Below are 144,179 nucleotides of genomic sequence, written 5' to 3'. Positions count from 1 at the left end.
ATATTGAATTACCCTAAGGATTTTATTTTTGACCTGATAATTATCGATATTACCCTGGGGCAATGTTTCTACCCGTTAATTGAACGATTCGGTAATCCGCCAATAGTGGCAGTTACACCTTTCAAGTTACCTCCTGTTTTCTCCCACGTTTTTGGAAACCCTTTGCAAGCTGCGTTCGTGCCTTTCTATAGTACAAATTACTTAGATAGGATGTCCTTTCTACAGAGAATTAAGAATTTTGTTCTTACACACTTTGAAGTGTTTTACCGAAAATACTTTGGCTTGCCCGCCGAGTACAAATTGGCAAAAAAGTATTTTGCAGAAGATATTCGTCCATTCGAGGAGGTCGAGAGGAATATGTCGATATTGATAACTAGCTATGATCCAATATTAGATTTTCCTATGGCTTTGCCACCGAATATAATACCGGCAGGAGGGCTACATGTACAACCCGTCAAACCACTACCAGATGTAAGTGATTAATTTAAACGGACCACATTACCAAAGTGTTGTAGGATCTGAAAAGAATTGTAGACGACGCAAAACATGGTTTAATAGTATTTACGTTAGGGAGCTATTTAAGATCAGACGATCTTAGCAGCACGAAAAAGTCAGCAATATTAAACGCTTTTGCCAAACTTCCTCAGACGATATTTTGGAAATTTGAGAGTGAAATAGAGAATTGCCCAAAAAATGTGATTGTCCGAAAATGGTTACCACAGAATGACCTTTTAGGTAGGCTAACCGCTAATATTATAGACCGTAATGAATTGATTTGTAGGTAATCCCAAAGCTAAATTGCTCATCACTCATGGAGGGGCATTGAGCACTCAAGAAGCGATGCACCATGGAGTGCCGCTCATCGTTATACCTTTTTTTATAGATCAGCACGCTAACGGGGAAAAGCTTGTTGACCGAAATATGGGCAAAGTATTGAGATATAATGATATAACTTCAGAAAATTTATATGCTGCGGTTACGGAGGTGACCAGCAACCCCATGTAGGTAATTTGAATTGAAAGTTGTGCCATACAAACTATTCCACATAGGTATACTAAAAATATAAAGCAGTTATCCCAAAGGTTCAAAGAAGCACCCGAAGGTCCGTTGAAAAGAGCCGTTTATTGGGTTGAATATGTGTTGCGACATGGAAGCCTGGAGTATTTAAATTTGGCTTCCAGAGATATGTGGATATATCAAGCTGCAGGTTACGATGTTATATTTGGGCTGCTGTTAGGCATATGTCTCATTTATGCATTACTGTCATTTATATTTACATGTTTTAGATTTATCTATAATTTAATATGCTAAATTGGATGTATAACATTTTAATGCTTTAGTAAGAAGTTGTCACCGTAAGGTGGCGTTCATCAGTAGGTACGTACTGGAAGGGGAGCTAAAATCGGGTCTACCTTCCCTTCAGTCGGAAAGATTTGAAATTTGGTATGTTAGTTCAGTTTTACGTCCTGAAAAACATTTTAAGTTTGAGACATCGTGCTGTTCTGGGAAACGTCGCCATTCTGTTAAAATGGCGGTAAAAATAGCATTTAGGTTGCTTCCTCCCACAAAGTCCCTATTACAAAAATTGTAAAGGACTAAATTCTCTACAAGTTTTGTCAACTGTATTAATCGAAAAAGGTGTGAAAGCAGAGCACGTACCCCCCCTCCTCCTCCTGCTTCCCATCCGAAAAAATTCATACTCAATTTTTGTGTATAACTATGTAACTAACCAATTTGAAATTTAAAAGCATAAAAACATTGAAAATTTGTATTACGTTGAGCCCATAATATTTGACCCTTTCGGTGCCCATGCTCATTTTCCAACTAATTGTGTGTACAGTACAAGCAATAGAATCAATTTATTGTATTCCTGGGTTAGGGTTAATTTATTTTTACTTATTTGTTTAACCGGACACCATACAGAATAAGAAAATTCCAATTCGGAAGAGTTTAACAAATTATGTAAAATTTTGAAAACAAAAATTGTGGATGCGATGAACCATCGGGTTTCTATTTAACGCCGTTATTTTTAAGCCGAAAATACTATTTAAGTAATTAAGCTGGGTACCGTAAGAGATCAAATGTGGATAATTGTGGGTTGTCCTAAAAAACATTACTCGGAAGAACTTTTTCTGCACTTTTTCGATCATCATGTCTGAGTATTTGAGAGCAGATACATGCAGCATACTCAAGCTTGGATCTAATAAGCGCATTAAGGTTAGCATTGTGTAGATATTTGTGAAATTGAGTGCATTTCTGATTATGAATCCAAAAAGTTTGTAGCACTCATTTGTTAGGTATTCAGTACGTGTAAGTTGAAGTTAAGGTTGGTATTGAAAAACACATTTATCTTATAATAATTAAAAAGTAAAAGATTTTTCCATCTAGTAAATGTTAGGATCTTACAGTTATCAATATTTTTCATAATACATATCTGTTAAACTGACGTAACTAGTAATATCAATGTGATTGATAAGATTACTTATAACGGCCTTGGCCTGTTAAATTCCAAAACGTGCGTAAACAAAGTTTCTGGCGCAACGAGAAACGACAACTTGATATTTATTTGGAATGTTATTTTCTAAATTTGAAATTCTGCTCTTTTCGTAGATATTAACATAAACATTGTATAAATACAATTGTAAAGGCATCCGCAATGGTTCTGGCGTCCGTTAACGAGGTGTTTTTGGACTCAAAAACTTGAGGAAGTCTATTCTTGACTTGACGTGGCTCCAGAATTTATTGGAATTCTTCCACAGATTCATTTCAGTTTGATTAATGTACCTCTTATTATTAACTACAACGTAGAGCTGTTCAGGTTCTGGCATCTTTAGGTTATAGAGACGATTGTCGTCAAGCATTTATCGATCTCAGAATCTTAACACTTCCTTGTATTTATATTCTTGAAGCCCTATGCTATGCTAAACGAAATATATCTCTTTACACACAACAAGTTGACGTACATACCTACTCATCACACAAGAAAAAAAACAATATCCGTACTGATCTATGCAGACTATCAAACTCACAAGGAAGAGTACAGTACCAATCCAAACATTTATATAACTGCCTTTCCTTAGATATAAGGGTTTTAGACTACCCCATATTTAAGAGACGCATAAAAAATTTTCTTCTATGTAGCGCATTTTATTCTTTTAACGAGTTTGTGGCTAGTGGTAGATTATGTAATTAGTTAGCGTTTTTATTACGATTTTACTGTTTTTACCTGTCTGTTTTTAGTTTGTTATATTGTTTGTTATATACTATTATTTTTAATGCTTAATGTAATTTCCCGTTTCTTTTGACGAGTGTACCTTCTCACAATTAAATATTACTATTATTTTTATTATGATGATCCATGGTTTTTTTAAGAGAACAACTAGGAAGTCACTGTGACTGGAGAGCGATATATCAACATGGTTCAATGACCGCTTTACGGCCTCACTTTTCAGGGCGAAAGGCGGTCTGCATTGGCCGACGCGGTTCCCTGATTTAACCCTCTACGACCGTGGGGTTATCGTAAGTCATTGGTCTACAACGATCATCCCTAATGAATTGAAAAACAATATATTAGTCAGGCTGTTGCCAACGTAAAATGTAAGATGTAGGCAGGTGAAGGCACAGAGGGAACGAAGATATTTTTTTGCTTGAGTCACTATCAATTTATAGCGTAGATCTAAATAAGGACAGATGGAGAGCCAAGTGGACCAAAATGCTTTTTTATCGCACAAGAGCCCCTTCTATAATATTTTTTTTACCAAAATTTTACATTAGCACTCTCCGGAAAAATTAAATTGTTACAGTTACAGTACAACTTGGAAATTAAAATACTCGACCCTAAACGGGCCTCGCACTTCAGTATTTCCTCGCCAGTAATGTATCATTTTCTTGACTTTTATGTAAATAATTATTAATTTCTGATCGAATGACACCAATACCAAGTCTGTAAGTGGTGTAGTTCCGGAGCCCTAGTGACTCAGGCAGACAGACATAAGGAACGCAAAAGTACACTTTTTATTTTTTGAAAGTGAAAGTGCATTAAATACAGCATTCGATCTCTGACAGCGGTAACCCAAACTGTAAAGCAGAAGCTTGCAAATACATATTACGATTTGTATGCAGCAATTAGCGCTCATTTAAAAGCGGATTGGTCCTATAGTTATGGGCTAAATGAATTATAAAAGTGAAAGAAAGAGAAGATCAGTGCCATAATTCTTCGCCGATAAATAGAAAAACTTCATTATCGAAATTATAAAATTTCCCATTGGTAAATTGAGTTTTGAATAATCCAGCCCTTTGTTTCACACACTAGCCACGTATTATTAAGCAACTTGCTTTGTTTTTTACGGGACCGCTTTAATTTATCTTTTTGAAGAAATTTTACCAAGATATCCCGCAAAATTGAAGGAAAGCAAATTCGAACCGAGGCGACAAAAATTTGATTGTGAAATAGGTATTTTCTATATTTATTTATTAGATTTAAATATTTTTGACCAGCAGGGTTTATTTTTAATTCAATTAGATTTAGTGTGTCGCTCTTTTAGAGTGTAAACCCTCTAAAACATATTGGAGTGTAAATTTTGAACTAATATTTTGGTTAAACATTATTGACGTTTTATGAGATATCAGTGAAATTGAACTAATATTTACTATATTCGATTATTTACTGTTCCCGCTTAGGGAAATTGCTGTGCGTTTTAAGTTTGTTTTGATATTCACCAGTGGCCGCCCACCGCTTGCCTTTTATGGGCCGTCGTTCTCCATTCAGGTTACCTGGAGCTTACCATCGCTGACCGCATCTTGTCCAGACGCAAGACAGACCGAAAACTTCTGGTGGCACCCGAAGCACTTCCGTTTCACCGTTTCCTGAATGACCTTACAGTTGCAATGAACTTGAGCAGTAACAACAAAAATACGAAAACCTTTACTAAGCCGCCCAAGTACATTAACGTCGCTATAAAAAATTTTCACTATTATAACTAATAACCCAAATAAAAATAAACAAAAAAACGAGCTTTCAACGGCCAAGAATGTGGGATGAAAGCCAAACAAATGATTTTTTCAACGTTTTTATCATCGATTCTGTCTAGCGCGCTTAATAATAATTTGGGATTATACATTATAGTTACGCGTGTGTAAGTATGTGATATTTAGGTTACGAAAACCACATTAGATCTAATTTTAGCTATTACAGGTGCGAAATGTTGTCTAAATGCACGCAATATGCGCCCTGATTTAGTTTCCAAAATTTCTTCCATTTTTCCTTTTATGTGCTTAGGTATTTCAGTCGTCCGTACATATTCTTCAGAACCATATTTCCGATCTTTAGTTTCTTTTTTTGATCTTTCAGGTTCTTGAAATTCATCAAATCCGTGATTCAGTTCAATTTTTTTCAATTTTTAAACTCGTCAAATTTCTATGGTCCTTTTCAAATACGCTCAGATTTAAAATGTGCCTGAAAGAGTGTCAAAAGCTTTGGGCAGGGCCGAAGAAAGCGCTCATGCGATTCTATAAGTCGTCTAATGCATTAGAATCTTAACAGACACTGGAAAGTGATAAAAAGCTTTTGGGGACCAATTCCAAATAGTTCCTGATGTAGGCGTATGAGAAATGTGAATACTCTAAAAAGTAATCAAAGGTTTTGTAGCGCCTTTATATTTACAAGCATTTTCAAGGTTGTTTCCTACAGTATATTTAGGCTCGAATGATCTGCAAGCCACTTGAATGCTATACAAAAGAAACAAGTATGAAGTAGTCTCTAGAGTCATAAACTGTCCTACATTCTTTCAATAGTTTTCAGGCTCTCTCCATAGCTTTCTCGTACCTAACACACCCTGTAGTTCAGCCTAAACATCCATCTTTCTCTTATAAACCTGCAAACGATCATGATGATTTTTTTTTCGAGTAATACAGTATTAATGTTATATCGCTATTTTCCGATACTTGCGGGCTGAAAGATATTATTCGAACCGAAAATAAAAAATTTTCATTCTTGAATTTAGTACAAATGTATGCATGTAACTTATAAATTGGCACATCTTTATTTATCACTTTATAAATAGACGCTGTAATACAGGAATTTTGGATTCGAAATAATAATAAAACGATGTACCTATATACCGTTTACTATAAAAATAGCTAACCCATTCATTTCCGAGATGCAGACATGCAGTATACCGCAAATGTACAATGGATCATCTTACCTGTACCAGTACTAAAATACTACGTATTTCGAAGAAAATTAACGCATAATACCATTTGCTATGTTATTGCTAAACGAGATGTCAAACAAGATGTAGCAGGTTACGGAATTAACGCCTGTAACGAGTGTATACAGGTTTGTATTTAAATTTTTTCGATTTTCTCGCAGGAATAAGTAAATTAGCATTTTTACGTCAAAGTTCTGCAGTGTCTTCCCAGACAAATATTGTTCATTACGATGCGAAGAATTTATCTGGATAATTGCGGTGAACGAAATATGCGTCATTTTACACTGTTGGTTTTCAATGCGTCTTTGGTTTTTAAATTGTCTTTAATCGTCAGTCGCGCCTCGAAGTCTACTTGTTAGGTGAAGTTGCATTTGTTTTAATATACATATAGTATTACAGTTGTTAGCTCATTATGTAAAGCTACCGTGAAAATACTTACCTACCGTGTATTTTTTTAATGTTTATTAGCCTTAAGGCCGATCGGGATTGGTGGTAAAATATCACTAACCAATAGAGAATTTAGACATCGCCATTTTGAATTTAATCCGCTACCTGACTAGGTGAAGTTAATGTCCCGCAGCGGTGACATTGGAAAATTTGTAGGGCATTCGACAACCCCCCCCCTCCCCTCTCCCTACTTGGAAAGTGTGATCTTGAAAAGTAGATCAAGGTAAAGTTCAAAGACCTCTCGCCACCAAAGATCAATTTTTCAACGGGAACGCAAACCCAAATGTGAGCGCGAACCCAAACGTGAACGCAAACCAAAACGTGAACGCAAAGAAAAACGTGAACGCGAACCCAAACCTGAAGGTACAACTGGAGTAAACATCTGGATCCGATTCGCGTTCACGTTTGGGTTGGATTCGCGTGTAGACTAGAAAGTATTACGTGCCCATTATGGGATGCAAGTAAACTGCTAAATCTAAGCATCTGGACTTATTACGATAGCACAAATATGTCCTTATTGTGTCAAACGTGGACACAATACCAAAGGTCAACGAAAACCCAAGCGTTAACTTCTGGATCCGATTCGCGTTTACGTTTGGGTTCGTTTCACGTTCACGTAATGGGGTCATATTTTATTTTCCAGAGCAACAGCGAACGCAAACTGTCAAACTGTGAGATCAAGGGTTTCCGATTTATGCTAAGAATAATGAATTTGTTCTTTTGACTGTGGAACCGCACCTGTAAGTTTCCAACGTAGAAAAACATAAACTTCTTTAGTCGCCTGTAATAATTTTGCGCAACAATGACAACTGACAACAGCTTCGTTTATTTCTCATTCTTCGTACTTAAAGGCCAAGCCATCTCCACTCATCCGTTCTATATCGTTGTTCCCCGGCGATTCTCAAAACACCGCTTTGTCGCCCGTATTAATAAACAGCTGCCTTCAATATCTTGCACGTGGCGTTGTTAGTAACTAAAGGCAATTAATTTCTCCGATAACGCCTTTACAAAACATATGACCAGGTAAAACTTTTACCTTGGTTACCTTGAAATTACGATTAAATATTCCTTTATTTATGAGTTATAAGATTCATAATACTCACTAAATACAACTGACTTAAACAATTTTTCAATTTACAATTAACGAAAACCAACACTAAAGTGGCAATTTATCAAACAAAAATAAATTGAGACAGTTTACATACAGGATGTTCCGACTGTTATTTCCAATGCGTAAACCGTAAATTACGTCGACACCAAGTACCACCACTACAGGTTGGCTCGCTCTCACGTCCGGCATTATTTCAACTTAGAGAAACACCACTACAGTTTACACAACAATATATTTAAATTTCTTTTCAGATTTTTATTCGGCACCAAAATTCGCAGCTTTGTTCTCATTTAGTAAACTTTCTATCTCTTAAGGTAAGCGAGATCCCCATAGTGGCACCCAAAAAATGGACATCCTGTATTTGAATCTACTCAATAATAAACAAATTTAAATTCAAACTAATATGCCCAACCAAAAGAAGCTGTATCGAAAGTCATTGTGCTCCAACGTTTTGTATCTCACGGAGTATCGACGCAATTGAAGTATTTTGACTTTGAAAAGAGAGGATGCGAACAGCACGGCATATAAATGAATGAATAAAATTAAGGGTTGACACATCGAGCAACTCGAATACTAAAAATCGTAATTATCACTTAACGACAAACAATCCAAAGTTACGTTATAAAGCAAAAGTAAAATTTTGATCGACTCAAGTTGTCGGTACCTTTGACGTCGTCGCGTAACGGTAAATGGAATAGAAGAAGAAATTCTTTAAGAGACTGGTACTGTACGTGACCTCTACCGGAAAAATAAGGAACTAGGAAATAAAATCGATAAGATTCATCTAACTTTCACAAGAAAAAACGTTACTTGCAATTTAAACTGGGTTCATTTTTTCCTGGGTCAAAAATATCTTTATTTTGCTGATTACAGTTTCGTTTCGTGTTTCGGTTTTGAAACGAGTCACATAACATTAGGCAGATTTTTTATTTCAAAAAATTTAACTTATAGCTTCGCGCGGTACAAAAGTTATTTTATGAAACCCAGGTGTACGGTAGTAACAACCAATCTTATTTTTAAGTAAGATATTGGTCGAAATGAATGAGGTCGAGACTAAGAACGAGAACGGTCCAAGGTCAGGAAGACTGGTTGTGGCAAGAACTGAGGAAAGCATAGGATTTGTGAAAGATTTCGTACTGTCTGATCGAAGAATGTAAATCCCAATCCTTGCGAAAGAAGCTCGATTGTTTGAAAGTACAATATTCAAGATTATAAACGAAGATTTTAAATGATTTTTTAAATAGGCTCAAACAGCTGGAGAAACGCTGGACTAAATGTACGATATCCTCATAGGTCCTACCCCCTAGGTAAAAAATAAAAAAAAAACTACAAACCCGCACATCCGTATAGCATAGATTATTGGATAGTTGTTAGATCATTCATTTAAAAGTGCATGCCAATTTGTACCTAATTTTGTTTTTATTTAATAGAAGCAATCTATAAATTTCAACATAAATTAATGACGCCATTTGAACGTGGGCAATTTAAATAGTCAGGCCATACGCTGCTTCTGTTCAAGTTAAAATGTAGGTACATTTTGCAAGAATGCATAATATTTTATAAATAAAATTCTCTATTACTTAATATCATCTATAAATAATGACAGTTTACATACAGCTGAAATGTTTTTCAACAAGATTTCAACAAGATTGACATGAAAAATTGACAGATTTACTGCTGCATTTGACGTTTAGATTCAGACTTTGATAATTTACAATGTAATATATTAAACACTTTTTTCTTACGTTTTCGCCCTGGACATTTTTTTGAATAAAAACTGTCCGATGAAGCTTTCAGAAATGATTTAGTGCGAAAGAAAGTTTGCTGAATGGTCAACACAACGGGTAAAAATAGGGAGCAAGTGACATAACTGACTTATTTATGGAAGTATGATGGTACTAATTATATCTAATGTTTATGCGGGCGGAGATTATTTAGGGTTTTTGAGGGATTCGCATTCTTTCCGCCAATTCTCTGAGTCAGAGAGTAACTTGGCATCACTCAAGACATATTTAATTATACTACTGGTGTTAAGAGCCTGTTATTTTTTTTAACAATTTGGTATTATTCCAATGCAAAACTAGATAAAATTCTATTTTTCGCACATGCGTGACATTATGTTTCTAATAATATAATTCCCATCTCCCTGCCCGTTGCTTCGTTAAAAATAACAAAGATTTTTGTGACACTTGACTTTATTCAGTGATTATTCGCTTTGCACTTTACTACCTGTGATGTTAATAGTGTTCTTGTTAACGTTTTTATTGCAATATGCGAGTTGTGCAAACATTCTGTACGTTGCACCGATTGCGTCCCCCAGCCTTCAAAGATGGAATAGAGCGTTAGCGATGGGCTTACGGAATAGAGGTCATAATGTTACTATGCTAAGTCACGATGCCGAAAAAGGTCCTCCCATTCAGAATTTTACGTTAATTCTACTGGAAGGTTAAGTTTTCCGTCTATTGATACCGGTAAAGTAGGTAATTTTTAATCTTAATTTTAGGCATTTACGATATCCTGGATTCAAAATTTGTATCAAATGAGATCAAAGAAGATACTGCTATTAAAACAATGAAAGCGCTATTTAAACACGTTGAGTTCTGTTGTGAATATGATTTCAATACGACCGGTTTTAAAACACTTCAAGAATATCCAAAAAAGTTTAAGTTTGATTTAATTATTTTTGACTCGAGCTATGGCCGTTGCTTCTACCCTCTTGTTACCAGATTTAATAATCCACCCGCTGTTGCCGTCACCCCGTATCGTTTACCGCCAATCTTATCGAACGCTTTCGGAAATCATCTACACACATCCTACACTCCATATTACAACACAGAATTTTCCACCAAGATGACCTTCCTCGAACGTCTTTTGAACTTCTTTTACACCTTCGTGGAAGTCATGTACAGGAAAAATTCTTTCTCCCCCAAGGAGAATAAACTAGTTAAAGACTATTTTGGCGAAGAAACTCCAGCCTTGCGCGATTACGAGAGGAACATGAGCTTATTGTTGGCCAACGTAGATTTTATATTTGATTTTCCAATGGCTCTGCCGCCCAATATCATCCCTGTCGGTGGTCTTCATCTGACACCAAGCAAGCCATTGCCCAAGGTAAAAACGCCAATAACTCTAAAGGTGATTGCTTATAATGTGTATTGCAGGATTTGCAAAAGATCATGGACGATTCAAAGAATGGAGTAATCTATTTTTCGCTCGGTTCGTTTTTACGATCAGATAAGCTGAGCGCAACCCAAAAGACAAATCTTTTAGAAGCCTTCAAACAGTTACCTCAAACCGTTCTTTGGAAATACGAAGGGGGTAGCATTGAAGGCCTACCAAAAAATGTTATATTGAGGAAAACTCTACCTCAAAACGATATTTTAGGTAAGGCAAATTAGTGATCGTCATCATTACAAAATTAATGATCCGTGCTAAACGTACCAAACAGCTGTATTGGTGCCAAGTTTGCATTTTTTAGCCGTCGATTTGTGTACATTTACGTTAGTATAAAGCGTGGGAGCTGCCTTTGACATCTAGCCAACTTTAATTTATGTACATTTCTAAGTTACAATTTTGGTTAAATTTTGTTTTAGGACACAAAAACACAAAGCTATTCATAACCCATGGAGGAATACTAAGCACACAAGAAGCAATGTACCACGCTGCACCAGTCGTTGGAATACCTTTCAGATCCGACCAACGTGCCAACATACGCAGAATGGAGCGGCGAAAAACGGCCAGGTTAATAAATTACAACAACCTCACCGTGACGCATATCCTCGAAAATGTCAAAGAAGTTCTCAACAATCCAATGTAAGTATTTCTACAGTTTTTGAGAGCCAAAGCAACGTTTGTTTTAGTTACAAGACCAACATGAAGTTGGTAGCAAAGCGTTACCGCGATCAGCCAATGACCGCACTTCAAAAAGGGGTATACTGGATCGAATACGTTTTGAGACATAAAAACGTTGACCATTTGGTGCTGCCAGCAAGAGACATGGATGGTTACCAAACGGCCAATCTGGACATTTTGGCCTGCCTGTTATTGCTATGTCTTTCGATTTACATTGCGTACCTATTCCTACCAACGGCGATCAATGTCACCTACGAAACGTTACGTAACCATATACAAGCCAAATGAATGTGTTCAAAATGTTTACTATTGTGGGAGGTCGCGTGCCAATAGATTGGGACCAAAATGAGCTATCACAAGAAAAAAACCTCGTGGCGAAGACCGTTTTTGACTTTTACGCTAGTTGAAAGTACTTTTATGTCACGTACAACTTTAAATCAAAGAATTATAAAAAACTATACTATGGATGTTTTTCTTCCGCCTTTCTACTTTGTGGAAAATAACCAAACTGGAGGTTACACGTAGCAGGTAAAGTGGAAGAAGTACACAAGATGTTAAATCAAAATGAAGGATCGTAACAGAATAAAAATAATAGTTGCAGTATTATCTTGCTTCCTGATTCCCGAACAATATCTGTTTGTTCACTGACTCTTCTTTCTGCCTGTTTTATAGCTGATGCAATTGCGTTGGGCCTGTTGATAAACTTGCAAAATCTGCAATAAGAACGTTAGTTTTATCGGTCAAATCAAATGATTTGAGATGTAAAACCAGGAATAAACTCCGTGAGGATTTTATTCATAATTCCTGTAAATTAACGATCAACAGGCCCAGCTTAATTCCATCAGCTGTAAAACAGGCAGGAAGAAGAGTTAGTGAACAAAAACAAATTGTTCAGGAAGCAAAAGAATTCGATTTTACTTCGAATTGCTATATTGTGGTAAAACTGCGCAGAAAAAAGAAATAATAAAGATGTTTTAATTAAGGCAATTGGGCACTGGAAAAAAAGAAAATATTTTAGCAACATTAAAGAGGAGAGAGAAGACAGATTTCAAAAACTTTTTATTAGCGCGGATCCAATACGTTAATTAAGTTGCAAAAAAGCTATTTCCTACTGTCAAAAACGGCATATCTTAAAACTGTTCCCCCAGTTTTTGCCGCTTTTCTTAAAATTTTTCTATTTTAATAATATTTTTTAAATTTTGATTATTAAAATGTAAGTCTTTACGAAAATTTTGCTACCCTACGCACTATACGATAAAAAAAATAGATTTTTCATCCCCTTTGTTTTTTTCAGAAATCGTGAGATCTTGGAAACGATTCAACTTTACAGGCCCAAAAAATTATCTTCTTTTTTTTTCATAAAACAAGCTATGTTCCCTCCAAATTTCAAACCCCTACGACTTTTTTTCGCAAAAATAAGAATAAAAAACGAAAAAAACGGTTTTGCCGGTTTTTCTAGGAAAATTGGAGGTTATGTGAAAATAGTGCAGATACAAAAGTTACTCATTTTTTTAATCTCTATAACTTTTACATTGAACATTTTCGTCTCAAATTAATAGTTTTGTCACAATTTGCAAAACACCACTTTCCACTCCTTTCAACCCCCGGGATTTCACCCGCGGGAAAATTCAACTGTTTTAATTATTTTTTCCCGATTTCTATTCATTTCACCTGCCTGAAAAACACGGTTTCGCCCGGTAACTAATTTTTTTTGAAAATAAATTATTTTAGAGCTATTTAGCCTGGACTATGTATGTTACTTTGGCTTCTAGACAAATTCGACTGAGGGAGTGACCTTTGTTTATCTCAAAAATCAAATTTGATATCAAAAGAATTATTGGGGGCGTTGGGGTCATTGACCGTTGGTAACCTTGAAAATTAAATGCAACGAGTAATAAAGTACAAAATATAAATATGCATCAATAAAATTTTATTTATTTGAAGGGCAGATATTGAACCGATCTTCTGGGGTGAACAACCGACCGGGGGGCGGGGTCTCGATTTACTTTCCACTTGCCACTAGGGTTGAACGCCCGAATGTGTGTTGATCAACTTTACGCTTGAAATTTGAAAAGAGCGAGAGGTTTAGGGGTCAACTATACCTATCGAACAAGGAGTTGACTCATTTTCGAAGGTGGCACTCGAAAGGGACGAAATGTTTATGAGTAATAAACGATTGAACCGGCCTCTGAGCAATTGTGCAAGATCACCGCCAGGTGCCTATCGACGTGTGAACTTCTCCTTGGTCTACTTTTCAATGGTCATGAGCTCTGCTGACCTTAAAGATGAAATATGACACCACAAAAAATAGGATCATTGACCTTCAGGGACAAGCATCATTTGCGATTTATCTTGACCTAGTTCCCAAGGTTACCGTGACGTTGCAGGTGATCTTTGACCTTCACTTTACCTACTTTCCAAGGTCACAAGTGGCGAGCATCCCTGGACTGAATCAGGTACCTCGTGAGCATGGCTCAATTGCGAGTGTTTGCCTATTTACATTAACATGAGCGAAAAGACGCAACGCCACGCCTCGGCCAGCCGCGCCGCGCGTAAAGGCGCGACGCTTTAATCACACACATTTATTACGACGTTTTGTAACCTTCGTAACAAGAAAACTATCACACAAGCTGTTTCAACGGAATTTATTCAACACTGCGATCATTTAATCGTCACGCGCGCGCCTAAATCACGATTTTCTAATCGCCGAGACAGAAAAACCAAAGTGACTATTGAGTGATTTATTACTTTCAAATACGCTACTTCAGAATAATGTATTAATATTTAACCTCAATGCAGATTTACGTGTTTGATACCGTTAACCTTTTCTTTGCAATCGCGTTCATTTTTGGTGTAATGTTTGGTAAATTTTTGTTTATGTTGCGGTTATTTGGACTAGGGAATGCAATACCGGGATCGCGGGATCCCGCAGTCTTTTTGCGGTATTAATCCCGTACGTAAATGTAATGGGATTCCGCGGGATTTTCGTGATTGCAGAATTTATCGACCAAGCTTACCCCCATACATTAGAAACTCTGTGAATTTTGTTTATTTCGCACATTTTTGTTGTTGTAGTTCATGCAACAATTACTCGCAAATCCGTATCTGTTTATTAACTTTGTAAGTATACGCAAATCGGACTTATTTTGCTAATGTTTTAAAATGCAGGAACCGTTATTCTTGAGGACAATATGTCGGACTCTTCGATTGTTTATAAAATATAAAATACCTTAGCAGTAAAGTGGCTGTATGGAAATATTGCAGCGAATATTCTAGAAATCCGAGATAGACATGGAGGGGCCATAAAAGATTTCTCACCGGCGACAAGAAAAGACGGCGGATGTGATGCATTCTTTCCGCGAAATACGAGGCGAAATATAAGTACAATGTGTTTTCTTGACAATATTCCGTTAACTGCACAAAATCGCTTATTTCCGAATGTTTTTACAATTTTGCGGGATCCCGCGGGATTACTATCTTATGATCCCGCAAATACCGGGACCGAAATTTTGCTGCGGGATTGCATTCCCTAGGCCCCTAACTTATAGATTTAGATTTTTAATCACTTTTTAAACATGTGGAAATAATCGAATTGCGTGATGTATGTGTATCTACTGACTTAGTTTTTGTTGAAGAGACGGTCACGAAAGTGGCAAAAATACTGTAATCAAATGAGTTACGACACTCAATTAATACAGTAACTGATCTCGACAATCAGCTGTAGGCTCGAAACCCCGGACGAGGGGCAAGATATCTAGCTCGGAGGTGAAGTTCTACTAATAAAAACGGTTTAGAATCTGTGTGTGATTGATGTGCTCGATTTCCCCATGTTTATAGTCGTAACATTTGAATTATTGCGCGCTATGGTATTGGGCCGCAAAACATTAGGACGCAGACATTAGGACGCGGACCGCAATATAGTAGACCGCAAAGGAAATAGACCACAGACATTGGGACGCGGATATTAGAACGCAGACATTGGGACACGGACATTAGCACGCAGACATTAGGATGCGCGGACATTAGGACGCGGACATTGAGACGCCGACGTTAGAACGCAAGCATCACGTAGATCATCTTACAAAGCAAAGATTAGGTTGCAGGTAGGACAATAAAAGGTATAACTAAATTTTAAACCACTGTTCTTATTTCATCTGTTAGCGCTATGCGCTCTAACGCCTAGTCCTGGCCTAGAGGATCTGTGTCCTAATGTCTGCGGCCTATTTCCTTTGCGGTCTATTGTCTTGCGGCCCAATGACGGCGTGTCCTATTGTCTGGCGGCTTAATGCCCGGTCACCGAATTGTTGTGTTAAGTTAGCGTAGAACCTGGGGGTTATGTACGTACAGTACACCCTATAGCGGAAAGGGTGGAAATTGTTTCGATTTTTTTAAATGGTGAATCTGCGTTAACAATAGCAGCTGAACCATTTTCATTAATCATTCATACGTGAAGCGATTTAATAAAAATTTTCGAAACAGGATTGTAGCAAACATATGAAACGAAATTATGCAGACGTTGGGCAAAATTTAGCAGTTCTGGGGCGCGTTTACGATGGAGCGTATGCAATGTACAAGAAAACTGGCAATACACGTACGTACCTGTTTGTCATTGTTAAAAGATCTTATTGATTATATGGAACGTGGTGAACGTTACTATTGGATAAAGAAATTTTTATTCAATGAAGTTATATCAGAGTTCGGTACTACTTGCGAGCGTTCCGCTCGAAAAAGCGCTCCAAGCGGAAAAAGCGCTTGCTCGCGAGCACTTTTCGGAGCGACCGCTTGGTGCTCGATACTCGAGCGTTTACTTAAAGTGCTCGGCGCTTTTATTCTGCCCACGAGCAGTAAAATCGCTCATTAGCGTTTTTCCGCTCGTGATCGCTTTTAACTGCCCTCAAGCGCTGAAGGATTAAGCGCCGCTCCTGAGCTTTTTTTTCCGCTCCCGAGCGTATTTTTCCGCTCGAGCACTTTTAGGAGTGCTCGGAATTCGCAAGCGGTTTTGCTTTGAAAAATAACTCGATGCTCGCGAGCATTTTTGAGACAATTAGATCGCTCGAGCGGTTTTTAGAACGCTGGACCCAGTTCTGCGTTATATTATAGAAAATGAAGATGAAGCGATATCCCAACAAGACGGCGCTCCTCCTCATTTTGCACAGAATTTTAGACAGTTCTTAACCTTATACAACGCCATAAATCTCTATTATGGTTTGGAACTTTGGTGGTGATTTCGAACACTTGATAGTGTAATTTTGATTAATTGTTACTGATACGAAGTTGCGGCTCTGCAAATCTTTTTGAATCAAGTTTTCTCTGAAACTACTGATCGGATTTGAAAATAGTGCTGAAAACAGAATGAACATTTCTTTCCAACTACCTAACATTTTATCATTTATTTGACGTAATGTAAACCGTTTAATTAATTTAGATGTCCACCTCAAAACTAAAATTGGCCTGGTATTTCTGTCAAAACTGTCGTTAAGAAGCCAAAATTGGCATTAACTGATTTCAGTGGACCACCCTGTTATGTTCTTGGGAAATAGATAAGTATGCTTATAGGTAGTCGAAGCCTACAGTCAGTTTCATGTACTACTTTATTCCCATTATTTATACTTCATCCTGTCATCATCCCCCCCTCGCTCCAGTACAATTATGCAGTTCATTATTTATTTAGAAAACAAAATGCAAAAAGTTGACAAAATATTAGAATAATGAAGAATTAAGCACTACTGGTTTTTGCCTGCACACCGGATCCTGTAGCTGGGGTATCACCTCGAGAGTGTTCCAATGGTGCTACATTTTTTAAAGCCTAAAACACATTAACCGTTTAATACCTGCCTGTAAGATAGGTAAGAAATAGAGACTATGCTATACAATGTGGTCATTTAGATAGAGACAGTACTAATGAAATTAGATTACAGTACATTTTTAAGTTAAGCTATGCAACTTCTATCACATTGGGGGGGGGGGGGAGATTAATACAAGGAGACAAGACGGACAAACACCCAGAAGTAGGTATTATAATAAAAAAAAAGATCAGATATTTGTATAGCATCGAATCTCTATATATCTTTGCCCTTTACCTCTTCAACATCTTCCTTAGTGAACATATGATATAATCCCTTAGGCGTCATTGTCATCACCTCTACATTGGTAGAATTCAATTTCTCTTCCATGACTTGTTTCAAAATGGTGAGAGATGCGGTCGTTGCTTCTGCTAAAGTCATACTACGATGGTACACTTCTTGTAAACTTTGTTGAGCCCCTTCAGAGCCAGATCCTATAGCTTTAGCATCGAACTGTACAAATGTACCTATCGACAGAAACATGAAATATGACACTTCACCCCGAAACACTTACCAGAAGGATCCATATGATAGAGCTGAGGACCTTTTTCATCAATACCCGCAAAAAGTATCGCTACACCAAACGGCCGTGACATTGCCGCACCGTCATCGTCTGAATCGCCAAATTGAATTGCTAAATTTGAGACAGCTTGTGCACAGGATTCTACGGTCATCCTTTCGTTATAAACAAACCAATGATTCTGACATTCCACGCGCGCCCTATGACAACGTTAACTGTGTCTAACCAATTATTATTATTTACCTATCGATCATCGTGCGTGAGTCGGCCATAAGACCGGAAACAACACAGCCGATGTGTTTGTCAACCTCCACAATCTTCTCAATAGTCGTAGGCTCCATGAGAGGGGATGTTATTCGTTTCTCAACTGCCAAAACAACGCCTTCACGAGTACAAATACCGATCGCGGTCGAACCCAATTTAATCGCTTCAATTGCATATTCTACTTGGAACAGGCGGCCTTCAGGTGAGAAGGTATTCACACCTCTATCATATTCACTTCTTGTTAAAAACATCTGAAAAAGAAACAGGTTAGGTTAGATACAATGACGGTGCATGTGAAACTTACTTTTCCAAATTATGTTACTTTAATAGCTCGCTACACGTACTACACTAAATACTAATAAGTTACTGAGAATGATTTGAAGTGCAAAAACTTTGCGAATAAACTGTTTAATCACTTTAAAATTTTCGTAGATTACCGCAACCGCTTTTCTATTTTCGTTTCGGGTTGATGTTGAAATGACACGGCAGAAATGATTTTGCGCCATCTGTCGTCTGCTTCCAACAACTGTTTGTGGTTCATTGGTTGCCAAACTTACAGGGGCAATACACGTCTTCATTATATTATTTATACAGGGTCAGTCAAAGTATTCAAATACTATACATTTATGGAAGCAGTATTTGTATAATTGTATTTCAGCTCAAATACTTTAATATACAGGGTGGTGACTTGCGTAACGCATCATAGGGATTTCAATGTAAAATTCATAACGTGCGATTATTGGTTCCCCAAATTATTTTAGAGCAAAAATGTATTAGTTTTTTGTAGAAATAATTTTTTTACGCTAATCAACCGTATTAGTTTTCAATTTTTTGGGTAATAAAGACGGAAAATTGGAAAAATAAAACCCGCATCTTTTTGAATAATCTGCGATGCCATGGAATTTTATAAAACAAAAACATATCCAGGTATCAATTAGCAGCAGTTCGAAATTGATTTTATGATCGACTTGGTTACTGTCTTGCAGTTAATGGTGACTTACTCGAACATTTATTGTAAATTGTTATGTTAGGAAACCGTTTTTAGTAATTTGGTCTTTCTTTATGTTGAATTCGCTGTTCTAAATATAATACTTTTTGATAGAATTTGATTTGTTTTATAGCCGACATTGGACATTCCATGGCATGACGGATATTGGCGTAGTTTTTGTATTATAAAATTCCATGGCATCACAGATTATTGAAAAAGACGAGGGTTTTATTTTTCCAATTTTCCGTGTTTATTATGAAAAACATTGAAAACTAATACGGTTGATTGACGTAAAAATTTTTTTTCCACAAAAAACCTTAATACATTTTTGCTCTAAAATAATTTGGGGAGCCAATAATCGCATGTTATGAATTTTACATTGAAATACCTATGATGCGTTACGCAAGTCACCACCCTGTATAGAAATCCGATGGTTTGTAAACTATCCAATTATCCAAATACTTTTTAGGGTAGGTACCTATTAAAATACTTTGAGAGCTTGTAAAGTATTCAATGGTAAGTAAAGTAGGTACCTAATTATATTATAATACTAGCTGACCCGACGGACGCTTTCCTCTTTTTTTAGCTATGAATACGTATTCAATTTGGATTGGAATAAATAATATCAAAAAATTATTTCAAAAAATTTGCTGTGGCTAGCGCAGATAACACCAGCCCCACCTACGCATGCGCGATTCTGCCCTTTTATGTCTATAACAATATGCGTAGCAAATTTGGTTTAGGTAAATCGGTTCAACCGTTTAGTCGGAAAAGAGATTTTGACACACTTCCCCCAAAATCTCCCCATCTCTCTCCAAAATAATAAAAAATAAGCGCACTGCTAGTTGCGTTTGGCGATTCAGAGCTAGCAACGTACCTTTTTTTTTGTTTTTGAATTTGAAAGCAATTATTGTATTTCTGGATATGAGTCAAAAAATGTATAGAATTTGGGCCATTTCCGGAAACGAAGGAATGTAGTGGCCCTGGTGGCGATACCAATGGCGTCAATGTCACTTGGGCACTGGCGCAACGTAATCCAGGGGCTTCAGTTTTAATCTTAAAAGCCTTACAATGTGGACACACGAAGTTCTTTGGTCTAATAGCAACGATTTACTGTAAACTGTAATCGATTGCTACGTTATAATTAAATGTAGCTCGATAGGGATTCTGCGACTTAAGTTGGTACCATGTTGGTACGTCTAATTAGTAGTGTCTTGAAAACACTAAAATTCAACTGAACATAGAAATTGACTCCCTTAGTGTTTCTGTATAACTATGTATACCACGTGTTTAGTCTATCAACATTCAACACTTACCAAAAATGGATATTAGGTATCAAACTTTTAATATAAAAGGCGTGATTGCGGTGAAATAACCTCGAAACTTTTCAAAAAACTCACTGAAATCTGGATAAACTATCTGATGGAACAGCACACTATGATATGAATAAATTAATTTTTTGACGGATACATGCCGATCCATTGCCGATCGATGTAGCTGTTAAAACAATTGCCGTCGCACCGTCAAACGCGCGATGTTTAAATAGTCGTTCGGTTTTCTCCAATTTTCCAATTTTCTGTGCGATGTTCTTAGTTTTTCTTGCCGTAAGAACCTTCTACACAGTATTATAAAATTTTTAAAAAAAAGATGAATGAAATCGGTAAAGTCGTTCTAAAGTTATTGAGTGACCAGAAGAAACAGGGGTTCATTTTTATATATAGAGATTTTCTAACGTTCGAAACGTATGAATACTAAAGCTTATAATATACACTTATTGTTTTGTATACAGGGTGGTACAACGAAAACGAAACAGACGGAATAACTCGTACGGAAATAGTGTTTGGAAAAAACGCAACCACCAATAATTTCAAATTGTACGTTGGGTCGAGTACCACATAAATGGAAAGAGCTCTTAATTTTCTACACATCTATGTGGCTTAGTTTTCAAATTTGAGCATTAAAGGATGCAGGATTTCAAATGACAAATAATTCAAATGGTCATTCAAGCTTTTACGGGAATGCACACTTTTATATAAAATTGTTGTATTAAAATGCCAAGGTTTTATCTAGCTCGGTTTTTATAGGTACTGATAGTAAAATATAGTGACACGTTGTTCTTTCTCTTAGAAATGAGTTAGATGTGTAATTATTCCTTTTATATGTATATCTCTTTTGTAAGTTATTCAATTTAGAAAAGGTATTAGAACTAGAATTAAGACATCGTTTGCGATAAAGAGTTTTATTATCAGGCGTACGTTCTAGTGCTGGTAAAGAGATGCAGATTTGAATTGCACGTTTCGTGTTGGAGAGGTGGGGACGTTTGGCGCGTTCTGTCGTTGATTGGTGAGTTTGAAAATTATGAAAAGGTGGAATAGTGGAATTGGCGCTTTTTAAATATTAGAGACAACGAGATCGAGGGGGTAGAGGGGGGGGCTGAGTTTTCGGGATGGTTATAAAGCGTGTGGACGGGCAGTTAGCCCAACTTGTTTTGTTGAAAACGCAGTCCGTAATTTTCTATAAATAAGTTGTGCAGAAGCAAGATTACCAAAGTTGTGTGAGATGCTTAACGCGTGTTTTCCGAATACGGAGAAAGTTTAGTCAAGTTGACAAAGGAAGCAGTGTAGTACATCGAATTTTTTCTTATGCACCGTCTGCGTACGGAGTATTCTGTTTAAACAAGCTTTGTAAGCTTTTCCTTTTTTTCAGGGATTTTGTTTCATGCATTTCTGGATAAATCAATCAATTAATTGTGTGTTTGTTCAAATCTTTGTGCGACCCAGAAGATAAGAGTTTTCATGTCAGATTTTTCTATTCGTGCCCAAGATTTATTTCAGGTATTAATCAAAAGTTCGGATGTGTACGAGGAGAGAAGTTTCGCGAGACATGTGTTTTGTGGATGGTGTAGTGACCGCATGCAATTGTACACAGTATTATTTATTCAGCGTCAGAAACCTGAGTCAATTCACGGAAACGCACAATTTAAGTCAATAATGCTAATTTAAAGCAAATTAGGGAAGTTTTTGTCGTATGGTTAAAACCTTTTTGGTACCCAGACATTTGTTTAATCAGGTGTCCTTACGTACAGGATTAAATATAAAGGTATTCAGTAATAAGTAGAGCTAGGGTTTTCTTTGATTTGATTAAGGAAAAACGTTCAGGTTTTAACAAGACTTAAAATTGAAGATGTCTGTAATGAGGATGAAGACCGAGGAAGAATGGGTCGCTGAGATCCTAAAGGAAATAAGAGAAACGACGGCTGCATGAGAGGCAGAATTAAATGACGAGTTTAAAAGAAATGAATAAAAAGACTCGCAGAATGAAAAAAATGGATGCGACCTAATCGAAATAATTGAGAAGACGGAAGAACAAACGGCTGAAATCAAAGAAAGTAATACGAAGCCATTCTTCGGGTCTCGATCACATTAGATTCAGTCAGAACACCAAAAGAACCAAGATGAAAGTAATCAAATTGAACTAGACGGTTTGAAGCAAGAAGTAAAAATTTATAGGCAGCAAGAAATTAAAGTTTATAATAGGCAAGATGAAGAGTTGCAAGGAAAGAAAAAGAGATGCAAGTACAGAAGCAGCAGAAAGCAATTGCGGGAGTTGAAGTAAGAAGACGGGAATTCAACTGTGTAACGAAGCTAACATTTTATTTGTTGTTATTTGAAAAGTTACATTTGGGGTTACGTCTATCAGAGGACGCAATTTTATTTTTTAAATATCAAGCAAGAGTTAGTCTAAAGGTAAATCCAAGTTTGTGGGGTTGTAGCCCTTGTCCCACGGCCGCCAGCTAGAAAAAAGGGGTGTAAATGGTTTTTATGGTTTATCTGACAAACTATATTGGTCTCAAAGAAATTAATAAATCATTTTTTAATAAAAATAAAATTCTCTACAAATTTGGTCCAGTAACTTTTAGTCGTACCATTTATTATTCAATGGTCGTACCAAAGTTATAAACGAAAATTGATGAACATTTCATAAAAAATTTTCAATTGTTCGTTAGGTATAACTTTTTTTCTGGTGTTTTTACAAAAAATTGGCATTGCACCAATTTTATAGAATTATTATTATTATTCAAAGAATAATTTTCATCACAAACTTTTTCAATTTTATTCAATTATTATGGTTTTTTACAGAGCTGCGAAATGAACACTATTCTCTAGTATTCATATAATTATGCATAAATAACTTTCTAATTTTAAAAATGCCATAATTATAGTTTCCTCGGTGTTTTTGATGAACCAGGCAGTGGCTCAGGATTTGGTTGGTTTGGTGGTTTTCTTGTACATAAAATGGTTTGGGATGGAAATTCATCGTTCAAACAATGTTATTAAAAAATATATCAAATTTGAGAAGAACATTGTGGGCTCTCTGCAAGCATTGTATTTGACGGCTACTCAGAAGATGTCGATGTCTTTGCACATTGCAGGAAAAAACACCAGTCACAACACACTATATGTTTTATCAAGAAAGGGAATAGGGGAGGGGAGGTCTCCGGGAGGGGTTAGTAAAAAGATTGTGAAATTATGGTAAATATGAATGATAGCATGATAGAAAATACAGGTTTGTTTTCGTTGGAAAAAATAAGTGAGTGCAAGAAGGAGGAAGGCGTATGTTAAGACAGAAAATAATGGAAAAGCAGCGATTTATTTCAATAATGGGAGGTGTAGGATAGCTTTAAGGGAAAAAATTGATCCAGGATTTTGTTCGCAGGGGAAGCCTTCGGAATGTTATAGATAATCAAGCATTAACAAATATTTGAGGATTTAGCTGTATAATGAATCACACACAAATTGGGGTCGGTATGCAAAACAGGTGAAAAATGTTATTGACAATGTTCCTTTAAAACTCACTGACAAAATTACGGGAATTTTTTCAGATACGCTATAGGTTCAGTTGGAGGGGGGGGGGGGGGTGAGGCAAGATTGGGAAAAGGTTAGGGATGATAGGATTGTTTCTCTGGCACGAATGGTTGATGCCTTGATGGTATAAAGCGAGATCTAAATTTGACTAGTTTTCAGATGATCGAATCTGACTGTTGACGGGCAAATTCCGACATATTTAAAGTGAGGTAGTAAATTGATAAAAAATCCATAATTCCTTCTTCGGTTTTCTCAAAATTCATTGTTCTACTCAAGTTTTTTTCTTGGTTGTCCTTGTCATTGGTTTCTTTCTTTTCTGCCTTTTCTGTCCAATATGCCGAATATTGCGGTACCTACTCCTTGAATAGAGGCGAAATGGGTGACATCTAGCTGATAAGATTGGTGGGCGATAAATTATCTAATACGTTACCCTAAGACTCGCCACAGTTCCTATACTTCCTATACTTAGGTATATTGAAAAACTATACAGGATGAAGAATTATTAAAAAATATCCAAATCAAATCTACACGTAGGTATGTACCCATGCCTTAAATCAAACTTATTTTTATACATTTTATACAATTTTACGTGTTCAGTTTGTATCACAAACGATCTAAGCTTGTGCAGAATTGCCTACACTTATCAAAACAACACCACCTTGTTGGACATTAACAACTGTCCAATTCACACATAATACCGAGGATGACAACAATTTCAATTCAATAAGGAGGCGTAAATCGCCCTTATCTACAATTAACACACGTATCAAGTACTAATCCCCCATGTCAACCTATCAGATTACAACCGACGATCCCCCTTTTACCTTATTTACAATTCAACAGAATAGTTCGCTCTTAAATGTGGGATGAAACGCGAAAGACGCGCGTTTATTTTTGATGTAATAATTGTAAGATTCGCGTCAGTTCTGGAAAACAATGTCTGCGGTCACGTGGCCGGATTTAGTTCATTTATAATAATCCTGCCAGGATCCGGATGACGTGACAATAGACGGTTGGTTATTTTGCAGTAACCGTTATCTCCTTCGTCCAGAAGACCTCTTGGGATTCTCTTGCTAATAATAACAATCTTTTCATAAATAAGTTAGTAGGCGCTTTCGCTTTAGTTTCCAAATATTTTGCATAGAATGACTTACATAAGTGTTCTAGGGGTCAATTGCAGGACACTATGTAAATTCAGCTCTTCGCACAACTTGTCTCACGACTAAAATTTCAATCAATATCTCTGGCATAGGAGGGTATACATTTCAGAATATCATCACAAACTTTCAATGTCCTTATTCAATTTAGATTTCTAACATAATTCAATTAGTACAGTTGTAGCACAGATATACGTAAAGAATATATCTGTGGTTATAGGGTAACATCATTTGCTCAGACATTAAATGTGGTGTATGTTACTACTTGTTGAAAAGAAAAACATTAAATTCGTTAGATCAAGGTTTCAGTGTGTCAAATAAATAGATTTGATTGTTGACTGTTATAAAAAACTGTACGTTTATTTTTTATTAAAATCATCTTGAATATCTCATCGTCTCTCGTCGTCTCGATTTTTTCAACATGGTAGCAGAGCGTGGTTCCCTATAAAAGAAGTTGGACATTGAATTTCTTTTTGGAATGGAACTTCAAGTACATGGGATCAAGAAACTCAGAGGAACGGAAAACTGGATTCTTTGGAAGTTTGCAGTGAAAAGTTTACTTCGAGGAATAGATGGAGCATATGAGGTATGCATCGGCGAAATTGGGAAGCCAGCTCCTTTGAGAGAGGAAGCAGGAGACGCCGATCGAGCTGAATATAAGGCCAGCTTAAAGCTTGGGATAAGGCGGATCGCGCAGCGAGTCAGCTGATTGTAAAAAACAATCGATTCTAAGGTATTAGCGTTGCTGGTTGCGTGTGAAACAGCACAAGAAATGTGGTTGAAACTACATTCAGTTTACCAACAGCAGACCAAGCAAGCTGCACATATTGTACAGTCAGAGTTTTTTGTATTTCAAAAAAAACCAGTTGATGACATGGTACATCATATTGCCAAATTTGAACAATTAATTTTGCAGATGCAGCAATTAAATGTAAAACCAGACGAGTCATCAATTGTTGTTAAATTACTAGATTCACTTCCTGATGAATTTGAAAGTTTACGACAAGCTTGGTGGGCAAGGTCAGAAAACCAGCAAACTTTCAACAATCTAGTGGAACTTTTGACAACGGAAGACAAGCGACAAATACAGCGAATTGAAAAACAAGATGAGTTAGTTGCACTTATGGCTAGTAAGAAAAACCATAGTAAAAGTTATAACTACAGTACATCTGGTGAGTCTTCACGTAGCAATGTTAAGAAATTTGATATTTCTAAGGTACGATGCCACCGATGCAATGTTTTAGGCCATCTTCGAAATAATTGTCCAAAGAAAACCGAAAATAAGAAAACTCCAGCGGAAAATTTTTCAAAAACTGAAGCATTTGTTGGAGAAGTTCTTAGTGCTGAAGAAAATGATGTCTGGATTGTTGATTCTGGAGCAACGGATCATATCACACATCGCAAGGAATTTTTTTTCTTCATTTGAATTATTTGAAGAACCTGTTAAGATTTACATTGGGGACAAGTCTACGATGAATGCGCTAGGCAAAGGAACTATACAGTTTGATGCGCTAGTCAATGGAATATGGAACGCATGTCACATGGAAAACGTGTTGTATGTACCAACAGCACGAAGAAATCTTTTTTCTGTGACGTCTGCTTTGGACAAGGGAATGTCATTTAGCTCAACTAACAAAGAGTGTACATTTTCAAAAGGAGGAGTTACAAAAGCTTGTGGTGTAAGAATTGGACAGTTGTTCAAAATGATCATCTGCATAAAGCCACCAAAAATTCCAATGGTAAGTGAAGCAAATATTTCATCTAAAGAGACGTTGCAGATATGGCATGAAAAATTGGGCCATCAAAACAAGTGTCACGTGAAAGAGTTGCTAAAGAAGCACAAAATTGAATTCATTGAGGGTGACGATTTTTGCGGAGCTTGTGTTGAAGGCAAGCAGCATCGTAGTAATTTTTTGAAACGTCAGCAACGTGCAACCGAACCAGGAGAAGTAATAGCAGCTGATATTTGCGGTCCCATGGAATGCCTTTCATTAGGAGGATCAAAATATTTTTTGTGTTTTACTTGCGACTATTCGAAAATGCGTATTGTTTATTTTCTCAAAGAAAAATCCGAGACTGTAAGAAAAATTGCTGAGATGTTGAAAGTTGTGAAGAATCAACTTGGGAGAGCAGTAAAAATTTTTCAATGCGGCGGTGGTTTGGAGTTCGATAACGCTGAAGTGCGGAAACTTATGATGGAGAATGGTATAATATTGTCGGTTACGAATCCATATAGTCCAGAACAAAATGGTTGTGCAGAGAGGACAAACAGGACTGTCGTTGAACTTGCCCGGACAATGCTTCTTGCCAAGAATTTACCGAAACAGTTGTGGGCTGAGGCTGTAAATGCATCTATTTATATTCTAAATCGTACTGGACAGAGTAGTATTCCTGGACAAACACCTTATGAATTGTTTGTTGGTAAGAATATCCACTTAAATAATTTTCACATTTTTGGTACAGAATGCTATGTACATGTACCAAATGTAAAGCGAAAGAAATGGGATAAAAAAGGAAAACGTGGAATTTTTGTTGGGTATTCTGATAACGTGGACGGATTTCGGATTTGGTTCAAATCAGAAAACAAAATTGAACGCAGCAAAAATGTAGTTTTTGGGCCGGAATTGACTGGAAGATTGTTAACTTTATTTCCAAATGAAAATCATAGTCATGGTAACAGTCACGTACCACTTCCAGTAGATGTACCCGTTAATCAGGTTGATGATATAATACCTCTAACAGAATTTGCGGAAGATATAGATGATGTTGACGAACAAAGACAATTGCGTGATCGTACAACATTAAAAGCACCAGAGCGATTGCTAGAAATTATGATGGCTGTTATATTTGTATTTCGTGGATTCTGATTTATATGAATGGAACAGAACGGAACAAACTTAATTTATTGACAATCTTCCTACTTGTTATTTTCGTAACTAGGATACTCCTTTTTTTCCAGCGCAATTATGATGTAATTTTAAATATATATAACACTTCCCTCGCTAAATAAAATACCTTAAATTCACAACCATGAAGAAACGTACATTTAATTAAGATCATAATCTTGTAAGTATTGTGGAAATCTAACATTTCTTCGTGGTCTTACATTCTGTGTTACATGTTCAGGTTCTTGTAAATTTTCCTGTCGTGGTTGAATTGGTTCATTTGAGTCTGATTCGGGATTTACATAATCAAAATGATCTAATTCTACATCGGATTGTACTGGTACGTTTCTGTGACATTTCATCATCTGATTTATATGTCTTCTGCATATTTTACCATTGTCCAATGTAATCTCATAATGTAATCTACCTGTTCTTTTGGATATTTTCCCAAAAGTCCACTTGTTTTTACCAACATAAATCCTACATTGGACTCTATCACCCCTTTGAAATTCCACACATTCTTTTTCAAAATTAACTACATGATCTTGTTCTTTGTCAGGAAGAAAACTGTCTAAACGAGAACGTATATTTGTCTTCCAAACATTAATTTTGATGGTGATACTTGTGTAACATTATGAGGCATAATTCTGTATTTCATTAAAATTTTTTGTACATTTTGGTCTATTTCATTATTAGTGCATCGAGTACTCAAAAGTGATTTTTTTAGAGTTTGAACAAAACGTTCCGCCTGCCCGTTTGTTGATGGATTGTAAGGAGCTGTAAATTTGGAACTAACTCCGTTTTGTTTCAAAAAGTTTTGAAACTCTCTTGAATGAAATGTACTGCCATTATCGGTTACAAAAACTTTTGGTAATCCGAATGCAGCAAAAATTTCTCTACAAACTTTTATTGTAGTTTTCGCTGTGATATCATTAACAACGTATGTAAATGGATATTTTGAATAACTATCAACTAAAATAAAAAAATATTTACCCATGAAAGGTCCTGCAAAATCTGCGTGTACACGATGAAACGGTTGATCAGCTGGTTCCCAAATATGCTTTTCTACTTGTTTGGGATTATTTCTGACTAGGTTACAACTAACACATTTTTTAGCAGTATTTTCTATATCTGCATCAATACCCGGCCACCAACAAATTCCTCGTGCTAACCCTTTCATCTTAGCCATCCCAAAGTGTCCTTCATGTAATCTCGTCTAATATAGATTTACGTAACTGTTTAGGAATGACTGCTCGGTGTCCTCTCATTAAAACACCTTGCTGAATGCTAAATTCATTTTGTTCTATATTCCATCTTTCATCTTTAGGAATATTTTTCTGTACTTGTAAGGATGTGATAAGCTTTGAAATACCTAAATCTTTCCTACTTTCTTCAGCTAATTTTTGTGCTGTAATCGGTAAAGTTTCAATTGTATCAATTTGGAAAATATCAATTACATCGTAATTTGATGTGTCTGCTCTACTTGGAAGTCTTGATAAACCATCTGCGTTACCATGATTATTTGTATTTTTGTATTTAATAGTGTAATTAAACCCTTGCAAAAATAATGCGTAGTGTTGCATTCTCATTGCTGTGTAAAATGGCAAACTTTTTGTTGGCGATAATATTTGTGTTAAAGGTCTATGATCTGTGTACAACGTAAAAGTATTACCAAACAAATATTGGTGAAATTTCTTAATTGCAAAAATGATGGCATATGCTTCCTTGTCTATTTGGGTATACTTCTTTTGGGTTTCTGTTAATGTTTGTGATGCATATTGTATGACTCGTTCTGTACCATCTGGTTCAACATGTGAAAGAACCGCACCCACACCATAAGAGCTTGCATCTGTAGCAACTATGATTGGTTTTTCTGGATTGAAATGAACAAGAAATTCGTTACTTTGAAATTCTGTTTTTGCAAGTTGAAAACTATTTTCCCATTCTTTTGACCAATGGAACTTAGAGTTTTTGCATAATAATCGATTTAGTGGATAAAGAATTGTACTTAAATTCTTTATAAACTTTCCGTAATAATTTACAAAGCCAATGAATGCTCGTACTTCTGAAACATTATTAGGTCGAGGCATTTCTGTAATGGCATCCATTTTCTTTTTGCATTTATGTATACCGTCTTTATTAATAACATACCCGCAATATTCGATTTGTTCTTTGAAAAACTCACTCTTTTCTTTGTTAATTTTAATGTTGTACTTGCTCAATCTTTCAAAAACGGTTTTTAGTGTATATAAATGTTCCTCGTATGACAACCCTGTAACTTTAATATCATCTACAAAAACAGTAACACCTGGAATATCGCACAAAATTTTTTCAATTTCTCTTTGCCAAATGGCTGGAGCAGATGCAATTCCGTAAAGTAATCGATTACATTGGTATAAACCTTTATGTGTATTTAATGTTAAGAGTGGTCTGTCTTCAGGTACGACCTCAAGTTGTAAGTACGAAATTCGTAAATCAATTTTTGAAAAATATATTCCTCCTGCCATCGAAGATAATAACTCATCAATCGTTGGCAAAGGATATTCATCGATCTGTAAGTTGGGGTTAACAGTGACTTTAAAATCACCACATAATCGAATCGTTTACTTTTTAAAACAGGCACTACCGGTGTAGCCCACTGTGACGTATTAACTTTTTCTAACACTCCTGCTTCCACTAACTTATCTATTTCTTTTTCAACTAATGGTACTAGTTTAAATGGAATTCGGCGCGCTTTAATAAATACCGGTGTTGCGTTGGGTTTCAACTGAAGCTTGGCTTGTATACCTCTAATCTTAGTAAAGTCATTATTAAAAATTGTAGTGTAACATTTACATAAATCATTCCACCCTATTTCTACTTTGGATGAAATTTGTAAAATATTGTTTATTTGTAACAAATTTAACTGTCTAATCCATTCGCGACCCAATAGTGGTTGTCTATCTAGTTTTGTAACATAGCAATTCAAATCGTACTTTTGGTGATTGTATTGAACGTTCACTGTAATATATCCAATTAATTGTACAGGCATTTCACAATATGAGAATAGCTTTAAATCTGTACATTGAAGAGCATGTGTAGCAAACAATTTTCTGTAACACTGCTGACTTATAACTTATAAGCGTAACGGCTGAACCGCTATCAACTTCGAAATTTACTGATTTATTTTGAAGCTTTAACGTAATTGAATATTTCTTTCTGTACTCAGTAGATTCCGATGTAATTTGTAAAATTTCCTCTACATTATTTACCTGTTTATCCTTCATGCAAACCTTTCTCAAATGACCTTTTACACCACAGGATGTACATGTGATATTCCTGTTTAGTTTACATTTGTTGGCAAAATGATTGCCTCCGCATCTAAAACAATGTATATTAGTATTAGAATTAAAATTTCCTGTATTGATTTTCTTCTTTTCCTGAAAATTGGTCTTCTTCGCGGCTGCACTTGTATCTTCTCCCTTGTGTGTATTTTTTGTATCCTTCTTGAAATTGTAATTGATGGCATGCACATTTGTACCTTTGTGTTGTAACTGCTGTATATCTTTTTCGGTAATTTCCATGCTGCTAGCGACTTCCATGGCTTTTTCTAAAGTCAGGTCCTTTGTTTCTAGTAGTCTAGTTTGTATTCTTTTTGATTGAAGCCCGAACACTAACTGATTCCTTACAGCGTTATTCAAATAATTACCAAATTTGCAATTGATGCTTAATTTTTGTAATGCATGACAATATTCTTGGATCGACTCACCTTCTACTTGTTTACGAGATTGAAATCTAAATATTTCGGCTACTTCTAACGGCGATGGTGAGTAGAAATGTTCCAACGTCTGTATAATTTCTATATACGTTTTACTTTCTGGTTCCACCGGAGATAATTTGTCTGCGAGGATGTCATACGTACTCGCACCCATGTAGTGTAATATGTAGTACACTTTCATATCATCCGTAGTATTAAATACCTTGAAAGCACCTTCTAGACGTTTTACCCACCTGGCCCATGATGTTGTACTTGGGTTGAACGCTTCAATTATAAATGAATGTTGTACTGTATTCAATGACTGCTGTACTGTATTTGTAGGTGTGGTATTCATTGTACTTTGTAATATTCTTCCTTATCCTCGTCGCCACTTGTTATATTTGTATTTCGTGGATTCTGATTTATATGAATGGAACAGAACGGAACAAACTTAATTTATTGACAATCTTCCTACTTGTTATTTTCGTAACTAGGATACTCCTTTTTTTCCAGCGCAATTATGATGTAATTTTAAATATATATAACAATGGCTGAAATAGAAGAACCAAAATGTTATTCTGAAGCAATACAATGTGCAGAACAGAGACACTGGAATAAAGCAATGAAAGAGGAATTGGACTCGCTTGAAGAAAATCAAACTTGGGAATTGGTTGACTTACCGAAAGGTAAAAAAACCATCTCAAATCGTTGGGTTTACAAGATCAAGCGAAATTGTACTGGAGAAATTGCTCGGTATAAAGCACGATTGGTTGTTCGTGGTTTCAATCAGAGAGAGGGCATTGATTATGAAGAAACATTCAGTCCAGTGGTACGTTTTGATACTATTCGAATTTTTTTGAGTATTGCAGCAAAGGAACGGTTAAAATTAGCTCAATTTGACGTAAAAACTGCTTTCTTATATGGATTCATTGATAAAGAAATTTATATGCAGCAACCTGAAGGTTATGAGGATGGTAGTCAACAAGTTTGCAAATTAAGAAAAGGTCTCTACGGTTTAAAACAGTCACCAAGATGTTGGAACAAACGTTTCAAGGATGTTCTAATTTCTTTTGGATTACAAGAGAGCAAAGCCGATTCATGTTTATATTTTCGTCTAAATGAAAATGATAAGTTGTTGGTTATTCTTTATGTTGACGATGGTCTTGTTGCTGCCACGAAACAAGAAATCATTGAAGATTTCTTGGAAAAATTGAAGGAAGAATTTAAAATAACTATTGATAAAGTTGTTGGAAGTTTCCTGAATATACAAATTGATCGTTTCGATGATGGGTCAATTTTTATAAGCCAAAGAAATTACACTAAAGGACTTCTTCGGAAATATAACATGACTGATGCAAATCCTGTATCGATTCCTATTGAACGATGTCAACTGACAGGGGAAGTACTAAATACTGAACGAACTAATGCCCCTTACCGAGAAGCGGTAGGTAGTTTATTGTATTTGACAGTAGCTACACGACCTGACATTGCCTTTGCTGTCAATTATATTTCGCAATTTGTAGAAAACCCTCAAGAGCAGCATTGGACAATGGTAAAGAGAATTTTAAGGTATTTGAAAGGTACTATTAATTTTGGTATTTGCTATACTGTTACTGGAAATTTTCAAGAATTAGAGTCCTACTGTGATGCCGATTATGCAAGTGACCCTAATACGCGTCGCTCAGTAAGTGGAGTACTTTTCAAGTTCTGCGGTGGTGCTATTGTATGGACAAGTAGAAGACAACAAAGTGTTTCATTATCGACGACAGAAGCGGAATATGTAGCTGCCAGTGAGGCTGCTAAAGACGCTGTTTGGTTGAGTCGCTTATTTAATGAAATTTCTCCGCACTATTTGATGTACCAACTCTTCTGATAGATAATGCAAGCGCTATAAAACTTGCTAAAAATCCAAGTTTTCATAAGCGCTCTAAGCATATTGATGTTAGGGCACATTTTATTCGAGAAAGAGTGCAAAATTGTCAAATGAAGATTGAACATGTATCTAGTAAAAAACAATTGGCAGATATTTTAACAAAACCAATTGCAAGACCCCGTTTTCAAGAACTTCGAACCAAAATTGGAATGATTGAAGTTGAAATTGGTTAGAAGTTATGTTAGGTATATCTGTTATTTGTTACAAGAATTTTGTGTTTTAGGGGAAGTGTTGAAAAGAAAAACATTAAATTCGTTAGATCAAGGTTTTAGTGTGTCAAATAAATAGATTTGATTGTTGACTGTTATAAAAAACTGTACGTTTATTTTTTATTAAAATCATCTTGAATATCTCATCGTCTCTCGTCGTCTCGATTTTTTCAACAGTTACTACTTATTCTAGTAATTCCAATATTTTATAGAGCGTAGTTACACGTCAACTTCTGCAATTGATTTGAAAATGTAAAATAATAATAATAATAATAATAATAATAATATTTATTGTCCAAGCAAGTAGATTCTCTATAACAGGACAATATCTTTTTGGCAATAAAATCGATACTAATTGAATTACGTATAACTTTGCAAGGACCGCTTTGGCTGAATTTTGAACCAATGTTCTCTCTCGTCTTCCCCATGCCTAAATTTTGAATTGTGACCTCATATACATAATTTGAAACCTCCTAAAAAATGTTCTTCAGAAATACCACTAGCACATTTTTGGACTCACCATTCATAATTCAAAAACAAGGCAACGTATTTCTTTGTGGACCAGATCGTTAGTAGTTGGATTGTCGTCGCATCCCTTCCTTAGCCACATCATCTTTGAAGGTGATGTTCTGGGCCCAAGTGAAGAGTGGGCATGCCTTGGTCCTTGGGCCAATGTCCGCGATGGTGACAGTTTCAAGAGAAGGAGATTTTTAATGAGTATTGATGGTCTGTTGTTCAGAAACAGTGTATCTGTCACCGTCACGGAGATTGGACCAAGGACCAAGGCATGCCTATTCTTCACCTGGGCCCAGAACATCACCTTCAAAGATTATGTGGCTAAGGAAGGGATGTGTATTAGAGCAGAATCGAAATTCTGGGCTAGGATAGCCTCCGGACAGAGATCTATAGAGACATCCATAACGGATAGCCTCGGAAAGGGAGATCGCTCTTCCTCAATTCGAGTTTGAATTGTGGCTACCTTGTCTAATCTAATCCCTAGACTTTTAGAGTCCAGAGCTTTCGTGAGGGACGTTTTAGTCTTGTCAGCTGTCTTTGAAACCGTGTACCAGAATGATGGAGAACCTAAGAATTTATAAGAAAGGAAAAAATAATCACGGATATAGAACTAGACCAACTCATTATTAAGTAAGTAAATGCAGTGTAACGACTGCTTTACATTTTTTTCATTCTTTCGATTTTTTCATAGAAAAATTCATTTTAAATTATTTAGCGAATGAATGATGAATAATGGTCTTGGTAACCTTTGGGAAGAACAAATTGGTTGCATGTAAGTCAACGTACGTAAATCTTTCATTTCAATGGTTCTTTGTCCTTAATGGCTCTAGGAAGTCGGATAGAGTCTGAATGTCCCGAATTAGTCTCGGGTTTCATGATACGATGCTACACTGTCAAAGAAATTTTGATTTTCTTTTTAAGAAAACATCCAAGATATTGTACAAAGACTCTCATCTTAATGTCAAAGTTCCTGGTGATGCCGTAGAAAAAAAACTATCCGACGGCGGCTGTATTGTACCCACCACAACCACATTCCCTTTATTTCGTCTTGAATACTATTGTCAATGTAAGGAGGGCATTAGTGTAATATCAACACCATTGTCTAACGGCAAGTATATGGATAAGTTTAAAAGAAAAATAGATTTGTCATTTGAAAATTAAGTAGTTCAACGTTCAATATAAAAAATATCCAAATTCATGGATCCATCCTGTTTATCAGAAAAAAATTTCCCTGTAAAAATGATTATTATAGTGTATTTGGTTGTTATATTCGTTTTAGTTATGTTAAATTACACGTTTTTTTTAAGTGCGTAATATTACGTGTAAAATTACCAATTGTTTATGTTTTTTATGGTATTTTATGTAATTTATGTAACTTACCATTTTAAAAAAAACCGTAATTTTACAATACCAGTAATTCATGTCTTTTACGTAATTTACAAATGTTTTTGTAAAATTACTTGTCATTTATGTTTTTTATGTTTTTTTTTTAATATTCCATAAACCTTTTTGAATTTTGTGAGTGGTTGAAAACAAAAACACTTGTTAAATTATATATTTTGGTGTATTAAATAAAATACCCAAGCAGTAGGTATTTCGCCATCAGGCGTCGTTTGGTAGAAGTTCCAGATCGCGAATTAGATACTATATCATCTTCATTAAACTAAACTAGATTCAACGGTGAATCGTTTACGTTGGTAGTACCGTTGATGGTCTGTGGTAATACCACCACAATGTAAATTGAGAAAATTACGGTTTTTTAAGTAAAAAACGTAAATTTCATAAAAGCCATGAATTACATAAAAAAACCGACCTCTTGTAATTTACGCGTAATATAACCGTTCTTTATGTAACTTACAAATCGATATTTTACAATCCACATCACTAATTCGTTTATAAGGTAAACTTGGAATCATTCATTCAAATACCGTGGCCACATTTTTTACAATATAATTACTAAAATTTATAAAAAGGAAATGTAATTTGTAAAGAGAGCACCATACATTTTTGATTAATATATTCAAAACGTTGTGGCAATTTGATGTTTGATTTGACAAGCAAACTATTCAACATTTCCATTTTTTGATAAAGTATCCAAATGATATCAAAGTTCAAAACCTTTAATGAAATACGAAAACCCATTTCATTTGGGAATGTCAATCCAAAGGAGCGAACGGGTTAAAGTTGAAGTGGATGATAGAGTCAGTATTGCTGGATTGCCTAAGTGAAAGCTTCCTGCATGTTGAAAAAGAAAATGTGCAAAAGAACAAAGATGACGCTATACAGGGACAACCTATAAACCCATAGTTCTGTTCGGAAATATGACCACCGGACCACGAAATTGGAATACAGTCCTGATGATCCAGATGGTTTGGGCATCTTCATAGGTTGAAGGAGAATAAACCTGTGAAGCGAATATCGGAAATAAAAGATTATTTGAGGAGATTTTGAGGAAGGCAAGAAACAAAGAAATTATCAACATTTAAAGAGGAGTGAGCAAAAATGATTTACAAGTTGATTATTTAGAACAGAATGGAATTAAGTTTATGCATAGGTACATCACACTTTTGGGCAAGGGGCATTCTTGTCCTGGATGATGCAAAAAAAGAATTTTGTTCCGCGATTTAAATCTCTCTCTCCAAACCTGCAAATATAATGGATATATGTATATCGACGGAAGCAGTTGAAGGTCTCATTGCAAGAATTATCAGTGAGACTGCAATTGAACAAATCTTATCATTTTTTATTTGATTCATGTTTTACCGAATTGTGAAGGTTGGTACAGAGTTAATCAATTTTGCATGAATATTATGCAGACCATCAACACTACAGACCCTCGGCTACAAAGTTGATTTTGTTGGTTCCGCTCTAAAATTTCAAAACTCCTTGGTTTTTACTAATGACAAAGACGCAAAGAACGGTTCCATTTATAAATGGAGAAATTTCTCCCGTAGTTTATATACGAGGGTTGTCCAGAAAGTAGCAGACGTTTTGAAACAAAAAATGTTAAACTTGTAAAGAAAATCTATTATTGTATACATTTGGGGGCTACACACTTGGGCTATGTATCAACACAAGCGCCATTCAAATTGAGGCACTTATCATAGCGTGGCACAAGTGTTTTGATTCCAACTTTTATAAATCCGCCGCCTCAGACTTCAACCACAGGTTATTCTATTAATGCACGTAAACGTAGATTGAGATGAGAATTCTGGTTCAGGGAATTCAACAATTATCTCTTTCTACATAGATAAATCTTCCATATTCCATAATGGTATCATTTGAATCTCGTATTATCGGTGGACCTGTGCCGCTTGAGATCAAGAAGAACAACCTCTTCGTAGCGGGGTTGAATATGTGGGGTATTTTCGCATCATAGACTGCAGTAAACTATTGACAGTTAAATTAAAGGTACGATTAAAAATCAATAGTATGGTTGCTTGATGTTACTCGTGCGAGGAATAAAAATGGAAGGGTGAGTGACGCGCGAAACGTATAAAAATAAAAGTGCATAAGACGTGTGCCCAAATTGCCTCCTGAAACTCTCGCTTGGTCAATTATTATCGCGTGCGCGCAATGTTAATCATAAAAAGTAAAAAACCCAATTCATTGTCAAGAGGCGAGTCGACTCTTTTTATCCTAATACAACCCAATTACTGGTAAATATAGGTCGGAGATTCTATCAAAGTTTTCCGTGCAAAAACTGGACACACGCCGAATTTAATTTTGATTAGGCCGGTGCGCGCATACTTATTAAACTAATTCGTAAATATGTACTTGATATAATATATGATATATAAGAAGACAAGTTTCGCTTCTTGTTAATCGGCTTCGTTTTTCTTCTTTTGCGAAAGCGAACAGGATCGGCGAATCTGAATTCTGATAATTACAACGGGCAAACCGCCTATTGAGAATTTGTAAGTGAGCTTGTAATCGCAAAAGCTGCAACTGATTGTTATACCTACAGTTGGTTATTGATTGTAAGATAAATGGACAATTTTGGTTTAATTAATTCAAGCTTTTTTTTTAAGAAACTGCTTTCAGAATATAAAATCGATTATTTATCCACTACTTTTAGGAATTTCAAAAAAATACAAACGTAACGTGCTTTCTTCATTATTTTGCTCACTACGACCTCTATAATTTATAGTTATACCCTTTCCGTCAAAATGCCCACACTACTAGTTATTACACGCACTTTTATCCGACGGTTTATCATTACCAAATGGTGGTTTTTGTCGATGATTTCTGAAAGAGAACAGAACTAGTATTCGAAAAATAAAGTGCTGTAAGGTAAGAATCAAGTGTTATCATTCAAGTGCCGGGTAGAATTAAAATGAGAACAAATTTTTCAGCAAACGAATAAAGATGTTTTTTGTCGGTACTTTTTGTTCATTTTATAATACAGAGAAATAATTCTTCCCGATTCAGACAATGGTGGGTGCTCCTGGATAATATAATAATTAATAATGCAGGTATTTGAGAAATAGGGTAAGTAGTCACAAAAGTACACATCGTAATTTTCACTTATTGATGAGGTCTTGCTTGATTAACAAACTGCATCAAATATAAAAACACGTATATATGGATATCGCCACCATACAACAAACGTTTCTCGCCGATCTCTTATCAAAACCCGGCGTAAATTGAAATTCATTCATAACAGCCGTCCAATTTTGCAATGTACGTTACTTTTTATAGAGGCTTATTCAATTCGTTTGGTCTGGCATGCCATTTTGATATCACCGACACGTTGCACAGTTTAGAGAGGTTTTCCTATTTTTGAAATTTAATTGAAAATTCGATACGTTTCTTTTTTAATTCACTATAAATTCACGGTCTAATAGTTGCTTTATCGCTATGGTTCATTCAGAAATGATTGCTAATATTGCAACGGATAAATAGATTAGATTCAAATTAACACATAATATATGTATTTACACTTTTACAGCTTATAGTATACAATAGCATAATCTGATTAATTATAGGTACTCTTGATGTTCCAGAGTTGATCAACTTATACACTTTGCTCAATATTTATTCAGTTTTATGCAAGTAAATGCCGCCCCAATCCATCTATATTCTGCGTGTTTTCTTCTGTTCTTCTCTTCTTCTTCTCTTCCATTCTTATTCGTGTTGCGTTATTCTACGTTCTTCTTGGTTCTCTCATGTTTCGCTTTCCTGGGAGAAACAATTGTAGCATCTTATCTAGTCTGGTTTCAGTTATTCGGACCGCGAGGTATGATATTATGAAATCAATTAAATTGATTAGAGGGCGCCTTAATTAAGCGTTTTCAACAACAAAAATTTGCGGAAGCAGCCCCTAAATGCTGGGTTTAATGTGTATATCAACAGTTAATGTAATAAAGGTTGCATAATAGGTTGATAAGAAATAACAATGTTTTACTAATTGTAGTTTTATTGTCTGTTTTCGCTATCGATTTCGGACATTAGGTCTATCATCAGGCGATGCGTCGGTGACCGCACACATTACTTTTCACATTCATACAGCTAATTTGCTTAAAATTTCCACCATACCCACCGATCAATCGGTGTCTGCAAACCATCTACATTTTTAATGTTTTACAAGATTCAATTTTTTAATATGTGACCCATCGTCTGATGATGAACGTAATGTTCGAAATCGATAGCGAATAAAGACAATAAAAACAATTAGTGAAACATTATTATTGGGTACCTTTTGCATCTTCCATAGGCCGCCTTTTTTGTATCTAGCGCTTTTTTCGTATGAACCGCCGATTAGCCTCGGCCGTCTTGCACATCCGAAAGGGGAATGGGCACTCTCGTATCTTCCATGGGCCGCCTTTTTCGCATTGATCACCTTTTTAGTATCTACCGGCTTTTCCATATCGAACGCCTTGAACACCCGAGAGTGAAAGGACACCTTTCGCATTCTCCATGAGCCGTATTTTTCGTATCGACCGTATTGAACACTTTTTTCGTATGAACCGCCGATTACCCACGACCGCCTTCCACATCCGAGAGGAGAAGGAGCACCTCTCTCATCTTCCATAGACCCCCTTTTCCGTATCGACAGTCTTCCGCAAATGCATTAGCGAAGTATCGAGACGCAATAACAATAAAAAAAAACCTCAATAAACTTATACAGCACAAATAAGTCCTAAACGGCTGACAAAAATTGTCGAGTAACTGTAGTGGCGTGTATGTTCTTGTACAAGTAATGATCGAATCTCGACTTTGTACAAAGAAGTTAGTGCTCCATAGAAATTACTGCACGACCTCCGTCGGCGAAACAAAGAACATCGTAAAAGAAACTTATACTAAGATAATAATAAATTTACTACAGGAATTAACTTACATCTAAACCTAGTGGATAACATACGAAACACCTAGATGGCGTAGGAATATCAAGTAAAACGTCGAATTTAAATATAAACCAGAGTAAAAACACTAAATTTGAATTACGAACTAAAAGAACGTAATAGAGAATTGAAAAGCCACCTCAACCCACAACCTGTAGAACCAGGGATTTGTTTTCTCCCAGGTAGGGATTTGTGTTTTTCAAAAGCACTGATCTGTCCCATGTGCTTTTGGAGCAGGTTTAAATCGAAAAAAAGATGACCCAATACAATGCTTAGTGGAGTTCTCTGATCCAAAACGCTTATAACGAAGATTCCAAATGCAGCATGAAGACAATCGAGTACCCAAATCTGGTTATGCAAGAATGCAACGGAAGCCCTTTAATCAGGGTGATTATTTTAAGGGTATTAGAGACTATACGGGGTGTTCAAATTGAAAGGTTGATTTGTATTCATTCTACATTTTTAAAAATGCGTTTAGGTTTCGGAAGTTGGTGGCGGGGACATCTGACGAGCATTGAAGATAAGCCTGTCTTAATGAGGTTTACGTGTCGACATTGCTCAGTCAGAATAATCTCACTGGGAGTCCCTGGGAAACGCAGAATTGCAAAATTCAACGTAGCGAAAGTTATTCGTATATTTAAAGGAATCAAAGGAGCTAATGATTAAAAGGTGCCCGATTTCATTTATAAAGCGACATTTTGGGGCGTGACAGGATTAGAAAAGCAAGTAGGGATGCGTCAGCGAAAAAGAAAGTAAAGGGAATTCTTAGATTAGATTAGCTACGTTTTTGTAGTTCGCGAAATTAATGCGCGTAGTTTGAAAAAATCAAATTTGAGGATGTGAATCGCGGTTCTATGAAATTAAGATGATTAGAAGATTTTCCATGGAGCGCCAAGAAAATTAAAGTACGTATTTTGGGGTATATTGCCATTTCCTCGAATCCTAATTAAAAGGCAAACCAGTATTTCCAAAGTTACACGGGTAGAGGGCAGTGTAGACGTCTTATAAATAAAGTAATGTGTACATTTATATCTAAGATCGTGCCCTCTCAGGATTTTGTTTAGTGACAATTTGAGTTGTTTGAATCGACAAAAATAGAAATATTCTTGAATTATTTGTATCGATTTGATATTGCAAAAGCAACATTTTTCCATTGAAAAATAAAAGTGTGTGGGGACTCGGTTAGGAAAAGTTTTCCATTTTGCAGTTCGATATTAAATCACGAAAGTCTTCTAAATGAGTCCAGTATATATGAATTTTCAAGTGTTGGTAAAAAGAAAACTGATACTACGTTTCTGTGTTCAAATTTCGTCATTTAAGGGGGTTGTTCATGTTAGTAATAGAAAACGTCGCCACGTATTATATCGTAAACTTTGGGAAATTGGATTCTTTCAATTAATCTAAAATTTATCTGTCTGAAAGCTGTAGACGAAGATTGAAATTAATTATTTAACAAAATTCAAATATATGACCATAATTTTGATTTGGTGTAGGTAATTATTTAACATCAATGCGATTGAAAGTGGAAAGGATCAGAATGTTTGAATTTTCAGGTAAAAAACAGATACATTCATTTGTGTTGAGAGAATTTGAGCAGGGTAAATTTGTAAAGAGAATTAGCCATCGATTAAATAACATTACAGAAAATAGTCTAAGATATCAAGTCCATTTAAATTAAAACAATTAAGAGCGTAAAACCTCTTAAATGAAACCCCTATTACAAGGGATAGTATACAATCATTGAATTGCATTGCAAAAAATTATCACCACAGGCATATTCGTTAGGAATGGAACAACTTTTTGTGTTTGTGTTTACTTTTTTTTCCTATATATAACTTACGAACTTCAGAAAAAGTGTTTGGTTTGGCAACGGTGTACAGTAATGACGTCAATTACGTTAATGACGTGGATGGGAATTTATTTTAGACAAAGTGTAGCATTTAGGATAGATTCCGTTTACTATTGCCAACCTAAGTGAAATTTTCCCAGGCAAATTCTTATGAAGATGTTGAAGAATTTATCATTTGTGGTAAATAAATATAATCTCCCTCCAGCAAACAACTTAAAAATACGAAAAAGGTTTGTGGCAGATCAGTGGCACCAATAACGCACCGGCAATAAAAAAAATTGCACACTGCCAAGCATTTATAGTCAATATAATAAAATATTTCTTTTAATGGCTAATAAAAATTTTCCGTTGGGAGTTACGATTTCCGCACGAATTAATAATACCTACTCTGTGATTACTTTAGCACATATGCTGCCGCCTTCATAAACAAAAAATACTGAAAAGAAGTAGGGCATTTTCTTAACTTAATTAGTCTTAATTTGATTGAGACACCAACATTTAATCACTGTAGTAGGTACACGTGTACTTTCACATTTTAAAAACCTCAAAATGGTTTTTACAGTCATAAAAAGGCGCGTGCAGATGTCTTCTGCTAAATTAATGACGTAAGACTTATTTTCAATTAGAAATTCGAAATGGTAATTTGTATCGCGATATTAATTCAAATTACGCGATTTAACTATAAAATCGTTGAAACGGCGGCGCGCTCCGTCGAATCCACTTCCAAAGTCGTTCATCTAAAGACATCATTTTATTTTCATAGGGTTAGGGTTTAGGGGGTGGAGTCGTTTTAATGAGTGATTTAGCGGCACAAAGCGCGTCCCGAGGGACTTCTATCAACCGGGACCAGACGCGCGATGCGGCGCGCCTGTTCCACATCGAGAAGTTCCGCAACTGCTAATCCTTCATCTCTCCCTACATCTATCTTTTCAGTCTTAGCAGTTAACTTTGCTATAGGTACCTACTTGAAAAGCCCTATTTTATTAATGCATTTATGATTTAAGGCTGCAGTTGATTGGTTGTATATCAGTTCCTAATGCAGAAGCATTAGGTAGGTACAATTTATTAAAGATGGAGCAATGAATACAGCATAAAGGAAAAAGTGTCTTCAAACCATATTGAAAGTTATCCTGTATTTCCCAAGATCGTCTTTTTATAAGGAAAGGAATTGCAATTACAATTTCTCGATTTGTTTGTATTGGTATTATTGGTAAGGTTACATAATTTACAATTTCTTATAGGTTAACATCAAAGAATATTTATTACATACCTACTCTTTGTTATTACTATGTTTAATAGGTAGTGAATGTAGTAAAAGTGGAAGTATCTCTCATAGAGTATAAAAACTATATTCTTCGTTATTGAAGTTGTAGGTATGTAGGTATACTATATGATACCAACGTTGTACTTATTACTATCAATTTTCATATTTTAAACCACCTTATTAACAAAGAAAGTAGCAGGCTATATTTTTTGCCAAAAAAATTAATTACTGGTTCAAACCGGGTTTTTCATGCTGGTGAAATGATTAGAAATTGAGGAAAAATAATTAAAACAGCTGAATTTTTCCGCGGATGAAATCACGGGGGTTGAAAGGGGTGGAAACTGGTATTTTGCAATTTGTGGCAAAACTAATAAAGTTAGGCGAAAATGTTCAATATAAAAGTTCTAGAGAATAAAAAAATGAACAACTTTTGTATCTGCATTATTTACACATAACCCCCAATTTTCCTAGAAAAACCAGGCAAACCTTTTTTTCGATTTTTATGCTTATTTTTACGAAAAAAAGTCATAGGGGGTTGAAATTTGGAGGAATCATAGCTTGTTTTATGATAAAAAGGGGATAATTTTTGGCTCGTAAAGTTGAACCGTTTCCAAGATCTCACGATTTCTAAAAAAAACCACCTCTGTTTCAAGGGGAAGAAAAATCTATTATTAAAATGGTGATATTCAGTAGATAGATGAAGACGATGACGAAGATGCGTTAAATAATTATTCAATTAAATTTTTTTATGTTTGCTATGGTATAAATTTTCAATATTTTATCTCCACACATATTATGAACAAATATTGTTTTTACCCAAAATGGCCATGAAATCTTCATTTTCACTTCACTTTACTTTATGTCAGGAAATTTTAGTTTCCAAGATTTACCAGACTACTCTTCCTGTCGCCTGTCACGTTTCCGGTCGCACCTGTCACATTGGTAATGGTCCTGTCATCCCTAACAAATTAATATTAATGAAAAGTTCTATAATTATGAAAATTGAAATTTAATATTATTGAAATACGATTTCGAGTAAAATTTAATACAAACTTGTCAGTAAAATGACATTAGCTGCTTGACTCGGAAATTAAAGTACTCGGTCCCAAATGGACCTCGTACTTCAATATTTCCTCGCCAGTAATGTGTCATTTATGTAAATAACTATATTTACAAAATAATAAAACCATTTGTTTTTACAGCAACCCAAATTACCTATATTATTCTCCGTCATACCTTGTGCCTATACTTTATCGTACTAATACCGAACCTCACTCTTTCGTACATTAATTTTTCATTCCTGACCACTACTACATAACATCGTTAAAAATTTTGTATTCATTTCACTTCATCAATGACGCTCGGCCTGAAGATGACCAGTTAGGTCGAAATCGATAAGACAAATACAAAACGTGTGTAAAAAGAATTTCTTTAAACCCCTTCCTCTTTACCGTACTCGACAGAATTCCAAATGAATATTCTGACACAACGTCTGAAGTGGAAAATTTTGATGAAAAATAATTTTTTTCGTGAACTTCGATTCATAGAAAGCTGCGCAATTACAAATAGCATCTCAATACATAATTTAGCCAACTTTCTTCAATGAACAAGGTCGTAAAAAAATTAGCTACTGTAAAATTTGCTGTTTGTCTCTTACGATGTTTTGTCAAAAACCCATCGCGGGGTCTGGAGGGTGTAGAATATCTTGTTCAAATATTGTAGGGGGGATCCGTTGTATCTGGAGGTTGGGTGGTTCCAGAGTACCTCCAAGAAAGTCACATTCATGGGTATTTTCAGTATTTTCAAAGATCATGAATTAGATAAGATAACATGGCGTCGGGGTCTAAGGCTGGGGGCAGGGAAAGGACTATTCGGCGCTCCTTATTCAAAAATTATTATGCGAGAGATCATGCTCTAAGGGTTTCGCGATAAAACGTGCCACCTGAGGGTCTCGGACGGTATATGTAATACCCCCAGGAAAGAAAAAGTTGTATGGTCTTCGCTTGAAAAGAAGCAACGCCCTTTCAGGAAGAGAACGTAACCCTTAGAGGTATGAAATGCCCCAAGGCAAGGTTGGAAAGAATCCGTAGTATACCTGGAGTATAATGAGAGGTGCCAGGTCTCTAAAGGTTTCGGCAGCTGACGTAGCAGCGGAGAGTATGGAATTCACCCATTCACCAGAATATAGTTTCGATGGCCCCTACATGAAAATGGTAGAGTTGATGGTTTCAACACTCATGTAACACCCTGGGGCGTGGGGGGATTCGATGGCCCTCTGTATCGTGACAGTGATGGGAATTTTAAAAGTTTAAGGGGATGGGGCGAAATCGTCATAACAAGATTTAAAATCTAGTTGCAGAAAAAGGTCGCTCAAGACACTGTCCTATCCTAACAACCACTAGCGCCGTTATTAGTCAATGATGGTAATAAACAATGTCAGTGGGCCAAAAGTCGATAAAAAGTCATGCACCTGCATCAGCCACATTCATCCCCTGTCGTGGCTACAACTCTGGTATGCTCCAGAAGCTTTAAAGCACTCTTATGAGTTTTAGCACATTTTTTTAAGAATTAAAAAAAGTATATTTTTCGTATCCAATTCTCCTACCTCTTCACTTGATACCTCTATTGGATACAAACGTTATTTTGGCAACTCTACAACGTGTTATTCCTATCATATTCGGCCAATAGACCATACTAACTGCTTTTCATTATGGAACCCAACTATCAACGTTCAATAATTGTCTTACGCTTCTTATCAATTAACATTCCAGGATATTTTTTTCGACGACGAAGATCATTCATAAGTCGTTGCGCAGCCTGTATCTTTATCTCCACTCCACTCACTTCAACTTCATAAACTAGGTACCTGTAGAAACATAGAGGATGTCAATGGTATAATATTTTAATTTAAAGTGGAATACCGAAGATGCAGGTTTTGTCAAAAGCTGGGCGAATTATTAGAAATCCAGTTAGGTTAAATTAGGAGAACTAGGTTTCCTAATTTTGTAACGGTGTTCAAATTATCTTTAGTAATTTTGGTGGAAGAATTAAGAAAGATGTCTAGTGTATCGATTACCTAGGTAATGAAATCAAGAATGTAAAAAAAGAGGAGATTAGTTTTTTGTCAATAAAATGTGAACATTTTCGGATTTTCTTTTTTCGCGAGTTATCATTTGAATACAAGTTTGTACTACTAAATCGGAGTAAAATGTAGAGTCCGCTCACTTTGAAGGCTCAAATCTCAAAATCGCTGGAGCCGATATTAATGAAATTTTTGGAAGGTATCAATTGGTAAGTTGTTGTTAACATACGTAAATTGTAAATTTTGGCTGCCAGGACTTTTTACGTTATCGAATTTTCCTCACAAAAAAGTACTCTAAAATGCGTGATTTGTCGCGATGGTCAACAGGTCCATAAATAGTTTATTTTTCCACGAAAATTCATACATTTCGGGTATTGCATAACCCAATTCTTGCTGTAGCTATTGTAGAAAAAATTATGGAAATATCTTGTTCCCTTTTTGCGTAATTAGCGGAAAAGCAAAAACATTGCAACGCAGCTATTATTGAAGGAAACGACTTCATTCTTTTTTTATAAGATGAATAAAATAGCAAACGTCATAAATGCGTAAATATTGTCTGAAAACAACTTGTGGATGTTTGTTTTTGTGTAAATTAGCCAATACTCTACGTACGAAACAAGATGAATAATAACCCGCGGTTTTCATGTGTGATGTGCGGCAAACATAATAACAATTTCATGCATATATTACTTAACCGTGTACTTAGCGTGTGTGCCGCTTTATACGAAACATTGCTGCAAGGTACAACTTTGCGATTAAATGACCTTCCCCTCAACACCGCTCGAGGTGTTGCGTTTATCTCTTTCTCTCAAAATATATTAATTCCTGCAGCCCTTAACATTTTTTNTTTAAAGTGTAACTTATAATAAGCGAATAAACGCGCCTGTCATTTTATCGCTGTAACGTTTGCGTAATTATAGAGAAATGCATAAAAATGTATCGACGTATAGTTAAAGGTGTATTCTATCACATACGTAAACATTATCCCATTTGAGTGAATACTTTTTTTGTAATTAAATCCTAAAGTTCTGAGTTCGTATACTTTCATTGAAAAAGCGCGCTTTCCCGTACATCACATTTTCCCAAATTTAACAAGAAATATGACATTACGTACGGATACGTAGAAATAGTTGACGATTATATTACGCTTTATTTGATAAAAATCGGTTAGGTAGTTTTTTTTTATAACCGTTTAAAGCCAGCGGACTACATTTTACTCCGATAGTAGTGTAGGTACAGATACACAGGAAACTACAAAACCAAAGCCAATTTATAGAAGTCCTTCATGACGATCAGAACAGTATTCAACGACTGATTTCATTTTTAAAGAGTATTGATATATATTCCATAAGATTTAAGTTAATAGAAGGTAGATGAGGCGAAAGACCAAAAGCAGTCGAAGCCTTGATCACTGAAAAAAAACTCCAGAAGAAAACAGGAAAAGTAGTGTAGGTACAGATACACAGGAAACTACAAAACCAAAGCCAATTTATAGAAGTCCTTCATGACGATCAGAACAGTATTCAACGACTGATTTCATTTTTAAAGAGTATTGATATATATTCCATAAGATTTAAGTTAATAGAAGGTAGATGAGGCGAAAGACCAAAAGCAGTCGAAGCCTTGATCACTGAAAAAAAACTCCAGAAGAAAACAGGAAAAGAGTTGAATAAGTATTATTGGAAAGTAGGTTATCGGTGTGGCTTTACAATTTACATGAGATTTTTCCATAATATGTCTGGCACATCACAAAAAATTTCTGTTTTCAGTTCACATTCAGTACTCGAAAAAGGTACCCAAAAGTTTTACTTCTTTGTGAAAATATGGTCGTTTGCACAATCTGATCACAGTTTCTATTAATTAATGTTCTCTATGTAACCCTATAATTTACTTTTAGAGCCAACGTTCGTAATATGCACTTCTAACTTACATAATAACCAATTTGAAATGAAAGATTTGAACCAATTGCGATTTAATAAATAGAAATTGTAGCGTGTTGTATAATTTTTGCAGATTTCTCAAGTGTAGCAGTTGTTTGATATGTAAATATAATTGCGCGTGCAAGTGAAATTTGAGTGAATGTCGGTAGTTAGAAATTTTACATGTTCGAATTTTTGTCTTTAAAGTAATACCTGTGTTAAGAGATCGCTTTCATTGCGTGCGTCGACCAAAATATGTAATTAATTAAAAGTTTTTGGTTGTTAGTATAATTGATGTGTAATTTTTTACGGCTATTGTCCATTCCCAATACAACCCGGCGATTTTACTATTGTTTAAATTGGTCACACTTTCACTTGAGAAATTGCCGTAGTCTCCGGAAGGAAATAATCCGCCGATGAACATATGAAAGAATCAGTTCAAGTGCATTCACCGAAAATAACTTTCCACTTTAAAAGTTTAGATAATCGTGAATTGAATTGAATCACACATGACTTTCTTTCCGCATCCATCCGAGACTTAAAGAAATTGGGTTAATTATTGGTAACGTTTGTAAGAATACTTTATTAAAATTAAAGTAGTAAACAATTAACACAGATAGAATACGAGAATAATACTGTACGCTATTAGAACTTATTCTTCTAAATTGAGCAAATCAACCCCGCAACGGTCCTTGATTTCGTTCAATCCGTAGCGTAAATAACAAAAAGTTCAGACAAAGATGTAAGATGTTTCGCAACAATCAATCAATTTTGTTAATAATGGTGATCATGAGATCCCTCAAATTCACCCCCAAAATCTGCATGTTCGTGATGAGAATGTACATGAACTGGATAGTGAACTGGGATCTTAACTGGAACTGGAACTGGTTTTTCTACAGGTACTGGTATTTCTTTGTACACAGGGTAGGGTTTGTCGACTGGTACTTTGACGGGATACGGTACTGGTTTCTCAACTTCAACGGGATACTTCTTTTCGACTGTGTATGGCTGAGGTACTGGCACTTTTACGTGGTACGGAACTGGTCTGGGAACTTCAACTGGGTAAGGCTTATCGACGGGAACTTTAACTTCATAAGGTATTGGTTTATCGACCGGTACCGGGATGTGCTTTTCGACGGTGACAGTGTACGGTTTAGGTACGTGAACTGCGTAAGGCCTGTCAACTGGCACTTTGACTTCATAAGGCACCTTCTTTTCAACAGTGTAGGGTTGAGGCACTGGAATTTCGACTTTGTACGGCACTGGTATTTTCTTTTCGACGATGTAAGGTTCTGGCACAGGTACTTTGACTGGGTACGGAATCTTCTTTTCAACGGTGTAGGGTTGAGGAACATTCACTTTTACTTCGTAAGGACGAGGCACGGGTACCTTAACTTCGTAAGGGATTTTCTTGATAACCTCATACGGTTGGGGTACCAAGTAAGGTACTTTAACGATTTCTTTCACTGGCACCGGTATCTTCTTTTCTACAGTGTAAGGTTGTGGAACCGGAACTTTAACTTCGTAAGGTACCTTTTTCTCAACTGTATACGGAACGTGTTTGTGCACAGTATAAGGCACCGGTACTTTTTTCTCAACCACCACGGTTTTAACGTGCTCGTGGTGTTCTTGATGGCCGCCTAAATCACCACCGCCATATTCCTCGTGGCCACCGAAACCACCACCTCCAAATCCACCGAAATCATGACCACCATCACCCAACAGCACGCCGCGTTTATCCTGCTTTTTGATCTCCTGCGTCGCTTCCACGGCCTCCTTCTTGGCGGGCTCCGCAGCTAGAGCACAGCACAGGTACGCGGCACCAACGACTAGCTACACGTAATAATTAGATGGAGTAATTAAACTAATTAATAACTTACCAAAGCCCTCATTGTGCGAGACAGACGAAGAAGCAGAAGGCTATGAGCTGAATCAAGCTCCGTAAGCTTTTATATGAACCGATTCCACTTTCTCATATGCAGGGCGATCCATAAGGGGGTTTCACTTCCACATCCGAACGTCTTCTAACCTTATGCAATGATTTGGTGCATGGCCACATTTCCGATTATTAATTGTAACACCGTGCTTATCATCTGGTACCAGTTGCTTTAACAACCTTCATATTTTACTGCAAATTTTTTTAAACTGTTCAATATTTTTACATAATCTGATTTAGTTCGTTGAATGTGTCATTGAACGCACATATGTAATACGCGCTCTAAATCGTAAGTCTTTAACTAGTACTAATTGTGTCGGAACACAAACAGATCGTTACATTGAGAGTTAATTACAATAAGGAAGCACTAGTTACTCTCGTTACCTGTTTCCTTTACGCTGCCAATACAATTAAATATTACATAAACGCATGTGGCATATTTTTTTGCTACGATTACCTAATTCTTTGTTTGATTATATTAACACGCACTTTTTTGTACGACTGGACCACTACATAATTACATACAGCGTCTCATTTGTGGTTTTTGTTTTGCGGCACCTGATGAGATTCTTAATCAAAATAGCCCGAATTGATATTGAGAATTTCAGAACGCACGATTAGTATGTATAGGTATCGTGAGTTAGTATATAGGCCATTGGGTTTTTAAATGAACGTATGGGTGATAATGATTTTCTCAATGTTTTTCACGCAGAGGAGAGGATGTTTATTGTTTATGATGAAGAGGTTCCGGCCGTTGGGTACTAAGTGGATTGTATTGGTTCAGTTTTTTGTTTAAGAGCGGCGATAGGTTACGAAAGAGTAGAATATCACCTAAATTTAAAGCATGCAAATACATTTTTTTTTAGGAATGAGTAGAAAGTTTTTGAATATTCTATCCGAAAAAGTAAGGTTTGGTTTAGGTAGTAAAGGATTTACACGTAAATCAATAACAAAATAACCGATAAATCGAAATTCAAAGTTAAACGACAATTGATTTTTATTTGTCCAAAGAACCACAATATTTACTTTAATACCTTCATAATGATACGGTCTCGGATACGGTGAAATGAAATGCATTTCAGATCGAAGCGATGAGAATCAAATGAGATTAGTATGCTTTTTGATCGAAAATTTGAGGTGTGTTCAGGGACTTAAAGGCATTATTTTAAAAATCCCAAATTAGTAATATTACCTACAGCATAGCAATATTGCTAGACTGCTCGCATATCAGTGGGCGTTTTGAGTATATAATATATGGTTTTGAGTGGAAATTTTGTGACAATTCTCTGGGTGGATATTGAAAATGGAGTGGACAATACAGGCCTGGTCCCAATGTTGATTTATTTGCTGGTCAATGAAACTGGGTCCAAAAAAGGCGTTTTACTTACGCACTACCATTAATTTGATTTTATCACGGTTTAATTTACATTTGCAGAAACCTCTTAGGTAAGCGGTTGCACTAAATTGCCCTTTCTATTAGCGGCACTAAGAATTAATTTTATTTTACTTTATTTTGCAGACAGTTTTCTTTGTCGCAATTCCGGGCGCCGAATGAATTAATTTCACCCCCTTTTCCCTTTAGTAAGCTGCAAATATAGGAGGTAAAGTTTCCCAAGGAATTGGCTTGCCAACACTCTTGTTTATAATTGCCAACAATGTTTTTTTATTGATTGGATTTAGTACGGTTACGAGTTTTTTGGACTACATTCAGTTAACCACACGATATCCCTTGGCGTAATTTTTAACGAACTTTGTTCTGTGAACTGGCCTCTGTTTCCTCCCGTGCCCAAGGCTACCTCGATCCTTTCTCTCGTTTCGATCACTAGTCGTATGAAAGCTTTCCGAACCTCGACCTCCAAAACTAAGTGTAAAGGCTCTAGTCCCAGAAGTGCCTCCATTGGCGTGGTTTTCATGGCCCCAGTGACTCCTAGATAGGCGAGTCTCTATACCTTGTCCGGCTCCTTCCTGTAGGTTGCGGCAGGCCACCATATAAATGCACAGTATAGTATTATTGCCGTAATCGCTACAGTGTAAAGTCAACACACCAATCGAGGAGACAAGCCCCATGTACAGCCAAAAGCCCTTCTACACGCCCATAGACATGCAGTGGCCTTTTTGCTTATTCGTTCAATGTGCTCTTTCCTGGTCAGGCGAGAGCCTATGGTGATTCCCAAATATCTCACTGACCTGGTCAGACTCAGTTGACGTAATTCCCGCTTAGTCATCAAATACCACACGACTCAGCAACTCCGAACGCTACGCCTACTGCATAAACCAAATTTCTTGTAACCCGAGACAATCATGCCGTATCTCACGACTTAAGGTTTCAGACGCATTTATCAAGTTAAAACCGTATTTAAGGACCACTCGTCCACGTCACACAACCACAAAATGTAAGAAATTCGTCCAAAAATTCGACAAAAAGTTCATAATCGGCAAAATAGAAGTCAAAATCTTGCCTCCTACGACACGATTTCCCGCGCTAAAATATGAAACAAAGAAATACCTTAACGGGTTCCCATTACAAAATTCAATGAAAAACATCACCGATTGGATCCTTTCCTTACAAATTTAATCCCACCATTCCTTTTTCTTTTAAAAGAATAAATCACAGAAAATTCAATAATTTTGAAACACTTCGCAATGTTCAAAACATTTAAAGAAAAACATCAGCACTTAATTAGGCACTTCCCTTACAAATTTAATTCCACCTCTTTTCTTAAAAAAAAGACAAGTTAGAAGCTTGTGGACCAAACTCGATTTTTCACTGTCTGTTATGTCCTCGACTTCCCTTCGTCTGTCTGTGCACGATAAAGCTTTGATCCTGGACCACGTATCAATTTATTTTTGCTTATTGTAGCATATGCTTTCTAGTTATACAAAGTAAAAAAGTATGAATGGAGGATGGTGAAAAACGAGATGAAAAATGTGTACGCAGTCGAAATGCAACTCTCGAAAACGAGGAGCCGGAAGAGAGTACTTACAAAATGAAAATGTATCGACGCGGTATATTCGTCCATGGGGTAAATGTTCGAATTAGGATATCTCGAAAATGTGGTGTTGGTACAGGACACTTACAAAGGGCAAGAGTAGGGTAGTGATGAGATGTATCCGTCAGTAAGATCATAACTCGAAACTCAAAATAATATAACTAGAAAACGAGCTATTCTCTTGAAATCGTTACAAGTCATCCTACAATTTTTGAAAGATGTTTACAAATTTTGGTATGCCTTTCAGGGAAAGTTGTAACATGCCAAGGCCGAAGCTGCTGTTCATTCCCGAATCTGGATCCTGAATCTGCGATGCTCTTGGTCTTTGTCCGAGTTTTTAAACCATAAGACCATTCCTTTTAAAAGAAACAGGTCTGAAGATGGATTTCAATGTACTCACAACTTTGGTAAACGTTTCTCCAAAATTTCAAAAAAATCTTCCAGAAATTATCTCAAAGATTTTAAGGCTTTCTCAAAAACCATGTGCAAGCTCTCAAAAATACTCGTATCTAGAAAATCTGTTATGATTTTATGAATCAATCCTGCTATTTGGAAATCTATTGTTTTTATTAAGTGCCAGGCCCCAAATTTCCACATAAAACCTCTTGGTCATAGCCAAGTATTAAATCCACGAGACCAACTTCACCGCAAACCTAGCCGCATCTCCCTATAAAATTTGATTAAGTGAGATGACAACAAAAAGAAAACTGAAGTGAAATGTATTAACTTTAACACTTTAACGATTCTAACAAGGTCCTTGAGAGATTCTTCAAAAAGATGTTCATTCAAGATGGCATAAAGATCTCATGAAAGAATTCCGGATTTTTAAAATCTAATTTCTAGATATTGAATCAAAAATCTTTAGACATTCTTACATTTATCCTTCATGGATTTTCTCACTTGTAAGACTGTTAAAGATGTACTTTAGGGTTTGCTCAGAGTTTTCTTTAGAGATTCGTCGCAGATCCCTACAAACTTATTTCGGGAAATTATTTTTAGGCCCCTCTCAGGGGATTTTTCTTAAAAAAAACTGCAAAAAATATACCTACCTAGTAAAATTACACTATACACAGAAAATTCTGTAACTTAGTCTTTAGGGGATTCTCAGAACTTGCCTTGCGGTTTTTCAGAGATTCGTTCTCCAGGTGACCCAACATACACTTTTTAAAGATTCGATCGAGATCCTTAGGACAAACATTCTTAGAGGTTAGCTAGAAATTTATCCTTCGATGATTGTATGCAATTCTCTATACAACCCGCAATAATAGGTTCTAAAAATCTCAAAAATTTTAGAGGAACTTGGGGGAGGAGGGAGATGATTATCTCTAGAGGATCTCTGAAGCATCCATGAAAAATATCTGTAGGCTCTCATGAATTAATAAAAATTGTATCGACAATATTTTTGATGAAGATTGAGAAAGATTCTTTGGGAGATTTAATAATAATAATAATAATAATAATAATAATATCCGTTTATTGAAAAAAAAACAGTGAACAAAAAAGCAGGTGCAGTAAAAAAAAAAGAAAAAAGACATAGAGGAAATGCTCACCGTTAAGTTCAAGAGGGCGAAGTTCCGATTGGTAGTCTGGACGTCTGTCAAAATCTGCAAACAGTTGGAAGAGGTTACTTAGAACGAGAAAATAGTGAGTATAGACTCGATGTATCGGTTGGTGGGATCAAAACTTAAAATGAGCTTCTTTCGAGCACTACCGGAAGGAGTTGCATGCAAAGGGAGGATGGAGAGAAGAGTTGCGGGGTATCGGTCGGTGGGGCAAAGCTTAAAAAGCGAGTTGTCGGAAAAGGTTACCTACATAGGGAAAACGTAACGTTTAGAGAATGTGTGACAGATTTTGGTCATGGAAGTCGAACTGTACTGCAAACTTTTAAAATCTGAAGAGGTTTTTGTAGTCATAATGGTATTCACTTTACTTATAAGAGTAGGCCAAATAAATCTTGTGAGATCCTTTATGTAACAACTTTACCTTCTTGTCGAAGCGGGTGGACCAAATTCGACATTTACTATTAGAGCGATTTTTGAAAACAAAAATGAAGAAATAAATCTTTAGAATTTTTTTCAACAAATTAGTTTCTCTGTGAAAGCTTGTGGAGGTCGACCAAATTTGTTATTTTTCGTAATTCTTAAATTGAGTCATTGCGCCAAGGTTTTCGAATTTCTTTCAGAACAATTTTCGAAAAGAAACATTGGAGGCCCCACATAAATCTTGGGAAATGTTATCAGAAAATTCGTTTCTCTGTCGAATCTTGTGGGAGTTCCTTAAGGTAGCACCTCGGGTAGTACCTTCAATTTCTTGACCAAATACGGTTATCTTAATTTTTGAACTGAGTTTGTTGTCTTCAAATTCCCCTTTAAGTAATAAGTAAAATTTTAGGGCGACGAAAGTGGACGACAGAAACTTAAATAATAAACAACATTTGTCAAGATACACGTTGCAATTGAGCTCTTTTAACCTAGCGTTAGTTATCCGACCTAAAAATCGTGGGAGAAGTGTGCTCTTTCTCTGGTCTAGTTGTTCCCCCTTTCATATTGGTATCCTTGAAAACTAGCGAAAGGTGTCCCCAAACGCGTTCTCCCGGGGTGCAATTAGAACCTGCGACAAAAATAATAATTCACTTACATAGAAAATGATTGTAAAGTTACTACTTAAATTTGCTGCATGAACTCTCATACAAAACACAAATGCCTACAGCAAACGACCTCATCTCTTAATTATACACAACAATAAAACATTTACTTTTACTTTCGAGCGTAAATTAAAAGTAATAAATATATAATTTATGGCGATAAGTACAATATGGCTTTCAAGGATCACAGCGGTAGGAGTTACGGTTGAAATAAAACCCTTAGTTTCATAAGTAAAGTGCTACTAAATTTACGTGTTTATTTCTTGTTTTGTATTGTGTTAATCATCGTTCACGCCAGCCATTCAGAAAAATGCCTGTTCGAGACACTTACCCTTTTATTACCTCTGTGTTCTTTTGTGGTTTTTAAAACGTTATACAATGGTTTAATTGTTGACAGTTCGCTCCTATGAATGGTAAGAATATACGAAACGCCTTCCGTGCAGTGTGAATGAACTATTTGGAAAACTAGATGCTAAATTTTTGACAGAACAGCTTCCTAGCTCAAACTACATATTAAAAAAAAGTTTTTGATTACATCCTTTATGCCTATAATGTACACTGCCAAAATGTTAAACAAAATCAAAATAACTGTTTTGGCGAAAAAAAATTTAGTTTTTTAACTGATATTTTTTTCTCCGTACATAGAAAAAAAATTCTTTCAAATAATTTAATAATACTTTTGCGATTCAATTGAGAAAAAAATTCTATGCCGAGCAACATTTTTTTTCAAAAATTCGGCCCATTTTTTTCGTTTACGTATGCCCATTATACATATTCAATATTTCAACAAAATCTGTCGAGCCCTTACCTACATACGTACATACAAACAGACGGAAAAAAATGTATTTTTTAAAAGTTGCCTAAGTTTATCTAAAACGTCGACATTTTCTGAAATTTTATGTCGAAAAAATGGTAATCACAGTTTAGCCAACTATCTCGATCTAGGAAGCTAAAAATCGTTTAAAATTCAGCAAATTTACGTATTCGTGAGCTAAAGCGAATATTTGTATTTTTGCATTGCAAGGAAATATCTGTTTCATTTACCCAAGTTGGTATTTTGTTATTTAACCGTGAGGAAGCTAAAATTAGCAATATAAAGTAATAATCGCGGTTCAAAATGCAATTTTATTTCACATGTAAATAGAATAGGATCATAAATGCTGCTTTACGTATGTATATTCGGAACGAGGGAATTCAATGAGTCATTGTAATAAAATAGCCACAAGGAGAGTCATTAAATAGGTCTGCTCAGTAAGTCGAATTGACAAAAGCTGGTAAAAAAAGTACGAAGAACTTATAAACGCTTCGTCTGCGACGAACTTAGGGTTCGCGCACAATCGGTGAGCTTTTAAAATTAAATCAATATTAGCGGAATGGATTATAATTGCAGTTTAATAATGCCTTATTATGTCTGAAATCCAAAAATAGCTGGTCGACTCCACAAATATACGATGTGGTCATAACTGCGGGTATGAACTTCAAGGCGGAAAACGGATGCTTGGTTACAGATCATACTACGGATAACCGCTTACGAGGACGGTAGATAAAGTGGGGAGCGGTGTCGCAACCGCGCCCGTCTAATCTAAGCCGCCGAAACTCGTACCGGTATCCGCTACGCGGCGGCCAACGACAAGTATCCAGTAGATTTTGAACCTCTTGGCCAAATTCGACATTGAGAAAGCCATGCCCGTCCTCTATGTGGTGCTCTCCTTCGAAGCTATTAGGGGTCATCCTCCAACACGGTCAAGGTAAAAAAATAATAAATATACGGAGGACGGCGCCAGCCTTGCTGCAGATAATCTTCTGGAACGCTAACGAACTAATGGCTAATGGATTCAATGCTAATTTTTTTCACCACCCCGCGGCTTCAGCGAATTTACGCACATTAAAATCCACCCTGCGCTAACTTGCAGGTGGCCGACTTAACTTTTCCAACCGCTAGATGCGAACGCTTAGCTCGCATTCTGCACGGCTCTCTGGCAACAACCTCATGCCCACTACTTCTTTTTGAAATCACACCCTTTCCGTGGCTCATCAAATCTAATTTTTTCATCTAATGAGAACCGTTGGTATAAAATAACTGAACTCCGCGTGGAGTGGAATACCGCTTATTCAAAAATTCACGCGCTACTTAGCAGGTTCGGTAACCACGACAGCAAAATAAACAAAATCTCCCTGTAATTTGAACTAACCAAGCCTCACACTTCACGACTATTACTGGTAAGTATTTAAAAGTCAGGACCGTATTGCAAGAGCACTCGCCCATATACAAAGCCGAAAAAAATTTAGAAAATCCTGGTAACTAATGGGATCTTGCATTACCCACTCCAAAATACTGCGCAACCCTAACAAAATTAACGACAGACCCCAATCGGAAGAAACCTTTGTTTTAACTTCAACAATCAAACCTATAAAATATGCTCGGCCACATTTCTAGCAGACCGTGCATATTTGAAGAAGGGAAAAATGGCACATAGCGTCTTAGAAAGAACCCCACTCTGACGCTGTAAAGAAAAAGCTGTAGGGACGCCACGTCCTTAGATACCCAGGAAAGAAATGGTGACCTTAAAAAATTCAAACGCCTATCCTGCACCATATGAATCTTTAAACTGTCGGTACATGGCCTACGGTGGCAGAATCTTCACCATTCGTGGTAGTCTACTATACACAAAAAATCTTAAATATCGCGAGTTCTCGAGTTCCCTCGCAACAAGGTCTCAAAGCTAAAGATTAGTCCTCCTGTCCCCTTGGTACTACCATATGTAAGAGTAATATTGTATAAACTCGCCAGAATTGGGAAAGAAGTCATAAAAAACATATTTATGCCATTCACATTTACAGACTAATAAAGGAAATACACACATTTAAGATGAATGCATTGGAGACGATAAAACTTAGAAGTCGAAATCTTGTTATATCCGCAACCGCTTCCAAACTCACTGTCAGTCCACATGTATATCCGCAACAGCGTCCACGGCCGACTGGCTGTTGTTTATTCGCCTTTTACGACACGCAGTGTCCTCTGCGAGTTGGTTATTGTTTCCTATATTTACACGGACAAATGTCTGAAGAACACAATATAAAATCACATACAAATTAATCAAAACATCCGGTAACGGGCTCCCGTTACACTGTATACTATTTAGTGATATACACACATGCATACAATTAGTAGCACGGAACGACTACTTTATTTTAGAATATTCTTTAGTAAAGTCTGTACCCGGCACAGCCCTTGGCTGGTTTGTGTTTTATGTTTTTTTGTGATCTCATTCAAACACACCCCGCTTTTAAGAGAAGGTATTCTACTAATTTAGCACAAACTATCACATACAACGTAATACATCTGGATAAAATATGACCACTTGAACACTTACGTTTCCAATACGAATTTCAAGGTGTTGCATAATGAAGTGATGCCATAAATCATCCACCAAATTGTGGTTGTTTTTAGCAAAGGCAAGAAACGCATTTTAAATGAGTTTAGTTTTAGTGTTCAATTGAAGTCCGCAAAGAAATGCTCGCCTGTATATAATCAGGGTGTTACTTATTTTAGTTCATCCAGGATTTATTGTTAAAGAATCGGTATTAATAAATGTGTTCAAATCCACTTCTCTGTGTCACCATTGAATAAAAAACTCATTTTTATTCAATGGTATCACCCTATACGTTTATGGCATAGATTTACATACATATACATAAACTGTAGCAATTTGTTATTTCGAAAAACCCCTAGGTACTGCTTATCATCAACTCAAACACTAGTTCAAAATTCCGTACTTGAAATTTCTACGGCAATAATTAAATCGTACCAAGAATTTGTACACATCACTTATTACAGTTGCATGTATAGTTTAAGTGGAAAACATTTCTTTGTTACATACTGAATATTCTCTAACTAAAACAATCTCTTTTAACATTAATTACCCACATTGCCTACTAAATGAAGTGAAGAAAGCAGAAAACATCGATTAATTCGACACTTTCGCAGCGAAGGGAAAATATGCAACACGGCAGGTGGATTCGCTAACAAATACAATATTTAATAATAATATGCAACTTTACAAGGCAGTTTATCTTACGATTAGAATTAATCCCTTTCCATCTAATTAGTGGTGTAGATTTTATGATTAGGGCGGTAAAATAGCGAATCCACGGTCACCTGCGCGCAGAATGAGGGATGAAATGACGATCTAACGGGATAGGAAACATTTATCTTCCGCTAATCTCGCACGATATCTAAGTATGTATTTATCCATTTAAGCGGGTAACTGTATAATTGCGCGTTCCTTTCGAAAGTGTACGTTGATTGAATACGAATACGAAAAAACTAGCGCCGGTTTTGTTTTTGTTTAGTAATTAAACGCGTTCAATTGCTTAATTATGGATAGACAAGTAGATTTATGTAGCGCACTTTACCAATTTTGTTTATTTTTAATTACGCACTTCGCTGGTAACAGAGCGCGACAAATTGCTTATTTAAACTATCAACGTAAGAGAAGTTAGATAAGACTATTAATTATTTGCCAATAGCATTTGTAGAGGTGCTTGTACGTTATTGTCTGATACTCACCTCGCTTTTTTCAGGAATATGAAGATCATGCGGTGTTCCACGGAGGTCTGTCAAATCCAAGACCCCCTGACAACATCAGTAAAAATTAGGGCTCATTCAGAAGAGGTCCAACGTTAGTGAACACATTGTAAGTGGTAGAGTAGAAGTAGAGAGGGAGAATGCCCCATTACGGGTGACTTCTATCGAATAATTGTGGAATTGCACAGATGCAGTTAATTAAGATTCCACGGTGGGAACTGTTCAAGCGCTGAAGTCCGAGGAGAGTTGATGGACACTTCACTTACGAAAAAAACAACAGTCAAAGCTCTCACAGCAGTGTTCTGGGATTCAAATAGTATTCTGCTAGTCAACTACCTTGAAGAGGGTCTTACAATCAACGGAGAATTCAGCACATTTGGAAGCGAAGAAAGAAGAAAATCTTGTTTCGTCACGACAAACGCGTGAGCACCAATTTGGGTAGCTCGAGGGAAAGCACTTCCGGACGGCGATCGCAGGGTTGCAACCAACCGTATCAACATTCGGGGGACTACGTCGAAAAATCAAATATATTCTTGTTATAATGTCACGCACATTGTAAAATGTTTTTTTCTTTTTGTATAGAATTTTTCTTATCTTTAAAATTATTTGTTAGGTTTTATTTTTGTGTAAAGAAAACATCTGTGTATAAAAAAATGGGCCAGGTTAAGACATTAATTGATTGTTTACGTGTTAAGAGTAAGTGTTTTTGTTAAATTCGACGAAAATTTAATTAGTTCTTCCGTTGGTGAGGATAAATATAATATTGAAAACAGAATTGGAAATTCGAAACCGCTCGGAAGTTACCTTGTCCACAGACGGACGGACATGCGGACAGACGGACCGACGGACAGAAAATCCAAAGTCATGACATCGCTAGTAGCTCGTTAATAATCATACCCTGCTTCTTGTTGCATGGCCATGATCTGCGAGTGAGATTGTCTGAACGTTGGTAGCTGGCTGGATGGGGTAGTGCGATTGTTAGTCATTTACATGCGAAGTAATTTAGAACCGTTAAATAGGAATAAGATTTTGAAACATTTTGAGGAAAATTTCATTGAACAATGCAGGGAGGAATGGGACAAAATAAAATCACTTCATATAGGGAAGTACCACAGGAACATCGATAATCAGGAAAAATATTTAATTGAGAGACCATTTTAAAGAGGAAATAGAGGGTTGAAATGAATTAATAACGAGGATATTCTGACTGTGGGGTGTACAGCGTAGCTTCGATATTTGTTGTATGGACTGTATATAGAATGATTGCTATGCGTTTGTATAAAAGAGATGTTGATAGAATGAGACACTAATGATTAACGTATTTATTGATGAAACATACAAATTCAGTAAATTAACTCTAAATCTTTTTTGGCGTGGATACGGAGCGCACATGTACTATAAATAATAACAATTACGAAAGGAATATGAGCGAAAAGAACTTACTTGCTGTTGTTTCGAAGCATGTCTTCTGATACGAAGGCGCAATAAACAATCGGAGGCGATAAGGGAAGATGGCGATAGTTGCTCGTTTCGGGATAGATAACGTAGATTGTTGGTTGACTATACGATAAAGGCGATGATTTGTAGCGACAAAAACGACGAAATTTTGCGTTGCAGATGATGATAATGACGAAAGCGTTCACGGTGATGTACCTATTACAAATTCGGCGAAATGACATGGTACTTTTTAACAATCATGTTCATTATTATTATTATTGGAAGGGATTTCAAAGGAAACTTAAGGTAAGACTTATACATACGACATACGAGAGTGTACGACAATTCTACAAAACGTACGATTTAGTAGATTAAATAGGAGAAGTTAATTACGATTGAGGGAGCAGGAATTTAATTACGCTAGGCTAAGAAAAGGGAACCATTAGCGGAGTGATCGCAAATTTGGCAAAAATGGTAGTGGGTGTAATTGTAACATGGATGGGAGAAATTTAATTTATGCTTCATGCGATATGTTTGTTTTACTAGAAGCGTCTATGGTTAACATTTTAAAGAGAGATCTTCATAAGTAACAAAAGTTGGCATTTTGCATGCGTGCATTTGATTTTTCTATATGCGATGTGTTTGCCTTTACTAGAGGTATTTGTGGTTAAAATTTAGAAAAAATTGAGAAACTTGATATTGAGCCGCCTGCGCATGCGCATATTAATCGTTAAGATTTTTCGTGGCTCAGGTGCCCGAGCTATAAGCTACCGAATTAAAAAAGAAGGAACTAAATATATTGAAAACTTTAGGAGTAATTAAGGCCTCGAACGAATGGACATGCGGACAGACGAACGGGCAGACGGATAAACGAACAGAGAGAAAGTTGCTGCAGAATATCGACTTTCTTATTTATTAATGTATTTTGTTGAAATTTTAACCGCAGATACTTCTAGTAAAGGCAAACATATCGCATATAGTAATAATCAAATGTGCCCATGCGCAGACTGCTCAGTGCCAACTTTCATATTTATGAAGATATTTATTTGAAATTTTAACCATGGATGCCTCTAGTAAAGAACAATTCACAGAATTCCATACAACCATCGGAGAGATTGGAAATGATAACCGTACAATGCCATAAATGTAACACAAACAACCCTTATTCAATTGGACTTGCTCGCAAGCTTGTTCGTGTCGCAAACGTCACCCTTCTGAATAATAAGCGTCGTAACATGCTCGTAATACTATCATGTGCCAGAATTTTAGATTCGAATTACCAAAACCCTTGCGCAAAGTAAATACTGTATCGACAGTATCCGCGACTTTTCCTGAATCTACCGATTGTAGTCGAGTACGGTACAATCATCACTTGAAGCGGCACCACTGTCTTCCTTTCTGCTTGACGAAACTGGTAATTTCATACCCATACAAAACATAAACATTTCCAATGCTAAAATGCGTCGAAGTTACTTGCATTTGTTTATTTCTTTCCTTTGGATATGAATTATTTTACATTTTTATTACTTGTCCGATTTGATTTCGTGTAAAAGAGGCATCTGTGGGTCTGGTTAAGACAATTGATTTATTTAAGTATTATTTTTCGTATAAATTGGGTTGGACACGTGTTGAAAGTAATGGATTTGATTTAGATAAGAAAGTAATGCAAAACAATACGCGATTCTAAGGGATGTTCATCAATATTCTATAAGGTATTATTTAATTCAAATGAGCGTAACAGGTAAGGTTTGGTTTTGAATTTACAAATTTTCTAAGAAATTTTAACGTATACCGCTTCGTAGTGAACGAAAACGAAACGAAAATGGAATAGAATGAATCGCTTTCAGATAAGAAAGGAGTGTGCAAGCAGATAAGAGTCAAAACGCCACAGTGTGCACCAAATTTGATAAATGCATTTCTTATTATTTTTTTAAATTATTATTAATGATAAAAATTTTGGTAATGCCATAATACAAGTATTTTATTAAAGCACGATGAAAATGAAACAAGAAAAGTGAAAGAGTCACGTGAACATTTGTTGGAAAAAAGGGGAAATCTTCTTTGTCTTGAAGCTCCGTTACGTTAGAGGACGCTAGCTATGTTACGCTTGTGGACGTAGACTGTTCAACACCGTTTGAATACAGTGAGTTTTTGAAGTTATGTACGGCGTCATAACTTTGTAAATTTATTAAAGACTGTGGTCGACCTGTATTGCTTTCTTTTGGGATTAAGCCCATTGAAGATCATCATGAAAACCAGCAATTAACAAGATAGCTTCTGAATTCAACAAAAGGAAGACACAACGTCAGGATCATACAGGTGTTTGAAAAGTAAGTGATTTTTAGATTTAGATTTAATTTAGGTAGTAACGGGGAAAATTAAGGTTTAAGATCTTTGTAATTGCCTTTAAATGATGTCACGTGTGTTTACGAACTCAGCAACTTTAGTCTTGTATTATTTGGGCAAGCCGATTGTGTGATTAAAAAATTAATTGTGAAAATAAATTCAATTAAATTTTTGCTTGTAAATCTAGTTTTTGTGCCCTTTAAAATCCATTTTTCAGTGTCGAATACTGGGGTGTTCGTTGTATTTTTGTGTGAGTCATTCTGGGAGACCAGGTGAATCACATAGCGAGATTTTGACTCTGTATCATTGTTATTTATTTCAAAAGACCCTCGTAGTTCCCTATGTCATTTCCTTATGGCCTGATAAATACTTGCCACACTACATCAACAAATTAATTACGCACTGGAATGGTGTTATAATAGCAGTAATGACCATGAATGGGTGAAGAATAGAAATTTGGGTAACTCGTTCCTCAAATTGTACTTCCGAACAAAAGAAATCTGATATAATTTCTTAATTGGAGTTACATCAGGTATAGCAAACTAATTTTAGCGATCCGTACGATTACAATTCAAAAGAAAAATATTGCTAAACACGATTGCAAGAGCTAAAATTCTTGTTATTATGACATGTAGACAGAAATGAGGCCCAATTATGAGTAATTTCTAATGAGGAAACGTAAATAACGGAAACGTGGGATTTATTAATAAGATTGAAATTTATTCACGATACAAATTCGTTTTATGTTAACAGTTTGATGCGACATTTATATCAAAGAGGACCAACCAGATATAACGTAATTGTGTAATTAATAACACTGCGTGTACATTAATAATAAATTAGAGAGATATTTAACAGTTGATAACAGTTCGAGTTTTGGCCAATTATGTCAGGTCAGGTGCAACGCTACTGTCGATACTTTTGCGCACCCCGATTATTACTAAACACCCTACCATCCTCATATTTTTTGTTTGCATCATTAACTCGTAGTTAAAATGTGCGTAATTTAAAAACTGAAAAATATACGTTCAATTGTATGGTGCTGCAGTATAATCGTGTCGAATTTATGAGCTTTTAAAAAAGCGTATAGGTATTTTAGGATTAATATAATTACCCACTACGTACAAGCCAAATTGGAGTGTGAGAGTCCATTAAGCAATTTAAACGTTTACAACCTTCGCTTTGTTTTGTTTATTTTGTTCCAAAAATTGTAATATTTTTGTGTGGGTGATGAGTATAATAGTTTAATGGAACAAGTCGAATTTTCCCAGAAAACGTCTCACTTGACAGCTTTTTGACTTGATTCTTTCGAAAACGACCAACCTATATGTTATATCCCAATAGACAAAAAAGGCATGATGTTATGTTGATTTGAAACGTATTAAATGTTTATTTATTTCAACTATGGCCTCATCTCTATTTACCAACTTTCAGCGGCGCCGCTACATAGGGGCAAGGAGGGGCCTTGCCCCCCCCCCCTGGGAGAAGGGAAAAATAAAAGGTAACACTTGTCGTATGTCTGTATGTTGGTATTTTTCAGTACTTTGAGAATAAAAACCTGGGTCCGGAACAAGACTGGAAACAACAGACTTAGTGGTCTTTGTTTGATGTCCGTACATAGACATTTTATAAAAGACAATCAGGAAGAGTTTTGAGAAGTGCATAGATCTCTTTGGAACAGATAATAGAAGAGTTATGTTTTTGTTTAAATAAAATGAAACGCACTAAGTTTGTTACTGGCACGTAACCTTGAGTTTGCATACCCTACCCCCTCCACTCACGTCCATATTAATGGTGAGCTTGCCCCCTCCTACAAAATTTCCTGGCGGCGCCCATGAGCGAGTAATTAAGAAAGAGATCTTTTATTTATGATACGCGAAGGAACATTTTAGAGTCGGAGAAGCGCTTTTCAAGTAAAAAACCAAATTAAAAGTATCGCAATGTTTTATTTCTTTTTATAAGCCAAACCGATATTTTACGACAAATAACTTGGAAATAAAAATGGAACGTATCGCCTTTGTTTTTATTATGTTCGAACAACTAGCGTATTTATTCGAGTTTTAAATTTAAGGTATTTGTAATTTTGTTTTTTTACGTTTTTTCACGTGTGTTTGTGAACCCAGTAAATGGTGCCTCTCTCGTAATTAAAATTAATTTTCCACGAACATCAGAGAATCTCTCTCTCTCTCTTTCTCTCTCTTTCTCTCTCTTTCTCTCTCTCTCTCTCTCTCTCTCTCTTCCCTTTGGAAGCTTTTATTTTATTTATTTTTTGCTTTTTATTTTATTATTTATTTATTTTATTTATTATTTTATATTTTGTTTATTATTTATTTTAAAATTCTTAAAGGCTTTTAAGAAACTTTACGGGCTTTAAGAGCATTAAAAAAAATGTAAGAACATTAAGGGCCAAACCTTGAAAAATATAATGCTCTGGTTTGATCTCTTACAAATAAGCACTCATAAAAGGTAAGTAACTTGTTTGAATATATTGTTGAAAATAATTTCGTTCGAACTCCAGTTTCTCTTACACTTTTTGTAATTTAAAAGATCGATGTAATTCATGCAATTAGTACAAAATAAAGTTTAAAACCTGCCCCATGATCACCTCCAAATGTAATTAATTACCTAGATTTTTTAATATTCGTAATTATTCAGACACCCGGTAGAAAATTCAATTCAAATAAATTTACACGTCTCTGGAAACTAGATAAAACGAATTAACTCGCCCAAGAGAATGGTATTAATGATCTTAAGATTCACTTTCACAATTAGTGAGAAAAAACTGTACCAATATCTTTGGTTTGAGTTCCCTTATTATCATACAAAATACATAAATTTGTTAACGGAATAAATCCCCGTAAATCGAACTCTTCAGGAACGTTAGAGGACTTAAGTGCACATTTCTTATAGAGAATCCCCAAAAACAGTCGATTCCTATTTTGATACAGTACATATAAGAAATTTATTGATGAGTTGAAATGTTCTCCCATTGACAACTGATTTTCTCCTTTGGGAGACAGCAGCTATCTGGAAAAATGAGTAGTGGTGCGCCATTATCTGGTTACTCGTTGAAAATGAAACTCGCAAAATGATTGACGAATTTGAGATGGCCACAACCGTGTTTCAGGTTTCTCACAATGTAATAGTTTTAATTTTCTTTATTTACGGGAAAGATTACCAACGTTCTGCAGTATGTAAATGTCCAAAATTACCCTTAGCCTTATTACCTAGGATTTGTAGGTACCAAAAGCACAAATTAATTGTCTTTAACCTTTTTACCGGTTGCCGTTTTATTTATAAATGTTATGAGTACCTCGCATAAACAAAACGGGCGATCAAAAAGGATTGACGTCGAGTAGCAAAAATTCCAAAGGTGACTCGACAGCAACTGTTTTTTGATCGCATAGTATTACATGCACAACTTTGACAAATAAACTGATTTTTCAATGTAAACAGTCACTCCAAAACATAACGCAACGCAATTCTTTGCACCTTGGACCCTAACGCTATAATTAATGGAACAGAAAGGAGCAACGGCTTACCTTGGAATTATACGGAGCGGTAGAAATTGCGGTGCCAGAAAAAGCAAACGCTGTAAATGCAGTGCGGTCATAAAAATTCGTCCATTTCATTTCATGAAACCACCCTTGGGCGCTAAACCTACCCAATCAAGCTAGGATTTTTAAAAACGAACGGTTTTTCTATTGGTTAAGCCAAATAACAGGCACATTTCACTGACCAAGACGTTTAAACAACAAATATTCGTTCATGCCAATGCCGCTATACAGAGATCTGCTCTTTTTATGAGTGGATCTCATTATCCGGAGATATTTACAATGTGGCTAATGAGTCCCCGCTGCAAAAAAAAGAGACTGCTGCATGCAACTGCCTGATCCGAGTTCAGTTACCACGCAACAATGTAAGGTTAAATTTTGAAAACGAACGAAACCAAACCAAAACCAAGGTGAAGTACGTTTATGATGTAATTGTACATATGTATACTTTCCTTGATCCTAAGCAGAAACGGCGGCTGAAATACACGCATTAAGATTCCTCCTAGTTATGTGTTAGCTTTATAACTACTGACTACGCCTTGCGTATTGAACTACTTCCAATGATTGAGGAAATTAGATTTTTCTTTTTGTTACAAGAGTGCCTCGAACATCCCCTATGGGGAGCCCTCATCAATCAAATGGGTGAAAACAACCTGTTCTGAATCCGAAAGTTCGCACACTTCGTAAGAGCAAACTGAATACTAATTAACACCAGCACAGTTTATAATCTACTACATGAAAAATGACTTGATTATATGGATTATGCATATATTTCCTTCATTTCAAGTTTTACTATCGGTCGCTGTTTCACAGGCGCCGCGTCGGTCCGGTCAGCAGCCTGGATCAAGACGTAAATCTTCTCACGAAGGCAAATATCTGTGCTGCGGCGGCATTCGGAATACCTACCTTGGCAAATTTTTGCAAAAACTTGCAATTATTATTAATGTTTTATATTTATGGCAAATATTGGTGAATTCCGAAAGTTATCTCTTAATCAATAGAGCAACGAACCGCTTCGGTATTCGTTGATCGTTGATTAAAATGCTTCGCGAATATCGGAATCATCAACGCACGCTAACGATCGATTTCAAATGCAGCGATACCGATAGTAGTGAAAGTAAATTGCGGGACATGTGCGGGCTTGTTTTAGAGAGGACTAATTAATTATCATATAAATGAACTAAATTAACTCAAATAATCTGATCGAGATTATAATAATTACGCAATTTTGTAATTCGCTCTTTCTCTAAACGATTAAAACAACATCTGTAAGTAAAAAATTAAGATTGAATTTTAAAAAAAACACGTAAATTGTATAAATCAGTAACTGATACGGGGAATAATTAAGCAAAGCGTACATCTGACTGACGAAAACATATTCAAACAAGAGCTTTATCTAAAGTTCATCGCCGGTTTCCCGCTGGTGACACTTCACATCTATACACCTAAGTAATAATGAATCCTAATTAAACGGACGTAAATTTTTAGTTAGAAATTTAATTAGAAGTCGGTTGTCAACAGCACAGCATGAATTTTTTACAGTAATTTAAATAATAGTAATAATATATTTTCGAACTGGTTTTCTTGTAATGCCAGATTTTCGAAATGTTTACCTGCGCGGATTTGCACATCTGTACTTGCTTAATTAAAAACTACCGGACGAGGTATTAGTCTACTTTTACCGATGATGGGTGATCGAAATTTCGATAATGTAATTACGTACGACAGTGTAATAAAGGTGTCCTTTGAGAAGAATGAATACAAACGGCCAGTGTTAGGTTCTGGTCTACGATTTTTCATTGTCGGAGAAGTGAGGGTGTTGCTGCAGTTGCAAGTGCATTGCATTTACAACCAATGAAGACTTTCATTTAGTAGAACTGAAGCGCCAAAGTTATACTTTGCTTCTAGTTTTTTATGACTTACGTTACTGGCTTGCAATGCGTAGTCTACCTAATGTAGATGATTAAAAATACGTCATGAGTGACGAGAATATTCGTCACGATTGGACCTCTATAGTTTTGTAAGTCTATTGATGTGGTGCCGACCCAGGGGGTGCTTTGTGATGTATAACTGTGTGCGGTTTCGGTACACCGATCACATTATACGCTGTAACATGTCAACATTTGCCAACACTTCGTTAATATATAAAAACTTAATGTTACTCATGGGTATCATGGCTTTGACCACCTCATTACAGCATTTACCCTATCAATAAATTACGATTGATGTGAACGAGAACCAGTTATAATTTCTCTTCTAATTCATACTTATAAAAGAGACATTAGGCTACTCACTTATTGCAAAAACACGTCGATTAATGTATAAAAATTGCCATTTTGTCTATCACTTCAATGATTTTTTTTTTTAAAATAGTACCCCCATTTATTTGCATAAAGTGATGAGTGTATAGTATATTGTCGAAACATCACAATACCAGTGCCTTTGCGAAGATGTTGACTTCAGGAATTGAACTTATTTTGACAACTATTATCTATAATTTTTGATGGTTTTGCCCTCGCCTTTCGTCGGATTTCTTGTTCAATCACTTATTTATTCATAAATACATGCAAAAATTCATACGCTTTAATATGACAACGCAAATGTTGTAGAGGCATCATTTGAGTGCACATCAAGATTACATCAAAAAGCACTTCATCATGTTCGGACTTCAGGTAGCACATTTTTGTATACGGACGTTTTATTTGGCTTCGGTGCATGCAATAACGATGGGTCACCTTGTATGTCTAATTTCAATTTTGTTGAATATTAATTGAGGTCATAGGTTAGGATTGAGCGCAATACCGGTCATGTCGTTTGATTTCGAGGTCAATTTTGCTTTGATTTCAGAACTATTTAATTATTTGATGTTCAATTTTGTTTATTTAATCATAAAGAAATTACGTGTTATAAGTTTGGATTAAACATCTGGAAATTATTTGCGTAGTTTATCTCATGTTCTTCTCTGATCGTAGATAAGAAGTTATCACTGCGTACGCAAATTAAATTCCAAAATAAAGACGTGCTATCGCCGTACTGAACACAGGTGCAGTAGTGAGATTGCTTATTCTAAAGCTAGCCTTACACGGCGTGTGAAGTATCACTCCTGGAGTGTGGCGTGTGGAGTGACGAGCCAATGTTCGACGTATAGTTGAAGACCTCGCGCCGTGTGATTGCATACGTACGCCACGCCTGGGAAAATATTTAGGTAAATTTTGGCAGTTGGTCCGGGTCAAATTTCGGTAGTTGGCTCCGGGTCAAATTTCGGCAATTGACCCGGGTCAAATTTCAGCAATTGGTCCGGGTCAAATTTCGGCAATTGACCCGGGTCAAATTTCAGCAATTGGTCCGGGTCAAATTTCGTCAGTTGGCCAGGGGGACGACGAAACTCGTCACGCCGACCTAATCCCACGGCATGTGACGCGACACTTTACACGCCGGGTAATGGCACCTTAAGACGACGCATCACTTTTGTAAAGGAAGGAGGAACAAATTAAATGGAAAGTGAAAGGTTTTAAACAGCGAACCGGTCGTTCAACGACCCCTTTTGTTAGTCAAGCGTTTGTTTGGTGGTGGCTCTTTTTGGTGGAAGATGTGAATCGAGTTTCGACCGGAGATTTTGGATTATTGATACTTAATTAATTAAGATTTGCTTTAATTAATTGTCCATCGATCGCCTGTAGCGTGGTGTGTTTTATCTAACCCTGAGTGCTATCATTTCTTTCAGCTGATTTAATTCATTGATATTGAATATATTTGCTTCATCTGTAAATGGCAAATTACGACCTAGATAAGAGTTTTCAAGATAAATTTGTTTAGTGCCACCCAGAAGTATATTAGGTGTAATTAAAAATGTGTAATAGGATTCTTTGGAATTGTGGGGAAACGGCACAACATGTTGGTCTTCCTCATATTTTAAATTAAAGTCGTTATCAAGATTTTTCATTGTGGCGAACGTCGGCCATGCCTTGACAATTTTAATCAAAATTGTCATATACTATATACATAAAAGTCAGGAAAATGACACATTACTGGCGAGGAAATATTGAAGTACGAGGCCCCTTTGGGGCCGAGTACTTTAATTTCCGAGTTAAGTAATTTCACTTTTCTGACGAGTTTTGTATTAAATTTTACCCGAAATCGTATTTTAGTATAAAATTTCAATTTTCATATAGAACATGTCAATCTGTCAGTTATGACAGGGGTCATTACAAACATTTAGCAATGGGCGCGTTCATAAGACACAACTGTTGTGGAACAGTTTAGTCACCGTCCGAATCACGGGCATTGTTTATTTTAATGGTGCCGCTTTGCTCAGTTCTTCGACTGCGACATCAGGAATATCTACTTGTAGCGAAACTCTTTCAGTATTCTAGGGGGAAACAATTCCATTGTCTGTCTATTCTGGTCTTGGGCCTCCAAGCGTGCCCTGTTCTTGTCGGGGTACAACCTCCTGACCTCTCTGTACTAATCAAGGTATCTTTCAGTATCCGCACTTAGGTTAATCCTCGAATACCACTAACCATATGTTAGAAGTCATCATAGCTCTAAGTCCGCTGTTGTTGAACATTCTCTTCAAAACAGTCACAATATTCTTGGAAAAACCAAGTCTCTATCTCATTGCCCCTTTTTCGAATTTATATTTTTGTAAGCATATGAAGATTTAAATATGTACCGCTTTATAGCGAACAGAAACAGTATCTGAAAATAGAAGGCGATAATAACGCGTGTATTTTCAGTAAAAGGTGTCCGGGTTTTTATCTTTCAAAGTAAGAGAAAAGAGGTACTGTGTATGCGGAGCCTTTAGACGAGGTTACATTTTAAAAGAGTACGCACGTATACTGTTGCCGACTTCGTACCAGTAACTTCTGGTATTGGTTGACCAATAGTTTTGATTAGATTTAAAATCTCCTTTTTTCATACTCCAGTGGCTTCGACTGCAACTGGTTTGAAAATGAACCTCTCCATCAAGAGCCAGTAATTTGCTTCACCCTTTTCTGCTGCGAACCTAGATTGATTCACAGTAAATGAAAAATAAGAAGGCGCAAACGTCTCCCAGCATGTAAAATCCCACACAAATCACGAAAGCCCATGGAATCCTAGAATTGAAACTTCATGTCATATCAGCCTGTATGCACTTATCAGACCATATCCAAGTAGAAGAGAATATGAAACTTGGAATGATTTATCCAGGTAAGTATCAAGCTAGGAAGACGGTAAAGCTGAAAGCCAAAAACTTGCCTTAGGTAGGGAGTATTCCAGGTCAGTGGGATTCATATCATGGAGCAGTACCTCAAGGCCATTCCACGCCAGAACTTCATACCATCATTTGGATCTCGAAACTTAAAAAAATGATTGGGATGAAGAAAAGGTAGGAAGCGAGGAAACATGGAATTGTAAAATCCACTTCGTGACTCGGTCACAAGCCTCCGCAACGAACTGGTATGGATGATTGAATCTAAGCTTTATAGCAAAGTTGAGGGTCATATTTTTAATTGGTAATAGTCATGCCTTACTTAGGATTCGAACCCAGGACCCTTGTAGCCAAAGTTAGTAGCTCTAACTTTGGCTACAAGGGTCCTGGGTTCGAATCTCAGGTAAGAGTTGTTTGTGATTGTATAGTGGATTGAGTGGGAAGAGTAGCAAATTGCTAACACTCCGCCCATTATAAAATAAAGGCAATAAAATAAAATAAACAATGTAGCGAACACTCCAGAAATTTCGATAGACTTCGAGGCGCAATGAGAGATTAGTCATCAGTGATAAAGAACGAAGGCAGATGTGACGTTATCTTTCCGAGAAATATGACGTATTTTATTCTAGAATGTTCGCGACCGCTCGGGAACAGTCGACTTTACTATATAAGCAAATCCGATTGCGTTAGTTTGTTCCAACATCGATGCGTTTTTTTGTTATGTTATAGATTGTGAGTGATAAATTATATTTACTGTTACAAATTAAGACAGTTGTAAATTAATTAAGCGCCAGAGCAAAGTGATGCAGGCTTTATAGAGGAGTCGATGGTGTCCGTCTGTTCGTCTGTTTCCGTGAACACGATAACTGTCAAACGCATGAACCGATTCGGTTCAAACTTTGCACAGTTGACCTATATGGCACAAGTAATAAGCCTATTGAAAATGGGTCAACTCCGTAGGGTCACACCGAGGTGCTCTGCTGCTTTTTTAGATCCGCTTTAGGGGTTTATTGTTAATTTAATTGTAAATAATTAAACGACGTAATTACATTTACGTGAGAATAATTTCGAAGCTTCGTCGTAGTCTTCCAGTCTTTCTATGCTTCCATAGTGATGTCAAGCGAATGAGGAAACTCAGATTTGGAATTTAGACCGAATCTCTTCGTAGGAAAACGCAGACTAGGGGGAGTCTGGAAGACATCGAAGAAAAGTGACCGATTTTTTTTCTTTTAAAAGCTCATCTGTGGACCCTTGTGTGAAGGGATCACCGAGGAGTATCGATTGTCTGATAGTCCTTAGTTGAATCCCAGGAGGGAATTTACTGAACATCTCCCTAATTGTTAGCTTAGTAATCTGATCCTGATCATATGGGAGGGTCCAATTTATACATTTGGAATCGTTGTAGAGTCAAACCAAGAGCCAAGAAACAACTCGTTTACCTTTTAGAGGAGCGCATCTCGCCTGATTTCAAAAAATGCTTTGCAGAAGAATATCTTAAAGCCGCGGGAACTGTCGCATCTGGCCACTCTTGACACCGACACGAGGCTGATTGGGGGAAAATCAAAAGCAGCTCAGGTAACAACCAGTGTCTACGACACAATAATTTTTGACACTAGTTTTATTCAACAATATCAATTGTAAATGACCTGATCCCGCCCGATTTCCTCTGCAGCGCAGTGGAGGAATCTCCAAACATTATCGGATCATTGGATTTTGGAATTTGGGCGGTCAAGATGATGTATGCGAAGTTTACGAGTGAATTTCCGAAAGCCAAATAGAGGAAACGAGAACTTTCAGAATGTGGGTTCTCATTCCATCCAATGCCCCAGAAGAACAACAAAGAAATGACTTCAAGCAGTTTACGCTTTTCCACAGAAGCAGGACTAGACTCATCAATAGGACTGTCTGGAAAATTGGATAGCGAGAGACACTCGGAGAGACATCATAGGAGATACACGCGTCTTATGTTACTAATCTGACAGTTTTCTTGGAATGGATAAGACGAAAGATACTTATTCAACCCCATCTTCCGCATGTTGTGTGACATATTTTGTCAAACTTGTTTGGTGCTGGAATCACTAGGCATGAGAGTAGTGTGAGTTTTTCCAAAATCAATCCGTAGAAGGTAATGCACATGTTTCGTCCAATAAAGAAAGGATGGACTCACAGGTCCCCTTGACTGTATCGGCCATCTTCATAAGGTAGAAATTTTTCACTTCAGATTCGCGAGTAAAAAATCCAGATCCTCATCAATATCAATACCGTTGATGCATATCTGCAGTAGTGTTGCTGAGGGCGATATTTCAGGTTGGAAGAAATCTAGGACACAGTTCGGGCGATCAACAAAAGATTGACGTTGAGTCGACCTGGATCGTTTTCCCATTTAACAAAAATTCCAAAGGTGACTCAACAGAAACTCTTTTTTGATCGCACAGTACTCCGAGACACTGATTCCTGGACTGCCGCCTGGTGTGATTGGAACTAGTCGGAGTAGAAATAAATATTCGCTTCGTAGATTTAATAGAAGAAATCCTCTTCCATCATGTAAAAAGTAGACGGGCCAAAGATGGTGGAAAGTTGTTTGTTGATTGAAAATAACATTTAAAAAACCAAAATTCCAACCAGAAGTATTTAACAGGTGTCCTGGCGTTTTATTTCACAGAAAACATCATTTGTAATTGAGAAAGCACCAGCTGTAATATTTGGAGTGTAATTCAGTGTCATTAAATTTCAGATTAATATTATCAAGAATATTGTACAACTATTGGTATTGCACAACTAAATAACAGGAGTTAAATCTAAAAAATGTGTTCTACCGTATGCTAATCTAAATTACAATACATTGGACGCTGTCCGAACTTACTAATTACGATTTCCGAATAACAACTTGTAGGTTATAGCTATACGAGGCTACACTAAATGTGCTAATTTTTGCTACAATTTTTACTATCATCATATAAGCTGAAATACACGCAACAAAATTTTAGAAATTTCTGTCTAATATTAAACCGAATATCGTTAGCGTGCATTATGGTTGTCATAAAAACGGAATTTCGTTAATTAAGGACCCGCAAACCATTTTATTTGTCCTTTTTTGCTTAAAGTTGGAAAAAGAATTACAAATTTAATTAAAATTGATATCTAAAGATGACTATCGCCTAACATATTTCCAGTAAAATTTCGACGGTTGAGGTATTAAGAACGACGTTATAGGAGATAATCAAGACGTAAAGGACAATGTGGATAATTGGATCGCCTTAGGGCAAGCGCGAGCAACCCTTGAGGAAGTTGCTGTCTATTGGTTCATCCGACTACCGGTTGTGTTCTGATTGGCCGCACGTGCCCTTTACTATAACACATTGGCAGGAGAGCTTTCTGCTAAAGCTCCTCGTCAACTTGCAGCACTTAATAGTTTGCAGTCGCTACGCCGGCTACCGAAACGCATTAACACTCCTGATGGATTAATTTAAAATCAATAGCGGCTAGGGGTCGATTATTCCAATTGCACGTTTTAATTAACGCAAGCAGTTGACATACGCAAAATAATACTCGGAAACGTTGCATTTTTGTCCGTTAAAAGATAACATCGAAAGGAACTTCTTAACCAGGGCAGCAGGTTCTTTGACTAACTGCAACCTATAAGTGGACGTACTGGAGGGCGGGAAGTTTCGACCCTCATCACGGGTCATCCTCGTCACAGTCAAGTGGCCAACAGTGCCACCGTGAACGTCGTTAACAACCACCGCAGTTATTAGCCTGTGTATTAACTTGGAACAGTTTTTCGAGAAAAAAAGGAAGCGTCACGTTGTCGTCGGCCGGTAAGTGCAATTTTTTATTATACGCAGATTAATTCGATTTTCTTAAATTTTTGTATGTTTACAAACATCTGGTACACATTGTGGGAAATCTGTGCCCAATAAGGGGAAATTAATGTGTTTTATGTAAATGTAATGAATAATTTAAGATGAAGCATGCGATACGGTATGAAGTGTGCTGAATGCCGCCTAATTTGTGCCTTAATATTTATTTCGTTCATCACCTGTGCAAACAACTCAATGCTTTTTAATTTAATTGCGCCACTTGGAGATGCGGTGATCTAAACGTACCAACCGTCATGTCGAATTGATTTAAAAAACTATTCGGGGGTTCAGTTTGATTTGTCAAGGCGAAAAGGACCACTTTTATTAGTCCTGTTACGCGCGTTTCGAATACACAATAAATAAAATTCTTAATTTTCCGATCGTATTTTCAATTAACTTTGTAACGACATAGGTTAATTTTTTCATATAATATTTTAGGTATATATTTATTTCTTTCCGCTTTTTAATTTACCAAATTTCATTTTCGACTGGTATAATTTTTCAATAAATTAAACTCCTCATTTGGTGTATAGGTAAACTTCAATCAATTAACATCAGTACTTAATCGTTTTTATTGTCCCCGAACCACTTGCTTTCAATTTGAGTAAGTTAGTTGCAATAAAGTGTTTGGCATGGTACAAATTTGTTGAATCCGAGTCAAATAGATTGGAACTGAAAGGAAGTAGTGTCTAATAATGAGCTGAGTAGATTGGAAACTATTGCAAATTCTATTTCTGAAAATAGGTATTATCGAATGGTGACTTCTAGTTGATCATTTCAAATAAACTACTTTTATTCGGTTTTTTTAATCCTTCTGTAAATTGTTGTTCAATTTATTTTATAAAAATACCCGCTATTTTACCTTGTGGTATTTTAGCGGAGTCTTGAAATTGCCAGTAAACCATACATCTAAACCGAATGATTGTTGCAGTTTATTCAATATTAAAGACTAGCCCAATATGTAAAGAGTGTTCAAAAACTTATACAATGTGCTCAGAAATTCATGTCAAACTCAAACTGTAAAAACCTAATTGTCTATATAACATGAACACCCCATTTTACATTTTACGACATTTGCATGAAAAACGTAAATCTTCTAAAAATGCATGAATTTAACGTAATCTTTCATAATAGGCATTTATTTGCACTTCCAAGTCTCAAACAGACAGTTATCAATGAAGTTGCCATTACTGCATATGAAATCGAAATTACGTACTTGAAGCAAATCGTAAGTAATAAAGACTTTATTATTAACAATCAACAAGATCTAATAAAATCATTACAAGAGCAAATCGAACTCTTACGCAAAGTAACTTTGACATGTCAATCCGAAAAGGAACAACCTACGTCTGTAGCAAAATCCAAAATTAATCAATCCAAAAATAAACCCTCCGACGCCCAAAATACTTCCTACAGTAGCATAACAAGGATGAACGCCTCTACCTCGACGGTAAAAAACAAGCCAGCCCCGGGGCCAGAGCCCATACAGACACGCGAGGATCCCGCCCCTACCGAACCAAAGAATCTCCAAGAGCCGCAGCTCCAGGTTTTGAACAAAATTATACATCTAGAAAACGACGATGGATTCAAACCTGTATCGTCTAAGAAAACCATAAAAAAGAAGAGCAACGATACTGTCCTAGGAACACGTCCTCAATGTGAAATTTCTGCCGTGGTCAGCAGGAGAAATGTGTTCGTCTCACGTCTCCATCCAGAGACGACATCCGATCAACTAGCCGAGTACGTAAAAAAGAGTGATGTCAAGTTACTGGCCGTGGAAAAACTTGAAATCCAATCTAGTTCTATAGCTGCATTTAAAATTGTGGTCCCAGCCACAGAAATGGATAAGGTATTCAAAGGAGACATGTGGCCACAGTACACAATTATTCGACCCTACCGGGAACCCAACCGAAATTTTCAAATGGCGACCCTACCCACGAAACCTACCTAACCTCAGCCGGTCAACATCATGTATTGAAGCTATGTCATATAAACATACAGTGCCTATCCAATAAAATAGACTCAATCGAACTACTATGCAATAAATATCAGCCGACTTTTTTATGTATCAGCGAACATTGGGTGAAGGATCCCGATTTCTTTGACTTTAACCACCTGCCCGGATACGAGTGCCTAACTTACTTCTGTAGGCAATCACGTGTGCACGGCGGTGTGGCCATATTTGTACATAAAACTTTTGCTAATACGTGTAGAACTATTAAAAACGCATCAGAATTTTCGTGTGAATTAGACTTTGAGTGTGCCGCTTTAGAAGTCTGTAAGTCCTCAACGTGTATTCTAGTCATATATCGCTCCCCAAACGGTGACCTTAAATTATTTTTAGATAGACTGTCAAATTTACTCTTAACATTAAATGATAGATATAAAACGATTCTTCTCTGTGGAGACCTAAATGTAGACTCTCTTTCACCTACGAACAATTTAAAAAAGCTAATGGATGTGATCGAATCTTTCAACCTCCATTCCTTAATTAATGTTCCAACTAGAATCACAAACTTCACAAAAAGCGCTCTTGACTATATTATAACGAACTTACCATCGGCATCCATAATTAACTGCTCAGTATTTGATCCTGGTCTGTCTGATCACGCGGCGCAAATATTAAGCTGGACCATAAGCTCTATTGCTGTGAAGAAGAAATACTCACCTCCGATATTTGGTCGGAGGTTCACTAAAACAGCCGTAAATGAATTTCTGTGGCTATTTTCCAATGCCAGCATAAACATTAATATCCACAGCGAAATCGAACCTGCATTCGCAGAATTTTGGAACACGTTCGAATGGTGTTTCAACATAGCGTTTCCTAAAAAACTATCACCATCTCAACAAAGATACATGACAACACATCCAGAAGAACTGTTCAAATATTCACATGAGACCCGCATGGCAATTAAAAACCTGACGCATTTGAACTGGATCAGGAAAACCTCAAATAACTCATGCCTAAATGTCAGATACAAATCAATGAAGAAGCAACTTGAACATCAAATTAAATCCGAAAAGGTGCGATTTTTCTCCAATTTTATAAACTCATCCTCAAATAAGTCGCGTGCCCTCTGGAACATCGTTCGGAGTAAACTGAGTAGCGTGTCTAACAATATCCCCCACATCCGTAATCATCAAGGAGATATTCTCAAAGATTCACGAGGAATATCAAATTATTTTGGAAATTTCTTCGTGCATTCAATTCAAAATCTCATTACTTCGAACTTCAAAAACGACAATCACCAAAGCCGCAACGAACGAGATAGAATGAACTCTAATTCATTTTTTATGCCTCCTTTTTCGTACGCATGTGTATTAAAGGCCATAAATACATTGTCTAACAATAAATCCAAAGGGCCCGACGAAGTACCCCTTGGGATCATTAAAGAGTGCAGTGTTGTAATATCGCATTACCTTAGTGACCTGATTAATATATCAATCGCGTGTGGTAAATTCCCTATTCGACTAAAATCTGCTAAAGTTACTCCGGTTTTTAAAAAGGGCGATCGCGCAGATCCGTCCAACTATCGTCCTATCTCGCAGCTGTCCGTGTTTTCCAAAATTATGGAGAAAGTGTTTTGCGAAAAATTAAGCAATTTCTTAAACAAGAATAGCATATTAAGCAATTCCCAGCATGGATTCAGGGAAGGATTCTCCACTGAAACCGCAACAATTGACTACCTCCAAGAAATCCACAATAATTTAGATCAACATCAAGTAGTGATTTCGGTTCTGCTGGACATCACAAGGGCATTCGACACCGTTGACCACGGTCTCCTGGCGAATAAACTAGCAGCAGTAGGTGTTAGAGGAAGTGCTAACGACTGGGTTATATCTTTTATCTCTAACCGAACTTTTAAAGTCCACCTTGATGGAGAAGAGTCCGAAGAATTTTCCACTGGCGTGGGTACACCACAAGGCAGCACTCTAGCGCCCCTGTTATTTTTAATTTACGTGAACGATATGGTCGAATATTTATCTGAGCATTGCAAACTATTTCTGTACGCCGATGACATCAATATCGTCATTTCCTCATCAACATTGGAAGAGGCAACCGCGAAACTCGAAACAGTTATCGCCCTTAAAAACAACCTGCTTGCGTTTTAATTATGGTAGAGTGCGCAGTGCTACGCCCTTAAAAGTACGTATAGACAATAATGATGAACTGGTAGCTGCCGAAACTGCTAAATTTTTAGGTACTACAATAGACAGCAAGTTAACTTTTTCCCATCACGTTGACGAAGTGTGTTCTAAACTTAAAAAATTGCATTACGCATTTATTTGTCTAAGCAACACTTTAGATCTTAAAGCAATTCTCACCGTATATTTTGCCAAAGTATACTCAATTATCAGTTACAACATAGTTGTGTGGGGCCAGGCTACAGAAGCCGAGCGTGTATTTATTCTACAAAAGAGAATAATTCGACGCATCTTTCGTCTGAAGTATCGCGAATCCTGCCGTCAAACTTTCAAAAATCACCAGCTTTTAACATTTATATCTATATATTTATATAAAATTTTAACATATATACATGTAAATATACATCTATTTAAACGTAACTGTGATAATCATAAGTATTCAACTAGAACTGGGCACAATATAATACTTACCTAAATGCAATCACACTAACTTCAAAAAATCGGTACATTACGCAGGCTGCTACTTGTACAATGCTCTACCACAAAAAATAAAAGAAATAAAAAATAAAAATCAGTACAAAAATGCACTTAGAACCTATCTAGTCAGCAATTGCTATTACTCGCTCCAAGAATTTGTGAAGTCATAGATGTTATCTGTTGTACATTATCTGTTGTACGTTATCTGTTGTACGTTATCTGTGGTATGTTATGTGAACTGTAATAATATTATAGATTAATCATTTTGTATATTACATAATAGTTAATGACTTACCTTTACATTTTAGAAATGGAAACAAAAGGTTAAATAAAATTATTATTATTATTATTATCAAATGCGTATAATGGACCCAATGGGTAGATATTACTGTGACCCTTTAACTTCGGGCCACATACAAAAGATAAATGTAATGCATTGTCCCACGTTGGGCGAGCAAATAAAAAATGGTGTGCGTAATGGGTTCCCTCCAAAGTGAACCATACACAAAACAACTCAAAACTAACTAGCTCTTTCAGTAGATCTCTCCCAGTACGCATCCGTATTCTGGTACAACAAAAAATTCAATTTTGACTTTATATTTCGGACAAACAAAGGTCACGATCAAATTCCTTATACTCCAAAAGACCCACTTGCCAAATTTGGAAGACACTTGAAATGAACTTTGGGCACAGATCAACAAAATTAATCATAATTAAACATGAAACATCTATCTGAATTGTTAAAGGGACCGATGAAACACAGATTTTCATGATTTCACAGAATAAAAATTTATTCTACGATTACAAATGAAAATAAACGTAAAATCCTACTTGGACTACAACAGTGTCCGAATAAACAAACCTATGCGTTCCATTACAAATTAAACAACATCAAGAAGACTTCAACCCCAACTTGGCTGGACTCTTGATTATTGACGAACCTTTTGTCGAACAATGCAGTTGTTTAAACGAAGAACAGCAAAAGATCTTTGCCAATAACGTAGAAACGCGTTTATCTCTAGATTATTACATTAATATTTTATAGAAATAAACTAAAACCCAATAAATCAAATCTGAACTGTCACAAATGAATTAACAAAACAAATTGATAAGGAAAATTGACATAAAATTTTCACAACAAAGCAAATAAATACCTTGGATTCAGGGTAGATACGCATAATCGGTTTTGTAAAGAAATCTTGTCCTTATGGAAGATTTTATTCTTAATTAAAGTAAAAAATTGCCGGAAAAGCATGCATTTACATCAAAACTGTCCAGATAAGTTTGTTCCTATAAAAAAAAAGCAAAATTGCAAGAAAAGCACGGATTTGCATAGGAATTTCCTTATACGTATAAATATTTTGTTGTTATGGAAAATGTTGTTCTTAATTAAAGTAAAAAATGCAAAAAAAATGAATTTGCATCGAAATTCTTTGATAGATAACTTTGTTCTTGAGGAAAGTGCAAAATTGCAAGAAAAATTTCTTCCTTTCAGACAAGTTTTGTTCCTAAGGAAAACGCAAAAGTCAGCATCGACATTTTTATGTTATATTAAAAACAGTTTTGTTAATTAATTAATGATTTTAATTGAAATGGCTTTGTTTAGCACTAGCAGAAATATGTCTGTGACACATTTTTTCAAGGGTAAAACGGTGAATTCTCGTGAGTGAATTTGCCGGAGAGAATTCACCTGCATTGAATTCTCTGGAGGTAAAAAGGTCTATACCGCAGCCGATTATTAAGTGCGAATATTACTAAGCTATTTTGTAAAAAATTTTCAGGCAACGAAGTCTTCGGGAGCGATTCTTCAGGGGCCGAACTCTTAAACAAACCCTCGAACAAATCCTTGCACAAAAAAGGCATTTATATTTTGTGGCTGTATTCTTTTTTTGTGAAAACTGTTTCGGATCCACCAATTCCGTTGTAAATGTGACAAATAGAAAAAACAATTTGATTGGTTCTCATTTAATCACCAGTTTCGTTGAAAAAACTATAATGAGCATCTCCATAATATATATTGGAGGACATTTTATAGCATAATATGTCATCTTAAAATTGGGTGCAAGTAGTTTCTAAAACGGAACGATTGTAGGAAAATTTGTTCCGGAAAATTCGTCTGACGATATTCGGCGCGTAAGACTCGTCGACTCGTCTCATTAATATTCTATTGAATTTTAATGGGGTCCGAAAGTTCCTATGCAATCTAACGAATGATCTGGGACACGCTGCATATAGCTGAATACGCACACTGGAATTCTTTATGGGTGTCGACATGTCACTTCTTCACCCACAAAAGTTGGTTTTACCTATGCGCATTATAATATGTACGTTGTAGGTATACGGTTCCATTACCACATTTTAGGTCTAACGATGACTTTAGTCGATACATCGCTGTGGTTGGTTATTGTTTGTAATTACAATTTTTTTGAGGTTTCGTGCTTTAATTAATTGGACACTATATATATGGAGTTATTCATACTCATGCTCTGATCTCGGCTTTGTAGCTTGTGGTAGAGCGTTGTGCTACAAAACCGAAGATCGGGTGTTCCAACCTGAGCTGAGGTAGGAATTTTTCATCTGTGCCAGAGATGGGAATTTCCTTAGATCAGTTTCGAACATTCTGCCGGCTACTCCGAATTAGGTTTTCCTGCAGTTTTCCTAATTCGTAAATACCGGAGTAGTGTAGAACAACCTTCTGCAGGGGCACATCTAAAAAGCATTATGCGAGTCACTCTATTATTGGGCGTAAGCTTGTTGAGGACCTAGAACACGAGAGACAATAAATAAATAAATAAATAAATAAGTAAATAAATAAATAAATAAATAAATAAATAAATAAATAAATAAATAAATAAATAAATAAATAAATAAATAAATAAATAAATAAATACATAAATAAATAAATCTCAAGATCTTGTTGTTTTTAGCCTTTACATCTTTGCTCTCTAGAAGCTCTTGCCCTAGGGAGAAGCAAGTACCATTTTTGGTTTATACAAAAAACTCAGGTCTTCATATTAATTCAGGTTAATTCAAAATAATTCACATAAATTCACGTAAATTCATGTTACTGCATGTAAATTTAAGTTAATTCACATCAATCCAAATTAATTTACGTTAATTGAAATTAATTCCCGTTAATTCAAATTAATTAGCCCTTTCGCCAGAATGTAATGGTCTCTACGGTTGTGATAATGATACCTGTCAAATTTCTAGTCGATCCTTAATTGCCGAGGGCGTAATCATGCCAAAAAAGGTCGAACTGGGTTCTAATAGTGTCAAAACCTAGGACATTTCGGCTCGGCCGATCAGATGTACCTGGATTTCTTTAACCGCCCTATCCACTAAAACCCCTCCTCCACCCCGGTAACGGCCGTTACACATTCCGTCAGGGTGACCTAACCTAAGCTAACCTCGTACGCATGTCTAGGTCTTCCCATGTCTCCTTCCGTTACGCTATAACGTTTAGTCATAATCGGTTAAAATTAGAAGTGGCCGCCATTTTGTTTCAAAATGGTGTAAATTCACAAACTTGATCGAGATATTTATGAGTTACACCAACCCATAAAGTTTGGTCAAAGTTGGCTCATAATTAAGAAAGTGAGTAGTGTTTCTTGGAAGTGATATATAAAAGCAAACAAATTCAAATTGATTCACGTCAATTCAGAATAATTTCACGTTAATTCAAATTCATTCACGTTAATAACAATTATTTTACATTAATTCAATTCACACTAATTCAAATTATTCCGCATTAATTCAAATTAAGTATTTCACGTTAATTTTCGTTAATTCTAATAAATTCACGTTAATTCAAATGAATTCACGTTAATTCACATTGATTCACAGGGGTGTACACCAAAAATTAAAAGTTGATTCTCCCTAGCTCTTGTCTGTCATCCTTTTGTTGACATCCTCAGAGGCGTTGAACACTGGAAGCGAGAGATCTTACGCAGCTCCTCAACTACGATGTTTTTAGAATTAATTAGAAACATGCTACAACAAACAATAATTGCCGAAACTTTATTTTTAAATAGTCATTTAATACGACTTCGTTATAGCAAAAATCGTCCAGTTCTCGAAATTCAGGCGCATTTGGAAAGCAATTTGACATGAAAATTGCAAGTGGAGGCATTCCGCTAATAATAAACGTAAAACGAGTACTTAAAAATTGCGGTTTACGTGCAGGTATTTCGTACAATTATTATGCTAAAAGGCTCATCAACCACTTCATTACCGAGCCCTTGAGCTTCTTTCTGATGACCAACGGAACGTTTGCTCGCGATTTAAACAACTTTACACAGATAAGTAGTTATCAATTAGGTACCACTTCATTGTTTGAGGATTAATTTTTGCTCAAAAAGAGGGAGTTGTATGGTTAAATAAAATAATCCCTGCTTAATCTAGGATATCAGATGCGTGACTTTCGATGCAAATGTAAGTTAACTACCAGAATAATTTGGGTAGAACACGTCGCGGTTTGCGCTTATGATTCCGATTTACATTAATTTCAAATTTTTTACCACGAAATGGTGCATTACAACGTGATTCTAATATAGTTTTTATTGAGTTAATATACGCATAGTGCTTTAGCTACGCAGCTTTTCTGTCAGTCAAGCGGTAAGTTTCCACCTTTAACCCTTTTTCCGATGCCGTTATGCGAACCTCAAGGGTTGTATAATAATATGTGATTAGCGTCGAAGATATTCAACCGATGATTATTGGGAAGAAGTAAATATCAATCATAGTCGCGGTCTCGGCTACCTGTCAGACGTAAAACCTATAAATAATTCAATTATTGAACTGTCGTTATGGTCACTGTCGCGTTTGGACATTCCTACTGGGTGGCTTCATTAGGAGTTTTGATTATGATCATTTTTCGAGATAATGCCCAAATCGGTTACCAAATTAAAACTCGCTAACGGTATATAATATAAGCTTTTCCCAAATCCGAAATATAAATCATAAGAATTAATATGGGACCTCGTCGAGATACGATTTTACAAGATTATGTGTGTGTGTCATAACATTAGGTGGTTGCCCGCTGTTTTTCTACAAGTTTTTTCGTATATACACTGCGGGTGGCTCTCTCAAATTTATTCGCTACTGTTGACACGGCCCCTAATTTAGCGATGTTATTTTGAGAAAATTTTTAATCAGAAGTTTAATGTAAAATCTACGTTTGATAGTTCAAAAAGATAAAGGAATTTTGTAATATTTTATTAACAAGTATTATATTTAGAAGTGTTGCTCTTGTATCAAATTTCTCATTAATATTTATACAAAATAACATGCTTGTCGAACTTTATTTAGCGTCCAGTTTAAACTTAAAAAATTTCTAAATAAGTACCTAGGCAATTTTTGAAGCCCAAGTTAGATTAATTCCACCGTATCTTACTAATTTATTAATTAAATTAACGTGCTTGGTGATTAGTATAATAAAACCACAAAGTGATCGGCGTGCTATAACTCGAAGTGATAATAAAAATCCATCTTTATACATTAAAATTAATTACAGTTAATTAACTAACTTATAGGTAATAACAACTGCATTCGCAACTTTTGGATTGTCCTTGATGTAATATCTAAAAGACCATATTTTAATCTAAAGCAAAGAGAAAATCTCCACCTGGGATTTTGTTAATTCAAAATGGTTTTGGTTCAGTATCTCGGAGTTAAAAACAAAAATTCAAAAAACACTTTCACTTGCAAGAAAAGCACCTATTGCGCATGCCCTCGACTAAGAGAATTTCAAGTTTCACAGAAACATTCAGCATGTAAAACGGGCTTCAGGAAGAAAATTACAGAAGGAGCAATAAGGATTTTTACAGAATACTTGATCACAAAGCTTGGGAGAATGCGCGGAATTAGATTCAACATAAATAACGCCGGTGGCAATTATTATGACGTTTGTAGGTTAAAAGGGTCTTCTAACAATACTCTCAATTCGTCAGTTTCCTACAAATCTACATCCTCTATCAGATTGTTTAGCGTCTTACAATTCTTAGTGTGTTTTGAATTTTTAGCCAATTTTGTTTCTTCTCATTTTTGGAAACTTTAGAAAATGATGGATTTCACACAATTCAATCGCAAAGTGTTGCTTGGATAACGCCGTTCATAGGAATATTAAATATCATAAACCGTTTTCATATTTTAGGGTTCAATGTAAAGTAAAAATTTTTTTTATTATACTTCATTGAAATCACCTTATTTACACCTGTATTAGAAATAATGGTATCGGGCCTTTTCCAGGCTAGCGCACGGAAAAACTTTTCCCGGTCCCTTTGATTCTTTCCGTGCGCTGAATATAAATACCCAAAATATTGCTTTAAAATACAAATTTACAGGGACGTAGACTAATTTTCAGAAATTCTATATGCGTTGTAATGTTTCATATGTAAGTATTTTGCGATTTAATTCGTAGATGTTTGAATATTTAGATAAACTTCTTTGAGATTTTGTGAAATTTTTGACGTTTCGTCAAACTAATCTGAAATAAACTAATTAAACAAATCGCCTTTGAAATGATTTGAGAGTAACCATGAAAACGCATTTTCTATAACTGTTACAAAATAAAAATGTTGGCGAGTTTGTTGTTTTTTGTTATCGATTTAAAAGAAGTATAATAAAAAATATCGTTCATTACATGTCCAGAAATGCTTTTTCCGTGCTTGCATGACTTCCCGTGTGAGGCGTAGCCGAACACGGGAATTTGTCACGCGCGCACGGAAAAAGCCTGCTTTCCGGACTCGTAATGAAATATACTATTAGTGCCTTTGCAAAAAATAAATAAAAAATACCAAATACGTCCCCAACAACAAAGGATAAAAAGCGCTTTTAGGGGTAGATAAAAGTGAATTACAATCAAGGTCCACACAGTGGGCGCCAAGGAAACATTAGAGCTCCCCATGAGCACTCACTTTCCAGGCTCACAAGATGTAAAGGCTTCTCTTCAGCATATAGGGACAGAACGGCAGGTATGGTCTGACTGACTGGTAACTGGCAATCGCGTCACACTACTTGCTTGTAAAGAATTGGTATTGTGACTAGAATTATGGCCGACACCCTCTAATAAAAAAACTATGGAGCGTTTTTACTTTGAGCAATAAGAATTGTTTTGGGAAGAGTTGCTGGAGTTCTGGACAGGCCACCGTCCGATTTAATGCTTTCCGTAATGGAGCTTTATAGTAAAACACTTGGAATATTCTTGACCATTTTTGGTAGAATTTTTTTGTTCTGATTAGGTTTTCCGGTAGCCGTTCAATAATTCTGGAAGTTTTCCCAAAAGAGATTTAGTTGACGAAACAGATAAAACAGATTTTCTTTATGCAACGTTAAAGATTTTACTAGCATTCCGGACAGCCCCTCAAAATGTTCTGGAATGAAGTTCTCTGATCAACTTTATAATAAAGCAATTAAGATGCTTTTTCGTAGTATTCCAAGCGATAGTAGAACACTGGCAAGCATTTCAGTGATCGTAGATTTGATTCCCGGGTTAATTCGCGGAATTAAGTTAATTCGTGTGCTCAATCAGGGTCAGTTAAATTGATTCGCGGTTTTGCTCATGTGGGCGAGAGTGTATTCTGAGACTTATTTGATTATTTCTAGGAATTTTGAATATTTTCGTGGAATTTTGAGTTTGATTTGATCATTTAATTTATATCGCGCTTTAATTCGTCGCTTTAAATTAATTTATTTCTTTGCAATTAATATAAAGGCAGAATTAAGATGAGGACTACTTTATAGACCTATGTTAAGTAATTTTGCATAAGCAAACATTAAAAAATAATATAGAATACTATTAATAATGTTACCATTTGGCTGCACATGATATGAATCAAAAGGGAGCGGGGGAGAAAGAGAGAGATGCCATATTGCAAACCTACGCTACTTAAAAAATGACAAATTAATCATTTCAAATTGCCCAAAGAAGGAAAAAAAAGATTCTTATGTATTAGTTCTACGGAGGAGTGCGAATAAAGCAAAGCGATCGAAAAAAAGCCTCTGTACTTACATATAACGTTTTCACAGTCCTTATTTTGTCCAAGTCTACAGATATGCACACGCAAAAGAAATACACATATAATAATATCACTATGATTGCGTAAATGGAAGATACTGAGCAAATTGATAATAATACATTAATATAAACGCGAGTGTAGACAGCTAAATACTTACTAACAGTAATTTGACAGTATTTCTTCATTAAATCAGTAAATTTCCCAATTTTAAGGTTAGACATTTGATTTCCGATCGCAACTAATTCCCAAGAACTTATTACACAAAGTTTGATCAACACCTGAAATAAATCTTGGGCACCAATAGAAAAACCCGACATGAAAACTCTATCCGGGTCGCACTTTGGGTTCAAATAAACACATACGTAAAAGGTTTTCGATACTCAAGCGCACTTAACTCACAAAAGTTCTCGCTGACAGCTTCAGGAAACTTAACTTGTTCTTGATAACACTGAACTTGATGACAAAATCTGGCTTGTTGAATTTGAAGACAACATTGGGCGGCTTTCCGGGCGGTAGAATAAACTAATTTTGTAGAGAGACTTCACTATGCAGCAAATGCTTACTTGATTCAACTTGTACTACCCACGCAACTTTTCCCGTTGAAGGATAAAATGCTTCTCTCGAACTTTTACTACTTCATTTGACGATGTAATAACTTAAATCTTTTATTAAGGTTGCTTAATTTCTTCCGCACACTTTATTACAATACGGACGGAATAGGTTTTCACATGCACAGGTAGACTGCCCGAAAAATTTAGCGTAAATAAACCCCACGCTCTCAAACCATGGCGAAAGAGAAGCCTCGTCTTCTCGTTATCTCCAGTATTTAAGAAAACACCACTTCCATCATTAAAGAACTCCTTTAACAATTTTCGAATAAATCGCCTCTCACAATGGAACGCGCCAATCGTCCGCCGAAATAAAACGCTTAATTCTTCGTAACACCTTCCTTTCCTCTTGTCAGCGAAAGAACACGTGTGGAAATTAAATTTTGCCTAACAATAAAACTTCATTTCGCAAAGATCAGATGTGACCTTTTATCAAACACGCAAATTTAACCAGATGTGTCTCACTTCTAACACCTTATCTAATTGAATAATTTACAAAGGCGATCAAATTTAAACAACAATTACCCACTTACAAAACAATTTCAAAATGAAAAACAAACCATGAAATAGAAATTCAAATGAAACGACCAAAATTGTGTTTATTTCGTAAATAATCCCAGATTTGCTTAATAAATTGAAATATTCTCATATACAGGATATCCCGTCATTATTTTTGGTGTTTAGATCGAAATAACGTCTACGTCACGTTGTTTACACAATATGGATTATCCGATGAGGTTAAAATGTTTAGAATCCTATACCACTTCTTGTTGTATCGGAAGTTGAATCAAGATTCTGTTACTTTAAAAGGGGTGTTTTAGTTTTTATTATTTTGATATAGGAGACCATAAACCTTTGTATTATTTGAGTTTTTTCGACACCTTTGCAAAATATACTTCATCAAAATGCACATTGTCAGAATTTGCTTAAATAGGACCCTTACCCGTAAAAACTGAACAACAAAATTGTACAGTGTTCAGATGTTCATAATAATTTTCACAGTTCTAAACATGCAGACTTTATTTTTTAATCCTCTTTTTTCTGTTCAACAAAGGATTCTACACTGAAAAATGAGGGCAAGATATCAAGAGTTTAAACTGAAAAATTGTAAGGAAAGGAAATATAAAAAGGATTAGTTTTTGCAAGCTATCTAGTTAGGTAAGCATCTTTTTCCAAAATACAAAGACGATTTTTCCCCATTGAATCGTCTTCCTATCTCTAATTTCTAAGATCCTTATTGTATAAAAAAAACTCACTGTTGTAGGTACGTGTAGATGTTATGTAAATAAAACATAATAATGTATATATCTATCTATAGTAGTTATATGATGTAAAACTTTGTGCATAAAAGATAATGCTCCCATAAGACAGCCTGACAAACAGACACAAATTTTTGGAAAAAGTTTGGTGTGTAAGTCACTTGTTTGCGCCGTTAATTAAACGCCTAGTCAGTAGAAAGAATGTTATCTAGTCAACTATCGGATGTTCTAGTATCGACGATCGACAATATAAACCAGCCAGTTTTTAGTATACTGACAGTGATAATAGAAGTGCTAAGGACACGCTGATCTCCCAACCAGCAACATTCAGAGAATGAAAGTCTTTTTCGAATTACTATTAGGAACTTTTTCATAGTTTCCATCAGATCAGATTAGCATATATCCATCCGAAAGTTTCGAAGAAAAATTGTACTGCCATGATTAGTGGTTTCTTGCGTAGGTAATATCGCGTATAAAATTATGTAAAAAAGTATAGCGCAAGGTAGCGAGCTTAATTTGCTTAATCGAAACCACCTATGTGACATTAGCATCTCAAAGACTACGAAACGACTCTCCGTCACGCTCTCCTTCACGGTACCCCAAGCTGTGCCACACAACATTCGTCAACTATAAGCAAAAGGTGAATTTATAAAGGGAAAGTTAAATCCTTTGATCGCCGATGAAAACGTAAAACCTTTTTATGTTGAAAGTCTTGGCGATTTTTACTATGTAATTTGGTTAAGATATACCTCACACCCCTATAATACATAAACCACGTTATTCGGAGTCTACCTGCTATTTTATAATCGATTTCGATACACTAACACCGTTTCCATAACACGAACAATAATTTTCCAGTGCGAAAAGGAAGAATCGTTAATCGTTTCCTCTTTCTTTTATCGTCACCAATGGTTAAATATTTTTTTTGTTGCAGATACCAACCTTCGTAGAATATGCCACATACCGGTAAGTAGAAGAATTCACAATTTACTTGTTAGACGTCTGTTGCTGTGAGTGACATGTTGCATTTCTTAAAACTTGCGTGATCTAAAAAGTCTTCACCTGCCAAAATACCTCTTATATCATTAGATTTTTCGTCCTGGCAGTCACGCCAAAATTACTACAAAATTATGTCTAATGTCCTGATTCACACCTGGATTTAGTTTCGCGTGTCTCCATCGCGAAGAAGAAGAGATAATTAAAAGTTAATTGGATCGCTTAAACCGGGCGTAAGAAATGTGATTGAATCTCCATTACCAAGATGTAATTTTATTACCTGACGTAACCAATATACTTCGCTGGAAACCTGTACTGTCGCATAACTTACGTAATGAAGTAGACGGTGTGGTATGACATAACAATTCACCTATTTCCATTGTATACGGAAGCTAGCTTACAACCCCAATTAGGCGGTGCTATGCTTCCTTATTTTTGTTTTAATTTCGCGCCGTATATGTTTATTTATTCCTGACGTAATGCTTGACTTTCAACCGATCACATTAAGTGCAGTTCATTAAAACATTTTGCATAACTTTAATTTAAAGGGCAAGCTTTAATTAAAGAAGGAATTCTTCATTTATGTACTTAAAGTATGGCTGTTTTTCTCGTACAGCCTGTCTAGAATAGAACAATGAAAGTACACAAGTCGACACAAAGGTTGTAAAAGTTCTACTGAGTATTAAGAAACAATCACCGCACGAAGAGTACGTTTTAAAACAATGACAATGTATGGTTTTTTTCAATTTGACAAAACTGGATTTACCTACTACGAGAAATCGACTTGGTTGCAACTAAAACTGTCACATTTCTTCAACAACTAGTTGCACTGAAATGGAAGGCGTCCTTCAGATTACTATGTGAATACTGCCAAGGAAGATATTTACTTTTTGATCATGGAAAAAAATTATAGTGGTTTTCTAACTGGTACATACATGCAATACAAAACGGCTTCAATTGCCATAGGTTGATCTCTTTAAGAAAGTACAGAATTAAAATTTTCATTAATTCAATCGAAATATAATTTATGATGCTTTGTTTAAAGGTTCAGACCTTTTATTCTACCTCGTACAAGACGACCGACCCCCTTGCAGGTGATCATGTTAACAAATTGGTGGCCATCCTCGTTGATGAATCTTCAATTTGCGCAAATGTTCTCTGAACATAGTTTTTTCAAACGGTTAGTTACTGTATTTGGGGGGCAGCAAGTGAGCAAAATGCTACTTCAACGACAGAATTTTATGAAATTCCATATATGTTTTTTGGTGACCATATAAAGAGGAGAAATTTCCAATACGCAAGACACTTTACTTTTATTTTTTAATAGGAATACTTTAGAATCAACTACTTTCGTTACAAACTCCAAGTACTATTTTATGTTATTTTAGCGTATGCACGGAAATAACTTCCCACTTCAGGTAAATCAAAAAAACATCAGAGAAATCTTTCTGTTTTGAATTACACAGTTTGAGCGAAAGGGGCGAAATCGTCAACAAAATTTAAAATTTGGTGGCAGCCCAAGATACAGTCCTATCCTACCGCCAATCAAGGTCATAAATAGTGGCGACACACTCGACAAAAGAGCATCCTCCCACTTTTAATGCACCCTCCTATCTACAACTGTTACATGCTTCAAACCACATCATCCCTTCCTTGAAAATACAATACTAACATTCCAAAAATGAACTTTTAACAATTTTTTAAAAATTGGGCGGCTTTGGACTACAATTCCACCAATTACATAACTTATTGGAAAATCGGCCTTCTACATTTTGTCATCCTATAGGATTTCTATGATATGCAAAGCCTAAACTGCTCTACTACTATTCCAAATCTCTAAATCCCGCGGCTTGGTTCGTAAACATTCCTCGAGAATAATAGCTATCATTATTGACTCGTGATATAAACTACCATAATCTTTAAGAAAATATTCGTAAATTAGAAGTAAAAGTCGAATTTGAACGTTCTTAAATATAGATATCTTTGGGCAACGTTTCAGAAAAAATTTATGTTAACGACTAGCCATGGACGCCCTGCAAAATTTTTAAAAAATTGTTAAAAGTTCATTTTTGGAATGTTAGTATTGTATTTTCAAGGAAGGGATGATGTGGTTTGAAGCATGTAACAGTTGTAGATAGGAGGGTGCATTAAAAGTGGGAGGATGCTCTTTTGTCGAGTGTGTCGCCACTATTTATGACCTTGATTGGCGGTAGGATAGGACTGTATCTTGGGCTGCCACCAAATTTTAAATTTTGTTGACGATTTCGCCCCTTTCGCTCAAACTTTCGAGCCCTCATCACTGTCATGAGAGTTTTCGTGAAAGGACCATCGAAACCCCCCCATACCCCTTCATGTTACGTTTTCCACCAGAATGTTGAAACCTTTTCGTGTGGGGGCCATCGAATCTGAGAGGGAGGAATTGCATATCCTCCCAATCCACCGGTGCTGCGTTATCCCCCGAAACCTTTAGAGACTTGGTAACTCTCATATAATACTTGCGGTAGCCGGTACTACGTACAACCCTTAGCCTTGGGGTATTGCAACCTCCAGGGGTAACGTTCTCCCCCAAGATGTTGAAGATCTCATCATTCTCGTGAAGCATTCCGGAGAGGATCATCGACTTTTTCTTTCTTGGGAGGTATTCCATACCCTTCAGACCCCCGGTGTTATATCCCCCTCCCCCATTCCCGCCCCCCCCCCTCAGACTCTCAGTTGATACATTTTATCCTAAAACCCTTATAGCCCTGCCCTGGTCCTTCGTATAATTTAATCGTCCTTTTCATACCACCCAGCCCTAGACCCCGGGGCTACATTGTCTAATCTACGCAGAAGTGGTTCTCCTAAATCTTTCTTCTTTCTAGGGTGGTGGTGTTGGAGTCTTCCAACCTCTTACAAATTGTGCGATTCTTTTTCGAGATCAGTGAGCGACGAGGCCTGAGAGGGGGGGGGGGTAAATTAATGTTATCTCTCATTGTATTCTAATTAAAAGTCTACTACTGCCCTTCTTTCTGTCCTCTTATCAAAGTACGGGTTAGAGGGGTGAGAGGGGGTGGGGGAGTGGAACTAGTTTTATCCTTCATGGTACTAGCCCTCCTCCTCGACCTCTTATCTTGATCGGGTACATTCTTCCTAACATTTCTGTTCTGTTTGGTACGAGAATGAATCATCCGATGCGTAATTAATTTAAAATCGTTCGGTCTCCATCAAATTATCTTTTTTATCATTCGTTTGTGTATTTTTGAGATAACCTGACAATTTTCACACAAAAAAAAGCAGTTTTTAAACCATCTGCAATGACGCATAACGGCCAATCCCGTGACCAGGATTTTTTCGCCAGGGAAATCCCAGGGCAAAGGTTTGCACCATAAAACAAGATAGTTACAACACAAGGAAATAACCTTCAGTAAGGCCGCGACTTTTTCGCCGGGAAAATCCCAGTGATCTAACCGGGGAATACTCTTCACCAAGACCACGACTTGACGTCACCAAATGTGGTTGATGAGGAAATTGCAGAGGCTACCAAGTGGTCGAGGTTGTCTTCTCCAAATCAGATAAGTGTTCTTCTCAGAAGATCGATGCAAACTTCTTTTCAGGGTTACCTATTTTTACTAAGCCGACGAAATTGCAGGTTCGTTTCTTTAAATGCAAATAGTACCTAGTTGCCATTACAAAAAATATGCCCCGTTGACCATGCAGAAGTACAGCAAACTTTTTATAATTTCGGATACCATAAAAAGCTTCTTTAAAAAATCTTGTTTTGGAGATATACCTATTTGTCTTCTAAAAAACATTTTCACACTGTATATGCAAAACTAAAGTAGAAAAGGTATCCGGGATGAAGCTCAACATAAACACCAGAAGAGCGTTATACTATACTACAAAAACTCACTGTAAAATTGAAGTCTCATTTGAAAATTCGAATACCTCAAAAACTATAAGGGAACAAAATGACCATCAGAAAATGATTGTATAGTGCGAAAGTGAAGACTAGGGGCATTACCGCAATGCCCAAGACATGAATTTGATGCAATTTTGGCGATCACATGGATTTTGATCGATACATATCAAAATCGTTATTCTTGTACTTAGAACGTTGGGAACAAGATTAAGAGCATTATCTCAATGCCCAAGACATGAATTTGATACATTTTTGTTAACTATAAAATGTATTTCGTAAGATTAAAATAAATTGTCGTTAAAATCGATTGTAATACCTACTGAAGAATGAGGATCCTTTCGTTGTATCGGTTTATTTAATGTTAAATTGAATTCCGCCTCAATACAATTTATCTTCTGTACCTACCATTGCGTCTTTCGTATTTTATAATTCCATGGTAGGTATTATTTATAATAACGGCTGTAATTACTGCGTGCCTACCAATGTAAAAAGCACGCGAAGTAAAATTGTCCACGAAGGCCGTAAGCGCCACAAATTACAGCGTTTTGCAAGCTAAATGAATTCATTTAAAAGACAGTAGGTTTACGAGTATGCCAATTGTAAGAATTCGCTTTCTTTGATGACTTTTTTAAACATAGGTTCACAAGGATTGATAAATAATTGGATAATTACGTGTAATCCTTGTTGCTTAAATTTGCATAGAGTAATGAGATTCATCTGCATAGCGAGCACTTTTCCTTTCGACCGAACAGCTGCATCTTCGAATTGTTTATTTTTTGATTACTTATCAAGCACCTATCGATCGAGTACCTACCCCCAATAGTTGTAATTGTAGTTGTTCATAATTAAATCGAGGAATTTCGGTGATCACTAATTCGGGGACACCTGTTCGTATGTAATATCTGTACGGTGGCATCGAGACCCGGTGACAGACACAGGTGAAACCTTGATTCGTTAATAATTGCAAGTTAAGCGCCTTCTGATGCGTGTTTTAGGGGCAATTCCGTAATAACGTGAACAACCCCTTTTTCGTGAAGAAGCCGCGAGCGACGCATCAACAAATTTAGCCGCGGAATCAAAACCAAAACTACGGGTAATAAAATAAATTACTAATTCAAGCTGGCCGACAAACACAGCCCGAGGATTGCCGCTCATTACAAGTTGGTGCAAACCCGCTACTTGCCTAGCGTCTAATTTGCGAATTTTAAGTACGGGACCATTTAATCATCAACCATTTTACGAGAACAATTTACGATTAATCAGCCCGATTCTCGCATTAAAACGAAATTATAAACATTTCCAGCTTATTAGCAGCAAATTGCATTAAGCGTGTTATTAGTGGCTTCAAGGTGTCGGATGATTAACTTAGAATTCAACACCTATTTTGGTCTGAAAATATCATCTCCCATCTACACTTATACCTATAAATGGTATGGTAGCACCGTATAATTTTTAATTATATTTGCAGCGAATCCATTTACAAGCTGAATTAGCGTAGAAATAATAAAACGAAGAACTTTTCCATGGGTGGTACCTACTTTAATGAACCATTATTCCCTTCTGGCTACTGCAATACATAACGATAAAATTATTTGCAATTACCACAAAATTCAAAACATTTAGTCATTGCAGTTTGATTTTAATGAGGTCTGGCAAAAAAGTTGCAGCAATCTTAACGTTTTCTTGAATTTTTGCCCCTTTTGCCATTGGTTAGGTATTATAGTTGTCATGTTCCTAGAAGATTTGTAAATTTGTCCTTAGTTTTAAATGCGCGACGTTTCAGCCAAGACATCTCTTTGTATTTCACCCCCTACACACTTATAAAAGTTCCTCCCTGTAATAGGTGCCTTATTTTAAAGTCTCATCTTAGGGCGTCAATTTCTAATGGTTCGTGGTGTGGTTCGATGTACTTATTAAAGTCTTCTTGTAAGCTTCATCTCCTCTCTCGTCGTGTTTACTACGATTGGACCAGCTTCCGTACTTTTGCTTCCCAGACATTCTTCACTGATAATCTCTTACATGAAACGTAGATTCGCCAGTAAGAGTTGACTGTACAAAGGTAAAGTCTCTCCTACTGGTCTTTTCAGTAGACGTTAGATAATAGCGAAATTTGATTTTTGATCCCCATTTACTATTCACAGTGGACTGTACCTACCTAGGGAGAGTATACTCTTACTGCCTAAGTTAGTAAGTGTTGCAAGGAAACGATGTATTACCGAATAAAAAGAAACAAATAAAAAAGCAGAACCTTTTTTTCACGAAACAGTTTTGCCATGGGGTCTGATATGACAATTGCAGAATGAAACTAATTATTGAAATATACAAAACAACACAACACTAATAAACGAGTAATGTTGGCGGAAATTTTGCTCAAAGAAGCAATATCTGTAACCAAAATTTAAAAAGTTATTTCAAATCAAACAGTCCTCTAAAAAGATAAACACCTAACTCCTAGCTAAACTCAAGAAAATATACTTGCTGGCCAGATAATTAAATTTATTTGAGTAAACAATGTAACGCGTAATTCTAAGTAATTAAATGTAAATAATTAAATAAAGCGTTCATTACTACATACAAAACTATTCTGTTTATTCACTGATGAACCGAATAAGATGCCAGAAATAAATATAAAAGTCTGTACCTTATTGCCTTGTAATGTCGCCGAATATACTTATCTTGTAGGCCATGTTTCAACTGCTTGCAAATTAACGACGCCTGTAGATGGATTTCGAGGATCGATGAGTGTCCATTAATAAATGGAAAGTTTTCGATTTATGGTGAAATTCAGTTGTTAATATTGAAGCACTCAAAACAGCAACTCCGTGTTTCTTATTCGCGGTACACGTTTTGCTCAATTCCGTATATGATTATATTTATAGGTTTTCACAGAACATACCGGTCAACGTATTTTACCTATACGGCTATTATCACTTTTTATTTTTAAGTGTGTTCTATTCTATTCACAAGGGAGCTCGACCAGGCAGCACTTAGGTTCAGCAAAGGCCCAATGTGCCCACCCCTTTTCTTTAGCAACTAGGTTCAGAGCCCGTTCCTCTCAATAGAGGATAGGACCCTGTTTCGCCTAAGTTGCTTCATCCTCCCCGGTTCCAGATACCTGTCGCCAAGGAGCTGATGTCTGTCTCTAATCAAGGCGTCACAGTGATAGACCACATGCTCGGTAGTCTCATATGCCTTGCCACAGAACCTAGCACCCACATCGAACTTACCCTATTAGACTCACCTAATCTATCTAGACTTCGTCTGCAATCAAGCACCGCAGCCGATCGGAACCTGTCTGCTGACATGACCTTCAGCGCCGTTCGATTTTCATATGGAGGAACGCGCAATCTAAGTTCAGTCACTGTACGAGAGAGTGACCTTATAACTCTTTGGTTTTACCCGGATCACATCCCTTCTTGCAAAAAGGGGATCGGATCTAAAGGTTTCCTCCCAGATCCACCCGTGCCCAAGGCTGCCTCGATCCTTCCACTCGTCCCCAATCTCTGCCCCCACAGCTAAGTGTAAAGATTCTTATCCCAGAAGTGCCTCCATGGTCAAAGTTGGCGTGGTTTTCATGACTCCAGTGACTTCCAGACAGGCGAGTCTCTGAACATTTCCTACCTTCTTCTTGTGGGTTGGCCTGCGCATGGGAAGCCACGATCTAAGTGCACCGTACAGTATTATTGACATCACTACAGTGTAAAGCCAATGTACCAGTCGAGGGTTCAACCCCCATGTGCAACAAAAAGCCTTTCTACATGCGCATAGACATGCAGTGGCTTTTTGATTATTCGGTCAATGTACCCCTTCCTGGCCAGGTGGGAGTCTATAATGAATCCCAAATATTTCCTTGATCTAGTCAGACCTAGTTGACGTCCTAGAAGTGTGAGCCCATCACGGTATACGCTCTCCTTCTATTCATAAATGGAACGATCTCGATCTTTTCCGGATTAACAGAGAGGCCATGGCTACTGAACCACATATCCACCTGTTCAAGGACCCTCTTCCCAGTCCGCAGGTAGTTTAGTTTGAATGGCCCTCGTTACCAACGTTTTCAAGGCCCGAGTTCCACCAAGGTGTGCTCTTCGTTCCTCGAAAGGTCCGCAGTCTACAGCTGTCCTCACATTGTTTGGTGACGCTTCTTAATGCGGTCACCTCTCCAACTCGGTAATCATGTGAGCTATTGAAAAGGAGCCCAACGTCAGGTCGATAACTCCCTGACTCCTCGCTGTGACGAAGGATTAAAAACATTCAAATCAATTGTTTGCAAATACAGAAGGAGGTCGCCCTTCGAATTCGTGTCCGTGCTTCCCCACGCAACACAGTGCGGGTTTGCATCACAGCCAACCACACGAGGGAGCTATTTCCACAGTAGTCAATCAAGTCAGGAAGTTCCCTAATAGGTGAAGTCTCTTGCAAGTCGTACCGGGGATAGGCTGAGCAGGCCACCAAGTGCCTGCTCCGTCCTCTGCCATCTTACAGCTGAAATCTTAGAGCCTGAAACAGAATTCAGCCATTAGATAGGTCTCGATTCGTCTATCGACATAAATGGAAATTGTAGACTTCAGTTGGCTGTCCCTCCATGGCCCAGGCCTCTTACTCGTCCCTGTAAACCCAAAATTCTTGTATGAGGCATACGCCTGTCTGATTGACGGCAAGTTGACGCCTTATTAGACATCCCTTACTGTGCTGAAAATTGCTCTGTAAAAAGGTTGTCTCCTCCGTCACTGATGTACTAGGTTCCCCCCCTCTGCTAGTGATGCCGACGGTTCCGACCCCAAGCCAGAGCCAAGAACCGCCACACGACGCCGCTTGAGTGCCCGATAGGATACTTCATCGACACCATGCGAGGAGGACTATAGGCTCGTCCTGAAACCCGGGTTTTGCCTCTGGATGCGCTTCAAGATGGTGACCGTGTCATCCGGAAGCCCGCATAACACCGCCATCGCCTTGGTTATCCTAGGGACGTTCCTATGAACTTTCACGCACCAACCCAACCCCCTAATAAGAGGAAGGGTGTTCTCCAACCAGTCTAAGGTCCACTGGTACTCGCATTCGGCCTCAATGGCACCCCGCGAGATCCATTGGAACCCTGCCAGCCGAGGCAAAGGCCCTCTCCATCTCGTCAACAACTGTATTCAATGCAACCATAATGCACCTCGACTGAGGCGATGTTTTTTATTTGTCTTTATTTTATAGTGGGCGGAGCATTAGCCAAGTAGCTACTCTTCCCACTCAGCCCACTATACAATCACAAACAGCTATGCCTTACCTGGGATTCGAACCCAGGACCCTTGTACCCAAAGCTGCCTCAGGGTGCGGCACCGGAACAATGGCCACTCTGAGCGCCGTCGCAGCGACTTGCCCATAGGTTCGGTCCCTGACGACGGTTGGGCCATATTCTTATTATTCCTCTTGCGTATAGGAGATGGCCCATCACCAGGTCCTTGGACTAGCTTTTGCGTTGGATCCGCCTCGTGGCTTGTTGGCCCCCTCGGACGAGGAACCCAGAAAGGGTTTGTTTGAATTATCGACCATACAATTCCACGAGTAGTGCGGAAATGTCTCACCTAGGCCGAGCCGCTTCCTCAGGGTTTGGCTGTCATCCCCTTCCCCCCGAAGAAAAGGCGCCACCACTCGGAGGTCGCCCGGTATCCGAGGGGCACGGTCGCTGACATCTTGACTTGGGAGGTCGCTACCAGTCTAGGTTAAAGAAACGAAGACTTTGACGGAAACCAATTTTGGCAGACTTGATAACAGAAGCAGAGACTAATAGACATCTTATAATAATAAGATAATCTTATAATTAGAGAAAAAATTGAAAAAAGAAACACCGTCAAGTCATTGGTAGTACTTACCATTAGTCTGTAAAAAAATCAGCTTCATTCATCCAACCGTTACCTAGTTATACTTTATATGCGTAGAAAGTTCGTGAAAAACCGACTAATAAATTGTTTTTTACAGAGCTATGAAATGTCAACGTCTTCATTTGGTGTATAACTTATTTTCTCCAAAAAAAAACATTTAAAATTGGTACCGCAAGAAGTACCGCAGCCCCTTAAGTCATATGACCTGAGGCGGCAGACGATCGATTTTAGCATACTTGGATAGGCCAAAGTGGAACTCCGTCGGTACTCTGGTAACTGCTAGATAAAGATAAATCGTTGAACGACTTGTTCTTTAACGGCAATTCTCCGGAGGTCGAGTTATTCTGAACATGAAGGGTTTTAGAATCTCGTTGCTAATCATTGAGAATTCCAGAAGCAGGCGAATTTTGTTTTCCTGGGTCTTAGTATATATTTACCCCAAGGCAAGTTTTCACAGAGTCTCGGGGTGGATTTTACCTCAGAGCTTTAGTTAAAATTAAATACAGATCAGTTACTTGAGAGGGAACTATTTTAGGATCAATTCATAGTGATGTAAGCTTTCTTGGAGGTCCCTTATAGAAACTTTCTAGTGAGGGCGTATTTCTTGGGCACCGATCTTCCGGGAACGAATTTGTCAGGTGTTTTCGCCGAAAAATCAACATGGAAACATAAAATTAGGTGCAAAAAATGAACAATGCAGCTATTCCAAGGTCGCTTTCTCTTAAGATTAATTCTTTGGGTTCAAGCTTATTAAGAAATTGAGGGGAAGATTTGAGGTACCTGCGAGCAGAACTTGAGAATACTAATAATACTTCTATAAGAGACCTTTAAATTCAGCTTTTTTAGTGCACTTTCACTTTCAAAAAATAAAAAGTTCACTTTTGCACACAAAAGCTCCGGAACTACACCACTTACAGACTTGGTATTACCTATTAGTGTCATTCGCTCAGAAATTAAGAATTATTTCATGTTTGTATTCTCGTTAAGGCATGAAATGGCCATAAGGGCTATTAAAATCGAATAAACATATTTGAAAGTGCACTCTTCGCCTGTTGCTCACAATTCAATAAAAATAATTTGCGTTCGTTCTGATTATTATTACATTTACATTACCAATATAAGACCAGCCCAAAATGCGAATAATACATAGATTTCCTTCATTTTAGTGATATTATTGAATTTAAGATGCTCAAATTAGCGTGAAAGTAGAAAATTCTGCAATGTAATGAAAAAGCTATTACTTCTTTTTCACGTACTAAAAATGACCTCGCGCTATAAGCCCGTGTACCTATTACCCGTGGCGAAGAAAAACTTTACGACTGACCACTGTCGGGCATTCTATTACCTTTCAGAAATAACATCTTCACGTTTTACGTTGCACTTGTGCGAAGAGGCGATTTTAGCATTAACAATCTCATTGAGAATCGTTTCAGTCAGGCCACAAGTTCATCTTCTTATGCGTATCCATTCGAAAAAACTATTTATGTAAATACACTCGCGAGCTTTTTATAAGCCATCGAACATCTTTCTGCCATACATACTAGAGGACATAAGGCGATTAATATTTATGACGTTCCAATTACGATGGTATACTTGGAATAACCGATTTAGTTTAAATTACAATAAAAACTTGCTCAATTGCGATGATTTTAAGTGAGGACGAACAGGATTCCAATTCATCTTTATTTCATGTAACTACAACAGAACCAAATGCCAAGCTGAATAATTTATTTTTTTGTTTAATACAATTATGTATCTGATGATTTAGTAGCTGTTTGGCGTATTGTAAAGCTTCCGATTAAGCTTCTTTTCTATTTAAAAAATTTTGCAAAACAGACATGTTTCCTTGTTGGGTGGCCACTTCTTTTATGACTTTGGATAGGCAACCAACGAAATGTTTATAATTAATCTATTTTGTCGTAATTACCGCACATAAACTTAAACTGTTTTTTCATTTCTCATTTCTCCCAAAATAATCGCTATATAATTATTTTCAAAAATTTACCGTGCCAATGTTCATAACATTGTTTTAACGAAGGCGTTCTTTTTAAATTCTATGATAATGATAATGATGCACACAGACAAACTGCTTGGCTGTCAAATCACTGTCAGTGTAGGTACAGCAAGTACGCTCCTCAATTTTTTATTTTCGACAATCAAGTGAAGTTAACGGAGATTGTCCCCTTCAAGGTGGAAATGGGGCAATATTTATACATGAAAGAATGACGGAGGTGAACAGTACTAACGGCTCATCTCATTTTGAGGTAAAATATTCCTGGAAAGAATTTCGATGGGATCGACACTCGATTCAGGACAGACCCAAGATCAGAAAGTCCGGTTGAGTTAAGAACTGAGGAAACCATAAACAAGAATCAATGCAGTGGATTCATCGGGGTTCTGAAACAAAAGGCAAAAACTCAATCTTGATCAGGAAATTATGGCGACCAGTTTTTGTGACTGCGAGGGCGTTTTTCTTATCGATTACGTGGCACGAGGGGCAAGGACTAATGGTGATGTTTATGGAAGCACGTTTGAACAAGGCTCTTAAAGCAAAACGGCAGAATACATGGTGAACAAAAACTGCGCTGTTGCACGACAAGTGCACAAGGTTTGCCATGTGGTTTCATAGCATTATCGCATCCTCTCTACAGGTCATATTTAGTACCATTAGACCTCTGTACTTTAACGGACACGTTTTTTAGCTGTTGCCGAAGCTGTCAAGGGAAAAATATTCGTTTACTCAACTCCTTTTTCTTACTAACATATCCAAATGGCTCCCTATACAGTGCCTCCTAAACAAGACACTAAAAGTCTCTAAACACTATTAAAGAACGAAAAAGACTCGTGAATGCTATTGGAACACCTTGGATGCTCTTGAAAACCCAATAGTCCCAAGGGTTATTATTAAAGATCCTTTAAGCTCATTAAATCTCTTGAAAACATTTAAAGATTCTTAAGAATATTTATAAAACCTCTTAAAGACAGTTCTGTAACCGATTAGTTACATGTACAAAGGTCGAAGACCTCGCTTGTATAAAATTGAACCCTTACGGCACTGGCAAACAATTTTAAGTTGACAATTAATTTTTAATTAACCCACGGCTAGCTCAGTAATAAAAAAATTGCTGTGACTAACACAGATACCACCCGCGGACCTGTGCCTGCGCGTTCTACCCAAAAGCTACCAAATTTGGTTCCAAGCGGTTCAGCCGTTTGCCGGAAATGAGAGTACAGACGGACCGACGGACCAACATCATCGAGGTTTTGTAAGACTGATATATTGTTTCATCGTGGTTTTGTATGATTCGGATTCCTGGTGCTTCAGAAAAGTGTATTTCAGTCAAAAAGGTGGGGGGTCATTCTTTACCCAAATGCATTCGCTATTTCGTGATTACGTGTTCATACTATACTTGATGCTCATCTAAACCTGCTCTTTTTACACATGATAAACTGTTAGTTCATTCTCCTGCTCAAAATATACACACCTCTGACAGTTATACAAAATTGTAATGCAACAAAGAAATGGGATAACTGAAATTAAATCCAATTTTCCAATCAATAATACCAAATATTATTTTGTTTGGACTCGATTCTTACTCATAAACACAAATCTGATCATGTAAATGATTCTCACAGGTCGATGCCTTTAGGAATATTAAAATTACATCGCGAAAGTACTCGAGATCGTGATTACGCACAGAAATAATAATCTAATGTTCCGCTATGTTGATATTAATTTTACCCAATTTATTAACTAGGTCCTGCTGCGCCGATTAATTGTCATTCCCTGCCTTATGCCGTTGTATACAAAATTTTAGCGCAAACGCGCTGTCCAATGACGTCACTCGAATTTAAAGAACTTGCTTTTAACCAGCCGTTACTATTAGCGATCCGAAAAAAACTTCTTTATATATCACAATGTGTTTAATGTAAGTTTATTTGATCCTGTTTTCTTATTTGAAAAGCGCTTCTGCGACACGGAAACGTTCCTTCGCGTATATTTTACCACTCGTAAGTAAATGGCCTTGCTACGAATCGGGCTTCTGAAAGGTTTTCTTCGTGTCGGAATTTACTGTCATTCTCGCTGCTTAATCTGTTTTTACCCGAAATGCTAATTATTTAATACTACGCGAATAAATTTCCAGATTTTCAATTGCATATCCTCACACATACGTGAGGATATTTCTCGGAACGCCGCTAACAGTGTCAACACACCGGTGTTAGTACGTGGTTGCTCTTGATGCAAATCTTTCGTTTTAACTTGAAATAAACCAAAAATAATAATGCTTAGCGTACCCAAGTCGGTACGTGCTGACTCGCGCAAATCAGCTTAGAGATCAAATTTTTAGTTTAACAATGATTCTTTTCTACTTCTATCGTTATTTGAAAGTCGCGCATTAGAAAAACCGAAACGGGCCTTCCTTTCTGAACTCAATGACCTCGACTGGCGTGCTCTAACAACAATAGAAAACCCGCATTTCGGATTTTTCAGCCGGCTCAAATGGACCGAATGCAACTTTTAGGTCCGAGCAGATCGTGGTAACTGCGATCGCTTTCTCCAATACGTTTCTTATCGTATCACCAGACATAGTTCATAGTTCACGTTCGCTATGAAGCGGTATATGTGTGTTCCTATGTTGAACAAAATACAAAGCGGCCACTTGTTACAGCTTCTGCCTGACATTACTGGTGACTCTTGCCGACTTTCTTACAAACAATCTTAAAGCTCAAATCTTGAAGATTCTTCGACACTAAAAACCTGGTAAAGATTCTATGCTTTTATTGGCTTGCCTTTAAAACTGTACAAAATTCATATTTAACCACTTAAAGGCTCTTAAGGTCACGAATGCTACGAATTTTCTTTGTTGAAAAGGAAAAGAAAACTGTTGCCCTGAAATGGCGACCTACCACAGCACCCAATGTACCTGATATGTACCAATCATCTCTGCAGAAAACCAGGAAATTAATCGGCACATGCAATTCGTGCAATTTGTGAAGGAAATAGCAAAATTGAGATGGAAAAGATCCCTAAAATCGTTATATTTAAAGTGATGGAGGGATACCAATCCCCAAACCGCTTGACAATTAAAATGTGGAACTTTAAAAAAAGTTTTAAGCGTGCTTAGGATTACCGATAAGCGGCACGGACTTGAGAACTCCATAAAATTACTTAAAAACACGAAACCACATCCTAACTTAACAGTACGGTTCCAGAAATAAAAATTGCTTCCTGCACATTCCTCACCAAGAACCTTAGATATAGTCTATAAATTTAGACCGTCAACTCCAAAACATGCGTATTCCTAGATTGTTGTTGTTTGGTTAAACCAGTTCATTAGTATCCTCTTACGACATGCAGTGTCTCTGCATTTGACAAAACGAACATAATTTTAAAATTAACGAAAATTGTTCATTGTGAACGGCAACTAAAAATTTGATTTGCATTTTCAGGACAAGCGGGAGTAAATCAACTGGGAGGTGTATTCGTCAACGGGAGACCGCTACCAGACTGCGTAAGAAGACGAATCGTGGAACTTGCCTTGCTTGGAGTACGTCCGTGTGATATATCTCGACAACTTTTAGTATCTCACGGTTGCGTTTCGAAAATTTTAACACGTTTTTACGAGACTGGTTCTATAAGGCCAGGATCTATCGGCGGATCTAAAACAAAGGTGAGTGTAAGAGAAAGTGAATGTGAAACAATTTCAGATATTAATATCTACCTTATTTTGCGCTATATTACCGGTAACTCAAAGTGAAGATCTAACACCGAATAATTAGTGACATTTGCCTCCAATAAAATTTGATTGCTACCGTCGATAATTATACAGGCCATAAAATGTTATGTTGGTATTGTAAATATGATCTTACAGAGTGGTGTCAATTATTTGCACCTACCGGGTGAACCGTGTGAATTTCGACGCCTGCTGCGGTCATTTTCCTCGCTAGCACCATGAATAAAAACCGTAATCACGTCTATGTAAAGAGAAGTGTTTGTTAATGTACTCATGAAGCTTATTAATATTTTTAATTCAGTCGATATGCACTCTAGATTAAGGGTATCCCATACAAATATTGGTTGATAAACATAGCGTCGCTAATAAAAAAAACTGACTGAATGTAAAACAAGTTACCACAAAATATCTACTAATTTTTCAAACCATTCCATAACTTTAAAGGGTTGAGATCAAAGAATTCTGCCAAACAACTTATAGAGACATTTTGTCATTTTCGTCATCATCAATATGAACTTCTTGACTGCAGGAAGACCAAAAGTTGTATTTCTATGTTTTCTCACTTTGAACCATTAATATATATCTTTTGTACAACTTCCCCCTAAAAATGAGGTCGTAACGTACAATTTAGAGGCATGATATAGTACCCATTACCTACACCCATGCGTAATGAACCATGTATAAATTGAGCACAACTTGTGTGTAGATAAAACACATTTTTTTAAACCAGAATATAATAGCTTTGTAAATGGTTAGGTTATAGGGTAGTAGCATGCTATTATTGATGTTTTCTTTCTTGGTAGGTGATTCATGGGGAGACTTCACCAATAGATATGTCTCGTTCAAACAATTCATTTTACCTTTGTGGGTACTTTCCTCTGATAAGGCGTTTCCGAGATATTCACTCGTAAAATTGTGACATCACGAATAGATATATTTCTTCCAGACCTTCCAATCGCCCTTTGTGAGTACCATCCTCCGACAATCTGTTCTTGAGATAGGGGAGGAATTATTTATATCCAATCACGATAAGAGGCTAAGGAGGAGGACTATGGTATGTAGAAATTAATTCCTTTCGTTGAGAGCTTTTAGTAGAGTACCATGAAGGATAAAACCAGTTACCCCCCCCCCCCCCCTTTTAATTCTTAAAAAAATGCGCTACAAAATGAAACTGTTTGTACTACAGCGCCCCCAAAATGGAGAAATGAACAATTTTTTCGGATGGTGACAGGTGAAAAGGTTAAGGTTCTTATTAGAAAAACTTCCAGAACACTTGAAGGGCTATTTTGAATTATATTCAAACCATTTTTGGGTTAAATTTCTGAGTTTCAGGTAGCCTCACGAAATTTCAAAGTTTCTCTAATAATGTTTTATATGGCGACTTATAACAAGATAGCTGGAGGATTCTTATTTACCAAGAAGTACAAACAAATTGTCATCTGGAGGGTTGGTGTCTTGATACATGTTTTGGAAAACCCTCAAGAGGCCTATAACTTTCCGGGGGCTTTTTCGAGTTCTTAACTGCCAAAAGAAAATTCTTGGCAATGTTTGGTAAAATTTTTTAGTTCTCATTAGGGTTCCCGGTAGCCTCTCAAGAGTTATTTAATAAGAAAAAGAAGATTTTTACTTTTGCCACTAAGAATTACTCGTACAAAACAGATTTTCTTGTGAAACGTTGGAGTTTTTATTAGAATCCTGGACAGCCCTTCCACGTTCTAAAATGTTCTCAAGGGGAGTTTTCTGATGAACCTCATTATAAATAACAAGTAACAGGTCAATACGTCAAGATTTGAAAAAGGTTGTTACGTGCACAAAAATATTAAATGGTCTGAAAATGTTACAAAAGATAAACAAATATCGAAATAGGCTTCTACAACAACTAACGAATCTATAATGGATAAATGACTATCCAAATAAAAATATTAATAACAATTTAGATGTATCGAAAGCTAGTATGCACAAACGTTATCTCACGGAGTATTGACGAAATTAAAATATTTCACCTTTGAATCTCTTTTCCGAGCTCAGAAAGGTGCTGTCTGCCAATAATGTGCAATCGGATAAAATACAAAAAACAAAAAGAGTGAGAGGGTGTGAAAACCACGCCATATAAATTGCGAGAATAAAATAAACGTTTGACACGTCGATTAACTCACCTACTAGGAATTGTAATTAACACTTAACGACAAATAATAATCCAAGTTAGGGTAGAAAGTAAAAGCAAAATTTTGAACGACACGAGTTGTCGGTATAAACGGAAATTCACAAAAATAATCGTTAGCGTTATCTAAAATAATCATAAAACTACTTCCTAAGCAAAAATAACTAAATTTCTATACAGCAAAAGTAAACTGATAGATTTGAAACTTAAGGTGCTGCTACAAGGATTTAAAATTTGATATTGATTCAAAGCAGAACACATTTTCGGTGTAAAATACTTGTGAAAGCAAAGAGCCGCAGGTTTCTATGACAAGTAGATTCTTTACGTGTAATTTGGTCATAGCTCGTGCACGGCCTACACGTAGAAAGTGTCTAATTATGTCCTAAGTAAATAAGATTACTATTATAGATTCCTGCATTAATATTTCACATATAATCGGCCAGTACACGAAGGGAGGAACTTAACCCACCTTCGCATTCATATTTATATTTACAATGAGAAAAAGAACTTTTATTACCATCTCAATAATTTCCAGTCCAAAGGAACACTATGATAGTATCAACCTAATTAGATACTCACGCTCCCTCGGAGTTTATTAAGAACAATAAAACCGTACGTTTCAAAACGATTGTTTAACGAAACGGGTAAAAAAGAAGATTCGTGTCAAACATAAACGACCATTTTCTAATAATTCATTTACTTTTGATGACCCCCAGTTAACGGGGGAAATTGATCTAGATAGTCGTATTAGAAGTGTGCATGACTATGAAAAATTTATGGCCTATTCGAGTACGTTGCGGGTAGTATGATTATCTATAAACGCGTTATAAGATAGTAGACAAATATACTTCGAGTAAATTGTACAAATGTTCATTAATTTGTAGCTTGAATTTAACGAAAAAAACATTTCAAGCGAAAAATATCAATTTTTTTTCTTTACTACAGAATTACACTAATGTCTACAATGCTTGTAATGCCAATTTTCCACAATATAAATTCTTTGCGTTTTTGCACTGTATGAAATACAGCTTAAAGTTATCTTGATGCTCTAATAACTTCGAAGTAAATAAACGTTATCACTGTGGTGGATCATTTAAAGTTCGTATAATTCATTTCACGTGATCTTGGGATTATTATTCGTGTATAACATAAGCTTAAAGTGATGAGGAGATGATAAAAGGGGTAGTTGGTCAACTGTATATTATGAAAGGGTTGTAATATAACTTAAACACGCGCTCAACCTTTTGTTTTTGTGTCAGAATTGTTATTTAAATCCTTTAACACTTTTTTAGATAAACGTGTTAAGGAAAGTTTCATAATCCCGAAATCTTCATGCAAATTCAAATTTTTAGGAGAACTAAACACAATTTTAAATGCATGGTCGCTTTCAACCAGTTCTGCTTTTTTGTTCATAATTTCCGGTGACGGACTACTATCCACAATTTTTCAATAAATACCGGAGGAACAGTTGAAATGAATTTGGTCGAAGGATTCATCAAATGTGACAAACACATCATACTTCCTGGAAAGATTGCGTCACATCCGCCTTGGTTCTTGATCACCAATGACTAATGGCGACTCGATGTCTATCGGGATTTTTGAAATATGAACTATTAAGACAACAACGCGCTATAGAAATCAGAGACGATTGTTAATTCCACCACTTGTTTACAGATTTACGATAGCTAAATTAATAAAAGAGTCCCACGTACAAATGAAATATACCAGGTTGCATTTTCCATGAATCGCGATGCTCTCATGCTAATTCTGCGATTTAAATACCAAAAACCAATTAAAATAACAATTTTAGGCCCTGTTACGCCGACATTTTGGAGCCACACTTTCTAAAGCTATTAAGAGAACAACGCGCAATAGAAATCAAAGACACAGACTTTCTAAATTTTTTCATGTTACTCAAATGCTTTCGGGCAAATAGAATAATGTTTGAGTGCTCTTAACAAACCTGATTTTAGAATTTTTTTTACTATAGGGAATCAAAAAAAAGGTAAATAGGAACACCTTAATTAATTAATCAAAGTCATACACAATTAAGATGGTTTCGCTAAAATGTGAAGGTCCATAATTTAAAGTTCATTTGAAAATTCCTGACCCAAGATTAAAGGTTTAAAATTTGAAGCCTCGCTTTTAACACTTTAGCACTTAAGCTGAAAGTTTTCTGTTATTCTGATGAGTGAATGTAAGGACCCTAAAGCTATGATTTGTGCTCTGGTAGATGTATAAAGAGTTCTAGAAACATAGTCAGTTCTAAACAGGACGTGAAAAGCTCTAACAACGCGATAGAAGGGCTCTGTAAAGGCGGTACATAATCTGATTCTCCTCTAATGTTTTGGGGAGCCTCAATTCAGAGGCCGCCTTGTTTTATTTTTAATTATTTTAATATTATTCAAAAGTTTTTTGGGCGAGTCTGTCACAGCCTTCTGTCGCTTCCTAGCCCAAATAAAATATCGGTTCCGGTTCTGTTTATATTTAAGCGAAAATATTTATAACGGCTCCGGTCCGATTTCGGTTTAAAAAAAATAACGTTTCGGTTCTGCGCATTTTTTTCGGTCCATAACGGTTCTTTTCGGTTCTAGTCTTTTAGAAAGTATGGGATTAAAAAAAACATTATAAAAACGTGATTTGTTAATGTGAAAAAGAAGTAAAAAGTCATGAACGTATCGTTAGTGTAAGTAATTTACAACAAGGGGTATAAATGGGGAAGAGGGAAATATGTATTTAAACTTGATTTAATAATTTAAAAAATCCGAAAAAATACACAAAATCATGTGTAAAAATGTATTGTTTTCTATTTTTATTTTCTAAAACCTCGCCCCCCCCCCCTTTTATTATTTACATTTACAGTAGTGGCTAAATTACCGCCACCGCCACTGGCAATGCCTTCAATTTAGACACCTTATTAAAAATTTATAATGCACCGATGGCGTAATATTTTATCAGTTTTCAGGACGTGTTTGCCGGCGCGTCTTTCAACTTCCAATAACCTGTTAAGAACCGTAAAAGATCCGAAAAGGACCAACAAAAATAACAAGGGTTCCGGTTCTCAATACATCTCCTCTGAAGGAATAACAGTTTTGGTTCGGTTTTCGGTCCCGGTTTCGGTCCGGTTATCGGTTATTCACTTAGTCGTAATAGCTAAGGCACGTCAAATATTATAAATTAGAGTAAAATCCATCATATTGAAAACATGTTGACTAAACATAATTGGCTGATCACTTGAAAACGATTTGCAAATATTCAAAATTGTATAAGTTGAAGGCAAAATATGCTAATAATTAACGATTTTTGTCGAATATAAGCTCTGGACTAATTACGTGGTGCCAAAGAAAAATATTACACTCCAATCAATCTTCAATAAACAACATTGTTGACAAGAGATGTTGCTGCGATAGTGCTGGTAGCTACATGCGACAATCATTATCAACCGTTCGAAATTACCCTATCTACATACCGCATGACATCAATTTATCAGTAAATAAACCCTGCCCTACTAAAGTCGATCAGAAACCCATTAGATACCAGACAACAATATTTGCTAGCAAATTTGAGATAGTGACAAAATAAGGTGAATTATCTGTTCTTGTTTTACTTATTACAGCAAGTAGCGACGCCGACGGTTGTGAAAAAGATCTTAAAATTCAAGCAAGAGAATCCTGGAATGTTCGCGTGGGAAATTCGGGAGCAGCTCGTCGCTCAAAGGGTATGCGAACCGCATAGCATTCCGTCAGTCAGTTCCGTTAATCGGATCCTTCGGAACAGTGGAGCGTGGCCCGATCCTCCGGAGCTTCTTCATCATTCCCGATCGGCACATCCAGGTAAACATCTCTTTCGCCCGAATTTACGCAGGTGATATCAGCGATCAGTAAATTGCGAAGCAATTGTCAATTAGGGGTTAATCAACATCAAACTCTTTTATGTTGTTATAAATTTTCACTGCGAAACCTAAAGTGTACCTTTAAATTTTAATTAACGTTGCCGATTTTTATAATTAAGATGTTTGGGTAAAGGTGCATCAAAAAGGCAGCCATTTGAATTATTAGAGTAATAAATTTTACACAATCCTCAACAGCTTTTAATAACGCAGGACATGTAGGTAGCGTGTTTTCGTTTTAATGGATTTGAAAAGAAAGTCTGTTAAATTAAAGCTGTCAGTAAACTACCCTGTTAATGGCCGAAATTGTTTCATTGCAAGGAGTATGCCTTTCTAATTAGGGATAAGCAGGCAAGGCGGTTGACACGTTTATGTATAGGTCCATTGCCTTTGAATTTAAAAGAAAGCGTGTTATACAAAAATTATTATTGGATGTTGCATTTTTTGAGAACGATCTTTAGTAAGCTTGTGCTGATGGTGATTTGAGATCCATGAGTTGTTGTCTTTTCTCTCAAATGAAATGAGCTGAACGTTTTCCCTGGTGATAAATCAGTTTAGGGATTAGCATAGTCGGTTTTACCTTCAAGATTTCTTCTTCGTGCCATTTCTTCAAATTTGAGCCCTTCACTTCCATGCAACCGTTTCATCGAATTCTCAAGAACTTTTGAGATTTCTATAATTCTTTGGGTTCTTCCGACTCTTCACATTTCTTTGATCAATAAAATTTTTTAGGTTTCTCCGGTTCGTGGAATTTTTACGATTCTTCAGATACATGAAATCCATATAATAGCTTAAATTCGTAAGGTTTTTCGGATTCTTTTGTTTTTTCGAATCCTCTCGATTCTTAAGATCAGCTTGAAATTATGTTGGTATCTTCCGATTCCGTTATTCGGGCGATTCGGCTTAACCAATTCTGTCAATTCCTTTTATTCTTCTTCACAATAATTCCAAGAGCCCAATTCTACAATATCAGGATCTATTTCTATTTTAAGGGGCCCAATGACCATAGAATGGCTCAAAGGATGTAGATCTTCTGTAGCCACTGTGAGAGGGTCATTTATTGTGGTAGTAACACTGACCATCCTCGTCTGATTATAATCCAGCTTTGATCTCCCTATTATCCTCTTGAGCTCTAAGCGAATTAATCTTTCCCAATAACCCCAAACCAAGGAGATGCCGGTGGAATGAAAGTCTTTTGTATCTGTCAATCAATCGATACTGTTAAACCAATTAGCCGCTTCCTCAAAATTTGTTCCGTTGTCTGAGAAAATTGTATTTGGCTCTCCATTTGGAAATGAACCTTTCCAAGGTTTTCACAAATTCTTCCGTAGACAGACTGCATACCAGATCCAAATCTACACAGCGATAAACTGTACAAGTTAACAACACAATCCAGGTTTTTCCTTCCCTCAAATAAATGGGCCCTGTAGAATCTACCCAAGTGGTGGTAAACGGGTTCCCATCCGATATCCCTTCCTTTAGTAAGGGAACTGGGTCCACTTTTACTGGTTTGTAGTACTGTGACAAAGGCATGTTTTGCAGTTCCGTTCAGTTTTGACACTCGCCTCCTGAAGGTGATTATCCAGTGCTTTTCTCTCAACTTTTCACGAATGAAGTTTTATTTTATTTTGCCTTTATTTTTGAGTGGGCGGGGTTTCAGGCAAGGCTGCTCTACCAATCCAACCCACTATACATTTACAAATATCCATGTCCGAACCCGGATTCGAACCAGGGACCCTTAGCACCACAGTCCAGCTTTAACTGAACACACGGGTCGGCAACTGCGCCATACGGGACTCTACCGAGTCCATGATACAGATGAATTAGAACTGCGACAAGTGAGTGACTTTTTGATAACAAGATGTGGGAGATAATATCCAAAGTCAGGTTTCCACCCGAATCAGTCCTTGGGAGCCACGCTTTACATTCAAACGTTCCGCTTTATCTTACATCGGGGAAATCTTGCACTTACAATTTCACTGGTCGTAACTGACAAATTGATAAAGAAGGCGATCCTTTCTCTTGTTTGGAAATAGTAAGATCCAACCGTAGATCGCAAGAGTCCTTCGATAAGACGACGATTCCAGCATCATCTGATTTTCTGGGCTTATCCCAAGGTTGCATGCTGATTTATTGCTTCCATCTTCAACTTCTTCTTCGTTATAATTGGGGAACAGAGACTGCCACCTATTAAAAGGTTGGTACAACCACTCAGGACCTTCCACCATCTGAATCCAATAAATTGATGAGAGGTGCATCCTCTTGAAGGCAAGTCTGCAGGATTCAGATTACCGGCGATATGTCTCAATTGCACACGTCCAGTTAATTTAAGTATTTCTTTCACGCGATTATAAACAAATACTCCCCAATCCCCATTTCTTAGTACCCAAGCGAGGGCAACTGAAAAATCAATCTAGAAGTGAGTGGGACTGTCTTCATATCCGAAGGTTTGCTTCACTCGAACTATCGAATACTTATCGTACTTTTCGAGTGGCGACAGCTTTCCTCCAAAGCTTGAAATTCGTTTCCAATCTTTACAACATTTCTTTGTTGCGGTGCTCCGATAGTTATATACATGCATTCCGGTGTCTCCAATTATCCGAACTAAGACTGCTTTCCCGGTTTTATCAATATTAACTTTCGAGGTATTTGAGGGGATACTGAGAGGTGCCCTGATACACATTCTTCTGTACTATTCAATTTCAGAAGATTCTCTCGTTTTCAAACGAAGTATCGAGAAGAGAGTTCGTCAAACGCTTGTGACTAGAATGATAACGGGATTGGTAGTATAGAAAAAAACTATTTGGAACAAAACAAAAATTGGCCAATACACTTGGCAAGGCAAGTATGTACTCAAAAATACTTCAAAGCATTTTTAACTCGGTATGTTTTGAGTCTCAATCTACTTTTTCTTGTAAACGAAAATATTGTAGAACAAAAGACTAAAACTTCCATTCAAGTCGACGCTGGAACTTCACGTATTTTGAATTATCATTTATCTTATATGTTGTAACCCCAATTGGACACTAAAGTAGATATGGCTTCTTTTACTTATATTGTTTACTAATGAACGTGTCTTTGTTCTCAGAAGCAGTAATGGTAAACGACATATACACAAAACAAGTATCCGCGCTCAACTCTCGACTGTCATACTTTCCATCTCTATCAGATCCATCCTACACCAGCAATCGTTTAGCAGCCCTCCAACAGCAACTCCACGTGTCGACAAACTCAAATACGTTCGACCAGCACTCGACGAGCTCGTGGACTTCCCTAGTCGTACCCTACCACTCTTCGACGTCAGGAAACGTACCACACATGTCCACCAGCGAAGAAAACACAAGACCTTCAGACCATCCGAAGCCGCTAGTGAAAAAGAGAAATCCGTATTCAATAGAGGAACTGTTGAAGAAGCCCGACAAAAAAGAAAAGACTTTTAAAGATGTTTTCCTGTGTAGCACCATTCACCAACCGTTCGGTGCTATCATACAAAATGACGTTCAGTGTGAAGATAAAAGTACGATATCTCACGAAACGTTGGATCTATAACTTTGTATCTCAATTATTTATTTTATTTAATTAAGTTATTTAAATGTGAATATAGGAAACTTGAAATGCCATAATTTGATGTTACTTAATTATAGTGTACATACTGTAGCTAATTAAAGTCGTAACTTATTGAGAGTGGCTTATTGCTTAAAGTGAACTGAGGTACTGTCACTATACCATTGTACGGGGTGTCAATTTTAAAACTTGCAGTCGGCCATATTTTCCAAACTAAAGAAGATATTGAAAATCGCGAAAAACCGTTTCTGGGGTATCGAGGGGGAATCAGAATGACGTTATGAGTGACAACCCCCCACCACCCTTAACCTCCCACCCTACTCTTCAAAAATCGTAAATGGCAACCCCATACTTGTGACACATCGATGGAAAGCTACTGAAAAATGCTTTCCAGTGGTACCAATAAAGTCAATATTCATTAAAGACAATTTAAGAAAAATTAATAATTAACAAAAAAATTATTACGCACAAATTGTGAATGAGTTTGCAGTTATTATTGTTATTATAAACAGGGTGGGTACTTTAGGGGCGGATTTGTTTACTTGTTATAGATAGTAATGTTTTCGCATGTACCTATACTCTGTTTCATTCCGAATGCTAGCATGTCTACACTACAGGGTGGATTTTATTATTTGCTATAGGAAGGTTGAGTACAGGGTGTAAAGAAGTGTAAAGAATAGTTACGGTATACCTACTGTAGATTTCGATTCGTAGCTAGAGTGGAACTTTTCCCCAAGTGTAGGTTACGTTTCATTTCATATTAATGTACCGGGTGTTGATATAAGTTGGAGACCTTGTAGATGTTGAGTTGTAGCATTTTATATTTAACTTACAGAAGGGCGGCTTTGAATTCAATTCAATTCAATTAATTATGATTTTTGTTGTTGGCCTGTACGATGGGTCCAAGGTTTCTGATTGTTGTAGGCCCCTGATCCCTATGTTCAAAAATGTTCGGAGCTCGGAGATGACGATTTGGTACAGATTTTGTATACTAGTCTAGTGACGTATACTTTCAAGTTCATCACTATGCCGAAGGCTTTTTGAGGCGCTGATATGCATATTAAGGGGTAGATAAAAACTGCAGCTATTCTAGACAATAAAAGGAATATACTGAGCATGTGTGAGATTGTAATATCCATAAGAAAAAATGTAATATTGCAGCCAGAAGGTAAACCTCACTCTGGTGGTTACAAAGCTACCGTAACTATTCTGGAAATGAAGAACCTCTTCTGGAATCGTCTACGTATATTTGCGAACTACGCGGCCACAATTTTCCTACCTAGATTCCCACCTTGAACATTTTGCTCGTAATGATGAGACATATTGAAAGTGTTCGGCATCCTGCTTTCTAAGGTGTAGAAAATGCGCCTTGGTGTACCCTAACAAAATTGGCCACAGGTGATCAAAATGCAAAAAGTAGATAATTTAGTTCATGTGCATCAAGATGGCGTCTTTTGCCATTTTCCTAACGAAACTGATGTATAAATAAATTAAACAAATATAGCAAACGAGTTCCTGGGTATGACTTGGATTGGCATTACGTATTATATGGCTAAATCTATGCTCATTTTGAATTTCATGCAATTCGGTTCATAACTAAGGGAGATGTCAAAAGGGCCTTCCTTATTTTTTGGCTTACATTCCAAATTCACGAACTCCGATCTCCAAGTTTGATAAAGAATCCACCTGCAAAATTTTATCGTAATCGGTCCATTTATTTTTGAGATATCGTGCTAACGGACGGACGGACGGACAGGCGGACAGACACCGGAAAATTATAAACTCGCGAGGAGCTCGTTAATAAAGATTTTAAGATTGCCCAAAAAGTGAGGCAACCACAAAAAGTACGAGAGTAAAGTTTTTCCCACTCCTCCCTCGTCGTGCGGGCACTCGTTATAACCGCCGCTCCTCAACACTCACATCTTTTGTGTAATAATACAAATTTGTGTGCACCCTTTAAAACAGTGAACAGCCTTGCATTTGTGAAATATGTTTTCAAAAATCTCTTGCAAGTATGTAAATTCACAAAAAAGTGAAAACATTCGGCTTTCCGAAAATATTAGGGATTCCTGCATTTTCTAAGCAGCGTTCCATTCGGCTCCAAAATTATGTGTATCTCTTATGATTTACGAGATCCCAATGGACTCACTCCAAATTGGGTACCTCACTACTTTGGATAGGAATGTTATGAGGCCGCATGGTTTGTTGCACAGCACTCTACAGCACTGTTCAAAATATTTACCTACAAATGGAAAAGGAAATTCACCATGGAAAAGCTGCCACGTAGTTTTATATTTTACTTCCAAATGAGTGCGCACTACAGTGTTTCACGAATATCTTGTTCTTATCTTGCTTTGTGCGTTAGCTGAAAAAACTACTGAACAAGACAAGAAATTCAACAATTGGCAAGACTAGACAGAGTGAACACTTTGTTCGGGGTGGTTCCGTTTTAGTAGTTCAATCAGCGAATGGTCTATGAAAGATTTGTTGGCAGAGCGGCATTCTTACTCAAACTTTTGAAGAGAACCTATGCAGGTCGATCGCGTATGGAATCTCGGCCGAATTTTGAAAGCAACTGTATTAACCAGTCGTGTCATAAAGGGATATGAAAGAATCATTTATTGCGGTATTGTACGTGAAACGTTACTACAAAAGTCATCGTTATCGAAGTCTAGGTACCGGTACATGTACCCAGTATAAAGTAGAAAGTATTTGTGCAAAATAGGGAAACTTCAATGCGCGGTGAATGAGGCAATCGACGGCTGATTTAATTTTTAACCGGGAATATGACGAAGCGTTTCCGTATTAGTACGTGAACGACCTCTTTTTCGTTTTGCTGCATATGTTGGTTATTGCTCTTGTGCTTAAATAAATTGTTACCACTAAAGCGTTTGGGTCCAAGGTGCAAAACTTAAAGAAAGTTTTTTTTCTCCTTTCAACAAATACAACCTATGATTGATGAAAGGGTACTAATAATATTTATTTACATAAAGGTCCGGAAAATGATGGAAATATTACTAAGGAGTACATATTGAAGTGCGGGCCCCCCTTCGCGTACTTTAATTTCCGAGTCAAGTAATTGTCATTTCACTGACGAGTTTTGTATTAAATTTTACCCTAAATCGTATTTTAATAGAATAGTTCAATTTTGATGTAGAACTCTTGATTAATGTCAATCTGTCAGTGATGACAGGAGTCATTGTAGACGTTTTTCAATGTCACAGGTGCGGCCTTTAAAATGACGGTGCCGCCGGTAAAGTGACAGATGCGGCCAGTAAAGTGACAAGCGGTAGGAAACCTAGTCTGCTCTGCCTTTGTCATGGAAACTAAAATTCCTGACAGAAAGTAGGCATGAATAGTATTTTACATTATTAGCCAGGTAAGTGAGTTTTTACTGGCGATAGGAGAAGTTGACTGGCGAGCCGTTAGGCGAGCCTGTCATCTCCTAGAGCCAGTAAAAACTATTACCTGGCGTATAATGTACAATATTTTATTTGTTACTCATTTGTAAACGTAAATAATTAGTTCTTAAATTGATCTTGAAGAAATGTCTAAAATATCATGTGATCCATGTAACAGAGACTTCGCATTAATTCTGGCCAATGAAATTACTAGATTACTAACTTGTAAAATTTTTACAGGTCTGCTGTCAGTTTTACAAGTCTGCTGTCAGTTTTACAAGTCAGTAGCGTTTAAACATGACGTTTACCCGTTTGCGTTTTGTCTTGTTAATCAACGTTTACAACTGAGTAACAAATAAAAGTATAAATTACGCGATTAAGAGTTTGTTGAACAAATACATTTACAGAAATTCTCTACCAACCTTCATAGTACGCCTAAACAGGGCCGCCGATAAGGTGAGTAAGCCGGGGCAAATGTCCCGGGGCCCGACCGTATTCTGAGGGCCCGGCCAAAACAGATCCTGCAAATTGCTTTTAATAATAAGTTATGAAAATTGCAGTGTATTTAGCTATGTACATATGAAAATTATTCATATGTTCTCCTTTTGAATCCAAGAAGGAAAGATTGAAAATATATAATGGAGAATAACATTTGTCATTATAGGGGTCATTCATGTTATAGAAACCGGGACGGCTACAATTACAGGAGTGTTAATCAGGATCGTTTGATAGTTCTTTTATAATAACAATGATACAGAATCAATATATATTCTATTTTTCGACGTAGTCCCAGCGTCCTTCAATCACTGCGTCTCCAATCTCACGATCTCCGTCCGGAAGTGTTTTTCCTCGAGCTCCTTAAAATAGGCGCACACGCGTTCTCCTTTATGGAAAATGTTTCTCCATCCAGAAACTTTTAGTATTGGGAACAGGTCTGACGGCGGCGAATCAGGCGAATAAACAAGACGATCAGAATTTACGTGGCGAGGCAAAATTTTCTTCTCGACCAACCCAGACCGTTTCTCCGCGATTGCTTCCCTCAAACGGTTTTACCATTTTCAAGGTAGTAAACTTGCATCGCCGAAAACTGACTCTGTTACTCTTAGTCGAACGCCGTTCTCTTGCTGTGTTTCGAGAATAGTGATTCCAGGTTTCGTCCACAGTAACAACACGGCGCACACAGTCTACTCGTTTCTTTCGCAACACGCACCTTTATACACCAAATCGTAGATTGTCGATGATTTCTGGAGTAATAGCAGATCAGCGCTGCATGGACTCCGAAGTGGACTCGGTGCGTCGGCAGGGCTTGCTCTGCTCATTTTAAACTCGCTCGCCCAAAGGCGAACTGTTTCGTGTAGTGTCTTCAACATCTTCTCCAAACAAAAAAATGGGTACAGCTCTCACTCTCACCGTCCTTATAATTCCATTGTTTGGTTTCAGTATCGATTCCTTCAGACCTAAAACTCAGGATAATATGCTCTGTAATATATAAAAATCAATGTTGTATCTAGCATAAATTCTTCTGACAATTTTATTAGAAAATACTTTTAACCTATTTACAGCAATTTTAAATTAGACCTTAACCTAAAATAGCAACACGTATAAGCAACTTCCCGCAAGAGTTTTCTCAGCCAAATCAGCCATGCCCGAATTTATTGTTTCTATAACTGGAAGTTGTGATGCATGGGGTGAGAATAATGTCCAGAATGTGTTGAGCGAGGGACAGTTCTCTGCGAAAATTGGGAGTACGTGTCGTCTTGACCAGGATGCATCAACAGTACTGGATGCAGATTAAGAGATTTTCGTGATCCGGCTACACTTGCACCGTCTCCTATGAAGCCGTTGTTCATTTCACCTGAAAACAAATTTGTCGTTAATATGATAAAGGGAAAAGCAATATTGCTAATAAGATAGTGGTTTTCAAAACAGTTACTATAATCACTTAGTGCACGTGACATTAACAAAAATGTAAAAATGAAATGAGTTCAAAAGCCGTATTAATTCAATTGGAAAAAGAAAATGGGTGAACTAGCAGCATAAAAGTAAACTGCGGGATACTAACATCGGGATTCCGTCTTGAGCCGTGGTAGAGCTCTTTTGTTTAGCTCGGAATTTTAAAGAGACTCGCGTGGAAGCATTGGGAAAAATTGGTTCAGGGGTACTCGTACGGAAATTAACAACAAATATAAACGGTTCGTTAGCAAAACCTAGGGAGCCGTATTAACTCAATTCAAAAAAGAAAGCGTGTGCACCAGCAGCATATGCCGATTTTGCCAACGCGTTCCAGTGCGCTATTGATGGAGTATATTATAGAAGCGGAAAGTTAGTTCGAATGGCGCTATTATGCAATACCTCATGCAATACAGTAACCGCAAAAACCTATCACTCGCAAATTTAAGTTCCAGGCGGAATTATTTTAACGTGCAAATTATTATGCTTCGAATAAATGGTCTAGGTTGTTGTTTCATAGAAGATTGTTACCCGAGAAGTCCGCCTTTCAGTATGAGTCAAGCGACATCTATTTTGGTTCCATTCCAGCAACCGTAAAATTCGAGCATGTTCCAGTTGCCCAAAGTCAAACTGCTCCAAGGGTAGAGTTGGACGCCATGTAAATGAGGTAAACTAAAATTGTGTATTTGTATTTCAATACGAATTGTGTCTTTCTATGAATTTGACGAGTAAAAGTTTAAACCTTAAACACAAACATGCTTGAAAGACATAATCAATTTTCTTGATAGGTAGTTGTGTAAAAAGGTTGATAAGATTTTTCTATTGTAATTCACGTTTGGGTATGAACTCTGATAGAAGAAGGTGAGAAAGTTTTACATTTTAAATCAGTATTAAGACCAGGAAATCATCTGACTAAGTTATTTATATAAGTATACAATTTAAGATTTGTTAATGTGTGTGTAAAACAAAAAGCGAATTTACATAATTTTCCATTGTTTAATTAAGGGGGAAGTAATAACAATTTCGTGATACTAGACGTGTCAACAAAAATAAAATTGATGTCCTTCAAAGGGTGTAGAGGTAGGCGGATATATAAATTAAATAGCAGAATCCAAGATTGCTAAATCTGCATTAAATTTCGGTGTTAAAAGCAGATGTTGAGTAACATTTCCTTTAACGCCCTGGTATATCAACCCTGATGGCCTACATTTTCTGCATTAATTACAACCTCTTTTGATGCATTATTGATTAATGACCAAATCTGAAAAGAAATCTACTTTCGGCCTTCCACAAACTTGATTTAAATATGAAGAAACATTCATCCCAAACTTATTATTGTTACAATATATTCGTCCGATTTTTCTGCCAGACACGCTTGATGATTAATTAATAAACACGCGTTAATGTTTAGAAAGTGTTCAAATTACAAACTAGGGCGTCTATTTTAATAAATTTGAACCTTTACAGTAAAATATACCAGCCTTGAATTCGAGTGTTATAGGTGAACAACATTCCAATGGGGTGAATGCGCTACTTCCCGTTTCATCTAGGTACACAACCCACAAGTGAAAAAGCTAAACTTTTTACAGTTGGCGTGTTCACAACCTGTAATCTTATAAAATTAGGTAACACACCGTGGTTGAGTGAATTTGTGTCGATCTTACTAGGCATAACAAATAAGAAACCGAAAAGCATTTTATATCGCAATAAATTTCATACACAGTTTTAATGAAAATGTAGATTTGCGGAGGATGATTTTATATGCAGAACTATTCTGCTATAACCCCAAAAGTTAGGAAGTCAGAAAATTGACCGTTTTTCAACGAATTGGCTTATAAAAAAATAAAACGAAACATTAAACGGTCCAGTACTAAATAACTTCATTCGGTGACGGAATGATCAGAAGCGGTGAGTAGCTAAAGTGGAGAGCTGGAAAAAAGGGTGGCTTGGAAGGTCATTATTTGCTGCAACTTCTGAACACTCTTATGCCATACTTTGTGTGTGATCATTCTGCAGGTTTTAGTAGCTCCTTGATTGCTCTTTATGTCATGTACGTTCTTGTGGAATTTATGGAGGTTGAAGTCGCTAGTACCCAAGTAGTAGGTAGATATTGTTAGTACTGTTGTCATAAGGTATTCGCTGGCATATTTAAATATTGTCACTGCGGTTGCATTTATTGGCGTCATCTGCCGGTGGGAGTTTTCGCGCAGGCTCCTGGCATCATTTAAAATTAGCATAAATCCAGCGATTGAACCTGTGTTTTGTGGATTCCGATTTAGTTGGACAGGTTTTCTGCAATTTCCTCCGAGTCGCGGAGGCTTTATGTGGTTTTCCATTGATTATGTGAGTACGGTCATTCTGCATTCCACGTGGTACACGTACATGTTGGCATTCTTTTAGGAATACTGCTGAAGAACCGATATACGCCCTTATTGGATTGATGTATGCGGGGAGCTACGTCACTAGGGATTTTACATATTATGTATTGTCTTTTAGAGCTTTTAATTTCTCGTACAAGTCCTGGTTTCGCGTACCCGAAAGTATTTCCTTTACAACCATCTGAACGTGTTATTACTAACATCCGTGGCTTATCACAACATCGCAGCCACACTATCGGAGGTCACTGGGTGAACGAAATACTCAAAAGATCGAAGATTGACAATATTGGGATGCTTCCTTCTGAAGGACCGAAACAACGACAACTCCCGTCAACTTTTATCGCCATAATTTATTTATTTATTATCCCTCTCTTGTTCTGGGCCCTCAACAGGCTTGTGCCCAATTACAGAGTGACCCGCATAATACTTTTTAGAGGTGCCTCTGCAGAAGGTCTTAAGTTGTTCTATACGACTCCGGTATTTACCTTACGAATTAGGACAACTGCAGGAAAACCTAATTCGGAGTAGCCGGCAGAATGCTCGAAACTGGTCTAAGATAATTCCCATCTCTGCCACAGATGAAAAATTCATCTCAACCCAGGTTCGAACACCCGACCTTCGGATTTATCGTCCAACGCTTTACCACTGAACCATAAAGCCGATCAATTAGTTAACCTCTGCTTCTTCAAGTTGATATGTAAGTGCATTTACATCAGCAGTATATGATCTATAATTCCTGTAATCTCTGTAGACATATGATCGAGTCCTTACGAAGTAGTGCACATTTGAGAATCGTAAACGACACTGAAGCGGATTACGAGTAGATCAAGGTCCTTCAGGCATTAATCAGTTAATTAGATACCAAGCCTGGGAATTTCGACTTGCATTACTCAAGGTAAGATTTGTAAGATTATTGCTTGCACTTGGCGTTATCGGTGCGAATTTTTGCTTGGAATACCTATCATTTTACTTGTTGAGAATCGTTGTGAGATTCAGTAAATCAATTTGTGCGGATCAGCGCATTTTGTCATTATGGGGAAAGAGAGAAACTGTGACTTTTATTTTAAGTTCAATGTAATCTTGTGGAGTTAAAACAAGAAACAAGTATTCAGAAAATAATAGTCGAAACGTCACGGTGTTGCCACGATCTGACAGACCTCAAAGGATGCATTCCGTTTTACTAGAAGCCGAGCACGTGATGAAAATGCGGGATTTGTATTAGTTAAGAGGGCACGTTTCGTATTTGGGATTCAGTGAGGTATTTAAGTAAAAATCTAGTGGGAGAGCAGGATTCTTACTGAAATCTTCGAAGAGAATCTTTGTCGTCCGAGCGCATATTGATTTCTTAGCCGGACCTTTGGTGCGAACTTGCATATTGTGAACGCGGTGATTTATAGATCGCATAAAACGGAATTCTTCAAAACTTCCAAGGTTAATATTGTGATTTGTGTACATTATTTTGGAATCTCTGTGTGAGAGAATCGTTGGTTTCGCAACCAAAGACTGTGCCTCCATTTTTAACAGGTTAACGAACATGGCTGTCTTCTCAATTCACTATAAGTCATCATAAGTAAAGCAATAATAGGGGGTTAGTTTATACAGAAAGAGAACTTCATTGCGTGAAGGAGGCGATCGGGCCGCCGATATATTTTTCAAATGTGAATATTGCAAGCTAGAATTTTTCGTTTCGATGCATTATTGGATTAAGGTGTTCACGCTTAAATAAATTGTTACCACGAAAGCGTTGGAGTCCAAGGTACAAAACATTCCGTTGAGCCCAATGTGTAGTGGCAAGTTACGTAAGAAACCAATTTATTAATCAAAGTAGTGCATCTAATTTGTTTATGCTTATAGGATTATAAACAAAACGGGTATCGGTAAAAAGGTTAAAGACAATTAGTTTGAGCTTTGGTTTGCTGTAATCCTAAGTGACAGTTTTGAAATTTACACACTGCTATTCGGTTTAAACTTTGCAAAGTTGACATATATACCACATGTGTTATGGGATCTAGACTCAATTCAGGACGATTCAAGATCAGGAAGACCCTCGGGAAGACCGGTTGAAGCAATAACTGGGGAAACCATAGCAAGGTCTCCTGCTGTATGATTGATTAATTCTAGTCCTTGAAAAACAATGTGAAGTATCTAAAAGTACAATATTGAAGGTTTTATGCGAAGATTTCGGAACGACGGATTCCCCCACTCATAGAAACTGGTGAGGAAATGAATTTATCAATAGCCTTTGCACGCTTTGGTGAACGATGACAGTTATTTTTCGCGGATTGTCACAAGCGACAAAACATGAATCAATGCCTTAGGGGCTCTCTACCCCCAAAATAGGCAAATATTTGGTTTTCGCCTACAAAATTGATGGAGATAATTTTTTTGCGACTGTGGGGGCGTTTCCATGTTCAAGCTGTTATCGTCCAGCTCAGCTTTAGCACCATGCGGCTTTTTTTGTTCAAACATCTAAAAAAATACTTCAGGGGCCGACAATTTAACTCAGTTGGTGACCTGAAAGTTGCAATAGTGCAAACAAATGATTTCTTTTAGATGGAATAAAACAGCTGGAAAAACGTGGGATTAATTGTTTGGCAGTTAGCTTTCACTATTATTAAAACATAATAAACTTAATCACGATACAACGAAAATAATAAAAATAAGAAATTTAATTTTAAAAAATAAATTGATTAAATTGAATTTTAATGGCACGACCTTGATAAAATTAATCAAGTCAATGGTGTTAAGTGATCACACTTTCTCCTTCAAACTGACCACGCACAAGAAACGGCTGAAACGTGTATGTGTTGTAATGTATACCGGTACCAATTATAATTTGGTCAGCCTTACCTTTATACAAACTAGCGGTAGCATAATGTGGATCAGGTTGTAGACGAACATGTCGCGTCGCTAATATAAATGCCAATATCGATAATATCAGAGCGTCCAGACATCCAATAGCTGCTAGTAAATAGGCCCATCGAATTCCACAATCGCCGAATACGTAAAGATCGGACTGGCCGCAGATCTTTTGGACGTCGGCGTCAGCCCAGCCGGCGGGAAAAGTTGCATTTCCGACTACCATGCAAACGGCTGAAAGTAGAATATGGATTAGTGGCACGTCATTTGGATAAAATTATAAATAAAACAATACCATCACGTTAATTAATAACTGTGCAATGTTATTGCATTTTATTACACTTCCATGTAAGTATACCTACCTATACGAGCGTGCAAGAAATTACATAAGGGCAACGGTTCTAATTCTGTTATTCTATTATATAAAGATAAACACTACTGTAATATTTAACGATGAGCAAAAGACTTTTACTACATTTCGTTTTTTTTAAAGCTTCCTACGAATGGAGACTTCAAACATTTACAATAATGATCTTTAACTTTCGCATTAAAATGTTCATTGTTCGTTTTTTGATTTTAATTGTGGATTCTGAAAGAATGTTTATGATTGTTGTCTTGAAGAATTAAAATAAAAATTTGAATGTCCAATTTGAACTCATATTTAAATATAAAATTGAAATTTGCAAATTACTGTGAGAAAGAAATGACGAAGATCTAAAGCAAAAATAGCTGATTTGGTGCCGAATGTAAAAATATTTAGTATAGTATAGTATCGTAGTATACCCTGTAGTATGCTAAAGTTGCGTATTTTGATGCTTAACAAAATGCCGTTTTCAAACTGAAAAAATCCTGACTAATTTTTGAGATATCCTGAAAAAACGAAATTTTGCAAAATCGACGTTTCGTTTCCGGCTAACCATCATTAACTTTGTTTTTTTTAAGTGAAAAAATATCTACCCATTTCAATAGGGAGCAGATAAGAGACAAAATGGGGTAGATTTCAATAGGAGAGGAGGGAAAACGGGACCGTTGAACCTCAGATGACATTGTCGACTAGCAGAAATGCAGTTGTTTGAAAGTCAGTTCTAGGGTGAACCATTAAGTACTCGCTTCCAGTACAATTGTGAAACGTGTAAATATTGCACCACAGTACCCGAGTGTCGAACGTTAGACATTGATATCGCAATATTTATATACCGCGCTATTCACTATCCCTCTTGTTTTTTTGTTTATGTTTTTATCTGTTACAGATAAGGCAGAAAAGCGTCTATCGGAGCTCAGACGGCCTTTATAGCCAGAGTTCAAAGGTAATATTTTTTATTTGTTACTCAGTTGTAAACGTTGATTAACAAGACAAAACGCAAACGGGTAAACGTCATGTTTAAACGCTACTGACTGTAAAACTGACAGCAGACCTGTAAAAATTTTACAAGTTAGTAATCTAGTAATTTCATTGGCCAGAATTAATGCGAAGTCTCTGTTACATGGATAACATGATATTTTAGACATTTCTACAAGATTAATTTAAGAACTAATTATTTACGTTTACTATTGTTTACAAATGAGTAACAAATAAAATATTGTACATTATACGCCAGGTAATAGTTTTTACTGGCTCTAGGAGATGACAAGCTCGCCTAACGGCTCGCTAGTCAACTTCTCCTATCGCCATTAAAAACTCACTTACCTGGCTAATAATGTAAAATACTATATTTCCGACGACTCCTTATATAAGGTGTGATTATACATACTGGTTTTCGATACAATCGAATTGTAAGTAGTATTTGTCCTTTTTTTTTGCTAAAAATTGAGGTAAAGTTAAGCGTTGACATTTCAGATCTAGGTGTCCTCCTATTTCTAGTGTGTTCAGATCATGTATTAAATTACCCTCAATTGTGACCATAACGATTGTTTATATTCTACCCTCGATTCTACCCCTTCAATTATTTTATTTCTTTAGCTTGTCAAGACTAGAACAAGCCTCTCTTAGTCTGCCTTGTTCCCTCTTTCGGTAAGTATTATCTCTTCTCTTTTGAAATTGACTAAATACTAAGTGGCGCCTATCTTGTTTACTCTATTTCCTTTTTTCGATTTACTTCGTGTACGAGAACACTATTATCCACCCCAATCCACCTCTACTTTGCCTGAACGTACCGTGTGTTTATTCAAAGGCAATTTTGTTTGCTCAAAGTGAACGTAGCAATCTAATTGGGAGGACAGATTCGCAGTCATGATGGGACGTATTTTCTGAAAATAATATGAGGAGGAACCCGTGCGCGAAAGATATCCGGGAGCATCAAGCGTAATTGCTGAGATCTCATCCGGACAGCCAGCCAGCCATGACGAATAAAATAGCGTATTTTTTTCAAAAATGCGCTAAAAATCGTTAAACTGATAATTCGATGCTCTATTTCAATAATTAATAATCACTTATATTGCTATGTGTTCCTTAATAATAAGAGCAACTTGTAATTACTACTCGTACAAAGGGGCATTTATTGTTTAATCAAGTTTCTTTCTCTTGCTTATCAGAATTGCGAATTATATAAAGCCATTTGTTTTGAAATGAAAGTCCTCGGCCATCAAAGACAGAGCACAAAACCGGAAAGGTCTATTTACATAATACCGCAACGTTAAAGTACTCTTCCATGAAGTGTCACAAATTAATTAAAATAAACAATATTAGATAATCCCGATTTGAAAGAGAAAACGGGAAATAAATTTGCAAAATATCAATTTACTCTTCGAATTATATCAAAATTAAGTTAGATTGTTAACTTTCACTAGCGATGTCATAAAATTTATTGCCAACGCGTATACCTACTTGCATTCGTCAAAGTCATCACTTTACAAATTTCTTAATTGGAGCTTAATTTTAATGAGTTTTCCATTCACGGCACTATGAGGTACTTATCTCCAGTGGTTACATTTTACATAATTTTAAGTGGTAATTGTTCACTACAAATGGGCACACAATGGTTTTCCTATACGAACTGAATTAACAATGCTCACAAGCGTCAGCTATAATGTTAAGGTAATGATCGTAATTACATGAAGACGTCACTTCCTTCTTAATTGTTTGTCAGAGTGTAACGGAAAGATTTAAAATTTTCGAAAAAACGATAACTACCTACTTTTTGATCAACCACACCTTACATAAAGCAGAACGCTATACTGAACAACAAATAAAAATTTCAAACAAACAATACATTCATATGTGCTACCACTCTACCAGAGCATATTTTAAGCTATAAAGCTCGTTATAAAGTAGGCAACAACTAGTGCCGCCTAGTAAAGACTTTTTAGCGGCTAGCAGTCTGTAAGGGAGGTCTAGATAAATAGAAAACGTATTATGAATTTGGATATTCTGCTTTTGCACTGTTGCCAATTATATTTCTCACCGTTTATAACAGCCTTTGAGGTGACAACGGACAGTATTAAAATGCCACACCAACGCCCAAACAGTTTCCATTTAATTCAATTAATTTAATTAAAGTATATAAATGAAACAATTAATTCTAAGCTTGCAATGTAATGGACAATTAATATTGAGAGTGGTTTAGCATTGAAGCAAGTGGCACTATGGCACTTTACTCTTTAAATAATTACTTTATTAGTGCTAGGTTAACCGGCATGTGGAAATTTGTTGTTCTGTGGCTAGGTGGGGTAGGGTGTAGGGGGTTACTTAACGGACATTCTGCTTTATTGCATTTCATACATGGTTAGTTGTTATACTTCATAATATTTGAATTGCATTTTCTTGTGTGAGTGGGATTTCGTCCAAGGATTTGCTATTATAAACGTTCTGGAGCGCATTAATTTTCATTTAATTTTAATAGTTTGTTGATGAATTCGTTTCACAATAATGGAAATGAGGTTTGTACGCGTATCCTTTATAATAACATAACATACCATAATCAAAGTATTAAAATAAGTTGTAAATCCTAACCATATTTTAATTTATTTCAGCAAGTTAATCACTTATTTAAACTACAACAACCTGGACAACAACAATAACCATAAAGAAGCAATCCTTAAATTTATGATTTGCAGAACCTAAACCTCCCAACATATTTTATAGGGACCAACTTAGATCCTCCTGTAGTTTCATACCTCGTTTCATACTCTCCGTGCCCCCCAAAACTAACATTACTGATTTGATGCTACATGATAAAATGCAAAAAAATAAAGCATGTGTTATTTCAAAACATCTCAACCTCGATCTCAACTGTTTAAGCTTCTGAATTGACCGTTAGTTGTAAAACACCCTGTAGAAATGTCAAGTCAGCATTGTTAATTCTGGAAAACTTACAGGGCTATACAGGGCTCAAAAGAAAAGCAGTCAAATGTCAAACATTTTGAAAATTCTTGAAAACCTTTGATCCCGGGTATGGGGATAGGTATCAAAATGACGTAGATTTGTATGTAGATTTCGAAAATGCAATAAACTACAGGTTGGTCTATTATAAGAAAGTTGGTACTGACCACATTTATAACACCCTCGAGTAATAATTTCGAATAATTTCGATATGTATACCTACGCTTGATTGTGTACAACTAAAAATAATATAAGTCCAGGATCTGGAGTTGAGAAGATTATCCCCAAAGGATCAAAAATAATCTCGATGCGGTTGGTATAAGTAAAGCTAGATGGGAACGATAGGACGAAGAAAATTGTAGAGATGTGGAAATTTTACTTTAGTGGAGGCGGCACAAGAGGAAAGGGTGAAGTGGGATATTACAAAATCAAAATTAATAAAGTCAAAAACAAAAACCTTCAATTATGGATAAAATTGTTGTCGTGTGTAATGCAGGGAACTAACTTCTACCGACCGGAAGGGAGTATACACTGTGTCCAAGATAATGATATCTATTTTGGGAATCTCCGAAACCCTGGAAGAAACGACGATGGTCAAATTAGAGAGAAGATGCGCAATTAAAGAGTTATTATAATGCTTTAAAAATCACATCGCCTTAATAGTGCGAGAATACCTATCGGACATTTGCCGGAAATTGCCCAATAGGTATTCTCCGTATCGGTATTATTTCGTTGTGCGCGAGTGCACCATCCTGTTGAAACCAACAGCTTCCAGCTTTTGTTTTTTTTGTTGTGCCCTACATCGTTGTATTCGTACTAAAAAACGCTAATCAGTACAGTATGTACTTTTTTTTACGGACCATATAAAAAAATTGAGAAAAAAATAAAGTTGATGATTTCTCGAAAACGAAACGTTGTATTGAAAATCTCTTAAGGCTCTCGTATAGAACTCAAAAACTGGCAAGGAGAAAGTGTTTTTTATTTTTTTGTATCTGTTCAAATAACAAAAAAAAATAATAACGATATCGGCAAATTTCGGTTTTCCTAACATATCTTCGGAAGTAATCAGGATTTTTCGGTTTTCTTTAAAGCATGATAACTCTTTTATTCGCATCTTTCCTCTAATTTGACCAACGTCGTATCTTCTATGGCTTCAGAGATCCTCATGATAGACACTTTTCTTAGACACAGTGTAATACTATTCGGTTCATCCCTGAAAAATTAGTAGAATTGGCGATATGAATAAAGAAATTTGGAACCGCTTAAGGAAGCGTCGGAGATAAAACACCTTTAGGGTCACCCTGGTAGGTATATAATCCAACACATGGAAATTGGAATAACCTATTTGAAAAAAAACTGCTTCACTGATTAGGGAAATTAAAGAGAACGTTTCTATGCAATAGTATTTTTCTGTGCAGTGTACCTACTGTGTACTAAATTACGATTTTTTTTAAATAGTTGATGGCAGCAGACTACCAAGTGTAAGAAAAGTTTCCACTGATTTTGCTGATGGTTTACATTGCCGTGATTCTAACAATAATTGTTATTAGTAAAAGAAAATGTTTATACGAAAGGAATGTAGGTATAAACATTAAACTATCCTCGTTCCTGTTCAATTTCGCAATTTATTTTATTTCAATGGCCATTTTGTATTTACTTAGCCCATCAACATTCAAGTGTGTTATAAGTAGTTTTAGGTAGAATAACGAAAATCCAAGGATTTGGCATGGTGTTGGAAAGTTCACTACAATGGAATGTAAATGGTTTTCACACCATACTGTTAATTGGATAAGTATAACGTTGACACGGTCTTGGAAAATGCATATAATTATATTCATTTCAGTGTGGAATTTAATAACTTGACATTAAAACTTGACACAATTCACTAATTAACATGTTTAATGACATGCTGAAGATACCGCCTAGTAAAAGTTAAAAAAAATGGATTTTTTAATTAGAAATCGTTCCGAATAGACTTACCAGATAGAAGCTGCAACCAGGCACATATATGATAAACGGTAGTTGAATGGCAAATAAAGAACAAAATCATAGCACATATTGTAAGTAGAGCTGCAATAACAGCAAGTCCAATAAATATCGTAGCAATTAAAAATGGGGTATTTGATATACTAATGAATTCTTCAATTTTTCCCTTGCATCTTTCGCCAGATTCTTCAACGTAACATGAAGACCACAAACCGATTTTGCCCGGAAATTCACCCTCAACGTTCCCTATCCATTCCGGTGTAATAAATGCAACCACAACAATTATAGCGTAACACACAGTAAAAATAGCCCACAAAACGCCAATTGCTTTGGAATTTCTGGCGTAACTTGTCGCATAAATTTGCGAAGAATCCACGTATTCTATTTTCGATCCCATTTTCGTTCCTTTTTAGTCCATTTTCACTACACTTATGTTTAAAATCATTGTGAAAGTTGCGGGCGCACCTTTTTAAGCCAAAGGCAAAAGCATCACTACCGAAGTATGACACGTAAATGTTATTGTTTCTTTCAAGTAGCTACCTACCTGCGGGAGTTACCTGTCGAACCGGAACGAATGTTTGGACGATGGTATGTTGGTTGCATATAGGTATACAATTTTGGATCGGAACGAGAAATTATGTAAATTACAGGAGGTAGGAATGTAACCTTTTCTGTTACTTACCTATATCTCACGTTTCGTTACTTGCTTTAAAAAGAAGACTTAATTTGGTTTGGAACGAATTTGATCCAAAGGATACGCCCATCTTTTTGGGATCAAGTGGTCCCACTGGCCTGAAAACTTACAGAATTCCTTGCCACTAAGCTTAACTAGTTCCTTTCATATCCAATGTTCTTATATATGAGACACAAAAGAGTATTGGTTTATTGGTTTTTTTCGCAGGCTTCTCCAAAAATGTACAAATAACTTATGCAATTAGTAATAAAAGAGTAAGGACACACTGACCTAATGTTACAGAGGTGGATGTGGCGAAATGAAGAATTGCAGAACCTTTACTACCATAGTGATTGATTTGGACGGTGGTTATGTCACATTTTTTAAGTAACTGTTCCGCTGATATTTACATTTCTATACTAATTTTATGGTCTTTAAAGTAGTGCAATTACAAATTGAAAAATAGGAGTAGCTGAGGGTGCGGGGGTAAATCCTAAAACGAAGGTAAGGTAATCCTTCCATCAATCAACTAACTTCACACATCTAATCGTGGACCATGGACGGCTATAAATCAACTCAACGTGGAATAATTTTGTGGTTATTCTGCAAATCCCACATGACGCACCAAACCACTAACCAGATATCGAAGACTGCAAAACAAACAACATTTTTCTTGTGACCTGAAACAATCATGGCGTATCCCACGACTCACCGGTGCCTTAACTTTTCAAACGCCCACGTAACACTTCAGACGGGAAGAACCACTTGCTTGACCAAAGTAATAAAAAATATAGGATCGCCCACACCCATGAATCCTTCTGACTATATTGGACTGTGCCTATTTGAAGGAGGAAAAAATGGCATACGGCGTCTTGGAAAGAATAACCCTGATGCGGCAAACAAAAAGCTGTATTTAAAGACGCCATTTGCCTAGATAGCCAGACGAAAAGTGCTGGACTTAAAACGGGAGCAGTAGGTAAACCTACAGAGGGAATATCAAACTCATATCATATATCATCTTATTGACTATCTTACACCATCTACATATTTATAAGCTGCGACTACAACGTCTACGGTGCTAGGATCTTCACCAATCCTGGTGGCCTGCTCCACAATCATCCTTAAATATAAATAAATCCCCTTCGCAACCCAACGCTGACGAGTAGTCTCCGGGCTCGCCACTACCATGCGTATATCGTGTAACATCGTTACCACACAATCGAGAAATGTCAATTGGCAAAAATAGAATTCAAAATCTTGTCATTCCACAAACACCTTCGCCTTCCAAACCAAGGCGCTAGGGTTGTGACTGACTTGTTGACCTTGCTGTTGTTTGGTCGCCTCTTACGACACGCAGTGCCCTCTTCGATAAAGTTATTTTTTCGCGCCTCTATAGGAGTATACGAGAAAAACAAACACACCAAGAAATACCATATTAACAAATTTAAAAAAAATCAAATCAAAGAAAATAAATTAAAGAGCTCCCGTTACAGAAACTACTCAACTAGACTACGACAATGTGTGCTTCCCATCCCCCATCACAGGTTTCATATTATTTTTTTTTACCGTTATTACCGTTATTACAGCTTTTTACTGCGAACTATGAAATGCACATAGTTAATATCACTGTCAATAATTATATATATACCATGCGATCAGAAAAGAGTTGCTGTCGCGTCTTCTTTGAAATTTTTGTTTACATGTGAAATCATATTTAACTTGAATTTCCAAAGACGTCAATCATTTTTTGATCGCCCGTTACTATTAACACAGATATACGTAAACGCATATCTGTGCTATTAACAAAGACTCTTTGCAATTAATTATTATTAATAATATAAACTTGATTGTGCGAAAATTCATTGGGAAAAGCAAATATGGGCTCTGAAATTTCGCTGCCGTTGGAAAACCCGCTCATAGGAACTTACTTTCCCAAAGAACATTCTCATTCATGAAAGCCCGACCTTTCGCATTTTTCTTTAAAAAGTCCGCTCTTGGAATTTCTTCTATCAAAGAATAGGCCCATGCCTTCTACTTCTTTCTTTAATAAAATGCGTCCAGTAAAGCTGATCTCGGAATATTAATTTTCCCTTGGAATATTAGGTGCGAAAAAAACTCATCTGTGAAAGGTTCACCCTTGGAATAATGTTTACACAATAAATTCGGGTAAAGTTGCTTCCAACAATTCGTCCACAAGAAAACCAACCCCCGCAAATTAGATGCAGCTCGCTTATACCCTCAGAAAAATTCCTCACTCGCCGGAATACGCGCTCACCTAAAACTTGTTCCAACAAAAATTACGTACAAGAAACCTTATCCCAAAAATTTTGTTTTTAAGAAAATACCCCACCCCCTCCCTTTACGAGATCGTCATCCGCTACTGTAAAGTAGCAAGTGTGAGGCTAACTTTAATTTGAGTTTATCAATTTTTCGCAGAAATAGTTAGAATGTAAGCCCTTGTTCGCTTCAGAAAAGCAATTGTCGCCTTGGAGTTTGATGATTACCTCAGATTTCACTTCCTTATGAGACATATTGAGTTTCATTTGGGACCTTGGCGTGATATGAACCACTGATTTGGGAACTACCAGATCTACAGACTACAGCTTTGCGTTGCTTAGGATGATGATTAACGCCCCTAAAACCATCTGCAATGGTAGTAACAATAAACAATTACACGTGACGTGACCGTCGGGACTAACGACCCGACACTGTTTGTTGGGAACTAATTAATTCAAAGTAGAATGCTTCCATAAATAAAAAAGTTGGCACTATGCGCATGCATTTTGAAACTGGCGTTAGATTTTCCTTTATTCCAAGCGCCTATGTATCGAATTTTCGATCTCTAGGATCGTTAATAAACGGCAAAAGTGTAAAATTATGGCAAATGGTTTTTTTGTTTTTTTTACAATTTTGTAAACGGTACAGAAAAAATTCCTTCCTTGATGCAAGCCTCGACACTATAATGAACCAAATAGTGAAAAAAGTAGAACAATAGCTCCTAAGATAAAGAACTAGTAGCGTCCCAACGAATGGCCGGACCGACGGACGAATAAAGTGGCTACAATAACGCATTTTTTTATTTTTGTGGAAATGCGTTAAAAACTTGCAGAAGGCAAGTTCCCCTTACAGCCTTCGCCCAGACAATCACACTCAAGAAAAATTCACAGATTTCGCAGTCTATGCAAACCCTAGAAGACTTTGGAAATAAACCCGTATAACGCCATATGTACTTAAAATACAAATAACTCTTATTCGATCGGATTCATTCTTCTGAATAATAAGCGTCGTAACATGCTCGTAATGCTATAAAAGGATATCTGCGAGAATTTTAAATTAAAGTTAACAACGCAACTTTTCCTTCACCTACCGCTCATGGTCGAGTACGGTACGATCGTCACTTGATGAGACACCGTTGTCTTTTTTGCATGGAAGGAAACCCATATAAGAACAAACATAAACATTCAACATAAACCTTCGCGAAAAATTCGCCTCCGGAGGAATCCCCCACGAAATAAACTACCATCGAATTCGCCCCTCAAATAATTCGCTCAGAAGTATTCGCGACATAGTACACTCTCATTTGAAGGTTTTTATAAAACCAAAATATTCGCCCATGAAAATTTTAAATGTTCCGTCGAAGTAATGATTCTATCAAAACTCCCATCCGAAAATATCACCCGCGCAAAGTTTAGCTATTAAAAAATATGCCTCCTTGCAACATTAGTGCTCCAGATATACCTACCCTCGTAGCCTCAGTGTATTCGACTACAAAAAATTCGATACCTATACATGCCCACTTTATATATAGGAATTATCTGCCCCCAAACATTTTTCTCCAATTTAAGCTAACCTGGAGAATTTTATTACTGTGGTATACGGTGTGACCATGCGCATGAGCCAAAGAGGGACAGCTCGAGAAGAGCCACGACGAGGGACTTCGAGTGACGCGCTCGCGGAGTTAATAAGGTAAGCGATAACGCTACATGGTGACAATGGTGAGATTGGTTTTTTGTTTCGGGGTCGGTAAAGGTACGTACACGCGATACAAAACCTAGTGCGGGTTTTGTTAATCGGTGGCGAACTTATACACGCGAAACAATAGCGAAACCATAGCGATTATAAAACAAAGTGAGTGTAGATACGCAAGGAATATGTGGGGAAACTAATACCTAAGTAATAACTTCTTTCATTTTCTCGCAACAATCGGCATTTACGGGAAAAAATTTTTAATACGCCCAATCTAATCGTAACAAAATTACGAACGATAACGCCTACACACAATATTAACCCCTCGAATAAAGATATTAACGCAGAACATTTTGCACGTCAACAACAAATACTTACGCAGCTACTGGAACTACAGCGGCAACAAATGACGTTATCTGCCGCGACAACGGATAACGCGGCAACGGCAGCTGCTCCAGTGAGCAAACGGTCTATTATTTCATCGGGCATCTGGGTACTAAAGCGGAGAAAACTCTCAAGCCATTTCACCTTTCGACGGAATATCAAAAAACTTTGCTATCGTTTTAGACAGATTCGACGCGTATTTCGAATGGGTAGAACACCAAGGTCCAACGTACCAGCAAGTAAAAGCCTGTACATACCGACATGGTCAATTTCAGCATTCGCCACAAAGCGCGATCAGGTCTCTCCACTTGGGATCGGCGCGCAAGTATGGATTACCAACGCAAAGAAGATGGCATAGTCGTGCACAAGGTACTGGAACCCAGGACATACATAATAACAGCATACAATAATGTCTACAGGAGAAATAGATCACAGCTCATAAGAGTCACGAACATACCAACTCAGCAACAAGAAGATCTAGATATAGATCTACCAGAAGATTCCCAACAAATATCACGGGAAGAGGGGAAGGAGATGAGAGATAACAACAGAGGTCGAGAGAACACAATTATCGTCGAAACAGAAGCTGGAGATGGAAGCCATGTAGAAGAAAACGAAAGAGACTGTGGCGGTGGTGGGCACCGTCTCAAAAATATATTAGGAATAAACCCCAATAGGGGGCGTGAGGTCCGCAGGGCGCAGGGGGACAAAATCTATTGGATCAAATTTAATATACTGAAATTTGAAAACCTGAAATGCCAATTTGCACATATATCGAAATCAATAATAAAGTAAATTTAAAACATCCTCACAAAGTTTATTAATTATCCAAGTAAATGAAGTAAACGTTAGTAATAAAAACTAGTTAATATAATTGAAATGAATATTTGATCGAGGTCTTTATCAGCGCTTTAATTTAAATTTGAAAGAAAATGTACCCAAGGGCACCAAAGCAAACTTTACAAAATGGCGTATACGACTGTGCGCGGCGAGATAAGATAGTTTGTTAAGAACTTGCAACTATACTTGCGATCGCATGACTTGCACTGCTGCGATAATGCCTTAAGATGGTGATGGCGGCTAATTAGCTTGATGGCGATACGTAGGTCGAGCTGACTGCCGACCCGCTACCTGCTGTTCGGTAGTTGACAGTGGTAAAGGTGCTGACTGCACCCAATGTCTTATCGATGACAACCAATCTCGCTTATGACGATTACAGATTACGCCGGTCGCTCCAATCAGGACGCTTATGACAAGAATTCCAATTACTCCAATTATGATTCCAATTATGCCAATCTACAGTTAAACTAAAATTAGCGGCAACAAACACAAGCAACAAATGTGCACAAATACGAATACAATAATTATAATTACAGATTTCCATACTTATATAATCGGAAAACAATAATATATTTAGGTACTTACTTGCACATACAAGATGGATGTTTTAAATGCAAATCATTAATTAATATTTATTAATAATATCAGAACATTACATTTCTGGCTTTCAATGTCGTTGCATTCGAGAAAGAGACCGGTTCACGTATTTGGCCAAACGCTGGTTCCCATATCTCCAATGACATGCGCGCTTGTTTTGTAGTGCGATTATTCTGTATAAACAGGGTGTACCGTAACAAGACCAACAATGCACAATCGTTGCGGAAACGGAAGAGAGCGCGAGGCAGAAGGAAAAAATGAGACTACCGCACCAAGTCACAGGTGTGACCGTGCGAATGAGCCAAAGAGGGACAGCTCGAGAAGAGCCACGACGAGGGACTCCGAGTGACGCGCTCGCGGAGTTAATAAGGTAAGTGATAAAGCTACAATTACTAGAAAAAATATTTGAAAAACGCTCCTTGCTCAGATTAATTCGGCGCATTAACCTCGCTAAGGAAAATTCGTACGCCTCATGACAGAATGTCTCCCAAAGAACTCGCCTTAGGTGAACTTATCTTCTATAACGTCCAAAACCTCTCCCCCTTTCTGGTTCGAAAGCGCCTCGATTATTTAGTCCACTAAGTTTATAGCAAGACATATAAATAGTACACCAGATTTAGAGAATGGACGGAAGACCTTTAGGAAATTAGAACCATTAGGGTAAAGAAATGACTGACAAAAGATTGACTGTAGAAGATTTCTCCAACAACACTAAAACGTGCTCAGGCATTTTTTAACAATTCGCTGTTACCTACCTGATAAAAACAGGGTTTGTTATCTATAACACCTTGTATAAGGAGTTCAAAATAAGATTCGTAATGCAAAACTTTAGCTTCTAAAGATATAAACCAGCGCTTCTCAAGAGTCATGTACCAAACATTCCTTTTTATATTTTAAGTAGCATCTATAGGTAATATTTAATTAATCATGGTAATTCACATGCTAAAATTTTAATAAAAACCGAAATAATATCCCATGCGGTGGCATCTGCGAGATTGTACAAACAGCGCTGCGGGCGGACGTTCTACAAGATTACCAGTGTTGCCAATACTTCTGTATTTTAGTTTTTAGATTTATTTATCTATTTTGTAGAGTTTTTTTATGTTTGTTATAGGTTATTGTAGTGTGTGTGTGTAGCTCTACAAAATCAATGATTTTAGGTCTATTCTTGTGCACCTACCACCGCAAATAATATGTACCACAGGTCGAAAACCGCTGATATTTTTATTCCGACTGGCGGTAAATATGATTTATATTTAGGCACCTGGAACCCTTAACAGGAACATATTGTATTATGCACTAGTCGAAGTCGTAAGCAATGTTATGTAGATAGATGGTCTATAGATATGTAGCGCAGCGCTAGACGGGCGGAAACACGGCAACATAGATGCTCCCACTCTCTTAGTTGCGCTAAAAATTTGATTTAATATCATTAAAACATTCTTCTTTGTATAACTATAATCTGCAAAGTCCTCTGGTTACTGCTTCTTCACTCCTCCTATGCCAATCCATCAAAATCGTCGACAGCCCCTCCAAGTTACTGCATATATTATCGACAGGCTTTATTCCTAAAATAAGTGCACACACCTACTCACAAATATTTTATTGTATATATTTGTCAGAGGCTACTACATGTTAATACAAAAAATGTAAGAATGGTATGGGACCTAAAAAATTCGATTTCAATAATAAAAAGATGATCACATGCGTTTATATCAAAATACTGTTCACAGTTTAAATGTACATAATAATATATTGGAAATGTATTTTGATCACGCAATGTAGGTATTTTATATACTTAATGATTATGTAATGTGATTATGCATTTGTTTCATTTATATCCACAATTAGGATTGTTTGATTAATAGATTGTGTCAGTATCAACAGCTTTTCCTCTTCTTTACCTAATATGTATATGGTAACTTATGTTATAAATATAGCTTTTTTAAATTATTAAATATCGAAACATTAATACAGACAAATCAACTCCAAAAATACATATAAACGAGTGCGTTTAATTTTAATGTCGGAGACAGTTGTATAAGCAGAAATTAACAGCCATAATATGTAAATATTAAAAATACATAAAAAAGTTATAAAAAATTCAGTATACTTATCAGTACATCGTAGAGATACATAGAAATATATTACAAGAGTACAAATTTAAGGTGGCGGTTGGGAAGTTATCACAACCACTTACAAAATGTATTATTATTTGTCATGGAATTTGAGATTATTTTCACAACTATAGGGATAGGGATTGCCGACCGCTGACTCATAAGTACCAAACTCACTGATCAATTCCAATATACAAACTAAAATCATTACAACACATGCAAATTGAAATTGTCCTCACTACTATAAACTTCGTTCGATAGGATTAGTAGTACATTCCATTGTGAAAATATAATTAGTTCACTACCAAAGTACGAATACATTTGGTACAATTTTGTAAATATCACTACTTGACCCACACTGCCTCTCAATAACAAGATCAGTGCAAAAAACTTTTTGTTACTGAGACACCAAAAATAGAAATAAATCGGATTGACAATTATTTCAACTAAATCTGGCAGTTGGAGATTATTGCTGGTAAAATTGGAAGTGTATTTGTTAAGGGGGTACATACGGCGGTGGCTTTCTATACGTCGGGGTTGGTTTTGGGCG

The 144,179-nt window shown here is 36.6% G+C and overlaps 7 protein-coding genes across 8 annotated transcripts in view; 3 read left to right on the top strand and 4 right to left on the bottom strand.

Moving 5' to 3' along the window:
* Positions 1-2,446, top strand: part of LOC116181270 (UDP-glucuronosyltransferase 2B15-like) — a 3,897-nt gene extending 1,451 nt beyond the window's left edge. Inside the window, exons 2-5 of the mRNA XM_031501581.1 lie at positions 1-471; positions 516-735; positions 782-1,001; positions 1,050-2,446. The exon at positions 1-471 is cut by the window's left edge and continues 137 nt beyond it. Coding sequence (XP_031357441.1) covers positions 1-471; positions 516-735; positions 782-1,001; positions 1,050-1,311 — 1,173 coding nt within the window. The 3' untranslated portion in view covers positions 1,312-2,446. The remainder of the gene's footprint in view (positions 472-515; positions 736-781; positions 1,002-1,049) is intronic.
* Positions 2,447-9,941: 7,495 nt separating this feature from the next.
* Positions 9,942-12,086, top strand: LOC116160151 (UDP-glucuronosyltransferase 2B7-like). The gene is made up of 5 exons (XM_031473289.1): positions 9,942-10,212; positions 10,271-10,878; positions 10,929-11,151; positions 11,361-11,580; positions 11,628-12,086. The coding sequence occupies exons 1-5, from the start codon at positions 10,002-10,004 to the stop codon at positions 11,905-11,907; spliced, it is 1,542 nt and encodes a 513-aa protein (XP_031329149.1). The 5' UTR covers positions 9,942-10,001; the 3' UTR covers positions 11,908-12,086.
* A 5,183-nt stretch (positions 12,087-17,269) lies between these two features.
* On the bottom strand, positions 17,270-18,737 carry LOC116178111 (proteasome subunit alpha type-5). The gene is made up of 5 exons (XM_031497473.1): positions 18,551-18,737; positions 18,226-18,497; positions 17,977-18,182; positions 17,700-17,929; positions 17,270-17,425 (listed from the first exon to the last, which is right to left on the bottom strand). The coding sequence occupies exons 2-5, from the start codon at positions 18,495-18,497 to the stop codon at positions 17,336-17,338; spliced, it is 798 nt and encodes a 265-aa protein (XP_031353333.1). The 5' UTR covers positions 18,551-18,737; the 3' UTR covers positions 17,270-17,335.
* A 30,899-nt stretch (positions 18,738-49,636) lies between these two features.
* Positions 49,637-50,885, bottom strand: LOC116159172 (MAGE-like protein 2). The gene is made up of 2 exons (XM_031472116.1): positions 50,874-50,885; positions 49,637-50,826 (listed from the first exon to the last, which is right to left on the bottom strand). The coding sequence occupies exons 1-2, from the start codon at positions 50,883-50,885 to the stop codon at positions 49,768-49,770; spliced, it is 1,071 nt and encodes a 356-aa protein (XP_031327976.1). The 3' UTR covers positions 49,637-49,767.
* Positions 50,886-77,350: 26,465 nt separating this feature from the next.
* LOC116158702 (paired box protein Pax-5) lies at positions 77,351-118,276 on the top strand. 2 transcript variants are annotated; one of them, XM_031471530.1, is made up of 5 exons: positions 77,351-77,500; positions 92,985-93,016; positions 108,263-108,483; positions 114,369-114,540; positions 117,685-118,276. In XM_031471530.1, exons 2-5 carry the CDS (start codon positions 93,004-93,006, stop codon positions 118,143-118,145), a joined length of 867 nt encoding a protein of 288 aa, XP_031327390.1. In that variant the 5' UTR covers positions 77,351-77,500; positions 92,985-93,003; the 3' UTR covers positions 118,146-118,276. The 2 variants fall into 2 exon arrangements, with proteins under 2 accessions (XP_031327390.1, XP_031327389.1); XM_031471529.1 differs by having other exon boundaries at positions 114,324-114,540.
* A 4,786-nt stretch (positions 118,277-123,062) lies between these two features.
* On the bottom strand, positions 123,063-135,585 carry LOC116179971 (LHFPL tetraspan subfamily member 3 protein). Its single transcript, XM_031499797.1, has 3 exons — positions 135,047-135,585; positions 128,740-128,982; positions 123,063-123,416 (listed from the first exon to the last, which is right to left on the bottom strand). Exons 1-3 carry the CDS (start codon positions 135,447-135,449, stop codon positions 123,223-123,225), a joined length of 840 nt encoding a protein of 279 aa, XP_031355657.1. The 5' UTR covers positions 135,450-135,585; the 3' UTR covers positions 123,063-123,222.
* A 7,515-nt stretch (positions 135,586-143,100) lies between these two features.
* LOC116174097 (dystroglycan-like) overlaps positions 143,101-144,179 on the bottom strand; it is a 13,137-nt gene continuing 12,058 nt past the window's right edge. The window contains exon 6 of the mRNA XM_031491898.1: positions 143,101-144,179. This exon is cut by the window's right edge and continues 1,059 nt beyond it. Coding sequence (XP_031347758.1) covers positions 144,126-144,179 — 54 coding nt within the window. The 3' untranslated portion in view covers positions 143,101-144,125.

The sequence above is a fragment of the Photinus pyralis genome, unplaced genomic scaffold (genome assembly GCF_008802855.1).
Source record: "Photinus pyralis isolate 1611_PpyrPB1 unplaced genomic scaffold, Ppyr1.3 Ppyr1.4_LG1, whole genome shotgun sequence".
Lineage (NCBI taxonomy): Eukaryota > Metazoa > Arthropoda > Insecta > Coleoptera > Lampyridae > Photinus > Photinus pyralis.
The sequence above is the reverse complement of the archived record's forward strand: the minus strand, read 5'-3'. Positions and strand labels throughout refer to the sequence as shown.

Bases quoted from the DNA above. Each gene is read 5' to 3' on its own strand.
- LOC116179971 (XM_031499797.1), bottom strand. From the start codon at position 135,449: ATGGGATCGAAAATAGAATACGTGGATTCTTCGCAAATTTATGCGACA. The intron at 128,983-135,046 runs GTAAGTCTATTC...TTCTACTTTCAG, and splicing joins CTGGTTGCAGCTTCTATCTG to CCGTTTGCATGGTAGTCGGA. The intron at 123,417-128,739 runs GTAAGGCTGACC...ATTTGTTTTCAG, and splicing joins TACCGCTAGTTTGTATAAAG to GTGAAATGAACAACGGCTTC.
- LOC116160151 (XM_031473289.1), top strand. From the start codon at position 10,002: ATGTTAATAGTGTTCTTGTTAACGTTTTTATTGCAATATGCGAGTTGT. The intron at 10,879-10,928 runs GTAAAAACGCCA...TGTGTATTGCAG, and splicing joins CAAGCAAGCCATTGCCCAAG to GATTTGCAAAAGATCATGGA. The intron at 11,152-11,360 runs GTAAGGCAAATT...ATTTTGTTTTAG, and splicing joins ACCTCAAAACGATATTTTAG to GACACAAAAACACAAAGCTA.
- LOC116178111 (XM_031497473.1), bottom strand. From the start codon at position 18,497: ATGTTTTTAACAAGAAGTGAATATGATAGAGGTGTGAATACCTTCTCA. The intron at 18,183-18,225 runs GTAAATAATAAT...ACGTTGTCATAG, and splicing joins TCACGCACGATGATCGATAG to GGCGCGCGTGGAATGTCAGA. The intron at 17,930-17,976 runs GTAAGTGTTTCG...TTCTGTCGATAG, and splicing joins CTATCATATGGATCCTTCTG to GTACATTTGTACAGTTCGAT.
- LOC116158702 (XM_031471529.1), top strand. The intron at 108,484-114,323 runs GTGAGTGTAAGA...TACTTATTACAG, and splicing joins TCGGCGGATCTAAAACAAAG to CAAGTAGCGACGCCGACGGT. The intron at 114,541-117,684 runs GTAAACATCTCT...CTTTGTTCTCAG, and splicing joins TTCCCGATCGGCACATCCAG to AAGCAGTAATGGTAAACGAC.